Here is a 111,198-nt window from a genome sequence, read left to right as displayed (position 1 = left end):
GTCCGAAGTCTTTATATTAAAGGCCATCAGTCAAACAATATTGTTTGCTGTGGGTCTAAACAGCGCGTTGTGTGTGACATCTTCTTTTGCGCATGCGGGCCGCTTTGAGCGTTCACACTAGAGCGCGTTTGCTGTCGCATTTTATTTGTAGTGTGAACAAGCAGACAAAAAAATCGGATTTGATCAAAAAATCGGAATTGAGCATTAAGACCTGCAGTGTGAACGTAGCCCTAGTGGCCAATCAGAATCCAGAACTCTCATGTCTTTAATGTATGGCATGAAAAAGAAAATCCAATATGTTTGAGCTTTGAAACAAACAAAATGAGCAATCTGTGGATGTTGCCTCGAGCTCTGGGTAAGAGGGATATACATTGTTCACAGTTTTCTGAGTGATTAATGGGAAATACAACTGACTGATTAATCAATACCGAAAATAATCATTAGTTGCAGCCCCAGTCTACATCCATCTGGGACCACACAGCCAGTGCCAGTCAGCGTATATTCACAGCCATTGCAGTCGGGACGAGAGGTTTAAAGCGCTGCCAATTGTGCCAGTCTGATAATTGAAATCTAGCCACCAGCTTAGACATTATTTGGCTAAATGTGTGGTCAGCTGTGTTTTTAATACTCTGTGAATCTGTCCTTTGTTGTCAGTCGTATTGGTTGTTTTTTTTTTTATGTGGTCCGTGTTGTCATTGTTTATTTATGTATTTCAGCGAAACCCCGCAGCTCAGGTATTCAGACCTGCTTCACTTCATCTTTCAATAGCTCTGAGATGGCAGAAGCGGATAGATCTGAAATGTGTCAGCACAGGACACAGGGGTCTATTTAACAGTCTGACTTGATGAACGGAAAGCCTGATGTGTGCCAAGATTTAGCAGACATTAAAACATCTTAATAAATTAGAGCAGCCCTGCGGGGTTTCTGTGGGGAAAGGGCATAGGAGTAATGGTACTAATGACACTCACAGAAGGCGAATATATCAGGATTTAGGGAAGACTAAATCAGGACAATCTCATCAAGACGACACGATGAAAGGTGCGTGCGTAAATGTGTACGAGCATGATTGTGCACGGTTATTACCTTAGTCTGCCACATCATGGACAAGTGCTTTCAGACAACCATTTATCTATTTGCGGGGGGGGGGGGTAAACTCATTTCTTGTGCTATGGTTCAAGGCTTTGTGCGACTGAAGCATTGCGGACATTGAACGAGAGCAAAACAAGGTCAATGTGGGAGGCAGAGATTTTTAAAAAGTGAGTTTGACTCAGGGAGGAGTTGAAATGTCTTTCCAATTAACGCGGATTCCCGGAGCGAAGGAATAAGTAAGATTTAAAAAGCAGAAAGGGACCCAAATCCAAGGGCACATTAGGTGCATGTTGCAGGTAAAGCTCACATTAAATGTAAAGGTTTACTTCCCCGATGAGTGTTGAAGCTGTCTTTGAGTCCTGTTTCGTTGTTTTCGTGGCTCTACGTGTGGTTAATCTGTATACATTCTTTCATCGCAGAATGACATTGTTAGACTAACAGATGTTTACACAGGAAATGCATCATTCTGGCTAATTTTATTGATTATATGAACTGATAAAAAGAACTTGTGTCTTTGGGTACATAGAAGCATTGCCAACCTCTGTTTTGTAACGTATCAGTACTGTGGAGATGTTTTGAGTTTGACTTTGATCTTCTTCTTCTTCTTCTTTTTTTTAATGTTTGATATGGTTACTGATTGGGTTTTTTTCCCTAAAGATTCTGCACAAAGGTCAAGTGTTGTTTTTAACAGAACAATTAAGAGCCAGAGATTTCTAAATCAAAAGTTGGTGCGCTGAGATCTCCCTTGCCTTCATAAATGATGCTGTACATAATGTAAGTATTTCGTTTGGCTTTTTTAGCAACGCCCCCCGCCCTCCCCCAACCAGGAAACCAAACAGTGCTGCTTCCAATTGTAATTCTCAGTCAAACCCTGAATCTGAAAAATACATGAGCAGAGAGTAACATTTCCTAGCAGCTGCTATCACACACAGCCTTTTGGTGCAGTGACACAAACACCTACCTGTTACAAGGTAGCCGGCCAGTGCACAGTGGATAATACGAGTGGTATTATTTACGAGTACTTTTTGTCTTTTTATACCAATACAGCTTTACGATTTTCAGAAAAGGCAAATTTGATCCTAAAACGAGTGCGAGTAGTTTCATTGGATTTATAAGTGCGTACAGACTTTACGATTACAGCTCTGGGTTACAACGCTTGGCCTTTCTGTCGTGACTCCTCAATATGTTCATGTCGAGGTGATCTCCGTGAGATCGTGGCAGCAGCGTTTTCACATTGAAAAGTCATCAGCTGATCTTGATATGCTGAAGCTGTGCATGTATGATATCGTTTGGTGCATTTGTGTTTTCTAAATGAGGGAGTTAATAAAAACAATTCATTGAGGGTTCCTGTCTTGGATTTTTTTAAATCTTTTTTTTCTGAATTATATGTGTGCTGCTGTCATTTTCAGCATCAGCAGTTTTAGTGTGTTTTACTGCAAGACTGCAAGACTTTGAGTGGTGCCTTGGGGCACCGTCAAAGCTATAAAATGCATAATATTATGAAAAGGCGTATAAATGGAAGTAAATGTCAGCGGTAATGTCCTTTTCGGTGGCTAAAGAACACATCTAAAGGGTGTTTTGTTGGTTTTTTGCTGAATATACTAATTGTATTCTTACACTGTATAATAAGGACTGCCCTCACAGATATCAAATGCTTTGAATACTAACGTCACACGCCATATCGAAAAAATACAGTCTACAGCACACATCAAGCAGATGGCTTTTTTACTGTAGCCTTCACAAAGAGTACTGCTGAATTTCTTCTGGATTATTAGAGCATGTATTTGCTGAACTTCAGATACCTTCCACTAAAACAACAGAATGACAGGGAAAGCTGCTGTGAAATATTGATTGAGCCCAGTGTTGCAGAGATGCTTTTAAGATAATAAGAGGGAGAGGACCCTGTGAAGAGATCAATATGAAGGGGAAGTGAAGAAAAGATAGGTTTCTCCCTACATACCACAGATCATCCGTAATGAGCTAGTGTGTCAATACTTTGGCCGGGGCTCCTCGCATACCACTGACCACTAAAGAGCACCAGGCCACTGTAACTTGTCTGCAATTAGTGGAATTTTACACCAGACTAAGGGGAATGTATTTATGTCCGATTAGTATACTCATGGTGGTCACCTTAGCTTGAAAACTGCAAAGTGCTTCGTATTCAAATATCCCTTAGAGAGATATTGGCTGAGACATGATTGGTGTATATTGCCTCCCAATGCAGCAGATGCTGTGGCACGGTTGCTGCGGATTGCAAATGTCAATACTGCCCCCTAATGGTCCCACCATCCCAGTGCATCTCTCCAGGGTGAGGCAGTAAACTGGACATGAGGCTGTGCCTGCAGTATGACTGCACCGAACAGGTACACTGAGGACCAGAGACAGAACACTCAGTCATATTCTGATTCATAACCAATATTGAGTCAGTTCACAGTTTTAGAGGTAGAGGTTAACCCTAGAAAATCAGTATTATTGAAATAGAATTGAAGAATTTAAGTGAAAGTTATATCACAACACCAGTGTCTTCAAGGGGCTTCATATTGTAAGGTAAAGAGCCTACAATAACAGATGACCCCCTATGTTAAAGCACTTGGTGACAGTGGGAAGGAAAAACTCCCTTTCAACAGGAAGAAACCAGCAGCAAAACCAGGCTCAGGGAGAGGCAGTCATGGGGATGATGGGAGGAAGACAGTTCAGTTTAATTTATTGTGCCAAATCACAATAACAGTATCATTAAGGCTCTTTGTGTTGTAAGATGATGACCCTACAATAATAGAGCAAAAATCCCAAGAATCAAACAATCCCTTGTGAGCAAGCACTTGGCAACAGTGGGGAGGAAAATCTGCCTTTTAACAAGACGAAATCTCTGGCAGAATCAGGCTCGGGTAGGGGCAGGCATCTGCCACGATTTGTTGGGGGTGATGGGAGGAAGTCAGGAGAAAAGACACACTGTGGAGGAGAGCCAGACATTAATAATAGCTGTGGTGTGGTGTATAAACACAGAGTGTGAAAATAGGTGAATGAAAAAGAAACGTTTCCCAAGCCCCCAGCAGTCTAAGCCTAGCGCAGCATAATTAAAGTCAAAAATATGTGCATCCTGTCTGTGATACGGTCCGCCTTGTAGTGGCCCTTCCACCCCACACCGTTAGGTGGTGCTGTCTGTCCCTCGGCATTCAAGTGGCCCAGAAGAATCATCGAAGAAACAAGTTGTTTCCTGCGGTACACATGTACACAGCACCAAATTAAATGATGGCTTCTTCAAAGAAGAAAGATTTAAAGAGCAGTGGCCCTAAGGACAGTAATTCGGACACCAACGACGAGGACAAAGACGAGTTGTGTCCCGGTTTCAGAGACGTGGACGCTTTTGTTAAAGTAAGTAAACAAATCTGGAGTTCATGCTAGCAGGCAAGAACGCAACGTGGATGCCTGATAGCTGGTTGAAAACATACACAGCAAGCTGTTGAGACAAGATGACTTTTATACAGGTGTTTGTAAAGGTAAAGGTCGACGTTACGAGTCTGGAGTGTCTTTGCTGAATCGTTAGAAATGTGAAAGTCTGTAGTTAACAGTTATTATCATGCAGTGTAGCAAGTAACGGACGAAAAGTGATAGAAATCCAGTCCTAAAGTAGCTAATGGGACCAACCACACACTGTATTAAAGTCTTTGGTTAAACAGCCTATGTTTATATAAAGTCAACAGAGCCAGCAATGACAAAGTTCGAGCATTTTAAATTATGCAATAAGCACTATATCCATGCTGCTTTTCCCTGTGGATAAACCTTATTTTTCCCTCAATATGATGTAATAACAGTAAGTAATAATGAACATTTCAATTTATTGAAAATGGCTTTAAAGCAGTAACTAACAGCTCTATCTTTTTCTCTACAGCATGGGTTTGGTGCTGTATTATCAGCCACCAAAGCATCTGCCGGCCTACCTCAAGCTGGGGATGAATATGATTTCTATCGGAGCTTCCCAGGATTCCAGGAGTTCTGTGAAAGTCAAGGAGATAAGCTCCTGCACTGGTGAGAACATAGTGTGTTCTTGCATTATTTTATTCTTTAAATTCACAGATTCAACAATGCATTCAGTGAGTTAATCAGAATCAGAATACTTTATTTATCCCTATGGGAAATTATGTTGGTTACAGTGCTCCAGTACAAACAGTAACAAAAACAGACAATACAAGAAGTAAGAAATAGCACAATATATACATATGTATATGTATATATATTTTATATACACTACAGTGTATAGGAACACTACAGTTTTGCAGCAGTACACTCCACTTATAATGAAAACCGATCTTAATGATAATCAGACCACATGAATGTTTTACTTTTTAAACCTTAAACCATATCCGTATACCAAGCATATTTCAACTCATTTTAAAAAGTAATTTCCATCTATACCCGCTTGCCTCTAAATGTATATTACATTCTTACATCATTATTTTTACAAAGTACTTTGCAAAAGTCTCGAGCAACCCGTCATTTCTTGTCGGTGCAGCAGTTTATTGAAACATGCAAATGCAGATAAAAATACAGTATATAAGACAGAGACAGTTTGTACATGTGTCTAATGAGTTTGAAAGTCAACATTTGGTATGATCGTTTTTATTCTTCAACACAGCCTTAAATCTGTTAGGTAAGCTCTGTTGTAATTTCTTTAAGTAGTCTTCGAGAATGGTTCTCCAGGCTTCTTGGAAAACATTCAGGGCTCGTCTTTGGCTGCCCTCTGTTTCATGACAGAGGATCCACCATGTTTTTCAGGTGGCTGTAGACACTCACGGTGTAAGACCTGTTGCCACTGATTTTCAATCCAGTTCTTATGTAATTTGGCATATTCTCATTCTCTCCCTGTTTTCCTTAACAATGGCTTCCTGACAACCATCCTTCCACTGAGACACTTTCTGATTACTTTAATCCTCTTTACCTGTTGTACATAGTTTTTAATGCCTACCACTATTTCCTTGGGCCTCCATTTTTCCAGTTTCATTATTTTTTTTAAACAACATACTCCACACCATGCCAGGGTAGGCCAAATTTTCAGCTGATAGCTCACTGGGAATCACATTGTTGGTGCAGAAAGTGCTATTTTTATGTCCGTCAGACATTTCATTTCACGGGCATAAACTAGCGTTTTTCATAGATTCATCTACAGAAATGAGAACAAAAAGATGTTTTTTAAACAGGCTTCTAGTAGCAAAATGCCTAAAGATACAGTTGGCTGTGTGCCAAGTTATGTGTAGGCACAGCACTGGTTCCCCCTTTCAGTTGGGTGCCTTTTTAAAGCTTGCATGAATCATAGGTCAGTGTTAAGTGGCCTAAAAAAAATATTTCTTTGAACATGGTCAGATACAAGTACTGGTACTAAAATCAGTGAAAAAGCAGCCAGTGTCCAAAAGCCTTTGAAATACTTTGAGAAAGCCTGGAGAGGTATTGCTCAAGAGAAAAGCACTTTAAAAAAATAGCAAGAAGGTCTGGCTTCTTGGAAACGAAATACAAAGAAATGAACTCAAGACTTTTGCTCATACGCTACATGTACATGTGATGCTTCTAGCAAACACGATCAGTGATCGTTTGCTTCGACTGATGATGGGTTATAAACGTAACTGAAAGTAACACACCAGTATTAAGTTGTTACGTGTTGGTTTTGATATGTGTTTGGGATCAGTAGAATCTACAGTGTTTTACTGACTAATAGTTATTGCTTAGTCGCTCGCACTAATTAGAAATCTGCTGACATCTCAGTATAAAAGAATGCATGAGGGCAGCTGTAGACACGATAACTGGTGCCTGATATCGGTCACGGCCACCTCAGTTCCTGCAAAACAAGCAACTTCTCCCCACCTGTTTTAACCAATCAGATAGATGCACATTCTCAGATAAGACTTTGTGTAATGCCTAGATAGCTCCTCTCTTTTGGGAAACTGGCTGCAGCTAACTGCTTGCAGACTGTGGTTTTCTGAACAGAAGAGATCCATAATCATCCAGTGCTTTAATAAATACACCAAAAGGTGAAGTGTATCGACTGGTGATTCCTAAAGGTGGATAAACAATTGTGCGACATATGGCACTGGGACTTCTTACACAAGTAGAGCGAAAACACAATGATAACTATAAATAATGCAGCATAACAAAAGATCTATCAGCCTTAGTAAGCGATCAGACCCATCCAGGATGCAGACATGGCTGGCTGCCTTGTTATTAGAAACTCTTAATTGCTGGACCTCTAGATTAAAACACAAGGTAGCAGTTTTCAAACTAAACAGGGGTCAGCAAAGGTTTCCAGAAGTCTCCCACGAGGCTTTAGTGCAGACGTGCCCTTTGACATGCATGCAGATGAGTTGTTTTATTGAATAACTAACCTGTCACTAGCTGTGCATCAGTAAGCAAAATGTAATCTTTTCACTGTGCCTTTGTGTTAGTATGAGTCAGATAATGCAACACCATGGATGCAGATCTCACATGAGAGACCGGAACAAGCTGACAGGGCTGGAGGAGAGGTTCGACTTGGTCGTGGACTCAAATGACGTTATCCTCGAAAGAGTGGTATGACCCGCAGCGTGGGTGTCGAACGAGTTTCTACACGAAAAAGTCTTTGCAAAGTAACCCTGAGCTCTCATGTCTGATTTCCAGGGGATTCTTCTTGATGAAGCTGATGGGGTGAACAGGAGCCAGCAGCCTGTCATGCCTGCAGGGTTCCAGCCTCCAAAAATTGTCGTTTCCAGCTGGAATCGCAAGGTTGGCTAATTAACCTCTCCGCTATTACACTGCAGATGCCAGTGTCTGCTCTGGGCCGAATTCAAGAAGAAACAATATGTGCCAGACCTGGCAGTTGTTTCTTAAATCTCACGCACACACAAAAAAAAGTTTTTTGAAAGTTTTATGTTTGTTCTACACTTTTCCTAAACAATGCTTTTATTGATCAGGGGTCCAGTTCTAGCAGTCGTTCCGAGACATTTCGACTGCTCCATGCCAAGAACATCACACGACCTCAGCTGAAATTCAAGGAAAAAGTTGACAACAGCAACACGCCTTTTATACCCAAGATCTTCATCAAGCCAAATGCAGTAAAGCCACTTCCATCTTGTAAGACATGCTTTTCACTCTCATATTCTTCCTCATCCTATTGATTTCTCGTGTCAAGTTTTTGATTACAATATAATCACTTTAACGCAGGGATGTCAAACTCCTTTTATACCAGTGAAACTCTGATTTCTGTCAGTGAAAAGAAGTCTAACTGTAAATTTAATGTCTTGATGCATGCTCATAAAGTTAAAAAAAAAGTCTAATTTTCCAAAGCCATCCAGTGGGTGAGAGCGGCGTCTTTCCTGAGCTGATTCTCACCCCCAGGCCTTATGTTTGACACTCCTGCTTTAGCGTGTCAAACTTATTACCTTTCCTGTTCTCTATCCATAGATTTTACCAACAAACAAATGCGTAAAGAGAGGCCTGAGGACCTTGATGTCCCAGCTGCCCTGGCTGACTTCATCCACCAGCAAAGAACTCAGGAACATGTTGATGACATGTAAGCCTTCTACCTTGTTTAATATTCACATCATATATTCTTCCGTGTTTTGTTTTTTTTAAATGTGCAACTAAACTTGGGATTATGATCCATGCAGGTTTGCACACCCATACCAATATGAATTGGACCATCTTACAATACCAGAAAATCTTCTGTCTAAGCCAGAGCCTCAGGTAATACACTCATGTTTAATGTGTGATTCCTATAATATGATGCTGTCACTGTTGGTTAGGCCTCTGTCTAATCTGTGGTTTCTTTTCAGATGTACAAACCAGTAGCTGAGACAAAGTTGTCATTTGTTGATACACTGGAGGATTTGGTAGCTCTAAATGAAAAGCTGTGCAAATTGTCTGAATTTGCAGTGGACCTGGAGGTACAAAGCTCATATGCATAGTGTTGTGGTCCCTGTAATGTTAAAATTTTGCATCACGAATTTGTTCATTTGGACATTTTTGGACAAATTTCACTGCTCACTTTCTTCTTTGTTCTTCATCGCAGCATCATTCCTACAGAAGTTTCCTCGGCCTCACCTGTCTGATGCAGATCTCCACCAGAGGGGAGGACTTCATCATCGACACCTTGGAGCTCCGCAGCGAGATGTACATCCTGAATGAGGCATTCACTGACCCCTCCATTGTCAAGGTAATGGAGACACTCCCCAGTCATTTTCCCTCTGAATCCTGCTCTGCTCTATCAACAGCAGATGAGATTACATGTCTGGTTAGATTTGGTTTGAGGTGGGCAGCTGCACAGTTGGCGGCTGTTTTTAAAATTTTAATCTCGGTCCTGAATTTGTTACAGTGCAGTGGACAGGCATGACCTGTTGTTCTGGTACATGATCAGTGCAGCAGATAACTGGAATAAAAAATCTGTCTAAAGTGGATAAAGTGTCAAAATGTACCTTTTTTTGTGCTGCATACTCTGTTATGTTGTTCCAGCGGTCCAATGACAATTGCAGCACCAGCGTGTCATGCAGGTCAAGGATTGCCTTTTACAGCTTTGGTAGCACTATGATGCATACAGTTAGGTTCAGCCAGTTAACATTCTTCTGCTGCCATTTTTTTCCTGTTCAACTCAGTGAATTTCATGCATTCTGTTCAGGAAGACTCTTTTACCCTTTGCTCAGCTCTTGTTATCAGTTTCTTTTTCTTTAAGTGTTTTTTCTTTTTAAACAGGCCAACACAAAGAGGCAATTTACTGTCACACCAGCAGCCATCTTATGATCACCAGTTAAACAGACAGGCATGTTTGGACAGGTTTAAATTTAGATTGTCCCGGTGCGAGGTGACCGATGCACCACAGTCGTGTGTCAGTTATTTGTGATATTGGCTTACTCATGTAACTAATCAAGTTCGTAAGGTTAGTTAGTGCTTTGCCCTCTCTTAGTTTACTATATGATACATGGACTGTAATTAATATAGCACTTTGTTTTACTCTTAGTTTGATACAGGAGCTAGGGATCGAACCACTGACCTTCTGAATAGTGGACAACCTGCTCTAAAACCTAAATTACCATAAACAACATTTTTAAGGGCCACAGGCAAGAATTGGGTAACCAGTGGGAAGTCCAAGGGTCCATCTGGGAGATATGACCATAACAAATAATCGTACTTGTAGTACTACTCCGCGCACACACAATTGCTAATTGTAAAGAAAAAATCTCCTGAGTACTGTTGACTTGACAACTCGTTGCGACAGATGGCTGTCCCTCCCCGAGTCTGGTTCTGCCAGAAGTTTCTTCCTGTTAAAAGAGAGTTTTTTCTTCCCACTGTTGCCAAGTGGTTGCTCAAAGTGTGTCATTCAACTGTTGGGTTTTCTCTATATTGGGGGGGGGGGGGGGGGGGGGTGTTGTTTGTAAAGCACCTTGAGGTGACTGCTGTAGGGATTCGGTGCTGTATAAATAAAATTGAATTGACCTGATATGACTTTTGATTGGTTAAAAGTGCATGATTTGACACTAAGGTCATTCAAAAAGCCAAGTCCAGTTTACTGTATCTTGGGGAAAAATCATATACCCTGTTGGGATTTATAAATAGCTTATGAGCATTATCAATAAAGTGATCAATAAAGTTTATCAGTAAAATGATCATAAATGGGTTTACACACCAGTTTTTGGTGTTTATACCTACATGTGAATGATTTCCCTGTAATGTCAAATAGATATTTAAAGAGAAGCAGTCTGGTGGTCTAACTACTTGTCTTTCTGTTTTTTAAAGCCATGTTGCATAGTGCCATTACTTTCCCACATCTCAGAACTGAAAATGCACTTAAAATAGCCCCAAGGGAGTGTATTTTCCTTGGGGCTGTATCTCATCATCTCCTTTTTGATATTACATGGAGGCCTTTTGAAAAAAAAAAAAACTTCACCAGTGTAATGATTATAAGTTTGTAAAGTTAAACCCCCCTGAGCCGGAATTTGTTTGAGGTGTCCTTATTATTTTCAAACACGTCCGATAAAGTTGGCAGGCGTCCCGTGGTGTGTGTGGGAGCAGACATGACTCACTCACTGTAGGACACCTGTGAAAAAAGTGTGGTGCGTAGGCTTTAAACGACTGAAAGATTTGCGAAAATGATCCAAATGTTACATAGCATGTGTCCACTTTTTTGGAGAAAAAATATATAGATACAAAACGAGTCTTAATTATTTTTCTTTATTAAATAAGCTGTTCTGCACCGGTGAGGTTTCAACACTTTATGTTTTTTGTTCGTAGGTTTTTCACGGTGCAGATTCTGACATTGAATGGCTCCAGAGAGACTTTGGCTTGTATGTTGTCAACCTTTTTGACACACATCAGGCAAGCCGGGCTCTCAACCTGGCCAGGCATTCCCTCGACCACTTGCTAAAACACTTCTGCAGCGTGGACTCTGACAAACGTTACCAGCTGGCTGACTGGAGAGTTCGGTACGGTGACGACCTGGTTAATCAATGCATAGGTTTATAATTTTCGCTTAGCTTGAAGTGGCGTACGGTTGTTTTGGGGAAATTAAATATAGTCCACATTTGTCCACATAGCCCCTTGCCAGATGAGATGGTGCAGTATGCCCGGACAGACACCCACTACCTTCTTTATATCTACGACTGCGTGAGGGTACAGCTTCTCGACTTCAACCACGGACAGCCTGGTTTGCTGCAGAGTGTCTGGAACAAGAGCAGGAGCATTTCCCTCAAGGTGTGCACTTCATACACCATGAAGATTAAAGCGACACTTCTAAATCAACCTTAATAGTCTTGTTCAATTCTAATAGTTCCATTGGAGTCTTTAATGCTTCCATAATTTTTACATTTCCACACCATAACCTCCGAAGATTTTCTGACATTTGTCACGATTCGCCATGTGCCCCCCCTCTCTATCCCAAACAGAAATATGTGAAGCCTATCTACACAGAAGAGTCATATTTGGAGCTGCAGAGGAAGCAGAAAAAGTCTTTTAACACCCAGCAGCTCACTGCCTTCAGACTGCTGTTTGCCTGGAGGGACAAACTGGCCAGGCAGGAAGATGAAAGCACCGGGTAGGCTGCCTGGAAATGGATGGACTTCTTGTTCTGGAAATTTGCTGTAGCTTTTTTTTTTCCTCTCTCTAGCTTATCCTTCCTGTCCAGCTACATTTTACAGTCCAAATGATTTAGGGTTTGGAAGTCGTAACATGTTTTAATCCAGTGTTACCTGTGTGTTTAGATACGTCCTGCCCACTCACATGATGATCAAAATATCTGAGGAGTTGCCCAAGTAAGTTGACTATATTTCTCTTCTCTTTTTTTCTCTTCTTCTTTTTCTTTTTCCGGTTCTTGTTGTTTTCACTGTGGAGCAGATGAATTTAATGTTTTTATTCATAACCTCCAGCTCAGTATTTTGTCTTTACCTACACAGGGAGCCTCAGGGCATCATTGCCTGCTGTAACCCCGTGCCCCCACTGGTGAGGCAGTACATCAATGAGCTCCATTTGTTAGTGCAGGAGGCCAGGGAAATGCCCCTCCTTAAGGTGAGGAAAGATGAGTGGCAGCAGGGGGGATGTTTTGGGGGGGTTTTCTCCCCTCTTGGTATTATAACTTCAATGTTTGAGATGTCACTGATGATTTGAGGGACCAGGATCAGTCAAATATTGCAATATCTTTTGCATTTCACGCAGGCTGAGATTGCTGCGCAGAAGAAGACAGGACTCACGCCCATTAAAAAGGTTGGCTTAAATCCCATTGATTTTGGAGGTTGAATGACTGCAGGGGAAATGAACGTGGTTTTATATCATTTTCCAGCCTGAGGTCCCGTTGTTTGGTCCCCATGATACATCCAGGGTTTCTGAGAGCGATCCCCCTCAAATTTCTGCTGATGGTAAGCTTCATGCTCGTGTGTGCTTTGCATCACTCAAGTGATAGCAGATTTTAGCCCATTAGGCTTTGTATTGATGCATTCATTTATTTTTTTTTCAGAACTGCCAGTTAAGCAGGGGATGCTGTTCTCAGAGGATGAGGACAAAATGGACGTGGATGCACAGAAAGAAAGCGGTCTCGTGGCATCAGCTAAAATCACACTGTTTGAGGTAGAGATTAACATTTAGTATATTCAGAGTGAGATGATTTGTGTGTAACTGTGGTGCGAAATGTGAGATCTCTGCTTTTTGTTAAAGGAGGTGGAAATAAAGGATGACCAGGAGTCAAGCTCAGCGGCTCAGATGAAAGCCAGACGTATTATTGAGTCCTTTGAAAACCCCTTTAGAATGGTAAGAGGCAGGCAGTGATTTACCCTCGGTGCTGGTTGTGTGCCGCTGAACTTGAGGTTCAGTATTCATTTGTCTTCCTTTTGGGATTTCAGTATTTACCCTCCACTGATGTGCACGTCAACAAAAATGCCAAGTTTGACCCGTCTTCAAAAATATTCGAGGTAATCAAAGAGCTCCATTCACTGATCCATATCCTGTTTTTTTTTTTCTTTTTTTCTTTTTACCTCGTCCCTATTTGAACATTCACAACTACAAACTTTTCACCTTGACAGATCAGTAAAAGGTGGAAACTGCAGAGTGTTGAACAGCAACAGACTGAATTAGAGGCCAAGAAGAAAGCCAAGCAGGAAGCCAAGGAAATGGCGAAAAAGCAGACGGGTAACAGGGTTAATTTACTCTAAACTGATCTTTTTTTTTTTTTTTTTTCACTCATAATTTATGTTCCTCATTGTTTTTAATGTTGACTTCCATAGAGGAAAGGACAAAGGCTAAACAGAGTTATCAGGAGTCTCTCAAGAACGTTGCCACAGTTCGCCAGCAAGTAGCGGTGAGTCACTCACTTTCTGTTCCTGCCATTTTCTCTTTTCAACTTTAGATGGGCTTCGGTGTCCCTGCGGCGTGAGAGCTGAGTTATACTCGCTCAAGAACATGTTAAAGCCTCTACATTAATGGCCAGTTTAACCCTCTGCATTGCCCCCCATTTTCTGATGATGCATTTGGTTTTTCTGCACATAAATACAGTGACTCATAAGCAAGTAAAGCCCTTTTACCAGTCTGCAGCACTGGCATTGAAGTGGCCTTTTAATATTTATGTCTGTCACATGATGTGTCTGGGGAAACAGAATCCGCAGCGTGGGACTAGAGCATTAAGAGACTCATCCTCTACTTATCACATGATTTTTTTTTTTTTCCTCCCCTGGAGAGCGTCAATAGCTCCTTTCTGCCCAAAAGCCCATTTACTGGTCGCTCCATCTACTGGGATTACTGCTTTACACCCACCTGGTTACTCATGCACAGTCTTCCCACCATAGTGCTTCCTTCTTCTTTTTTAAATACTCTGTCCCCTCTACCTTTCACCATCTGAGGCTTTGCCATCATTTGTTTGAGCGAACACTAATGGCGTGCACCAGACTAATCCTCTGTGTGATGACTGTTTCAGTGAAAACTTGGTTTTAAGGCACTCCCTGCTGAATTGGCACCCTCATATAAGCACGTTGGCACCATCTGGTGGCGTGCATCGTAGTCGGAAATGTTGGCAGCAACGCTTGAAAGTAACAGTCGTCAACTTGCCAACTTCAGCAGAACATTGGCCGTTTCGGCTAACTGTCGGTTTCAGCTGGCACTTGGGCAGTGAAGTTTTTCTTGTCTAATTACAATTTGAAAGAAAGCTCAGTGGTTTTCGGAAGCTCCTGCTGCTCTGATATAAATAATATTACAAGAGGGTTGTGCAGTGATTTGGTTGTTCACCAGCAGTGGCATGAGAAAAATAAAACTTGCGAGTGAGCAAAATGAAATAAGCTGAATAGACTAATTTGCTTGGGAAATAAGGAAGCACTGCTCTAGCATTTAAAATGTATAAAGAAATGTGTGTTTTAGGTAATTATTCACAGTAATGTTTTCATTTTGTAAGCTTTTAAACCAGGTGTCCTGCTTCTTTGGTGTAAAAACAATGTATAATCTTCATTGTAACATTAATGTGTAATTCTCCAGTCTTGATACAGCTGACTTGTAACAAGCAAACTGTCAAAAGACAGATCCTATGTAGGCTTGTATACACCATAAATACATACATTCACCAGCTACTACATTATGTACACCTTCCTAGTACTGGGTTGGCCCTCTTTTGCCTTCAGAACTGCCTCAATTCTTTTGTTATCCAGCACCTTTTACTCAACAAGGTGCTGGAAATATTCCTCTAAGATTTTGGTGGCACTGCATAAATGCAGCTCAGCACAGCGTTTAGAGCATGTTGCACTGTGAAGCTCGTGTTCCACCACATCCCAAAAGGATATCATGTTGAACATCTGAGCTTTGTGACGTGCTGTGTTATCCTGCTGGAAGCAGAAGAGAGTACACTACGGCAATATAGAGGTGGAGATAGTCAGCAGCAGTACTCAGGCTGTGGCATTTCAACCATGCTCAGCTGGTACTCCTCGTTTTCTTTCAGCTCCTCCCTTTAGTGGTTGTCACAGAGGATCATCTGCCTCAGCCTTATCCCTAGCACCTTATCACCTTATCCCTAGCATCTACCTCTTTCACACAAAGAAGTGTACTCCATAGTGCCAATCCATGGTGCCAAATGGGGAGGGTTGTGTCAGGAAGCATCCAGCATAAAATCTTGGCCAAATTAAATATGCGGATCATCAACACAAGTGGCCCAAAGTGTGCCAAGGAAATGTTCCTCACACCCTTCCTCCATCAGAAGCCTGAAATGTTGATACAAAGCAGGATGGATGTGTGCTTTCATGTTGTTTACACCAAATTCTGACCCTACCATCTTAATGTCGAGGCAGAAATGAAGACCAGGCAGGGTTATTCTAATCTCCTGTTGTCCAGTTTTGGTGAGCCTCAGTGAATTGCTGCTGTTAGCTGTTCTCAAATGGTCTTCTGCTACTGAAGACCATCTGCCTAAAGATTCAACATACTGTGCATTCAGAGATGCTCTTCTTTTGGTTGTAGCAAGTGTTTTTGAGTTTCTTTGGACTTTACTGTCAGCTCAAAGCAGTCTGGTCATTGGATATTTTTGCTTAAATTGATCGTTCTCTGTGAAATGTTTAAACAGCAAAACATTGAACTAAAAAACGTCAGATATAGAATAAGGGGTCACATGCATTCAAGACTGGGGATAAACTCTAACTAGTTTAACAGTGTCTACATTTACAGAGGTGTTCATTAAAGTGATCATTATCAGGATTTTACTGAATGCAGTGTTACTGACCTATTTAATTAGGAATCATCAAACGCTGGCGGAAAGAAAAGAGAGCGGGTCGACAGTGAGGTTGGAGACTTGACTCCCAAACCAAGCAAGAAGTTAATGAAATCTGCAGAGAAACCCCAGAAGACAGAAGTAACTCCTCAAGACAGCTTCAAGCCCTTTGACTACAGTCAGTCAGACCTCAAAGTCTTTGCTGGTACGCATATAATTTTTTTATTACACTGGGTGAAACCACGGCTTATTTTTCATTCATTTGCAGTTGTTTTAAAATCTAAAATATAATTTAAATTCTGTGCACTCTCTTTTCTTCTACAGGTAACACATCAAAGGATAACACACAGTTTGATCCAAACCGGCAAGCCCACGATTTTAAGAGAAAAGTATGGCTCTGTTAAAATAATTTATTAACCGAACCACATGTAAATATATTCATGTTTAATAATGAATTGCTACATTTTGTGTAACAGAAAACTCCTAAGGGACAGAAAAACAACACTGGTGCTGGCAACCGAAGTATGTCGTACCTGCCTGGAAAATCGGATCGGTAAATATATTCAGCGTACAGAGGTTTTTCTGGCCCTGCTAATTCAAACTCACAGAATATTAACCACTCTGTCCTTTTCTTCCCCCTTGCAGAGGATTCCGGCATAACTGGCCCAAAAGATAGGCTGTCTTTGATGCTATTTTCTGTCTCCATTTTAAAACCTTTTCACCCTGCAGAAACAGTGTTTGTCTCTTTTTTTGTCCTTGTTGTGCAGCCAAGTAAAATCCAGGATTTCAGAATTTAATGAATTTTGAATCAAAAAGTGTCTTTTTCTATCTGCGGAACAGTTTACACTGTAAATATGTGTAAGCGCACACCTCCTAATTAAAGATTGTTTTTAGAGGTAAACCCTGCCTTGTGTTTTTTATTTGTGCAACAGTATTATGTAGAATTATCACTACCAACACTGATATTAAAATAATAGTTAATAGCTAAAATTGGTCATTATCCTTCTTAGCTTGTGTGGACTATGCTGCACATGTTCTTTGAAGCACTAGTTCAATTCTATTCTTTTATTTATATAGCACCAAATCACAACAACCGTCGCCTCAAGGCGCTTTATATTGTAAGGTATACCCTACAATAATACAGTGTCAGCATCAATCTAGAGCTTTACTTTAGTTCTCGAGCTTAACTTCTTTTATTAGATTTGATTTTAAAAGTGTACGATAATTTGTTAAGAATGAACTAAAAATGGTAGAGACTACTGTGCAAAAGTCTAGAGCCACACTTCATTTCTTCAGATTTTGCTTTCAAGAGCCAAACTTTCTTGGTGTGTTCTTTTTAAGCTGTCTTGTTCAATAGTTCCCCAAGGTCTCTGAAGGGGGCAGCACGGTGATTAGCACTGTTGCATCACAACAAGAAGGTCTTGAGTTCAACTCATTCCACTCAGCTCAAGCCTTTCTGTTTGGAGTTTGCATGTTTTGGGGTTCTCTCCAGGTACTCTGGCTTCTTCTGGCAGCCCAAAGGCATGCAGGTTGTGGGGTTAGGTTAATTGGTGAATCTAATCAACCAATCACATGGCATGTAGACATAGTTAAAAGAACCTGCTGAGCATCAGGAAGAAAGATGATATGTAACTCTGAACATGGTGTGGTTGTTGGAGTGAGATGGGTTGTTCTGAGTATTTCAAAAATTGGTGTGGTGAGTTAGTGGTGTAATGGTGTGAAGGATATTTTATTGGCAGACTTTGGGCCCTTAGTAGAAGCTGTCCACCCCACAGTATAACCATCTTATCATGTCTTCTTCCAGCAGGATACCACGCTATGTCCCAAAGCTCAAACTACTTTCTTGAACATGACACTTAGTTCATTGTACTCAAATCACAAGATCTCAGTCCAAGAAAGGGCCTGTGAGATGTTGTGGAATGGAAGATTAATCTCAGAGTTATATTTCCATAGCATGGTTGAATCTGTGCTGCAAAGAAAGCAGCTCTGAAAGCAAAAGAGGATCCAACTTGATAGCACCAAGGTGTGCCTAATGAAATGGCCAGTGAATCTTTACCGACTGTGCTTGTCGCAAAAAACGTAGTTACAAATGATTGCGAGAAAATGTCAAATTTGACGCAAGGAGGCCTTTTATTAATGTCTGACTGACGGTCCCAAGCTTTACTTTGAGTGTCAAGTAAAAACTCACCAAATGGTCCAAACGCGAAAAATAAAGAATAAAATAACTGCTGTTTTTCATTTTCAGCACAATGAATCTTATGTTTCACTAACAGCAGGCTTTGATACAACATCTAGTACTATGTCTTGTCCTATTAGCTGTGTTTTAGTGGACCTGCGCCATGAAAAATGCTTTATTGGTAACAGACTGCAGGCACTATGTTTGCACTGCACCTTTGGATCACATCGCTTTAAGGTTACAAACTTTAATATAATTGTGATCTTTGCTTACATTTTTCTTTGCTTGCCCCGACAAGTTTGAATTGTTTGCTCCCCTTTAGCATATTTTACTTTCTGTTGAGCAATGACAGGTTCTTGTTTAAACAGATGAAAACATACTTTAACAGGAAACTAAATAAAGCTCCTCTGCCCGTGTGAATTTCAGGTTTGTGTTTGAGGATTAGAGGTATGAGGATTAGATTTTCATTTTTCTGCCAGCAGCCATTGAGGTGCCTTTTTTTTATTTAACTTTGAACTTTTTATGCAGTCATTTGTGTGAAGTTAGCTCTGTCACAATTAGAATATGAGTGAATTGAATCTTAGCTAAGACAAGTTTTCTCTCCGTAATGTTTGACTGACACAATCTGAAAGTTAGATTGTTTTACAGGCAGAAATGAACCCAATGAACCCAACTCAGACCTTTGACCACTTTTGTATTTGCTCAAAAGGTTTTGGGTGGAGTACTACTTCTTTTTTCTTGCACGCTCATTCAAAGAAAGTTTTAGAATTTATCTTCACTGTTAAATGTAACTAGGCTCAAAGTGTTAAAGCTATCTTATTTTAATAAACAACACAGTCATATGCAAAACTAGAGTGGCACTAGGGGTGTAAGAGATCATTTTAGGGTGGCACATGCCACCCCATGCCACCCTTCTAGATCCGCTCCAGGGCACATGCCACCAGTACTTGTGAATATAACAACTGACTGTTTTAAAAGAAAGGATTCCTTGAAACTATTAAACAGGCATACACTCGTCTCCCGCACCCTGGTGCCCAAACTCACGGGTGTATTCACACGCCTTGGTTTGGCTTCACGTGGGCTGCTCAGCTCGTGCTTACAGGGCGGTGCAGGCGATGTGAAGTCAAACAAACTATACGAGAGAACCTGCCACGCAATTGGTTAGCGTCGTGAAGACCCAGCTACGTCAGCGCCCTGCCATTCGCTTTAAGAAGAGGGCGTCAAGTCTCGCGGTTAGGCAATGCGTTTGTCGTCACTCTTCACTGCCACGCTTCCAAACACGTTAGGCAGCTGTCATGGACCACATTAAAGATGGATGGTTTACAGAGTCTTGTACGCTATGGCCGGGGCAAGCAATGAGTCTCCAAGTAGAGGAGGTCCTCTACCACAAGAAATCCAAATTTCAAGATGTTATGGTTTTCAAGAGGTGAGTACTGTGAGGCTCACTTCACTTAGCTAACGCTGCTAGCTGTTAGCTGTGCTCGCACTGAATGAGCAACCTAGAGCATGTTTTTTTTCCCAGATGGTTTAAAGATACGAAGTTTTTAAGCTTGACTCGTGATTTGTATGTCATTGAAACTTTAGTGTAAACTTTAAGAGTAACGCTAGATTAAGTTAAGTCACGGTACATGTATTAAGCATGTGGTTGCACATCTGATTCCTAGGGCAGCTCTTATGTAAAAGTGCTCCTGTTGCCTCATACTGTGCTGTAATGCTACTTTCCAGCAAAACCTACGGAAATGTGCTGGTGCTTGATGGAGTGATCCAGTGCACAGAGAGGGATGAGTTTGCCTATCAGGAAATGATTGCCAACCTTCCCCTGTGCAGCCATCCTTGTCCTAAGAAGGTATTTCTTGTAAATCTGTGAAACAACAGTACATTCGGGATATTTCCAGCTCTGACGGTTATATTTGCATTTTCACAGGTGCTCATCATTGGTGGCGGAGACGGAGGTGTGCTAAGGGAAGTGGTGAAGCATCCGCTGGTGGAATCAGCAGTTCTTTGTGAGATAGACGAGGTGGGAGCAACAACCCTGACAATTTATGATGTAGGGATTGTCCTCTCTGCTGCCTTTGATTGATGACATTTTTATGTTGTCTTCTCTTCAGGACGTGATTAATGTGTCAAAGAAGTTCCTCCCAGGGATGGCCAAAGGGTTTTTCAGTCCCAAGCTCACCCTCCACATTGGTGATGGCTTTGAATTCATGAAGCAGAATCAGGACGCCTTTGACATAATAATAACAGATTCATCAGACCCAGTGGGTAGGTGCTGCTTTTAACTGCACAGAAGTGAATCTCTGTAGCCTCTGCATTTATTAAAGTCCCACAATCCTTGTGTGCCCAAAGAGCTAATCAAGCAACACAAACACGGGACATGCTTTAAGGAGACCGTCTCAATTAGAATCTCTTTAATCATTATTTCAGGACCTGCTGAGAGCTTGTTCAAGGAGTCTTACTACCAGCTGATGAAGGCAGCATTGAGAAGTGGTGGAATTATTTGTTCCCAGGGTAAGTTTGTATTTCACTGGAGTTGTGCATTAAAAGCTGGCTAATAAGTAATCTTTTGAGTTTGTTAAAGGTGTTACTGTTTTTCAGTTACTGAATGGATTACTTTCTGTTGAGTTGCTCCCTTCAGATTGAGCAATGCCAAAAGATGGGAAAGTAACACTTTTTTTTTTTTTTTTGTGGTCTCTCTCCCCGCCTCCTGCTATTGTAACTGACAGGCGAGTGTCAGTGGCTCCATTTGGAGCTGATAAAGGAGATGCAGACCTTCTGCAAAACCCTATTCCCTGTGGTGGACTACGCCTACAGCACCATTCCAACTTATCCCAGCGGCCAAATTGGATTCATGCTCTGCAGTAAAAATCCTGTAGGTGTTAAACTGTCATTCTCAGTTTGTCATCCACCACACTTCCCCAAGTGTTCTTGGATTGCCTAAAAAATGCAGAAATGTTCCATAGCACAATAACAGTTTCTCCTTGTGCTTTTGTTTTTTAGGAAACAAATTTCAGGGAACCAGTGAAAGCACTGTCAAAAGAAGAGAAGGAAAGTATGAGCCTTAAATATTACAACCCTGAAATTCACAAAGCGTCGTTCGTTCTCCCAGAGTTTGCAAGAAAGGTAAGTTGGTTTCAAATTTGAATAGATTTTCTGTGCCACACTTGGGAGTGCAATCCCACAATGCCGACGGGTATTTTCTGCGTTTCACTGGTGTGTTGTCTGTCGACAGGTGCTCAGTGAAGCATGACCAGCAGCAAAGGGCCATGTGCATCCTTCAGCCAACCCTTAGAACATGGATAAACAACCTTTTTCTATGGCTTCTTGAACTCTACGTAGTTAAACATCATCCCAAGAGTATCAGTTCAGAGAAAATATTGATTTTGAGCCGGTCTTGCACACACTCGTGTTGTCTTTCAGTTCATGTAATTGTCTTATCTGCATTTTGTGAAGCAAACCTAACCTCATTCTGAAATGTTGTTTTGTTTTTAATTCTGTTTACTGTAAAACACCATAAATTACACATGGCGCAACATGTGTAATTGTTACATAGGCACAGATCTACCATTTACAGGTCAAGTGAATAATGCTAATCATGTCTTTAAATACAATGTTTTTGTTGTGGAATTGTGTAACCCCCACTCACACCTCCTTGCAGACCTACATCCCAATCCCAGACGCCCAGTTTTGTTTGGCCGGTGGCTTCAATTTTATTGTGGCTGATCGGTGTATGTAATCCTCTACTGCACATTTATTTTGTGACCTTTATTATTTTGAGGTCTTGTCACAATCATGGTTCAGAATACTGTCCACTACACAGAAACCCTATAGTGCCTGAAACTGGTTGTGCATAACCTACCAGTCTTATGGTCTCCTACTCAGAAGCTAAATGGAAAAAGATCCCTTTAAACAAACAAACAAAACAAAAAAAGCACCTAATTGGTTTAGTTAAGGCTCAGCTTTGAGCATCAGTTTGATATAGAATACTGTAAAGAGATTACATTAACATGCAAACTTAGAAATGTTACCAGAGCTTTCCAGTCCACGAATAGTCTTAACATATGAATTCATTATGCAGTTATAGCATGCAGTATTGGTTATTGATTACTGGGTGTACTGTTTGTACTGTGGTAAGAGTCTGACTGCAGGATGTGAGATCGTTTCTTTAAATGGAAATGTAATATTTCAGTGATTTGAGCTAATGTAAAACATGATTTACTGTTAGCTATGGCTACCTTGACTCTTTACTGGGACACGGTGTTATACCTGAATGAATGAATTTGTCTTTTTTATAAGAATCATGAACTGTAATAAACTGGTAACGCATAATTAGTGGCTCAGTGGCTGGGTTATGTTTTGTCTTTCAAGGTCTGCATTTTCCAACCACGCTTTCAAGCTGCTGCTTTTGCTGCAAATGGTGAGCAGGATCTGTGTTTGCAGGTGGGAGCAGTGTAGTGCTGAGACACGTGCAGCTTTGGTATTCAGGCACCAGGTGGCATCCTTGAATCTTTTATGTTTTAGGGCCGTCTCAATGTTTGAATTATACTGCTGAAATTCTTTGATTTAGAGTAAAAAGCAGTCGGCCCCTCTGAGCTGTTCACTGTTTTACGATGGGAAGTGTCACTGTGGAACTTAACATTCAGTTGCATCAACTCAAACTACTGTGTAAAACCTCAGTCTTCACTAATTTTATTTATTTTTTATTATAATGGGACCAACCTGCAGTTCAGTGCTATGTTGTCACGCTGCTTTTACACAGGAGCTGTGCCCCTAGCTGGATGATAAAGATAATTTGTGCTTGTGAGTGTTAATACTGTAATATAGGAAATGAAGCACATCTCTATGGGCTTGTGTTGGCACCAATGAACAGGCAGCCATGAATTTTTAATTTGACTGGATTTTAATCATCTCCATACCACAGGAACAAAACTTGGGAATACAATAGACTGACATTAAAATTAATTTCTTCTACAGCTAAATTGATGGCTTGTTCCCACATGTACAGATTCACCTGTTTGTTGGATAACAAAAGCATAAAACCCTTATATGATCTGTGAGTCACTGATTTTCAGCCATGTATTTCAGATACTCGTTGAGGTGGTGACTCAACAACACGTAATAATGAAAATGGAGATTTTAACGCACATTAATGCAGTCTCGGAGCACCTATAGTAGTCGTCGCATGCTGGGGATCCTTAAGTGTTTGAAGTCTCTTGCAGTGTCATCTGCAGATCCCTTTAAGCTGACTAGTTGCTGTATATTCTTCAAACACACTGAACTGCCAATATAACAATTTTTAACAGTCAGCTAATCTTTGGATTTGCTTTGGGCCAGCTTCAGATCAGCAGAAATCAACCCAGAGACTGTTGTGGAAGCATGAGAAATCCATTTGAACATATCAAACGAGGCATACTGGAATACGAGCGCCGCATGTTCCCTGCCAGTAGCAAAACAGTGAAACCTGTAAACTCAACTTAATTGTGCTATTTCATGAAATGTCTCATGGGTTGACAGCAGATTCTAAAAATATAGAATAATTTTTTATATATATTAAAAATATATAGTATTAAATGTTTAGTTTTTTGTTAACCATAAAACAGTTTATGGTGTTCTTTGGTAAATAAGTTTGTTATGTCACTTCTGCTCTTCTGAGCAGCTGCCACCAACTGCACTCCACTTTTTTTCCCCCACCGTTCTTCTCTGGATCTCCGGCTAGTCTGAGCTTTTTAGACCTATAAAATGTGACTTTTTATGTAAGCAAACTTGATTAGTAGTTAAACTTGTGTAAAGAGTTGAGGAATTAATTTTTACTTCTGTTAATGCTATTGTGTAGAAAACCTCAGTGGCAGTTTTAGAATCCATTTGTTGTGCAGTGCGTCTGGTATCCATTGTGAAGCAAAGGACTTTAATTTGTTTTCGATTCAGAGACGCCACATGCATCAAATCACGGGACCCATGTTAATGCAAAGATAACCATAAGATCCTTATGGATCAGCACTAAACTACTGAACACTGCTGCTTTTATTTTGACAGCTATGCTAACTCCACGAGATTGGTGATGTGCATTTCCTGAAGAGATTTCGGCGAGTCAGTGGGAGTGTCAGACCGTTCAATTGCAATCTGCAGGTGTCAAAGAGGCATATAGAAGCAATATGACAGGAATAAGATTTTGCCCGGGGTAGGGTGCCAAACAGCGGCCTGCATTGGGAGTGGAAGATAAGCTGGCTGGTGATCAATTTGTATCTCTTTTAGATCTACTTTGACTCCTGCTACAGGGAAATGTGACCGCTTTATTTTAAGTGCTAAAAATGGTTCAGGCATATCCGTTGGTATCACACTTTAGATGAGCTGTGGAATTGTCCGTCCACCTGTCTGACAGGTATTCTCTGAGATTGTCTATCGTAACTGCGAATGCATTAGTTGATGTCAAAACCTGGTAACGGGCGATTGACGTCGTCGTGCGCTGCAGATGTTTCCTCCCGATGAATCACATGTACGCAAACCATCTCACAATTTGTCAAAAAGGTTAACTTTTAAACGGTTCCATTTGTTGTGTCCTGACCTCTTCATCTCTCCTCCTCTTTCATGCTCTCGTACACACCCCCAACAACATCCACACACACACACACACCCTCCACCCTCCGTCATACACCCACCACCCTCTACGTCAGTGGCAAACATGAGGGGGGTAGAGGCGTATAAAAGAGTGAGGGGCTTTAGAGGTAGAGCTGACGAAACATCTGTGGTTTCCAAATCTTCTGAGCAGCTGCCACCAACTGCACTCCACTTTTTTTCCCCCACCGTTCTTCTCTGGATCTCCGGCTAGTCTGAGCTGCTCAGACCCTCCTGCTCAGACACACAGACACACACAGTCACACTGTCTTTGTGAGCCTCCTGCTCCTGTGACTGTAGCTCTGGTCGGTCACCTGCACTCCTGTCACAGCATGCAGCTCCTGGTGGTGTTAGCAGCTCTCATGGGGGTTGTGTTCAGCGTTAGAGCAGCTGCCGTGCTTCCTGTGGAGGATAGGAGCCCCATCCATGTGAACAGGGTGAGGAGATTGTTCGTATTGCTCAGATTAGGTTCACTGTATTTTTTTTTATGACTTTCAGTTGTAATTATTGATAAATGTATCCAGTTGCTACATGGGAAATAGTCTGAATGATTAGAATTTTGAAAAGAAAAATGTAACTTACAATAAAACAAAATCTGTGGTTATGAAAATAAATAGTAAGATATTTAAGAACGGCTTTTTTAAATTGAATTAAAACTGCTTTTCACTGACATGATTAATGTTGTCAGTTTATATTATCTAAAATGGGAAAAGTATTAATGATTTGTGAGCATCACTGAAAGGTGTTTGAAAATCACACTTCCATGATTTTTCCTCCGTGATAACATTTCCTCTACTTTCTGATTCCTGGTTAGGAGCTGAGCAAAGAACGCAAGGAGCTGATCCTAAAGCTGGTGTCTGGCTTGTTGGATGGAGCTCTGGACACAAACATGCTGCCGGGAGAAGCGACACCTGTGGAGCTCGAGGAGCCGCTGGAGTCTCGTCTGGAGGAGAGAGCTGTGTATAACAGGCTATCGCTTCCCCAGCGCGACCGCAAAGCTCCCTGTAAAAACTTCTTCTGGAAAACTTTCACCTCCTGCTAACAGTGCACAAAAAAAACCCCACTCGGCTCCGCCTGCCTCCGGTACTCCTTCCGTTCCAGCTCTACATAAACTGTGGTAGACCTCAGCTGTACATATCATCTACACCTGTCAGACATGCAACATCGATGGACTTCACTGAGACAGTGTGTCTGTTTGAATATTAATTATTTATGTATCTATTTATGTATACAATGTATGTAACAGTTTCTTTCAGGGTCAACAATAAAGCATGGATATAATATTTAAAATGGTGATAACAGTTAATTACTTTTTGTTTTTTGAAGGTCAAATATTCCTCCTCCTGCTTCTGTAATATAAATGCAAAGGCAGATTTCTTAGAAGTATTGTAGCTGCATTTTTTATTGGGACTATTTTACTACACTAAAATAATCGAGATATTTCAGGGCTTTCCTGTGTGCGAATATTTTTCTTTCTAAGAAACATTAAGGCGCAGCTGTGCCCTGTGGATACGGAACTTCTTTTTCAAAAGCAGATCAAACATTATTTTCTTTTAAGTCTTTCTACTTTACCGGCATACACACAATAATAACCAGGGGAAGCAATATTGCTACAAAGACCGGATTTTTTTATAACTATGAAGCATTAAAAAAAGAACAAACTGCCCCCTTTTATTGTTAAATTAATAGCCTTTTACTCATCTATAAATAAAACTGTATCATAAGTGAATTAAGTCAAAGTAGCTTGAGTAGTAGTCCTTATTAATTCCTCGCCACAGGTTGAGGGAGACGCTTCAGTGACTTATCACAGATCGTTAAACATGTCAGCGTGATAGGAAAGTATATAAATCAGAAGCTCCTCCCGTGTTCACACGATCACGATGTTCTGTTTTAGAATATTATGCGCAAAGTGGGGAAAAAGGAGAACGGCCGTCAAAGCACATCAACAAAAACCAATAAATGAAGGAAATAAATGAAAAGAGCGTAAAGTCAATATAAGCAAGAAAAATCATGTTGCGCTGATGACAGTCTGACCTCAGTGTTTAATAGAAAAAGCCCAGAAAAGGCTTTGGTTGCATGTTAAGATAATGAAGCGAGACCCCCATCAACCTGCTAATACTCTCTCTGATTCTGACTCCCAGTCAGCTGCACGCCTGCCCAGTTCTCAATCAGTCCTGCTACAACTGCTCCACACCCTCCAGCCCTTCTGGCACGCTCAACCACCGTAAAATGAGTGTTTCTTAGCCACTTATTTAGGGAAAAAGTGAAGTTGGTGCTGGCCGCAATCAAATATCGACTTCCAACTCAGGCCCACGGCCCCTATTAGCGAACTGATGGATTTCCTGTGATAAATGACATACAGGTGAAATGTCCTGCTGTTCATGCCTGCTCAAGCGAACCGTTTATTTTCACACGTGAATAAATGAACAATCATAAAAACGGAGCAACAAAAACAAACAGTTTAAGAGAGCACTGCTGAATAATGCAACAATCACAGGAGAACCTCTTGATGATTATTATATTTCCCCGTTCAAGGGTTTTAAAATTAACGGCCCTGGCCTTTCCTCTAAGTTTTGCCAACTTGTTAAACTCTGATGCTGAACACATCGAGCTGTCTGTTACATAAATGATAAACTGTAAGCATGAGGAATACTTTAGTTGCTGTGGCTCTGTATTGAAATTTGAGACTTGGCTGGTAGAAAATGGCACATTAGCAGCACAAAGTACATATGAAGGATCAAAACAACATTTACCCAACTAACCCACAGAGAATGGGCCGTTTGAACTTCTCTGCCAGCAGTAATTATTGCCCAATGCTTAGCAGAGTTTTACACTCAGTAACATAAATGAGAGACTTAAATGAAAAACGTCAATTCCTAAATTTCATTACTCCACAGTCCACAGAAATCCTGAACACTCAGAGGAAAGGCAAAGCTCCGGTGCTGTCTCCATGCACCCGTCTCAACTGGGTTAGTTTCACCTCGTCATGCTGCACAGAAAGAATAGCACCAAATGACTCATAATCATACTCGTTTTACCGGTGCAAAGTTAACATTCACACTTCTGATGAAACATTAAAGGCCATTGTGAGGATATGTTTTCCTCCATTTATTGCATGCGTTCAAAACTACGTGAGAGCAAAGACTCATCGGCGGTCTATCCTGGGTTTAACTGAACAAGACAATATAAAATCCGCTGAAAAGGACCACGTGACAGTGAGTTATCGCTCCGTGAATTTCAAAGCTGTATAATTACACGGTTCTTACAACCGCTGGGAACTCTGCTCCGTCGCTCCTTTTAACGATGCTGAATAGGCAAAGGCTCCTGTGAGCTGTCTTGATTACAGGTCATCACCTGGCATCTTGCATTCTTGCATTTGAAAAAGGAAAGGGAAAAAAATATGCAGGTTTACAGTCTGTAAGAAAACTAGACTGTGTTTTTCAATAGAATAGAATCGGTTTAAAGAACGAAGGAAAAATGTCAAACATAAAAACATTTCTGCTCCTTCAAATATATCAGATGCCAATCATTATCTGGGGTTGGGTTTATCGACACAATACAATTTGATGTCAGTAAAGGCGCTGTCCGCTCCTGACTTTATGCCCGTGGGCTCAAATGAGCATGCAGAGGAGCAACTTCAAAGCTGATGCCTGCAAGTAACACATTTTATTGGCTTTCCTTTTGATCTGAAGAGGGAGTGAAAGGAGTGCTCGGGCCAAACTGTGTAATTCAAATTTAAATGTGACTCCATGTGCCACTCTTTAAAAATAACAAAGCTTTAGGTATTGTTGGTGCACCTCACAGGAGCAAAAACTGCTTCAAAGTGAACCCACGATCGACACACACAGAGTCCTTGTTGACCTTATGTGATGTAATAATACAGATAGCATGGGAATTACTTATAATAATCAAACTTAAATGTCTAATTATACACAGCTCCAAATACATATTAACAATAAACTATGAAAACAACTGGGGCATTTAGTGAAGAAACACATTTTCCACTTCATTACTTAATTAAAGACAAAAGTCCTAATTTGAATGTTTGTGTTGAGCTTCATTGTGAAAGCAGTCTGTTGTAGAATAACCCCCATCAAAATAATCATTCAGCTTTTGGCAGATTTCAGCACCTTGTTTTTGGATTTATGGTCTACACATTTACTACATGGTTTCACCATCGCTCGTTCCTGCAGCTGCGAGAGACAGCTCCTGTGCTTTCAACCCATTAATCTGTGTTTTTGGACTAGTGATATGCTAATTCAAATCACTTGCATGACTTGCATTCAGCTGAAATTCATGTAGTCACTGATAATCCAATAGTTATTCAGGTTTTCTGAAGTTTTTCTTTGGATATTGGCTGCGTTTTTCAGGAGAATACACTGAAGTGTGCCAAATTACCCACGAACTGGACTGAAAATCTGCGGCAACAGGTCGTATGGAGTGATTAATCCAAATTCAATATTTCTGTATCAAGTTGCTATATTTATTTAGATGTGGTGTATGGTGATATATTTACATCTCTTGAATGATTATTCACATTTTGAAGCACTTTGTAACTGTGTTCATTTAAAAAGTGCTACACATACACAACTGAACTCTGTCCAAAGGGAGAAGTGCTCCACTGTTCTGCAGCCAAGCCGATTGGTGGATTAAACAACTCCCATCAGTTTTGTGGGAATTTTGTTTTTCTCCTGAAGCAGTTCTTAAAATGAACACATTAAAGGCTATGATTACATCCACAAGGCTGACCAAAGCTGTTAAATGCTGGGGTTTTCCGAGCGTGTGCTAGAAACTGTGCTGCTACAACTTCCATACACACATCCCATACATTCACAGGGAAGAAGACACATCTGAATCCATGGATATAGTTTTCTCAAGATTATAAACTCTGTGAAATGATTCTATTTATTGTCACCACTGAATCAACTGCGGTCCAAAAACATTCAGAAACCCGCGATAAATATGATTATTTTATTTTAATCTGTTCGTGTATGTGATGTGTGTGGACTATTTTTACGGGAGTGCTGATCCAAATTTTAAATAAATGTCTGGAACTAACATGAACTAACATGTCCCTTTTAAATATTCCCAGGTAGTCACCCTGAGATGTAGCATTATTATAACCATTTGCAGCACAAATACGAGACAGGAAACTGAAACTGTTATTTTTTCCTGGTTAAATAAAGGTAAATAAATAAATATGTTCCAGTAATGTTGGGGTCCAGACTCTGGGGAGGCCAATCCATAATGTATTCCATTGCTTGTTTATATGATCACGGACATGATCATATGCACGCAGCACTGACATGCTGAAGTTGTTGCTAATGAGAAGCTTTCCAGATGGTGCTGCATGGCGGATCAAAATACGATGGTACTTTTCTATGTTCGTAATTTCATCACTTCTAACAAGATCCCCAACACCACTGACAACACAGCTAATAGCTCGTTGGGAATCACCTTATTGATGTGAAATTATGATTTTATGTTAAATTGTGTTATTTTTGGTGTTTTTATGGATTCAACTAAAAGAATTGGAACAAATGGTGTGTTTTTGCTACAGGCTGCAACTAACATAGTGCCCAAAGATACAATTTGGTTATTTGCTAAACTGTCTTACACTGGTTCCTCCGTTTGCTTAGGTCGTTTTTTATGCTTTGATCATTCGTAGGTCAAAGTGTTTGTTTGTTAAGTAGCAACTGAGAAATCATTCCACTGAAAGTGATCAGCTGGGAGAAAAAAATGAATGAAAACGCATCCAGTGTCCAAAAAACAACTGTGAAAGACCTTCAGAAAGCCTGAAGAACTATGGTAAAAAAAAATATTGCTGTATTCTATAAATGTACTAATTTATATATTTTATTTCACAAACAGATTAGCTCACCTTTATCTACCAGCTGACCTTGTAAACTGTGTTGGCCACGCTGAAGCTATGTGATCACCCTGTTTGTTTCTGTTTTTCACAGACGTGTCAGAACCGATCTGAATCCTGCTCTGGTGGAAATTTAGAAACGGTTAACGTCAAACGGCTACCTAACAGGGCCTCCCATCAGTCAGAAGACAGGCCAAATTAACACCCAGCACTTGGCTGAATGCTTCTGAGAAAAGGTGTGAACAGGCTGTGTGGCAGTTTCCCTGCTGAAAGGAAGTCTGGGTCCTCTCCTGTGCACAACAAATGCTGACCACAATACCTCATGATCTAAAGAAAGCTGAAGGAAAATCATTTGAAAAGATTTTGGAATGAGCAGGCCAAATTAAATATAGCATAAAACAATATAACTACAATTTTCTTGGGTACATGTTTTGCTTTAAATACGAGGATGGGAGCTCTTTGCAGTCCATAGACGAGCGCTTGTACTTTATCAACCCAGCAGCTCTGGACTCAATGCCTGTAGCAGGCTTATTCATCCCTGTCAGCCAGACTCAATTTGTTTAGTTGTGACATTTTAGATTTAGGTTGTGAACAGTGAAGCAGTGAACAAACGCAGTATGGTTGAGTAGCTGAGGCTTTCTGAAGTCAAATAAATATATAAAGAACCCTTTTAAAAATTGTTGTTCCAGGGACATGACATGCCCAGGAATAATGGACCTGTCTCTCTGTGTATGCAGCAGGTTTGCTTCTGTTGAGAGATCATTAGTGCTTCTTTTTTTCTGAAGGGGGCTGTTCTCATTTCAAAGGAAAGTTCTGTGATTTCCTGTCTTCATCTTAGTGACCAGTCACTGCTTCCTTTTTTTAAAAATAAAAACCGGACTGTGGTACAGATTTCTAAGTGGTAATAAATAAACTGACGACCAGATCTTTCAGGTAAAATGAACTGCACTTTTTAAATGCGTCATTAAAACTTACATCATCAGGAATATGGAGTCTTTGACTGCTGAATGACACCCAAAAAGCATTTTGCCACACACAATAAAGCATCTCTAGTGTATTTCTACCAAAGAGTTCCCCTGTTTAGGAGCACCAATGGGAATGAAGAGATTGTTTTCCCCAGCAGGGCTTAATGATGCCTGATGGCGTATTCAGCTGCCCGGTGCCAGCACTAAAAGCTGATCATTATAGGGCCCTCTGCTCTTTCAGTGCTAAAGCCATGGCTCAGAAAATGAGCTGTCACTAGCTTAAAGAAGGGATGCGGCACGCTGGTGGTCACTATAGTGACCCTGTTTATTCTGGATGCCACTACACTGGGCAGCTGGGCAGGTCTCTGGCATGAAAGCAAAACACACTCTCAAAGCTTTTAGTTGACACTGATATTTAGATGAAGTAAATTCAAACCCTTTTACAAGGTAAAATGAAAAGTGGTGTTATTACAGGATTTGATACGTGATTTGCAACATTAACTAGGCTGGTTTAGTGTGTTGCGGTGCTAGTTTAAAACTAACCACTCAGGCTGGAATACCGAGGTCCAGCCATGGATCCATTCACTGAACAGGTTACAGAAAACTCAAAACAGAGTTTAATATGTTGCCAATCCTGTGTAATGTCAAATGTCAAAAAGGTAACTTTTCTTTATTTTGGTATCTGTTTATTTAACCAATATACGAGCACCACATCTGGAAACTGAGCATTTTCCCCTCTGAAGGTCTTGTGAGCTGTCACAGATACCATACAATGCCACATTTTCAAACACCAGCCACGCACAATAGCTCATGATAGACATAGTAATGTACATAATGCTGCATATGTGTGTGCCACATCATATGCACTTTAGGACATCCTTCAATTTTATGGCCTTCTAATTTTAGCTAAGAGGGCTATAACCACTGTGATGGCAAATTAGCCTAAAATTGCTCAGCAGGTCTTTTTGCTGATTTTGCAGGTGATGGCAATTTTACACTTGCTAGACCTGCAAAAATAATACGGTTACTTTCTGTCTGTATTGGATCAGAACACTAAGCTGTTTGTGTGATGTAAGGCTTGAATTATTTTACAGGGTAGGTGGTCTTACAGTTGCTTCAGATAGTTTTTAGACTACTTTGCTTTATTTAATTTTACATGTAATTTTAACGGAAATAACTTAGCCTCACTTTGTTTATGTTTTTTTTTTAAACCCCAAAATGAATCATTTACAAAAGTGTTTAGACTCTTCCTGTACACTGCAAATTGAGGAAATGTGTCCTGTCTGCGTCAATACTCCTTAGGAGATGAGTCTAGATGTGGCTTTTATTGCAGCCCACCTTTAGCAAGAAGACATAATTGGAAAGAGTTTCAAATGGCCCACTGTGTAAATGAGATTTCACAGTTTACACCCATGTAAAGCTATAAACTAAGTCGTGATGTCCAGAGAATTCACTATGTCCTCATAGATGGGAGAACATGCTTAAAGGGCAACCATCTCAGGAGCACAGTTTCTGTACTAAACAGCTAGACAGAAGACGCCAAATTACATTTTCGAAAAAGGCATTTAAAGACCGAGGGAAAACATGAGGGAGAAGACCAGCTGGAGAAGACTTTCTGATCTGATGATTCAGAAGCTTAATTGTTTGGGCTGACCTTCAACCACTATAGCTAAAAGCACCACCCATTACTTATCACGTGGCTAATACATGCAAGCAACGTAGCATCAACATACTATGGTAGCCCTCAGGTGCTTTTTAGACTGAATCTTCCCTGAGAACTTCCTTCAATGGCTTAATGTTTGCATTTACGCCACCACAGGTGAGAAGTAACAAAGTACAACTACTTCATTATTGTACTTAGTAGAATTTTCCGATATCTGTACTTTACTTGAATATTTATTTTTCTGACAACTCTTTACTTTTACTCCCTACATTTTTAAACTACTACCTGTACTTTCGACTTCTTACACTTTAAAAACTGGCTCTGACTTTTGGTTTAACAGATTTCACTCACAGATGGAGAAAGACAGAGAGGACAGGAGAGGAAGAAGAGGGGTTGTATTTAAAGGTGATAACTTTTTAGTGGTGTTTAATAAACTGGAAATTTAAAGCTTACATGTAAGTCCTCACGCTTTTAACCTCCCACGACCCTTCTCTTCTGCCTGCTCCTGCGACTCCCTCAGTTCCTGGGGCTCGGACCCAGCGGTCCCCTGTACCCATTCCAATTCCCTGGGTAAGGGTGGCTAGGGCCCAGCCAGTCCCTGCACCTGTACCAGTTCCTTAGGTGGAGATAACTGCTGTCCACCCATGGCCTGCCAGAGGTCTCTGCCCTGCTTGGCCCTGCTCCGTCTGGCCTTGCACATGAGGGTCCTGCTCCACCAGAATTCGAGCCAGAGAAACCAGCACCCATAGACTCAAGGACCAGTTGACGGCTTGTCAACACTGACGTCAGCCTCAGAGAGGCCTCCTTCTCTCAGAGTCCCCTTGTCTCTTGTCAGATGGTCTGCAATGTTCCAGTCAGGAATCTGTTCTATGCTTTCGTTCCCCTTTTGTGTCTTTCCCAGTTTAGGTTTTCATTAGTTCCCGTTTATGCTTTGGACATTTGTCTTTGTTTTGTACCTGTTCCATCAGCTCAATGATGGTTTTCCTTCCTCTTAAAACCTCCGTCTGCCTCCGTGTCTGCATTTGGGTCCTCATCACAAATACTATGACAGTAAATCTCAGAGCAGCAGTAGCCCAGATTAGCTGATCACGACCTGTCCTCAAAGACAATCTCCTGGAGCTCTCAATAAAAATGATTGTGCTGTTGTGATTCTTTTCCCCACACTGAGCTGCTACAACCGATTTTAGGGTTCCATCACCAGCTGAACACACTTTAACCCCTGGCTGTACTAATTTTCTGTTTAAAGACAAAGTCACCCTTTCCAGTGTATTTAAGAGAAAATAGAGCTTTTATAAATTTTCCTTTCATTTTTTCTGCTCATGTTCTACTTAACTGATTTGAGCGTTGAGTACATTTCAGAGCCTGTAACTTTTTTTATTTTCACTTGAGCTAAGAAGTTGAATCAGTACTTCAACTTTCACTGGACTATTTTTAACACTAGTATTTGTACTTCTGCTTAGGTACCAAATGTACTTTTGCCACCTCTGGACATCCAACTAAATGTCTTAATAAGATGTAATAACCAGGAACAAGATGGAGTATATGGCGATCATAGGTGTATATTTTGTTGTGAGAATAACAGAAAAGTCATTAAGTCCACTGACTGCGGCTAGATCAAAGGGGGAGGAGAGGCTTGTAATTCAATATGTAGTGCTCTCCACCTGCTGCTGTATTACCGACCCAGCCCGTATGGTCGCCTCCGTCGGCACATATCTTCACACCAGCAGCAGATGTGATCTTCCTTTCCTCTAATTTCATCTTAGTTTCTTAATTTTCACTCTGCATTGCAGAGCTAACTTTTGCTTACTCAGCAACACATAACATGGATTCATTTTTAGCATGTATGAGCAGATCAAACGATGTGTCTGAGACTACCTGCACTGTAGTAAAATGGTAAATGGCCTGTATTTGTATAGCACTTTACTTAGTCCCTATGGACCCCAAAGCACTTAACACTACATTCAGTCATCCACCCATTCACACACTGGTGATGGCATTGTAGCCACATGCACTGACAGAGGCGAGGCTGCCGGACACTGGCGCCACCCAGCCCTCTGACTACCACCGGTAGGCAACGGGTGAAGTGTCTTGCCCAAGAACACAACAACCGAGACTGTCGGAGCCGGGGCTCGAACCGGCAACCTTCCGATTACAAGACGAACTGCCAACTCTTGAGCCACAATCGCCCCCAGTAGTAGGAGCTATCCATCCATTTCCTTCTGCCTACCCAAGTCAAGGATTTAGGGGGCTGGAGGCTACGACAACTGTCATGAGCAGTGATAGGCAGGGTACAGCCTATAGCAGTGTTCTGATCCACATAGAGAAAGACGACCATTTACGTTCAGCAAACTGGCCGTCATGTAGCAACAGAAACAAAAGTTCAAAATCTACAAACATGCATTCAGTTTGTATTTGTCAGTTTTATTTATTTTTAAATTATAAAACTCAATTTATCGAGTGATGGCCTCCAGCTTGCACTGGAACGGTTCACAGCTGAGTGTAAAGCGGTGGGAATGAGAATCGGGACCTCCAAATATGAGGCCATGGTCCTCAGCCGGAAAAGGGTGGAGTTCCCGCTCTGAGTGTGGGACGAGTTCCTGCCCCAAGTGGAGAAGTTTAAGTAACTTGGGGTCTTGGTCACGAGTGATGGGAGAGGGGACCAGGAGATCGACAGATGGATTGGTGCAGTGATGCGGACGCTGTACCGGTCTGTTGTGGTGAAGAGAGAGCTGAGTGTAAAAGCGAAGCTCTCAATTTACCGGTCGATCTACGTCCCTACCCTCACCTATGGTCACGAGCTGTGGACAGTGAACGAGATAGCGGATACAAGTGGCAGAAATGGGCTTCCTCCGAAGCGTGGCTGGCCTCTCTCTTAGAGATAGGGTGAGAAGTTCAGCCATCCGGGAGGGGCTCAGAGTAGAGCCTTTGCTCCTCCACATCGAAAGAAGCCAGCTGAGGTGGTTCGGGCATATGACAAGGATGCCTCCTGGGCGCCTCCTGGGTAAGGCATGTCCCACTGGGAGGATACCCAGGATTATATCTCATGGCTGGCCTGGGAACGCCTTGGTGTTCCCCCGGACAAGCTGGAGGAGGTGGTTGGGAAGAGGGAGGTCTGGGCTTCTCTGCTTAGGCTGCTGCCCCCGCGACCCAGCCCCGGATAAGCAGAAGAAGATGGATGGATGGTATTCATCAAAAAAGATAACTGGGCCAAATATTCAGGAGCCAGCTACACATTATGTGTTTCGGGTGTTCACTTTTAGCAAACTTTCTACTTTTTTCCCCCAATTTTAACCTGTTGAATTTTACTTAAGCTAAGCAGCACAGCAGTGGTTAAGTCTGAGCTGTGAAGCGGATGAATTGCGATGTGGAGGTGGAGTCGTAATTGAGTGACAATGCAAACTTGTAAGGATTAATTGTTTTGTGCTTCATTGACCAACTGAATGATTCTCTACACTGACAACTAATCTAATCATTTTATACGCTTGTCATTTTATGTTCTTTTTCCTACATCTAATATATATTGCTGTCTATGTGCCACAAAGTTGCAAAAAACAAATTTCCAATCCTTCAGGTTCAAGACCATTTTCCACTCAGGCCGTGGTGGAGGGAAATCTGCCACAGCTATATACTCCTGAGTAATATACCCAGTAATATACGCAATGAATTAGTCTTAGTCTCTCTATATATCTTATAACAGCTGAGTGCCATTGTATCATACCATTAGAATGGGCATGATCTGTCATATTGAAATAGTGGGAGTTTCCATCACAGTTCATTAGTTTGCCTTTTATACTGAGTGTCATGACCAGGAGCCAATCATGTTGATAGTGTCATCAGAAGACTAGGACTTCAGGGAGGGAAGAAAGATGATGAGATGATATCAGCTGCCCTGTTTAAGCACAGCATTGTGTACAATATAGGTCTCTAATCACAATAACAACACTGCCGTGATTAGCTAGAAGCGTCCTTGTTTGGCTCAGCATTTGCACCTGTAATAGATGTGTTGCCACAGCAGCAGATGAGGATCTCAAGTAATACTGATATTTTCTCCCAGGGTGTAGTGCTGCTTTTGACTATTTTCAGGACAATTGGGCCCTTGTGGGATGGCAATACACCTGATTGCAGTCGCTCTAACAACATGAAATTCCCCTATGTGTCAAATAGACTGGTTATGATGCAAAGAAAGAAAAAAAAGGGGGGCGATGCAAGAGCCTAAATGTCACCACAGCATTAAGGGAGACAGTGATAGCTTTTGGTTATTAATGGCATGTGAAGTTGTCCCTGCTGCTGCAAAAGAGTCATGCCATTACTCTTATTGGAAATCTATGTTTGATGCTTAGGTTGATAATAATTTTTCTCAAGCTTAACAGAGCTGAAAATGTTTAATCAATTATACAAGAAATAACCCCCAAATCATATATCTGTTAGTAATGTGAGTCGTAGCCTGTCAGCACTATTATATCACACACATATTATGAATATGCTTATGATGAGTCTGTTTATTTCACTGCGCATTGCTTAGAGGCTTAATAAAAACATAAGTGTGGTAAGTTTCCTGATTTGGGAAGCAATTATTTTTTTCTTTTAAGTTAAAATTCAGTAGTTTAATTCAGTGGATTTATAAGGAAAAAAAGTCTTTTTGTAACATAACGAAGGGAGAACCGGTGGCAGTGAGGAACCATAATTAAGGAAAGGATTCAGTGGCACCTGCATGCCATTTCTCATCATTGCTTTCTCGCACCAATGTCACTGACTGCTTTCCTGCCTTGTGGCAGTCCACTGAATTGCTAAAGCTGGAGCCTGTTTGAATTAGCAAGGAAATGACCATATTTGTTATCTGTGGAAAAGAGCCACACCGAGCTAAATTGAAAGAGTAATGGGCCTGACGTCAGGAATGAAATCCTGCACAAAAGGCTCAGCATCAATTCATCAGGAGACATTCTTGGTGATTAGCATCTGGGGATGCAAGGAACCGAGGTGAACAATAAATTACACACTGAAGACGTGGGCTTGGCGTTTGAGACACTTAGCAGTAAATCCACCGAGGCACACACATCTCTTATTTACATTTTAAGGATTTCTGAAAATATGTGCTTTCTGTGTTCAAAGACCTTTATATTTTGAGACGGTGCACATATTGTCCAGACACAACTTTTTATACTTTTTAAATGAAAAACCTTTAAAATATGCACTGTTAACTAATATATGAACCATATCAATAATGAGTAAAATCTTAGAGCCATAAAACTACCTAAGAAATCATCAACGGTGTCATGGTGTCATGCATGTTTGTTCCCTAAATCTCCCTAGATGTGTTCATCAACCAGGATGAAACTTACTGTATAAAGTTCTTAGGGTAGCAGGATTATCAACATCTATTTAGCTTTTGGGAATTATTTGAAAAACATAACTTTGATAATTAAATGATCTGATCATTCTAAACAGTTTAAAACATACCATTCGTGCTGCCTGTCTGCACTCTACATGGACAACTTCACCTTTCTGCACTTAAGTTATTATTAATATTGTATAATTATTAATACAAGAGTTATATAACTATCTACTATATTACCAAAGGTTATTTATTATCAGCTGAAATTGACTAGTAGTGGAGGATTTGAAAAAAACCCCATTCCTTTAGGAAAAGAAAATAAATAAATATAAAAATAAAAATAATTATTCTGCAGAAAAATATTCCCTATCCATGTTAAATGGATTAACATTACTGCTGCATATGTTTAAGATTAAGCTCATTCACTTGAATGTAAATTTACTTTACTATAAAGTATTTACAGAATACGTCATATTCTGTTTAATGTCCAGCATCATATTCTATAATTCATACTGTATGTTTATAGTGGGTGCCCTGTGAGAACTACTTATCTATCAAAAAATCAGTTGTCCATCAGCTCAGAAACACAGGCCTACATCTTGATTTTTTTTATTTATATTAAAATATATTATATAAATACATTAAGGAGAAATATAAATAAAAAATGAAGGTGGACTGTTGGAAAAACAGCTTCTTAAACATTACATTCAGAGATTTTCATGCTACTGATGCTACTCTGAAAGTGCTGGCTGAACCTGCACCTGCTCAACTTGCCTGTTTTATTGGACCGGACATGGTCAGAGCTGCCCATCATGCTCAGAGCTTTCCTTGCCAATTTACTTAAGCAATCATTAACAACTTTTTCAAAATCCATCTTCCCTACATCACACATGTTGGCTACGCTTGTTAGCAAGAGGAAAATCATGCTAAATCACTGATGCTTGTTTACTTGCTAATGCTAGCTGCTAGGTGTTACTAGCTAGTAACTGATCTCAGAGCAGTAAAAGCAGACCAGTTTACGGTTACAGACCAGAGTTTTATCCAGAACTTGTATGTGCAAACCACCAGTAAAGGTTGCTGGCCTCACAGACATGACTACACTTTTCTAAGAAATTGAAATTAGCAGAGCTTTCAATGACAATAGTTGACTGTGGCCAAAAGATGGCAATAATGTAAGGGATGGATGCACATCGCAATTGACAGTGATGTCCTTACAGAAAACCACTGATATATACAGTTAAGCCCAAAATTATTCATACCCTGTGCAAAAATTGCTAATTTCATATTTTTGTCTATGAAAAGGTGGACTGAGAAAACTTTGGTTTCAATCCATTTTAGTTATGGCAGATTACAAACCAATACATCAAATCTGGTTTCTTTGCTGTTGACTTAAAGGTTACATAATCAACATTTTAGGTTTTTATGCATGTCCATAATTATTCATACCCCTGTATGATCATAGAATGATCATGGAGTTTAAGCTATTGTTGGGTGTCAAAAGTAGGGGTCATCATTATTAATGCCAAACCTATAACCCACTACCCTTATGCAATCCCTTTTGCACCCTGTTATGTCATAAACTGAAATAAATTCAGTGACTGTGTGCATTCATTCTCACTTCATGGTCAACAGTCAAACCATTGACATGGCGAAGAAGAAGGAACTGAGTGAAGACCTTCGGTCGCGCATTGTGAATGCACACAAGGATGGTAAAGGCTATAAAGCTATAGGAAAGCAATTTCAAGTGCCAGTGGCTACGGTACAGAGCATTATCACCAAGTTCAAGAAGTTCCACACTGTAGAGAATCTCAAGGGGCGTGGCCGGAAACCAAAGATGACATCAAGATTGTCAAGAAAAGTTGTGAGACAGGTCAGCAATAATCCTCGGATCACCACCAAAGCTATCCTGAAAAACTTAAGTGACTCTGGAACCACCATATCAAGGCAGACACTCCAGCGCACATTGCACAATGAGGGCCTCCGTGGATGCCGGCCAAGGAAGACTCCACTCCTCCAGCCTAGGCATGTAAAAGCCAGACTAGCCTTTGCGAAAGCACATATCGACAAGGATGCAAGCTTTTGGTTGTCGATGCTGTGGTCTGATGAGACAAAAATGGAGCTTTTTGGCCACAGGGATGTGGCCTTCTTTGGAGAAGGAAAGGTGAAGCGTTCCAACCGAAGAACACAGTCCCGACAGTCAAGCATGGTGGTGGAAGCATTATGCTTTGGGGATGTTTCTCTGCCAGTGGGCCTGGCAATCTAATCAAAGTGAATGGCATCATGAAAAAGGAACAGTACATGGAGATATTGGAGGAAAACATCAAGCAGTCAGCAGAAAAACTTGATCTGGGGCAGCAGTGGATCTTCCAGCAGGACAATGATCCTAAGCACACAGCGAAAGTAGTCAAGAAATGGTTAAAGGACAATAATGTGACTGTTTTGGAGTGGCTAAGCCAGAGCCCAGACCTGAACCCGATCAAAAATCTGTGGAGGGAGCTTAAGAAACGAGTTTCAGCAAGAAGACCTAACCTCAATGACTTGGAGACCTTCGCAAAAGAGGAATGGGCAAAAATCCCTGCTGAAGTCTGCAGAAACCTGATCAGCAACTACCGAAAGCGTTTGCAAGCTGTCATTGCAAACAAAGGCTATGCAATTGACTATTAATCATGGGGTATGAATAATTATGGACAGGCATAAAAACCTAAAATGTTGATTATGTAACCTTTAAGTCAACAGCAAAGAAACCAGATTTGGTGTATTGGTTTGTAATCTGCCATAACTAAAATGGATTGAAACCAAAGTTTTCTCAGTCCTTCTTTTCATAGACAAAGACATGGAATTAGCAATTTTTGCATAGGGTATGAATAATTTTGGGCTTAACTGTATGTGTGAGTGAGTGTGTGTGTGTGTCATAACAGATTATGTGTATGACATTATATATATATATGTTACATGTATCTTGCTCTAATGCAGAATACATTATGTGTACTTTGTAAATACATTTTGCTAAAAAAAAATGTATAAAAGTGTATAAGTGTACTCTATAAGTATCTGTACACTGTATAAGTGTTCACCAAACAGTGATACTGTAATCGATTACTTTGACTTAAACAATTACAACGTAGCTTGCAGCGAAGAAGAACAATGTTTGTGTTATTCATTTGTTTAGTGTTCATGAAAAGCCGTTTTTGCCACCTTACTATATACAGTGAAGGTCAAAAGAATAACATGATAATTTCACATGTCTGTGTTTTCATACATGAGCGAAGCTAACAAGTGCAGCAGGCCTGACAAAAACCACCCACAGGACAAGAGCTTGCCAGTATGACTAATGACTTTTATTGACCTAATTTTATTCACCCTATAAAAGAGGCTTGAGTCAGACTATCTTGTGATACAAAGAAACTCTAAGCCGAATTTAATATTTTTAAAACAATAAAATTTTTGTGACAGCATTAAAATTGTATTGCCATCATTTAGTTTGACTCATCAGTCTTATCTTTCAGCTTATTTGCTGCTGAACATTGGTGAAGTATTTGCTCCCTGCAGTTATTTGTGTGTTCACACTTTCGTATTTATTCCATTTCCTCTGAAACCACCCCACGGAGAAAACTGAAGTGGGTCCTTAACAAGAAATCACTGCAAGACATTTCCAGGTGTTTTTTCTTTTTTTTAAATCCCATTTACTGTTCGCCCACACACAATGAAACATGAACAACAGCAACGTTAATGGAAACATTAAACGAAACCTGCTGCTCTTCTGCTCCCCTCAGAACAAAGAAAAATGTTAATGTGCTCTATGCTGACGACAGTCCATCAATTCTATTTCTTTAGCTCCTGAATATCTGGCCTCGAGGATTCAAGAGGAGTGTGACAACAGAGTGAAATTCTGGAAATGCGAGGTGGGGAATGATATCTGAAACCTTCCTCTCTGTTCTATAAATCGAAGTGCCTGCAACATTTTACATCGCTGCGCTGTAAGACGGACAAATGAGTGAATGAGTATCTGACACCGATAGACGTCAAGGCCTGTCTTTGTTTTTTTGTCTTTAAATCATCTGTTATTTGCAACAGTTGTGGAAGCTTAAACTTTCTATGTAACTACAGCGGACGAGCAAATTACAGTGGATTAACTCTACATTGTTCCTTCGTGCTCAAATCAACTGACACATCCCCACTTATTCAAGTCCTTAATTACAGTTTACAGCCTGTGGGTGGTTGGGACTGCTCTGATTGCAGCCGGTGGAAAGGAGAAAGAGGATGAGAGTGTGTATGAAGATGGCACAAGGGTGTCATAGTGAGGGTAAATACACTCACCAAGTATGCTAGCATGTCTAGTAGTATAATTTGTTCACACAAGATGTTCGGAGAGCTACTATAGCTTGGGAAAACTGTGTTAGCAGCATGTTGAGATCACTGAAGTGCCAGCAGAGAGGGGTGTAAATACTGCAAGTATTTCCTCCTTTTCCTCTTTCCACCATCTGGTATTAGCACTGAGCTCTCTCTAAAGCTCCATAACTGCCACATGTTGACTCTCCAGTCACTGTCTCTTTGTCATTTCATCTGATCGGACCTATTCCTTCTTCAGTGACCAGCTGACTTTCTATAAGGAAGCACTTCATTACTGCATGGCACAGCAAGCAGGTGGAACAGTGCTGTGAGGACGGTGTCTGTCTTGCGCGCACGGCCAGTCAAGATTTGATCATGCTGAAATCAAAACAGCCTCAGCGTTGTGTCTCTGCACGTTTTGAGTGCATGCTCAGCTTTGTGTGTGAGCAAATTATCTACGGTGCATGCACAAACGCAACACTGACCTGAGTCTTGCCGATGTGCGTTTTTCATGACGCACGTGTACAGTACTTGCCCCAGTAATAATATGTATCCCGAAGCCTTTATAATATTTGTATAATGAGTGCATTAAGGATGGGAATCAGAGTTGCACAATTAAAGCTACATGTAAGCTCTTTGGGCAAACCATAAATCCTCATTTTAAAACAAAATAAAATAGAACAGCAAATAAACCAACTGCATTATTGGCTGCTAATATTTTTATTTAGTTATTATTATCTTATTTTTTGTAACTAAAATGCAAATGTATTGGCAGTAGCATTTATAACAGCAAAGAAAGCAAAGAAGAGATGGGAGAAATATCCCTCAACCACGAAATGAGTATTGATGTGTAGTTTGCTGACCACAGGGCATTACAACAACCAGCATGAGCCAAGCAAACAAATAGAAATGTTATGAAAATTCCACTTTAACCTTTAATGTGAATATCCTTTTTTCATCTATGTATAATTACTGCCTCCAGTCCACTGCCAGTCAGAACAAAAGGAAACTTTTTTCACACCTAAAGGCAGGACCTGAGGATGTTAATAGTATGGTGAGGTTAATTTTTCATATTTCAGAAAAGGCAACAGATAACCGCCCAGGACTCACAAAAAAAAAATCTGTGTTAGTCCCGTCAATAAAACAAACAAGCAGTACATTATGAGGGATTAGCTGTCTTGCAACTTTTAATTATTGCTATGGCATTTCAGTGCCAGTTGTTTCAGTGTCAATTAAAATGTGGACTCACTCTCAGCAAAGGCGTAACTTAAAAAAATGCTTTCCACATTAAGTGACTGACAAACATTTACAATGTCTTTTTGTTTTCTTTATTTTTGTAAGACATTGTTTTATATTTTTGGACAATGTCATCTTTTGGTTTGGGACATGCATATTTCTCCGTTCACCAGTAATCAATGTGTTTAGTGAAATTGAACTCAGGTTTCCAAAAAATGTGGTTAAACACAGTTTTCATTTCATTCATGATTTATGAGAGGGGCAATTACTTTTCATAGGACCAGGTAGGTTTGGATAACTTTTCTCCATTAATCGTCATTTAAAAACTGCATTTTGCATTTACTCTGGTTATCTTTGTCTAATATAACAATTTGTTTGATGATCTGAAACATGTAAGTGTGACAAATATGCAAAACACTAGGAAATTAGGAAGGGGGCAAACACTTATTCACACCACTATACATGCAACCACATGCAACCCTGTTACTGACATGGTTCAGTCCTGTGCTAACACTAATGGTAGCCCATTGGTCAGTCCTATTTGGACTTGGTATTTACCCAAGCTTTTCTGACCAGACTGTGTGTGCAACAGTAACCATTTCAACACTGTTACCAATTTTACAAAAAGCAGAAAAATTAATTTCATTAATTTAAGTTTACCTGATTTATTTATCCTGGAATTTCACAACCATCAGAATCCACAGGTACCATCTTTTTCAGAGAAAACACTTATGCTAACACTAATTTGCACCCATGTTAAATATATATAAAACAAACACAGAGTGGAGGTCAAAGCTATTGGCTAGCAACCACCAATACAGAGCTGCATCCATAAACCGTAAGGGTGCAATGCAAAGGCTTGGAGAATGCTAAATAATGCCAAGTAATAAAATACCAGAACTTCATTCACTAAATTTGAAGCACTAGCATTCTGGTGTTATTTGCCAGTGGAAGGCCACACTAAGGCCCAGAATGAGATAAATAAGGATATTTGAAACTGTATATCAGGCAAAACTACTCCATTCAACCAGTGGAAGTAAGGTGAGCACAATAAGTTAAACGTATAAATGCAAAAAAGGTTTTAAACTCAGATTATTCAGTTTATGTCCCATATTTAAGTTTTTGGTGTTTTTGGCTTTATGCTGTTACCACCCATCATATGTAAATAAATGCTAAGTCAGTGTCAATCCTGTTATTATATCTTAAAAATATACAACAATATAACAATGAATGGATACAATAGATACAATAGAGCATGCTCATATGAAAAGAGCAGGTGAAACATATAAAATGTAAAGGGCAGGTTTGGTTTAAAAGGGCAGTGACCTCTTAAAGTAAAATACTCTATAATCTAACACAAAACTAAAAGCTTATCAAAACTTAAAAACACGTGGCATTGCCTTCAACAGCATATATTATCAAATGTATCTATTTAAGAAGCTATACCAAATATTAAAACTAGGTAGAACATCTTTAAGCCAACAGTGAAACATTCACAGGGGGTGGCGAAATAAGAACACTATCAGGTTGTTTATAGTGTTATGACAGATGATGCAGCTCCTTGGAGAGTAACCCGAGTGAAAATAGCCCAGGATTTTTCTCTATTTTCACCTCCAAGATCCTAGTGGCTTCACTGGAAATAAAAGCTCAGAAGCTTGAAATTAATAATTAAATTAATTTGTACTCTCAGAGACAAAAAAAGAACAAGACCCCAGGTCAGGATGAATCAGCGAGCATAGCTACTAATTGTTTATTTTCATAATGAAGTTAGTCAGAGGGTGTCATTGCTGTTGATGCATCACACTGGATTCTAAAAGCCTGAGTGGCAGCAGGATGATATCCAGCAGGAGAACATCTGGCATGAGCACACACTCCACTGTTGCTCAGCATTATGGCTCGCAATTAGGAAAACAACAAGGTAATGGTTGAAAAAGAGTACTATCAAAAAGGTGCGAAGGGAACTTAACTTTGATGTTTCATGTGGATAATTATTGTAATTCACTTTGAGTACTAGCCATTAGAGCTTTAATGTTAGGGAAAACGTGGGTTTGGTTATTATAAGTAGTTTATTGTACAACTGTTGCTGGGTGAAAGGCCTCAGTCCCTTCTGAATAACATCAATATACATATTCCATCAAAACAGCATGAATACGCTGCTATTCCCTCATTATAATGGCTTTTACAATGAAGTCTGACCCAAAGCATTTGGCGAAGTGCTGAAAAAAACTGATGCAATCTGGTTTCATCCGCCGGGAAACTGCTGTTGATGTACCACTGAATGTTTTCATCCCTGATGAAGTAATTAGGTGCAAACAAAAGGGCCAGCCTGGTAAATGTTGTGGGTATAGTGTATTTATTTTTCTGTGGCTTTTATTTAACAACCTCTCAGCTTAGCCATTATAAGAGCAGCGTCTAAAATAATTAGTCGTCTAAGTCTGGTCAGCATCACTGTCTAAACATTTGTGTGCAGTACAAGTGATAGTTGATTGAGGGTGATATAACACTTTGGCACAGTATATATTCAATTCCGTTTTTAATTCAGTTTTATCTATATAGTTTAAAATTACAACAACAGTTGCTTCACTTAATATTGAGCAAGCACTTGGCAACAGTGGAAAGGAAAAACTCCCCTTTAAAAGGAAGAAACCTCTGGCAGAACCAGGCTCAAGGAGGGAGCCATCTGTCACAAGCAGTTGGGGGTGAATGAAAAAGAAAAGAGAAGAGAGAATCAGGTGAGAGAAGTAAAGAAAAATTGCTCAGTGCATCAAGGGAAGTCCCCAGCAGCCTAGGCCTAGCACAGCCTCATAATAATGAATTACAATAGTCAAGCCTAGAAGTAATAAATGTATTAACTATTTTAAGTTAGGCGTCATTATGTCTTTAAGACATCCATGCAAATTAACTTATTGGCTTCATTTATAAATAAAGCTTGGTATCAAATGTATGCTATGCTTTTGTCATGATCCTGGGTCCTTTTGACCCAGCGTTTTGTTCTTCCTCTGTTTAGTGTTACTCTGTGCTGCCCGTGTGTTCCTGTGTCATGTCCGCGTTTCTTAGTCTGTGTCCTTGCATGTGTAAGTTCCTGTTTTATTGTGAAGGTCTGTGTCCTATGTGAGTGTTTTCAGTTTGCCTCCCTAGTCTCGTCACGTTAATCACTCCCAGCTGTGTCCCCCACCTGTGTGTAATCTCCCTTTGTTCTCTGAGTGTTTTTAAGTCGTGTCTTCTGTCTTAGTGGTTGCTGGTTCGTCTGCGTTAGTCCCCTCCGTCATTCTGTGTTGTTTCCCCTCGGTCTCCCTGCGTATCTCCATGTGTATTTCCCCGGACCTCCCTGCATCTTCGTTTCTGGTTTGTTTTGTTAGTTTTACCCAGTTTAGGTTTTCCAGTTTCATGTTCACCCACCATTGCTGTTTGTGCCCACTCCTGTAAATAAATACTCACCTGCACCAGAGCTGCCGCCTTTTGGGTCCTTTCTACAAACTCCACACGTCTGCCACACCGGACGTGACAGCTTTCTAATAACACTGCCTAAGGGAAGCATGTATAATGTAAATAGAACTGGTCCCAGTACAGAACCCTGTGGAACTCCGTAATTATCCTTAATGTGTAAAGACATGAACAAGCTGGAGTCTATTAGAGAGCTATCATTCACTGCAGCGGAGTACTTTTAATACATAGGACATATGTTCTAATCTTTGTGGTAAAATATTGTGGCCAACGGTATATAGAATGTCTCATAGAAATGAGTCTGCTGTCATACATCTGTTTGATTTATTCCTAACTGAAGAAGGTGGAGAATGAAAACTATGTGATCATGTGTCTCGCTCACTTTGTTTACCTAAATGTCAACCAGGCAGGACAGCCGAGTTCATTTACCCCCAGATTAGTGAAAGCAAACCATTTCTACACAGGCACTGTCCGGGGACTGAGAAGCCAACATGACCAGGTGAGTGCTAGTTATTCATTTTTACAAAGCAATCCTTGTAACTGATGCCATCACACCTAATTTTTCCCAGCGGCCTCTATGTTGTTGCTCTTTTTTCTCTACTCCATGTCTCGCTGAGTGTGGAAATGACAGGGTTATACGGCAGCTTCACCTCTCCCAACTTCCCCCAGCCTTACCCTGACAACCAGCACGTAGTGTGGAACATCACTGTCCCAGATGGCCACAGGGTCAAACTCTACTTTACCCACTTCAGCATGGAACTCTCAGACCAGTGTGAATATGACTACATCCAGGTACATGTAGGAGGAAGTCAGCATCCCATTATGTGCACTGACTTGGCATCAGTAGCTTGCTCACTAAAAGGCCTCTGACCTTGTCAAACCAGGTTTTGGCAGAGGGGAATGAAACCTTGCGGTTCTGCGGAGAGGAAGAGAAGAACCATGAAAGCACCCCGAGGAATACAATCATCCTGTCAGCCCGAAACCTCATGTCAGTGGTCTTTAGGAGTGACTACTCTAACGAGGGACGATTCACCGGCTTCCAAGCATTTTACACCTCAGAAGGTGATGCAAAATAGTGACATTTGTTGCCAGAAGGGAGACACATTTTTCTCAGCTGTAATTACACAGAACAAAGAGTAGTGAAGTTTCTACTGAAATGCAGTCTGCACAGGTATATGCAGCAATCTTTTAATTATTCACATTAAAAAAAGTCAGACAGCAAACTACAAATACAATGTAATATTTTGGAAAACAGCAGGAAAAATGCCCCACATCAAGAAATTATTTTAGAAGGCTCTTAATTTTATATATAATGTAAGTGTTATTTATTTATCATGGTTTCATTACAGGCCCTCTTTTTTATCTTCTCTTGGGATTTAAGTGTTGATGACTCTGAAGTTAACAAAAAAAATGTGTTTTCCCACAGTTAAACTGTTATTTTAATTGGCTGCAGTGGCACACCCCAGAGACTTTTGCAGAGCCTATGAAAAAACTGTTTTTGTGATCATTGTTTAGTTTCAGCTAATTGGGAGTCAGATTTAGCATGAACCAGATTCATTTAGTTTTAGCAGTAAATCAGTGGTTTTCAAACTTTTACCCTTATGCCCCAGTCCGGAAGCCAAAAAGACCCCTCACTGATCACATCCCCACTTCTTCTTCTTCTTTTTAAAAAAGTCAGACATCCACAATCAGAACCATCAGAAGAGCATCCGAGTGTGTTAACTTAGCTTCAGTCCAGTTTTCTCTTGGCTTTCCACACTCCACTCCACCTGTTTTGGCTCCATACGCCACCAATGGGACTCCACAGTTGGAGAACCACTGCAGTAAACACACCTGAGTTAGAAAAGTGTCTTTTGTTTTTATCTCTAACAAGTTTTGAAGGCCATGATGGCATATGCACTTTAGGGCGATGTAAATCAAGCAAATAATCATCAGATTGCTTGGTAGGCTAAAGGTTTTAGCAGATTTATACTCATTCTCAGGTGTGTTCATGGATGGGGGAGGGGATGCATATTTATTGATTTACTCTGTCACAGACATCAATGAGTGCCTGTCCAAGGTAGAAGGGGAGAGAGTGTGCGATCATTTTTGCCACAATTACATCGGTGGCTATTACTGCACGTGCAGACAAGGATACCTTCTCCATGACAACAGAAGATCCTGCACAGGTAAGAACGATACAGAGCGAGGCTCAAGAGGCATGTTTATCTGAGCTCAATCACTGTGGGTCAAAAGCTATTTAGCAGGGTGCAACGTTAAGAACTTGGTATACAATTTCTGACTATATTGATTTGTAAATAGGGTATTAGGTGTTTCTGGAGCTAAACACGCTGCTGCTCAGATCCTCTCAAATCTGAAACAGCCGACACTATTTACAGTGAAGAAAAGCAGGTGTCTGACCTCTGCTTTGAGACATTAGCAACAACACATTCAATTTCCCTGCATTCACTGACGATGTAAACACATGAAATGGCCTAATCTTTCAGTTGGCACAGCGGCGCACCCCAGAGTATCTTTGGGTTTTTTTAAGGCCATTAAAACACGAATAGTTCCTTATCAGACTTTTGAAGACGGGCATAGAAATGGGATCAGACTGCTGTGTCGTAAACTTGGATTTAAGTCTAATTGTTGTCATTTGTCATTCAAAATGCTCTCATTATTCCCTAATACTGCAGGAAAAAAAACATCTCCCCCCCAAAAAAACAATTTGCTGATATTTCACACAGGGCACACACTTGCCGGTGCTCCGTACTGGATTTCATTTTGTCATAGCTGGCCTGTGCTCACTAATTTCAGACTGAAAAAGCATACTGATGCACAAAGTAGTTGATCTCTGCCAGCTGGTGTAAGGCGAGGTTAATTACTGTCGATTCCTGAGGGAAAAGCGACTTCAAAATGGCATTAAAAATTGATACCTGTGTGCAGCACTAATAATGTACTGACACAAGGTAATTAATCACAATTACGAGCTGATGTGCCTTAAATTATTATTCTTTGCCAGAGGAAAAAGGGTGACAAAACAAATCATGCGATGAATAGGCAAAAATGATTATCTGCCTACAGATTGTACTAATTATATGAATTACAGCAACTCTGCCTCTTTGCAATCCTCATTTGTTTTTGTCTGAGGCAACATCTGCACATTTGCTGGGACAAAAAGGCAAAACCTAAATGAATCTCATCATTTATGATGCCAGGAAATGTTTCAATTGATGTGAAACAATTATTTTGTTCTAATCAAAAACTCTTTAAAGCCAGCACTTCAGAACCCAGCAGCTGTCGGTACAGCTTTACAAAATGGTTAAATCAGTGCCTCAAAATGATCACTTTTAGTGCATGAGTCTTCTTCGCAGTGCCGTGCCAGAGCCAGGTGCTGACGTCTCCTTCGGGGGTTCTGACTAGTCCGGGTTATCCGAACCCCTACCCACCTATGAGCCGGTGCAACCACACCATCCGTCTGCCAGAGGGCTCCCGAATAATCCTGAACTTCCTGGAAACCTTTGACATAGAAGGACATCCACAAGCCCCCTGTCCGTATGATATGTTGAAGGTCAGTTGTTTGACTCCAAAGTCTGAACACACACAAGCTAATGAATGAGCAATGTATTCCTCCTCATGCGGTTTTGCCACCAACTTGTCCTGCTTGGGTGATATACTGTATAGCTATTGTGGTTTCATGCATATTTAGCCAGACATCAGTTAGGACTGAATCATGCTTATTTATTTATTTCTATCTAATGTCCCCACATGAAAGATTTCAACAGCTGGAAAAGAGTATGGGCCCTTCTGTGGCCCAACGCCACCAGATCGGATTGACACGGGAAGTTATGACGTGCATGTTGAGTTCAGGTCCGACTCTAGTGGAAAAAACAAGGGATGGAAGATCAAGTACACCAGTACCGAGACAGAGACCCTTACTTTGACTTCAGACTGATGGCACTACAGTTCATGGAGTCTTATTCTAATTGTCCTTATTTTGTGTAAGATCTTGCTATTCTTTGTTACATAGACAAATAAAAAGAGATTAAAATGAGACTGTTGTATCATTTAGATCCTCTTTGCTCATTACAATCAATACTTTGTGTCCAACTTTTAACCTAACAGTGTGCAGTCAGACAAGCATTTTCATTAACTTGGGTTTCCTCAAATTGCTGTGGGTGATTTCAGTCATCCTCTAATCTAGCCAAGGAATTGAAGAAATAAGAAAATCATTTAAGAAGGTCTAGATGTCAGTAAGTCTGGTCCAAGAAGCGCTGTATGCTAGTCATTTAACCTTCATACATTATGCAGCTTGTTCTTAAACAATCCCGGCTATGCTCCTCTATCAAAACAATCATTATAGGGTTATTTAGTCCAAAGAAATTACTTATCCACACAACATTTCCTCCAGCCGTGTGCCCCTCAGATGGTTCAAAAGTGCATGTCTGAATGTGTCAGTGAGTGACAGAAAAATACTTGTGCTGATTTATATTTTATTGTTTCTTCTGCTCCAGTGTTTTGATTTCCTTCCTCCTCCTCCCGCAGAATTAGGTCAGCGCAATTTTTCAGTGAACGTGTGACTTTCTTAAACCACAGTTTGTTAGCTTTGATTGAGCTGTTTTTCCCAGCCACACATTTTGTAGTTTGGAGGCAACAACCCCAAGCATGATGTGTACTGACCCACAGATCACCTCGTCATTTGCAACCCAACAGAAATACGAGGTCCTGTGTGGACATGTGCTCTGTAAGCTGTCAGCCCACACGGGATTAAGGCTTGTTTACAGCATGAAATACCAGACAGTCCTCGGGGCTCCTGTGTGCTTACCGAGCAAACCTGCAGTTCTTACCTGAGCGCCGTTAAGTCATAATCTAATCCGCATAGAAGGTGTGAGACATGACGGAGCAATTGACCGCTCCTGTGCTCTCGCGCGCTCACTCCTAACTGTCCAGCCTAGTTGGAGCTAATTCCACAGGAATTACGCACACCATGAAACCCATTAACCAGCTGTTGAAAAATATCCAGCCGCAGCACGCTGCCAGTAGGCTGTCAGGTTTATAGCTAATATGCCCATCACTATTACACTAGTGCACGAACTCAGTTAAGTTGCTATAGAGAGAAATATAAAGTCTCAATATCAGAGACAGCCGCTTTTTTGTCATTGGTAATAATGTTCCTGACCACGCATACTCCTTCACCTTCACCAATAGGTGTTTAGAGTCTTCAAATTTAATATCACTAAGGAGATCCCTTGGTTTTAAGGCCAAACAATACTGCTGTGGCACTTTACAGTGCAAAGCCTTTGAGGAAATCTCAAAAGTACTGAACTGTATTTTTTTTCCCATTTGGATTGTATTGGATTCTAAAGGCTTTCAATATCTGTCACAATAATGTGGGACAACAGCGCGGTGGAAAGTCTGAAGGCACATTTAATGAAAAAATAAAATAAAAATCCCTCCTCCACCATTTAACATGGATAAATATGTACCACCACACACAATTTCCTTTAGCTACTTGTGGAAATTAAATATGAAACAGCCTCCTACAACCTGCAGTTTTTCTTGCTGATGAGCTAAGGCACAACTTTTTATTTTTTTGGGTATACATGGACACAATACAGAGTAATTATAAGCTGCTTACAAATGGTGCGCTTAAAGGGTATCTAATATGAAAGTACAAGCTGGCAGTGACATTGTAATTTCGCCACAACATGAAAAAGAAGAGGTCTTTCTGCAAATTCAGATCCGTCATTTGTGCTCATTGTTCAGCACACAGATGACAGGCATGAGAAAAGATACATCCCCATGAGTCACATGGACACTGCACACGCTGTCGACACCCTCTTACATCACACTGCCAGCAGACTCATGCAGAACTTCCACAAGAGTATGTAACAGAGCAGCCATGGAGTGATGCTGGATCTACGCAAGTCAAATATGAAACTAAGCTACAATGTCACACACACGGGGGTCATATGAATTAAGATGCATCTAACTTTTTATTATTAAAGCAACGAACGTGTCTGTGAAACCAATTCAAATATATCTGGCCAATTTTTGCCCCCCCACTTTTGTATTTATTCCCGTTTCTGCACTCATCATTATTTATGAGGTATTTCTTCTCCTCTTTCCTCCATGTAAAGATTCCATAAAACATCACAAAGTGAAATTTCACATTAGGGTGCACAGTTTTGACAAATATTTCAAGATTTTTCAGCACACTTGTTAAAAAACTCCTTGAATTTTAATGCAGTTTCCAAAAATAGCTAAAAAATATGACTTAAAAAAAATGCATTAACAAGGCAATATCAGGATGACCTGGATACCAGATTTTCACTTTAAAACAGCAGAAGCTAATTTATGTGTTTAGCTTTCTCTAACTAATTAAAAGTAAGTTTTTACCTATATGTAAACTAAAGATCTAAAATCTCAAATGCAGTGTGTCCCTTAAATCATAGCAATGTTTAAGGGGCAGCAGAAGGCAAAATTTAAAAAAAATAGTGTAATTGTGACTATAAATGTAACAGGCAGCCTTAAAACAACAGTTCTTCATCTTTTTTTAACTTTTTCACTACGATAAAGCAAATAAATGTGAGTTAGATGAGAAGACCCATTTTATTTAAATACACAACAGTGAACCTTGGACTTTGGCCTAGAGGCGCAGCAACTTTTCTGTCAACTAGCGAGGTTGCTAGAAATAGGAGAATCTCCCCAAATACTGAGTTATAGCTTTAAGTTTAGATTTGTTTATCTGTAGTTATTCTCACAGCATGAAACACAAAATAAGAAGCCAGTTAGAAAAAAATAGATCCAAGTGGTTAATGTCTTTGATAAACATGACTTATGTAAATCATCCGGCTTCCTCTTGAGGCAAAAGCATTCAAGTGGTTTTGAAATCTTACAAAGTGTCAACACTTGGGATTCATGTATTCCAGCAGTTTTGTTATTATCAGTAACGCAGGGCAAAAATCCCACTCTGCTGGCCCTGAGGCTGGTAGTGTGAATTCTTATCAGTCTGTGCTCAGGTAGAGTCTCGGCCTATTTGCCGCCTTGGGCTGGCTTTTCTACGCCCTCCTCCTCCTTCCTCTTCTCGCTGGACTGCTGGCTGCCGCGCAGCTGTGTGTTGCTCCTGATGGATTGCACGGCCTGAATCTGCTGGAGACGTGCGGTCAGCTCAGCTTCGCAGGCCTGCAGCAGCGCGGACGTCCTCGCTCTGTCCCAGCCCAGCACCTGCTCCATAGCTTCCACCCCTCTGGACACTACCATCTAAAGACACACAGAAGGGAGCTCCATGTAGTGGAAATGGGAACATATGAGGCGATACGCTGGCTTGCCCTACTAACATAAGTTTATGAATGCAAATGAAGATGGTTGACAAAGTCTTGTGCTTACACTGTACCTAAAGTAAATGGGATTATATCAGAACTGATGACGCAGGGGTGTGTTTTAAGTGTGTCAGGATGGGCAGTTTCACATGCTTGCTTTGATCATTTTGCAGCAGACTCACTGGGGTGTGTTACGACACAAGCCTTACAGCAGAAGGAGTGACGTGGGAATGTGATGACGAAGGACCATTGAAGGGAGTTGCCCCACATTGCTGCGATATGTAAATGCACCTCATTCGCTGGTGCCTGTCTAAATTTGCAGTTTGAACTTCTTAGTAGTTCTCAGAAAGAATGGATTCTGTGCGACATTTACAATACCCACAGATAAACGTAAAAGTATTCGTAAAAGTACATTTGGGGTGTTTTTATTTGCTGATGCTTTGAGGCAGGCTTAATGAGAGTTGTGTGAGTAGGCTACCTGCAGATCTCCAGTGGAAAGCCTGGTCTCTGGCGATGTTTTGCCTTTCAGGACCATCAAAGTCCTGGACATAAATCCAGAAGCAGAGTCCACCTCCATTCCATCCGGCACGTCCACATCCCCAGCACCTGAGATATTGAAACGGGTTTCAACACATTTCAAAACATTTTAAACATAGTAAATCATTACTTCAGGTGGGGTTATTAAACAACAACAACAGGTCCACCTAGTGACCAAAAGATAGAAGTGCAGCTCTTCCCTCATGAGAAATTAAGAGAATGAACCGATAACAAATAAACTAAGACAGAAAAATAACACATGTTGACTAATAACATCTGCGGTTGTTTGAACCTCACCTAGAAATAAAAATACATATTTTAAGTTTAGTTTATTTATTTTGCTGCCCTTCTGTGTTTGAATGTGTGTTAATGTTAGATTGAAACAGGTATCAAAATAAAAAAGCTGCTTGTATGAATGGGTGAATGAGGCATGTTGTATAAAGCGCTTTGAGTGCTTAGGCAGAGTACAAAAGTGCTACATAAGAACCAGTCAATTTATGTCTCTTGTTCTTAAATATAGAGAAAGTTTATGTATGATTAACTTTTCACATTTATTGTTTTCTCAAATTTCCTGATTTGACCACCCCTCCTCGCTGGCTAAAGTTAAGTCAGTGATGTCTTTGACCCTCATCTAAAGAACTACATCTGGGGCCATTACTTATCTTGAGGGCTTCATAGTCATGGGACTATATTGATTATTTTGCTGGGTGTATTCATGCATATTGAGCACAGCTATTGATTACATATTTGTTACGCAGAGGGAACTGTATAAGCACCCTTTTCAAATAAATTTTTTTTTTTTGTTAAGCCACATAATAACACTGACCTATTCAGTCATAAAAACGTACCTCACTCAAGGGATGAATCTTGAGTTATGCATGTTATGTCTACACATAACAGACATCTTAGATGAGCATCAATTTTAAATTGTATCTTTGGACACTTTGTTACCACAGCCTGTCTCAAAAACACATACTGTATTTCCTTTTATGCTTGCACATTTCAATAAATTGTTGTTCCTTTTTCCATTTTCATAGTAAAATATGAATGACGTGCTGGTCAGTCACAGGAGCACGTTCAGTGAGAAAGTGAGATTACCAAAAAGCACCACTGAACGACACAGGAAATCATTACTGCCCGTGTCCATCTCCCTGTACAACTCCTCCATCTAACACACTGTAAACACTGCAATAGTTACACCCTTTTGCACACGCTCTACAGTAAAATAGCAAATGACAAAGTTCACAGGTTAGAGGGAAATACCAATCATATATATTTCACCTCTGTAATATTTTTGATATTTATAATTGAATGATTTGTATTTGTTAGTGCTATTTCTTAGATTTGTTAACTTTGGAACATATTGTATTATTTAATTAGTTTAGTCTGTTACTGTTACTGTCTTGGATCAAATGTAACCCACATAATTTTCTTAGGGATTATTAAAGTATTCTGATTCTTTCCAGACACTATTACATGGTGGATCAAAGTCTAACTTTTGTGCGTTCATATTTCTATCATTTTTGACAAGATCCTCAACCCCATGGGCTAAAATGCAGCACCAAATCATGACAGAGCTTCCAGTGTGTTTTACAGACGGCTGCAGACACTCGGTTTTGTACCCCTCTCCTGACCTCCTCTGTGGACACTGATGACAATATAAACCAAAAATCTCAAATTCACTCTCCAGTTCTTGAATAATTTGGCGTACCTCACCCATTTCTCCCAATTTCCCTTCCATAAGAATGGCTTCTTGACTGCCACCCTTCCACTGAGACCATGTCTGATGAGGCTTCTGTGAACAGTAGATGGAACAACTGATGCACCTCAGAAGCATCTCTGTGTGTGTGTCAGCTCTCTGCTTTGTTCTTCTATTTCTTCATGACATGACTTACATTGACTGTTCATCTGCTGTAGATACTTTGCCACTTCTTTTGTCCTCCAACTGTCCAGTTTACTCAAATGTTTTAAGAACACACTGCACACCATGCTAAGAAAAGCCAAAGGTTTGGCATGTTTTTGGCAGTCACCATGTTGGCACATTTTTACCTTTGGCATTTTCATTGATTCAACTAAAAAAATGGAAACAAATTATGTGTTTTTGCCTCACACTGCTAGTAACAAAGTGCCCAAAGATTCAATTTAACATTGGTACTTTGCTATGCTGTCTGTTATGTGTAGACAAAACGCTGGCTCATCCCTCGAGTTAGGCGCCTTTTAAAGCTTGTTTCATAGGTCAGTGTTAAGTGGCTTAACAAACCTCTCAGTGGAATACCTTCCCTAAAAAAGGTCAGGTACAAGGACTGCACTGAAAATGAGTACAAAAAACAGCCAATGCACAAAGCAAAATGTCAAAAAAGCTGAAGCGCAAGGCTTCAGCCTTGGAAAAACTGTTGCTCAAGGCTACCTAGAAGAATTACAAAAAAGTCAGGCTCACTGGAAGCAAAATATAAAGAAATAAAGGGTGGCTCCAGACTTTTGCACAGTACTGTAGTTCACAGAGTTTCTGTATCCCAGCTTGAATAATGACACAGAAACAGCTTTCTATGCAAGACTTAACTTGTTACAGAGTTTATATTGTGTATCCGTGTCACACTACAATAATCAGGGAATCTGATTTTCATATATTTATCTCAACAAACTATTTCCATACAGTAAACATGGCAACCACCTTAAAATGACACAGCCGTACCTCCCTGAGAAGGCTGACTTGTTTCTTCCTGTTGTCTGTTCTCCTGCTCCACAGTTTTCAGGTAAAGCTGGAGCAATTCTTTGGATTGCCTCTCTTGCTCTCTTCGATCTAAAACCCTCTGCAGCGTCTCCTGGAGCTCCTGGGCCTTTTTCTCTTGGAAGCCCAGAGCAGAGGCTAGTTCAGGGCATGGGGCATCCACTAAGGTCTGAAAAAGCAAAGTAAAACAATAAAATACAATTTGCGGCTCCTATTTTTAGATTGATTAACACACTTAAACACAGACAACAGCACATGTCGACAGCAAAAAGAACATCCCATTAGCCCGACCTATTATTTATGTGATTAAAAATAGTGACAAAGAAAGAGTGTTTATCACTTTCTTATACTTGACATATAATGTTGGTACCTGTAGGTCCGCCTCAGACATGAGAATAATGCTAGTCAGGTCCTGCTTCAGCTGCTGAGCCAGTTCATACCAAGGTGCTACAGTACTGGAGCTGTCCACAGTATCAGTCTCCAGCAACACAGAATCCCTAGCCATCCAAGCTGTGCCACCATCAACTAAAAGTAAATATCAAATTAACAGAAGGTGATGCATTCCCAGGATATAAATGATTGATGATAAAAAGGATGCAGAAAAATGTCAGACAAAAGTAAACCTGCTTACTCCTGCAAGGTGGAGACCACGTCTCTTTGTCATTCAGTAGCATGAATTTTGTGTTTGAGGGTAAACACAAAAAGTAAGCCTGATCTTCTACTACTGTCCCATCATTCTCTAGGACCACTGTGACTGAGTCACTGGAGTTGAACCCAAGACACTGTCGACCTGTTAAAAGAACAGAGAAACTACAAATATTATAGAGTGTCCCAGATTATTTTTATACTTCAAAGTGTTTATCCATCCATCCGATTCAATATCCCAGCTGACTGTTGTGGAAAGATGCGCCGCAAGTCCAGTTTAGCATAACAAATTAACCTCACATGCGTGTCTTTGGACTGTGGCGGGGGAACCAGCAAATCCAACACAGATCTTTCTCTCTGTGAGGCGACAGTGCCGCCCATATTTCAGAGGAAAACAATCAGTATTAGTGTATCCCATAAGTCAAATATTCAAAGCAGTAATACCTCAGACACCACCTGTTCATCAGGTGATTCAGCATACTTCCACATGTCAAACAAGTCAGTCCATTTAAAGAGTCAACAGCCCTTTCTTTAGAGCTGCTCCTATTTGCAATACAAAACATGTCTTACTTCCACTGGCTTTTAAAATTGTACATGTTTTCTAACAGCTATAAATCAGCACCTCTAGTTTAATAGTGCCCCAGCTCAATATTTCATATACGAGTATTTATTTATGTATATTGAATAGGAATAAAGGCAATTGATAACTTTAAGCTAGCTTCAAAACCAAGAGGGGGGTTTTCAGATAGCACCCTAGTTTTGTCACTGGCAGTTACAGGAGACTTTATCAGAATCAGAAACACACTTCTAGTATCTTCATGTAGGCGGCTTCAAAATCAAGGACCCAGCCTTGTCTCCTCCAAGCTCTGCTGACACATATAACAATCAAAGATGTAGAAACACTTTTATTAAACAGAGAAAAATGCAAAAAAAAATCTGGGGGCAACGCCTGGTGACTAGCCTTCTAGGAATGAGCAGGAAGAGCAATGACTTTTCATGTTTAGCTTCTGCAAGTTTAAACACGATGGATAAAAATGGAGATGCTGCTTCTGCTGCTGCTACCACACACAACTAGATAAGTAAGCTTATCGACAGCAATAGCAATAATCACCTCAGCTGTAATGTTGGTGCCTCCCAACACTCTCAAAAATCACTGAACATATGAAGTTCTTTCACTTTCGCAATAAGAGAACCCCGCTTTTAGCGCTCAGCACCAGTGCAAACTAAAATGACATTTAAATACAGCACCCACAACCTTTGACTGCGTGAGACGGTACTTCACGTCACTGTCACACACCCGTTCAATATTAATGAATATATAGCTTTCATTAAAGAGAAGCTCTAGCATGATAAAGTTCAGGAATGTAAAGTCATGACAACTTACCTTTTTCCTTAAGCTCATCTATGGAAGGAGCTACTACCCCATACGATTTTTGTCGTGTGAAATTACACACCTTACACGGTTTATCCGTCATTCTCGTCTGCGTTTAGAGAAGCAGATTTTGTGCTTTCTTTTACCTTAATACTGACAATTACCGACAGCAACTACCACCACTATCCTCGAATACGGAACTGCCGCCGCGCCGCTATGGAATCTGGGATATGTAGTTTAGCACATACAAAAAAACAATTCGAACAGGAAAACGCGGGAGAAAGAACTGCGTTTGTGTTTACAGTTTGAATATAACGCTATAACCTCTATAGCGCTAATTTGAGTGTATTTTTAAAAAAAAAAAAATCTTGTATTAACTATTTCCAAGCTCTAGGCATAAGAAATATGAGAATAATAGCATGTCCTTCAGAGGAGCTCCTGTTTTAAAGGTGGACTACCGCAAGTGACCGCTAGATGGCGACCAAAAAGTCTGGCCTGACAGTGGAGTCCAGTTCTTTCTTTCTTTTTTTTCTTTCTTAAAGACATTTGGTTGGTTAATTGCGTGGTGAAAATAAATAGCTAGGGAGCAGGTGGAAGAGAGCCTGGAGAGGTGGAGGTATGGTCTGGAGACAAGGGGAATGAAAGTCAGTAGAATCAAGACAGAATGTGTGTTTGTGTAACAGTGAAACCACCAAGAGTACAGATACTGAAAAGGGGGTGGGTTTAAATAGTTTAAATACCTAGGTTCAGCCATCCAAATCAGAGAGTGCAGGCAGAGTGGAGCGGGTGGAGATGATTATCAGGGGTGATTTGTAACAGTTGGATAGCAACAGCGGTGAAAGTAAAGGTTTATAAAATGGCACTGAGACCTGTATGCTTTGGAGACTGTGGCACTGACACACACACACACACACACACAAAGGAGGCGGAGCTGAAGGTAGCAAAATTGAAGATGTTAAGATTTTCATTAGGAGTGACCAGAAATTAAAAATCAGAAACTAGAAGTTAGAAATGAGTACATGATAGGGACAGCTCAAGTTGAGCAGTTTGAAGACAAAGTTAGAGAGGCAAGGCTGAGATGGTTTGAACATTGTGCAAACGAGAGGAAGTGGATATACTGGACTAAGGATGTTGAATGTGGAGCTGCCAGGCAAGAGGAAAAGAAGAGAATCGGAGAGGAGGTTCTTGGATGTAGTGAAAGAGGACATGCAGAGGGTTGTGTGACAGAAATGATGCTAAGGATGGGATGAAATGGAGGCAGATGATCTCCTGTGGCAACCCCTAAAGAGAGAAAAAGAAGACTGCATTATATGGTCCAAAAATGCACCACTTACATCACAATGTCACCTGAAACAATCCCTTTTAATGCTGTAAGTCTAGCATTTTGGGGTCTGACTTTTAGGGGGTTGCTGTAGCAAATGACTTTATAGTTTTATTTATTTGTTTTTCTTATTTATGAAATAGAGTAAATAAGTAGTATCTTCTTGCTGTGAATTCATTAAGTATTGTGATTTCTGAAGGGGCCCCGGGCAAAGCCATATTAAGCTATTATCTGGTGGCTGAATGCAAATCCGTTTCAACAAGTAGGGACTTACCACACCTCGTGACTAAGCTGTTGGCTTTGTTGTATAGATTTTTTTTCTTGTTCTTTAGGCGCAAGGGTGGGTTCAGCTGAGGAAATGATGAAGCTGACATTAAGTCTAAAGGTAGAATAGGCTCTACTATGACAAAAACAAAACAAACAGACAAAACAAATAAAAACAATTTACAAAAAATAAGTTTTCTTGGCAGTGAAAGAAAGACAGTCATCAACATTGACCACGCAGAAGTCTTAGTCTAAGATCTACTGAAGGTGTGTGAGCATGAGAATGTGCTATGAGGAAGCTGAAACCGAACTTGATGTGCTTTTATATTGTAGCGTTTCAATAACAGACAGTAAGAATGGGGAGTGAAACTTTGGAGTGAGACTCATCCTGCAGTGTCCCGTACTCCCCTGCAGGAGGCAGCAGTGCATCTTAAAGCATGTTGCGTGGTAGAAATATACCAGAATAAGAAGTGTGGCAGAAGGAACAGAAGAAGAAGAAGATGGCATCCAACGACCAAGCTGAGGCAACAACACAGGTCTCTATATGCATTAAAAGCGGTTTCTTTTTAATGTCTATTTGCGGTAGTGAACTGTTTTAGATATTTCGGGGCTTTAGATGTCTTAACGTTGGCATCACGTGCCTGGAAATGCTCACAAAGTTAGAGATTAGCATGCCTACTAGTTAGCATGCTAGCTAGGTTACGAGTCAAAAGTTGTCACTGAGACATGAGTGTGTTTACAAGTGGGCAGGAAGGGGCGTCATTTAGAGTTGCCATATTGTGTCGAAAATAATAGGGCATAGTTACTAGATTTGCCATTGTCATCAAACGATTCAGCTGTACAATTGCATCTGAGCGTGTAGCCTCGTCTTACTGTGTGCAGATAACTGTAGGTGCAACTCAAAGGTCAGTGTAGGCAAACAAACCTGATGGTTTCTGTTGGGTTGCAGTCACAGTGTTGGCTTTGAACTCACCAGCCCCCCGAAAACAAATGTCACCGAAGGTTTTTATTCATGTATGTCACCCGTGACTTCTGTACTTTTTGTTGCTACAGCTGAGATGCTGTTTTCAGAAAAAAAGATGTTTATATATGCTGTAGAGAAATATAAAAGTTTTTTTTATGTACATAGTTGAGAGCTAACGGCTTTAAGTGTATAGAAAGTGTTTACCAAATGCAGAAACTAATAAAGTCAAGGAACACTGTAATCAAGGAACTTGTGTGGATTGACAGTATTTACAAGTACTTGTAAAGTTATCACTCAGTTTATGAGCAACAGATTTCTACAAATCTACAAATGAATGCTGGCATGTGCCAGTTCAGTACTTTTTTTCTTTTTTGAAAATGCCATTCACGTAGCAGACAGGTCAAATTTCTCAGTGTGGGCAAATTATTTCTGGAAGTAAAAGAATCTGTTAAGCTATAACTATAGTCTAGTTATGTAAGTTGGTAGGCTTTCAAATATATTCTAAAATATTTATCTGACTCCACTTGAATTTGCTGGTTTCATGTTTGGACGTTACTTTTTATATAAGTAGCAATGACACTTTTAATAAAAGTTTCAACGTGACATAAGGCTGGAAGCATTTTCACATTACAGGCATGGGCCTGTTCAAGTCTACAATAGTTTTTCTGTTTCCCCTTCATCTGTGTGAGTTGCTTAGTTACAATAAACACTTTAAATACATTTTTATTGTTTTTAAAATTCTCTAAACAGTAACTGTAGCGTAGGAGTTAGAGCAGCTCATCTACTAATTGTAGGCATACAGACTGTTGCTCAAGTGTGCTTGCCAAAGTATCCTTAAGCAATTTCCTAACCCAAGTTGCTTTCTAATGTGTTCATCAGAATGTGTGTGAATGTTCCATAGAAAGTGCTAAGGCCTAGAAAAAAGTGTTTGTATGAATGGGCAAATGAAGTGCTTTGAGTGCTCAAATGGAAAAGCACTATATAAGAACCAGTCCATTTATATCATTAATGTTTTCTTTCCCAATCTTGTGGAAATGACAAATAGCCTTTTTTTATTTATTTATTTATTTTCCTGCCCATAGAACAAAATCTGTCCATATTTTACTACAAGCACTGCTCCATAAACGTCACAGTGAAATGGATACCCTTCCACAATCAACTTATTTGTGTTGTGAATTTTCCCTTCTTCACAATTTCTACAGTTTCCCATCTGTTACTGTACATAGGGAAATGTTTATGGAGTACAGCATGAAGCTAAACTCTTCACCATGATGAGAACAGGTTAAAAAACTTCTGAGTTATGACTGTAGTTAACTTTTGACAGAAGCTAACAGGAAGTTAGGTAGGTAGTTAGTTTGATGCTTGCAGCTGTTTCTAGAACTCTGTCTTCTGAGTTTATTACGTACCTGCAGAATCATACAGCAGCACAATGCATTCAAAAGCTTTTCAAATGCACGAGAGTTGCTCACATTTATGCACCCGACACCACAGAAGTAACTTCAGTCACAGTAAATTATCCCCAAAATTCAGGCAGTTTTGATCAGGATCTAGCAGCAGATAATATTGTGTTCTGTACTTCACACAGGCTCTGACAGGGTTCAGTCTGTATCTAACGGGGATCCTAATAAATGAAACTATTTTTAAGTGTAAGAGTTGCCTGATCAGTTTGCAAAAATTTGCCAAAATGCGAAAGAGTGCTGAAGCACTTTGCATAAATGTTGTTGATATGCCTGAAAGAAGCCGTGAGGCCTATTATTGTAAAAGTGTCCCATACCTGAATAACCGAATACTATCACTTTAATAGATAGAGCCAGCAACGTTACATACCGTGTGCTTGTAAAGGGCGACCATAGTTACCAAGCTTCAAACTGACATTACTTCTGTTTTCCACTAGATGGCACTCTAATACAAATGTTTGTTTATGTTCCCAGCCTGGCCTTCTGCCTGGAAAAGATGGAGCACGTAGCCCCAGAGAAGAACTGGTAAGAATTTATTCCTTAGTCTGAATTACATGAATTATTGGTAAGGAAACATTGACTGTAACCACAAAAACATTAAATGAAGCTAATGTAAGTAATGTAAGTGAGAGCTGGAAAGAAATAGCAGCTTGGATCAAACGATGCAAATATTAAATTACATTTCCTGTAAAGAAAACAAAAAGCAATGAATAGGGTATCATAATGGCTGGAAATAATATTTCAGATATTCTCACATGGCACACGCTGTGATTCTTAATACTAGTGCTCAGAAGTGTGGATTTTTCAAAAACTCAAGTATTAGTGCGATTTTGAAAGAATGAAAATCTTCTAATTTCTTGGCTTGATCTGGTGATGCATAGTTGAGGAAGATTATGATGGTTTTTCTCTCCCCCCCCCTAAGATCTGATAATTTAAAGACTTTTATTTGGCTGTATTACACATTCCCCAGGGAGATCCAGTATTAAAGGCTTCCAATTAGCAGACAGTCACTTTATACATCACAATGATGTCCCCAAGCTGTAATGAGAGTATACTTTATGTTCTTGGTCTTTAGAGAGGAAAATGGTCTATTTTAACAGCAGCAATGGGTTCCACAGTTTCTTTAATCATGCATAGCATAAAACTTTGACTGCACATCTTTGTTGTTCTTTGTTTATCCTTCTTTTTTTGTAGTCTGTGTCAGAATTGGGTCAGGAAAGTCGCTAATTTGGAGTTTCTTCGCCATGTAGTCTCCTATGCAAACACAAAGGGCACTTGAAGGTGTTGGTCCCTCAAAAAGGTGTTATAAGGTGGTGTTTAACAAGAATAAATGTCAGTTTTTCTCTTCAGTAATGTGCAGAGTGTTTATAAGGCATGCTTGGCCCAAGCGATGACTATAACCAGGAATGTTTGGTAATTGCTAAGTGGGATGGAATCCATCCCAGGTACACTCACTGTCCTTGTATAGGCACAGCATGCAGGTTATAGAAGTGCTGTATTGTTCAGCCTACATGTCTCAATGTCATTCACCACCATTCACTCTTCATCTTCCCCCCATCATCCCTTCATGCCAAGGCTAATTTAATCCTGGGGTTATTGATTGTGGGAGCATTCTCCCAGGCTTTCTTTCAATTTACTTCAATTTCATCATCCCAGTGCGCTTCAAGACTGTCTCCTCAAAAAAGGGAAGAAATTCTTGTTATGAGGGATTCGAGACCGGTTGACAAGTCCCACCACCACCCTCACTTCCAACCCCTTTTCTCCTTTCTCTTTTTGATGAGCTGCTCTTTCCCAGTTAAGTGGATTATTACAGTAGGGATAATTCTTGTCACATGGCATTATTTGGATGAGGTGAATAATTGAAATTTGTGTCTGAAAGGATTTTATCTGGATGAGAGGAAAGGGAGTGCTGGCAGGGTTGGAAGGGCAGGAAAGAAGGAAAAGCAGTCTCTCTCTCTCTCTCCCTCTCACTCACACACACACACACACACACACACACACACACACATTTGCATAACATCTATGTGCACATGTGCATGTCAGACTGGGGACACCAGTCATGTTAACAGGTTCTGACTCACCTCGCCCAGATCAGCAGGCCCTGGCACACTGCACGGCATGGACCCTCCTCAGTGGCAGGAGGGTCCAGCTCAGGGGCCGGTGCCACAGCCTCTGCCACTATACCAGGCCAGACAGGGATATCTGGACCTGCAGGTTAGAGCGAGAAGAAGGCGTGGGAGAGCCTGCGTGAGTGTGTGTTTCATGGTTGACTGGTATACCAGTCGCTGCCAGTCGCTGCTATTGCCTCTGGCACTGCTGTTTGCTCACTCTAACCCCGACCGCCTCTGTCTCAAATCCCCACCCCACCTCCTCCCACCTTCCACTCATCCCTGCCATGACCATTACCCCAGCCAGTCTATTACTAGTCTTTCCCCAGTCTCTGTGCTCTCTCTCCCTGTAGTGACACCCTGCGCTTACCCCTCATCTTCTTCAGACACTGTCTCTGACTGCCTTTAAAATCACCCAAACACATGACGATGCTATTAATGAGCAAAAATTCCACTGACCAAATGAGAATACTGAAAGAAATTGGCGAATATATTGGCGTAATATAGATATTTTGACAGGTTAACCAGATCTATTGGAATAAAATTAAAATTTACTTCCCCAAAATAAGATGCATTATAGTTTTTATGCATTTATATTTTAAAATGTTTACATTTCTTTTCTCCTGTTAGAAACTATATGATATGAAAGAACAGTTTGGCTTTGTACTTGTGTACTTTAAAGGTATATTTTTATTTTAAGTTTTTAATTATTTTCCTGAATAATAAAGTTAAAGTTGTATATTTCTTGTTAGAATTCTTGCTCCTTAATTTCCTTTGAACCGATTAACTCGGAACTCTTTGGAAATACACTCACTACCTCGGATCACAAACTAAAGGGTCACGTGTCATCGCTAAATGCAATTCTTACAGATTTAGGTTACCGTTTACCCCGTTCTTTACTCTTTGCACTGAAAAAAAAACAAACCTCAGTTTAAGAAGTGCATATTTGTTTGTGGGTATGAAAGCGTGTGGTTTTTTTGTTTGCAGTAGGTGCTTCTGTACCTTTTGCACATGTAGACACAGATAGTGTGAACTGGGCGTGTTTTATGTGTTTAGGTTTGGGGATTTTAGTACAGCAGAGGGAGGGGAAAAAGAACGGTAAGAAGAACAAACCCCCGGTCTCACAGCAACTTCAAAAGCTCTCCTTCCCCAGGATATTAAGCGACTGTGATGAAAAATTTAGCAAGCGTTAAATAAGCCGCTTTGAAGTGATCTGTTTTGGCTCAGCAGTCTCCAAATTTCCGTAGCCCCTCTGCAATAGCCATCTCGCTACAGAGAGGGAATAAAAGGAACAGTGTGTTAAGTGCAGAAGTTGTGGGGGACCTGGCTGGTTGGCAGAGGACCTGCCAACAGTAATTGGTGTGGCCAAAGACATGAAGGAACCACTGCTGCCGCTGTCCCCTTTTGTTGTTCTCTGGATCGTTCTCTCCTTATTTCACCTCTCCCTTCCCTGATGGGTCTTTTGCTGAGTCCCGTGAGTTGCAGGCAGACAGATGTTGCTCATATGTTTGAGTTTTTTTTTTCCTCACATATGCGTGGGTGTAGCACAAATGTAACACAGTGGTGATACCAGGAAGTCAGAGGTTACTCTCGGGTCTTGACTCAGTTATTTTTTGCCCTCAATGACTTTTCCCATGGAACATGTGTTTAAAGGAGATGTCTCCTTTTAATATCAGTTTACCCTAAATATGCATGTATGTGAGTGAGTGTAGAAATCTTCAAAAGATGTCTACAAGTTAACCTAAAAATGTACATACAGTAGATTTTTTTTTTTTTTTTTTTTTTTTTTTTTACAGTTCAGCCACCATAAAGCAAAGAATAACAAGAAGTGAATCTCTAATTTGACAATCATATTTCAATTCATTTCACATCCATCACTCTTAAAGCTATTATTTTAATTTTTTTTTCACAACTCCAGGTTTCAACATGCTCCAAATTAATTATTGGGGCAGAATAAGAAATGGGAGCCAGTAATGAGCCTGCTATAGTAACTCCATTCTGTCAAGGAACTAGGCTACCATTTAGTTAGTCAAGGGATCCTTCTCTGAGATTTTCCTTTTTTCCTCTTTGCTCATTACTTTAATTGTAATTGTAATCCTTTATTGGAGCTGTCTGCAGTAAAGGAGAGTTATGGTCCGAGTGGGGGCGCGAGCCATAGAGATATTTCATGATTATTGGGGAAGACGGTCACTAGGTGGCAGCCACTAGTTCGGCCTTGGTGTAATTACTGAGTGGGAAGTGATGGCAAGATATTCTGTGAGTGTGTGGGTGTGTGTGGGTGTGTGTGGATGTGTGTGCCAAAGGTGGGGGAAGAGAGATTTCTTAAAAAGTAGTGCACTCCTTGAAAGAGAGAGGTCTGATCAACCCGATCAACTGCTATCTCATAGTCAATAGTCTCTGTATCCTGTCATGCTTACTGTAAACATGCGACACACTCTGCAAAAAGCACAGATCAAAGAGGTGTCGAAAGCGTCCGCCTTCGTGTTTTTGTGGTGATTCTAAATAAGTAAGTTCGTTTAAGATGTAATCTGCAAGCTGTATTCACACTGCAAGGTAGTGCAAGGTGATGTAATATAATGCGTAGTGGGGGTGGGGATTAAGTGGTATGGCACTGTGTCTGTGTGTGTCTGTGTATGTCTCTGTGCCCGCACTTTTACAAAAGGAACATCTGCACGGCACAGTCGGGTTTAGTGGTCGCGGGGAAGTTTTCCCTTTGAAAAGCATCAAGGCTCAATTCTCTGTTTCACAGCGCTCATTGTGCATCATGCACTGTTTGTTTCAGTGGTTAATGACACAGGAAGGGCCCTCCATTTTATTGTTGCTGTGTTGCACTTTTTCCCCCTCCTCGCCCAACCCGGCAGCCAGCCTCCTTAGAGGACTCTGTATGAATTCTCACTGTCATGTCCAAGGACGAGTGGCGCAGGGTCAGCTAATTGCTTTTATGATTATGATTTCACGTCAGATTTATCGTGCATGCTCGGAGCACATCTTCCAGGTCCTGCCGACGTTGCTGGCTTGGATGGGGGGAAAATGAGTTTACAGCTTCTGGCTGTGACTTCTTGTTTAAGTGCAGGTCACACTTTTTGACTCATTAGAGTTGAACGCAGGGGGTGAATCACGGTGGCTTTTCCTGTAAAAGCCTCTGTTTTCTATGTCAGTAACTGTACTTGTTTTTCTCATATCTGGCCACAAAAGAGCATTTTCTTACTTGGCCTTCAACATGTGCTGAAGTTTGGAGGTCATGAGCGAGGAATGACACAGACAAAGATTTTGGTTTTTCTGTCGTTTGAACTTTTTATGAGCCATAAATCCCTCATCTTCGTTTCTGTTCGCAAATGAAATCATTACGCTTATTCCCCTGCAGAATGCCAGAATTATCAGTTGACTCCTTTTTGATGTTGGTGATGGTTCCACCCACCTCTTTGAAAGGGATGAGCACAGATGAGTCCAACCCATTTTATAAATTATTTTTATTTTGTGGTTTCTGCCTTGTGTGCTGAGCCGGACTAGATCCCAATTGCCAGCCCCAGACAATAGCGTTTTCAGTCTTTTGACGAAAGCCCCGCAAGGCTTTCAATTCACTGTAAAGTTCCCAGTAAATGAAGAAGCAGCTGTTGCCACTGTATGTCAAAAATAAGCACCTTTTTTTTTTTGTAGATGGAGTTTAATGTCATAACCGTGGCTCTTGATTTGTTGCTGTCATTTGACCTCGCTCTGACCTTCCTGGCTGGGCCGCAGTGTGACTAGTGACAGATGCAGCCTGGGAATATGGTTTGGATAGTTTTCCAATGCGCAGAGGAATGTTGAAGTTAGTTTTACGCAAAGTTCATTTTGGAGACATATGTAAAGTCTGTGATTAAGCTGAATTCAATAAACTTTAATGAATACTTAGAACTTTATTTGTAGGGTTTTTTGTCTCTGCGAGTATATTAATGTAAACAGCATGGTAACAGAGCTGTAATTTCCTATTCTCCCACAATTTAGTGAACTGTCACAATATGTTTACTTAAGAAATGACAGAAATACGACACCAGTTTAATTACAGCGTAGTCATTTTGCCTCAATATACTTGGGAAAGTGGTCTTATTGAGCTGAGCTTCCTTTATACTCTCTATTCTGCTTTGTAATTACTTCGGCTTGATTTATCATCTTTTCTTTGTGTTTATGGTTGTAAACTGCTCGAGTGAGTAACTTGGTCTGAGAGTGGCTTGTCTCCTTGCAGCAAGGCTGGAAATCTCCTGATGAATCTGAGATGTCTCTGCTGTCAAGACTGCTCACATCGCTCTCAGCCTCCAATGTCACTTTCAAGGCATAATTACACAAGTTGTGTTGATTAGTATGAGAAGCAATTACAGTGGCTTTCCGCTGCAAATGGAGAATGTGATGGCTCTTGATTGACACGAAGCATCCTGGCTTTAATAAGTAAATGACTATGGTAATTCAGGTACTGAGACCCTTTGATTTGTCAGCATCTTTCTCATTTTTGTGATGTCCTCGGATTTTAATGAACATGAATTTGATTGAATCCTCCTTCATTTCCCTTGTCCCTGCACCTGTCTGTCTCTCCTATCAGTCCACTAAATGCTCTCAGATGGGAGTCGTATGCTTTCGCAGCTATCCTAAACAGTCCTGCTGCCGATGCTGAATTATCTTTCTTAATAAATTCAGAGCGTTAAAAAAAAAGAAAAAAGAAAAAAGAAATGGATATCCTGCAATTTTGGCACACTATTAAAAATGCCTTTTAGCATATCGTGCTTTCACAAGTGTAGAAATCAGAGGAAAAATTATTTGTAATTGACACTTTGGGGAACATTTTTTTTCTCTTTTTATCTTGCTTCCCAGTAAGTTATTAGCTGTTAATTTGTCGGCAAGCTCCCCTACAGCGCTAGATATTTGTTCAAATGCTGGGATCCCCTCAGTGCATTTGTAACTACACTTCTGAAAATGCTGCCCTGTCTAATTATGTAATATAATACTGCCTTTTAGGCAAGTTTCTTTTAATTGAATAATATTAGTGCTAACTAAGGATAAGCTATTGGAACGGCAATACTTAAAAGAGCTGTTTCTACCCTGTATGAAATGCACAGTAGTGCAGTGTAGTACCACGGCAATACAGCAGTCTGTGTGTTTTAGGTATTTGAATAAGAGCCAAACATTTATGCTAAAATTTCATTGGCCTAACCCTCAGTCTCATATTTCTTTCTTTGTAAACCACGGTTGGCCTAATCAAGTAATTCCCTGTTTGTCTTAGTAACCCCCTATAGAGTCATACATGCATACATATAATAAAATAATTTGCTCTTGCACTCCCTATCCCAGCTGTAATTTATATGGATTGAATGAGTGCTGCATTGTGGAAAAGCACGAGTGGACCAAATGCTCGTTTGTCACCTCTAATAAATGTTGGAATGTAAATTATGAACTTATGCTTCAGATGTAAATGCACTTTATTCCAGTCCTTAATGTAAACAGACCACTCCAATACATTAAGGGGTATGGGGGAGGGCAGAGGGATATTAGATTTGGAGTTTTTGACTGTTTTCACAATCAATAATAAGCACAAAAGAGGCTCGATGGGGAACATTATAACATATCTGAAGTCGCCTTCATAAATTATTGCATGAAAGCAGGCTTGTACACCCAAAATGTAAATACATTAATGTTATTAATAATGTAGTGACTAATAGTTCTATCAAGACTGTAATAGCAGTTTAATGGAATATGACAGCAAGAATGTATTACACTTCTTACATTTAGATGGGACCTCACATGACATTTATCAGAGATTTCTGTAACAATTTTTTTGATTATTTTGTTAAGTTAATTGCTTCTTTTTTCCCCCCCGAACGTCTTCTCTGGGAGAGGGGGCAAAAAAACTGGTAATGGATATTAATTAATATGTGTCAGTTTTCAGGGTTTGATTAAAAATAATGAAAGCAAAATGCTAATGGGATTTCAGAGTTTCTCTGTGTGTGGCGCCCTGAGATTGTGGCTTTATCTGAGAAATCTGAAGAAAAAAAAGATAGTATGCTACTCTGTAGGCTAAAATGAAAGTGACAGAATATAGAAACTAAGATAAAATGGAGCTAAAATGGAGCACTTGAACAAAAATATTACGCTCCAATTAGACTTTAGGTGTGGCTTAGAAGTGTAATGCCAGTAAAAACTGTAAAACTGTAAAACTGTTTCTGGTTGGAAAATGAAACTGGATCCTTGCACCTGCAGTTAAAGAGATTAAACAGATTTTTTTTTTTTTTTTAAAAAGGGCCAAGTGAATAAATCTGACAAGTTGCTGTGTGTTGGTAAGTTGTTGTTGTTTTTTTCTGGTTACTGTCACATCTTTCTAAAACATTTTCTTGCCTCAAAGTCACCAAATATGATTTTATTATTTTCTTTCTTTCTAGAATAGTCAAGGCGCTTGCGTGTGTTTTCATGTTATTTTAAATTAGGCCTCCCTTGTTAACCTTTAAAATTAAGCACTTCATCAGGCACTGGTAATAGGTAGACTCCTTCGCCTTCATCCAGAGTCTTCTCGTTTGTGTCTGTATTTAAAGGTAGAGAGCAACTGTAAACCAGGAGTCAAACAGACAGTGACACAGTAGTTAAAAAATAAATAAATTAAATAAATAAATAGCCAATGGCACAACTGACAATTACCCAACACCTGGAGTGGCTCCCCTCCCCAGCATGTGCTTCAAGACTGTCAACTTCTTGTTAATGCAGTGATTAACAGGAAGATTGCATTTGTTTTCCTGTGCAGCTCTCCTGGCAGCAGCACTTTGCTTTCCCTTTGATTAAAATAGTAGATGGATGGATGCATTGTAGCTCTGTCATGAATTTCAAAAGAAAGGGTGACAAGGAGACGTTAGAAATGGAATAAATAGAGGCGAGGCTGAGGCCTTTCCGTCCTTTCCAGATTGTGTTTACTGTGGACTGTGGGATTTTAAGCGAGGTATTGGCGGCCTGCAATCCTGTGGAAAGAGTCAGCCAACTCTGACAGTCGCCCAGCGGCCTTCGGTTGTCTCCAAATTTCACTCACTCGCAGATTTTTTTTTATTTATTTATTTTTTTCGCTTGTCTCTCCTTGTAGATTTTCTCCATTCTTTTAATGGCACTGCTACCTGTCTGTTCCCCCTCACATCTGTACGTGCTGCGTCATGGTTCCAAAAGTGTGTGGAAAGTGGTTTTGGGTATCATGGGGATGAGAAAAGGGGAAGTGAAGGGGCTTCGTCAAACAGCCTGTACTTTTAAAATACAGAGAGTGGCATTGTCGTGTGTTTTCTGTGTCAAGGTCGACAGAAAATGTCAGAACAGGTGTGCGTCTGCTGCTGAGCTGCTTGCCAACTCAGCCCCTTTTGCTGTAACACGCCACCTCGTGTGACATTATAGTGGTTCACTGCGGGTTGTCTCCTCTCTCTCTTTCTTTTGGAGGCGCATGGTAAAACATGTATTTTCCCCTGTCACCGCGTGACTTGATGTTCAGCTAAGATGGGTGTCGACGCCTAAACTTTGACCACTGCCTCTGATTGTCACGTAGTCATAAAGTGTTAAGATGCTGATTTGAGATCTAAAGGAAGAACATAAATCGTATAAATTTATGTGCTGTATGAGAGTCTCTTAAGTTTAGATTACCAGGCAGCCATGTTGCAAAACCTGAAAATTCTGTGTGCACTTCTCAAAAGAGAAGGATAACGTTTAGGCGGGGCACGTATAAACCAGATGTTACACATTTTATCACTTTATCACGGTGACTTTTTATAACTCGCTCATCGTGTATCGTTATCTGGTTTACAAAGGTTAAACTAAATGGCTTTTTTTTATGAGCTGTCTTTTTTTTCTCTCTCAGAATTAAAAAAGAAATACAAGTGGTACTTTTCTGGACCTGATGATTGCTGTTTTTTGTTTGTTTGTTTGTTTTGTTCTGTTTTTTGCTGTCAGCATCCCACTCTTTATGGTTTTCCTACTCTCGAGGTTAGACTCTTAGCGGTGGTTGGATGCCTCTGGAAAAAAAGAGAATTAGCCAACACATTTCTTTGTCACTTAGTGTGATCAGGAGCAGACTCTTGCCGCTGCACTCTTTCTCCAAAACCAAACGAAGGCCTGCTGCCTTAAGTTTCCTCCCTGGTTCGATGTTTATTTCAGCCTGACTTGTCTACTACGGTAGATGTGTGGCCCATTGTCTTGGCAAGTGTGTCTAAATGTTTCTGACAGGTCTCAGTGAAAGACAGGCCGCAAGGGTAAACTGCCAACCCCACCCCTCGTATGCCACTTCTGCCAGCCCTGGCCAGTAGATGGCGATGTTCATCTTTCCTGGCTCTGTGCCTTCCTTGGCGCGTCTCCCTTTACACCATCCTTCCCCTCTCCTTCTCTCTGTGGAACTCACTGAGGAAAGAGGGGTCTAACCCTGTATGGAGGGTCATGCCACCAATTCCTGGTCCCCTTTGAAGACCATGAAATTGCTGATCCAAGACACATGATTAGTGCATTCAGCCTATTGACTGGAAAAGGGTTGACACACAATTACAATGTCACTGGAATGTCACAATCTGTCTAGTTGTCTTTCTGAGCATAGGCTTATCCAGTGGCACAGTGTACCCAAGAAGGAATAATTTGATCAATAAAAGGACACCTCTCTCTCTGTTGTCACTGGCCTCTCTATTTTAGTTTTATTAGTCAATTTGGCAGGCTAGCAGGACTGCACACAAAACTGATGCCAACTCTCTGCATCTTCGCCGCAGCTCTCGGCTTTATTTGCCTATCGTAGTGCTTCAGTTGTATGCATTACAGGATGTGTATGCATGAGTTTGTGTCCATGGGTGGGTGCTTCCTCAGTGAGCAGAGCAGTTTTGGATGAACAGAGGAGGATAGGCTTGTCACTGTAAGTTGCTTGTGACGGAAGCAGCTCTTCTCCTGACACCACAACACAACTTCTGTGGTGTGTCGCTTGGACACAAGCTTCACGTTGTTTGCTGCTGGTGCCGCTTGCATTTTGCCTCAATCAACTAATTGAATGTGAAAGGCCGGCAGGCCCTGATGATGTGAAGGACAACACACAGAGCAGTGGCAGGTTTAAGAAAAGACCCTGTACTTCTTTATGTTACCGTAGCAAATTGCGTCTCTCATTTCTCTTTACCAAAGAACTGAACTTATTTATTTAGATCTCTTCATATATATATATATATATATATATGCCATAATATAAATGTCTGGCCATTTTGTGTTAACCTCAGTGTATATTGTGTTATGAAATTTGCTATTTTAAAACGTTCAATAAAAATTGTTTTTGTTTTTTCATAACAGCAAAACCACTTTCTATTTCTTTCCATTCATCTAAGTTTTCATTGTAAACTTAACTGTTTATTGTTGTTAAAACATGCATGAAACTGTTGCTGCTTTGTTTATTTTGTTTGTTTATTTTTTTGATTTTTCAAAAACATTTTAATGATAAGAAATTTTAAATCAGCAAGAAATGATCAGAAAGTTTCTGACAGTTTAGTATCTTTTATTCTATTTTAAACGTTTTTCTCGTATATTCGATTGGAGTCATTTTTAAACAGAACATTTTTCGTACTCGACGCATTTACAGACCGCATTATGACTACATTTTTTTTGCTACGCTGTGCGTAGATGAAGTTGCGTTGTGAGCATTTTCATGTTTTGAAAACGGTCACTGAAAAGCACACGGAGCTGCTTGTCACACAATGTCATCACTGACTGCGTAAGAAAGAAAGAAAAAAGAAAAAGAAAAAGCTTCGAATTACAGGAAAGAGGCACTGCATTAAAGAACAAAGGAGATCGATGGCAGTACATTAAATTTTATGCGAATGAAAAAAAAAATCAACTAATTAAAATTGATTACTCCTGCTTTGTAAATGTGTTTCTGAATTAAATTATTGTATGAAAACATTTTGACCAATCGAGGAGCTGAGGAAGTATCCATTACTGGATTGCAGCTGAGAAGGGGCTGGAATGTTTTGTGGTAGCTAAGTAGTTTGTTGTGCTTCGCTGCGACTCGCTTCTTGCACCCCCACTGCTAAAGTGCCATGGGTTAATCTCTGATGACCCTCATCTCTGAGAGCAGCTTCAAACTCATGGTTTGGGCCTTTTACCTGAATTAAAAGGAATGTATAGGCCAGGCAGTATTTTTGCCCAAAGTAAGTGAAAGTGAGGTGTCACTCACAGAGTCGCTCCTCTTTAGTCATCAAGGCTCTCGGGGCTCTCGGAGCCCCACTGGGGATGTCCTTATCTAAACAGTCATCTGTCTCACTAGTTTAGCAAGGGCAACCCCAGGCAGCACGACTGACAGTTGCACATTAAGAAATGTCAGATTTGGCTTTATAGCGTATCTGTCAAGCTAGTTTTGAATTGGCCGAGTGCCACGTGTTTGTCTTCATGTTTAGATCTCGCAAGAATAAACAAAGCGCGTGACTTTGTTGTTGCTTCATGTTCCGTTAAAACACGTGGTAGCTTCAACTACTCTTTCTTTTTCTGCTCGTTCTGCAGAATGAGGATTTTTTTTTTTTTTACCCCGTACAACCGGCTCTTGAAAGAAGTTCAATTATTTTGCAAGTCAGTAAAAAAAGAAGCCAATAAAACGTTTTTCTTTTTTTGGAAAATTCTGAACTTAAAGTTTAAAGGAAGTGAAACATTTCCAGCAAATTAAACACAGTTTTGAAATATAGTTTTACACTATTCTAAAAATTGCTTGTATTTCAAAAATAACAGGGCAGCTTCCTTTTTTCCCCCCCTTTCTTTTTCTTTGACAAGTGTAGCGTTATTCACAATATCATATTAAGTGCGTTTTTACCTTTTTGTCAGTGGCCTTGTCGAATACAGTCTACTGCGGCCCTCGGTTTTTCTCACCACTAAACTACTCAACTTTTCCATGTTTGTGATGACAGAACTTTGATAGGGAAATGCTGCTGAATGGAAAGTTTGTTCTCTATATGCAAGTGGTCTTGAAAAAAAAAAAAAAGCTCAATTTCCGTCCACCAACCCCCCCTTTACAAAAATTGCATAATATGCTTTTGATGTCATGATCGTAGCCTTGCCCATGGCTCTGACACTGATACAGCGCATGTTATTTTTAAACCTTTGCATAGCAAATGTCAATGAAGTTTTCCATGACCCTTTTTCATCTGCTGAAATGTTGACTCTGACCTTTAAATTTCAAAAGTTAGGATCATTCAATAAAGATTGACCACATTTCAGAGTGTAACACACAAAACGCCAACCCACTGTTATTTACCCCCGTACTCAAAATAACGTGTGAACAGATGCAAAGTAGTTTAGAAAAGCCCACGTTTAACCAGTAATCCTTTATCAGATTTTGCTTATGCTGAAGACAAGTTTCGGTAATTGCTGCTCATTTCATTTTGTAGCGTTCTAACTTCTTTGAAAAAGCACTGCACATGAAGGGGCCGAGCAACAATGAGTGAGAAATGAAGGGTTCTTTTTGTACAGTCATTGTTAGAAAGATTCGTCTCCAGCAGGGCCCTTGAAGCTCCTGGAGTGTCTGAACAACTGTGGATGTTAGCTAAATGGCCAGCTCTGCACCTCACTTCCTGATGTCTCTCAGGGTCAGTAATTCCCTATAGCTGTTCCCAAGTGGCCTTGCTTTCTCCACTAAAGGTCACATTAAGGCGGGAAAGATGTCACAATTAGAAGGGCATTTAAAGCTGCTCTTTTAAAAAGATTAAAAAGCACTGTTGGCCACATCAAGCAGTCAGGCAACTAAAGGAAATACAATAATTGCATTAAAAGTTAATTCCTTTCTGGCAGGGCTCTGATATCAGAAAGGTATTGGGTTAAGTCATTTAAGACAGCTGCCCCTGATAGCAGATCATCCATGAAAGCACCAAATTAATATAGAGCTTCATTTTTCGCCGTCTCTCACTTTCTCCTGCTTTTGGTCCTCCAAACGTGTGTTTGGGGGGGAAATTTGAGACTAGCTTAACACAATTTTTGTTCATGTCTATCAGTCTGTTATTATATCAGGGGCACTTCTCCACAAATGTACAGGCCAGGGCAATTTGGAATGAATTGATTCACACTGAGCCCGAATTCTATACTTGCTAATGATTTCCTTTTAGACCCTCAATTGCACCCCCACCCAGCTTCTAGTTCCATCAAGTCCTGCAAATCTTTTCAATGTTGCAGACAAATTGTGTACATATTTTTGCAGAACAGATAAGGAGTAAAGAGTTGCTCAGTACATGCCAGTCATTTCCTGTTCAAAAATGTAAAAAGTTGATGTTGCACTCTTTTTTTTTTCGTCTTCTTCTTTTCTTTTCTTTTTTTTTCTTTTCTTTTTTTTTTTTTGAATTGTTTGAAGTGTTTTAGATAAGAATATGTGATACCATGAGACTGTGGATGGAAAATCTTGAGTTTTGGTTTTTGTTTTTTTTTAACTCTGGTATGGTATCTTTTATCAAAGCGTTCTTGTTTATTCCAAGAAAGTTTGCAACCCTAAAACTGCATTTTTACCGTATTGCACAGTAATTGCTCGATAAGTGGCGGTTTGAGTTGGCCTAAATAATTCAGACTGAAAACACAAATCTTTTCTCTCTTCTCAGATGTCTTTTTAATTTCTCGTGGTTAAAATTCTGGTTACTTTAAAACTGAAACTAGCTACAAATACAGAAACCAGCCCAAAGAATCAATTGTAAGATATACCACGAATTGGTGTCTGATGATTGAAAGTCTGAATTTCCCAGATGCTCACACCTGCTCTTGAATTCCTGTAAAATATCCATAGGTGGGTCTTACGGTATATTATGGTTAAGTGCCGTTACTAGTTGGGGCAAAAACGTACAACTGGTTACATGGATTCCCTCAGGCGTCTATCCATGCAGTTCGAACGTAATTGGATTTCAGCCTCATTTCTCACAATTCAAGGTATCACAGTTGTAATTTTCAGACAAGTGCAGTGCAAATTCTTGTCCAATTCAAACTCAATAACATTTCTGTAATCTTGTCCGTTCATCAAGTTCACTCTCTTTAAGTGTGTTGGTTAATGTTATCTCTTTCTGTGATTGAGTTTTCACCTCTTTTTCGGCTTTACCTGACACTTTATTGGTTATCTGGTTTGCAAAGATTATCGCTCTTAACATGGAGCACTCTGGTGCATTAGGAGTTGAACCTTTACAAGAGGTTTTACAAAGAAACCTAATTGTTCTTCGCACCAAAAATCATTTACCAGTTTCCTGCAAGGAAGGAAATTCGCCTCATTTCTGTTTTAGTTATTTATGCTGTCTACTCAAATGCGCCTTGTACTGTTATCCATCTTACCCCCACCCCCCTAAAAGCCCCAGTTGTGTGCTACCCAACACTATAACTGGGGTGATCCATAAGTCAATAACAAGACTGAAATCTGTGCAATGTGGTTATAATTGATTGAGATGTCTGGATGGAACTTGTGCAAAGCATCTATGTCATCTGCTAAGAAGTGCATTTTTCCTCTCCCTGAAGATCTACCACAACAGTTTTAACCAAATGGACATTTGCCTCATTAGTTTGCCGCTGAGCTAGCTGCGGTCCTTACTAAGATGTCACACTTACGCCTGTTAACGCTGATACAATTTTCTTGTCAATATTGTGCTACTGAAATTTTAAGCGAATGTAAACAAGGACTGCTCATTCAGCATATTCTTTCCCTGTTAGGTCATTACCTCTCAGCGGGCCTCCTGTATATAACTCTGTTATTTACCGTAATAAATATTGGAGTATTAGATTTTAGTGTGTTTATTATCTCTAGTTTCTGCCATTACCACATGCTGTGTCTTGTGGTAATGGCTCACTGACTTGGACAGTGAGCGCCTTGCAAGCACTAGAGTGATTTTGTCTTTTTTATCAAAGGGATATTTTCTCTGTGTTTTGACTGTATCTTTTGGCCCAGAACATCAGTTAAGGGGTCACCATGCAAATGGTTTAATCTGGTTGTCACAATGAAGGTTCCGGGTGACTGGCTTTAATAAGCCCTCAGCATATATAGAGATCCAGGAAATTCCGCACCTCTTGCGTAACCCTTGTGTACATCAAGGTCACCGTGGTGTCCCAGTGAAAATGTAGATTAGTGTCTACATCAGTTGTGGCAGCGATCTCATGAAATCAAAGTGGTGCATTTTAATGAAAGGTTCACTGGGTTGTATAAAGAAGAAATGTTATTATTATTCAGATGCTCATTTTAGGTTTGTTTGTAATCCGCGTTTGATAAGTTTCTTAAAGATGCCTGTGCTATAATTCTCTACTGTACTGTGTGCTTGTGACAGAAATCTCACTTTTTAAACAGCTTCCCTGCCACTCCTACCACTTGGACAAGTTTAAACTGCAATTCTTTTGGATTGAAACAGGTTCTTAGTATATGCAATGCATTACCCAAAATGAATTACCACTGGCAGGGCGCTCAATCACTTTGTATCTTTCAACACTAAGAGAAAAGAAGAGTAATCAAAACCTTTCAACCTATTAGAGGGATGACTTTTACAATTGAATCACGGGGACCACAGGTGCGATAATAAGTCATCGAAACCTCCTCTCTAGTGTGTTTCCCCGTTCTCTGTGTTCTTACATATTTATCTATTTTAGGAGGCGCCACTTCATGGCGCCCACTTCAAATTTATGTTTTAATGCCATTTGAGGAAGATTTTTTTTCCCTCCCTCCAATTCTTGGAAATGCATACTGGGGTGGAAAATTAAGGTGCATCTCGAAGGAAAACATAATAGAATCGATGAACGCAATGCACTTAAAACTACTGGTGTTCTGATGCTATTTAACGTTCTAGTGCATTAACGTTTCAAGTCATTACAACATTCAGGCTGGGTGATTTGATCATGGCAGGTTTTTAACTGGAAGAATTACAGAAGTTTTCAGCCTAGGATTCTCAAGTTATTAGATACAAATGATCACCTCTGCATTAAGTATAGATTTTCTTCCACTCCGCACTTAAGAATGGAAGTTTGTCTTTAAGAGGGTAATAGCAAATTAAGCTCCATACTCCATTTGTCCAGCACTCTTGATGGGCTAATTTTATAACTGCTGATTTGGTCATTCCCCACATTTAGCTGGAAAGTGGTCAGGTGGTCTTTTTCCTCACTGCTGGGTGTGGGGGGGGCGTAAAAGCAACTATCAAATGGAATCCATTTAAGGTTTTTCTTTTTTTCCTGTGGGGTTGGACTGATAATGAACCTTTTTCTTAAAGGTCTAGACTGTTGTTTGTGCTGTGAAAAGCATCAGTTTGCTGCAAAGCTTATCTTCTTCCTCTCATGTTATATCATTACGAGGGATTAAATCACATTTGTCTCTCCCCAGATTACCACTGCTATACAATTTCTACAGAACCCAAAAGTACATCAGAGTCCCTTGGCCCTCAGAAAAGCCTTCTTGAAGAAAAAAGGTGAGAGACTTCTCATTTGCTTGATTGATGCTGAAAGCTGTGAACAGTATACATAATTTGGGGGGAAATGGCTGTGGTATTACAATCAGTATGTTTATTCACAAAATGTGGTTGGCAAAGATACAGATGCTATTTTTTGTAAGATCATTCTGTTGGGGTCAAAGGTTGTGGCCATGGCTCTTTGCCTTCAGGGGGATCTAATAGGGGTCGATTTAGCTTCAGAGAACATGATTCAGGCCCTGTGAATAAATGACACACCAGTCTGGATGCTCCTTTGGGTTCAGGAAAATTAATATTGACAAACTCCCTCTGCATTTTCAATGGAATTATCAATATTGCCTTCCAGCATTTTAACCCTTTTACTTAATTTAACAGTTATCGTAAATTTGAGGCCCGGCACGAGAAGGTTTTCTAAGCAGGGGAGGTTGGAATGTTTGCTGGCTCTTCACTTTCTTTGCAATTCATTGAGATATTTCTAACACACAGTAGAATATTGTTTGTGCAATAAAAGTTGCAAAAAGCTTTATTACTCTGAACTCATTTAAGTCAGTTCAATATAATGCAGCAGTAGAACTGCAGTGTTATGCCATGTATTTATAACAGTCAGTCTATGGCTGAGCTGTAATAGTATGTAATGTGTGTGTGTGTGTGTGTGTGTGTGTGTGTGTGTGTGTGTGTGTGTGTGTGTGTGTGTCTTTTACCTTGGATAAACGCTTTGTGGGGAGTGTTTTTATTTAAATTTGCAGTGAGACAGTTCAGTATGTGGGGACTGTACTTGTACAGCGCTTAGGGACTTTGCATTCAGTGTTTAGAGTAGCCAAACAGTGAAAAGTGAGCCTAAAAGCTCTGTGACTAGGAAAGGTAACCTGAAACCAAATCCATGGTTGCCGGCTGCTACTACACTCATCTCATATGGCTCTCTTGATATCATTTGAAATGTATTTTTTTTGGTCTTTTTCTTTCATTATTAACAACTAAGGCATGTTATCAGTCTGCCGTTGGTTAATTGAAATGTAACAAGGCCTCATTATTGTCAAAGGATGCCATGCTGCACCTTATTTTCTTCTTACTTTCAGCCTTGATGCAAACTCCACGGAGCTCCACTATCCAAATCGGTTTGCTCTTACTGCACTTTAAGTCCATGAAATATGTATGACGCTTTAATGCAGATTTATTTTGGAAAATCGGTTCCGCTGTAGATCTAAACAAGAACTCTGGATTTGCATAAGGACATCGATCTTACAGAGAGAGAGATGGGAGATATGGGCAATGAAACACTAAGCACAAAGTATGTTTGAGTAGCACTCTGCAGTATTCTTAGGATAACTCTTGACTTGTACAGTCATACAGCAGTGAACCTGGAAGTTGTTTAAATCCAATACTCAAGCTTTGAGATTTCTCCTGTTTCAGGAAAAAAGCTCTACTGTTACCCTCGTGCTTTATTAAATCAGTTTCTTTGTGTTTTTGTGATTTTTATTTAAGTACAGTAATTTTTTGTCTTAGAGATCGACGTTGATCATATTACAGGAAATTATGTCAGGAAAAGGCTTTTTTTAAGCTGCGCTTGAAACATAGATATTGTACCGCAATGCTGCTTAGTAAGGAACTAATCTTAGTTGACTGCTAAAAATAAAAGTAAAGTGTACTTTAAGTGATGAATCACCTGTCAGATCTTTTTCATCAATATACCACATTTCTTGATTGAAATATTTCTTTGTGGGAATTTAAACAAAATAACTTTATCGCGCCGGTGTTTGTGTTAATTCATAAATTATTGCTATGAATTGCACTTCTCAGTTACATTCATAGTAACAAAATAAAATGAAGCATCAGTACAAAATATCTTTTAGTCTTTGTTCATCTTCTCAGAAGCATCGACATCGACACTGACAAGAATTTGATTTTGAAACTTTCCGTTTTCCACCCATAAGACACGTTGGTAAGCTGAATCAGATTAGTAATCTTGTTCATTGGTGACTGCTTGCTGAGCCACAATAAGCTTTTATACAGGCGGCAGTAGGCCAGCGCTCAGACTTTTGCATGCTCCTGTACCCAGCATGTATTGTCCTTTCAACCTTTTGACAAAGAAACTCAATCATCATCCTCCTTCTCCCACAGTCACCACAGCAAATGTGTCAGTCTTAATTTCTAATACAGTTTAATGTCATATTTATGTAAATACTTCTGGATTTTACTCTATATTAACAGCCAGAAATGTCAAAGCACACATAAAATGAAACAATACCATCTCCTGGTAGAGTGGAATTTAAATTGGATTCCTCTTGCTGCCAGTACTTACGCTGGACAGCTGATGAAGGGGAAAATAGGGCCCACTTTGATTGCATGTTGCAGAATCTTTACACAATAATCTCAGTCGTGCATATTATTTCCCAGCGCATTTGTGCCCTAATCTGCACTGAAGGATGCCTCTCTGGTTACATGTCTGTTTTTTCCAAAGAGAGCCTAATAGTGTGGTTTATTTCAATATTCATTGAAAAATATAATTTTCTGTTTTCCTTCAACTGTCAATTTCAGGGTATGAATTGGCAATTATGCAGTCCAATATTTCAAGCTGCCCTTCTCGAGTCCTTGAAGTTGAATAAACTGGCTGAAATATTGAAACTTTGTCACTTTGATGTAATATAAATCAAGATTTAAACCCAGAGATGCTTTTTTCCCTGGCTTTTACAGAGGAGTGAGGAAATGAATTGCATTTTAAACTGTCATACCGCAATCTTGAAGCAATTTTGCCTTAGTCGTTGACTGCCAAGATCAAGTAAATTTTATTGTGTTTGAGTGAAATATAATGCGCTAGACTCTCATCTAGTGAATTGTGCCATCTATGTCTTCTTCAATTAACAGATGCAGCAACTAAAGAGACTAACCCTCCACTTTGGCACCACCATTTAACCCAGACAATTAGCAGTTACACACATAATTACCAAAAAAAATCTAATTCTCAGAACAAAGTCAACAACATTTTCCAGTTCTCAGTGTGTCACTTTGACCGTGGGACCTAAGGTGACATCACCCGGCCGCTCCTAGTTTGACAAACCGAAGGTAATTTGTTTTGGAAAGTAAACACAAGGAGTGTACAGGTAATTTCAGCATGTGAAACAGGTACAGGGCATTCGGAGTTGGTGAGATATAAATGATGGCGTGACTGTTTTTATTTATTTATTTTTTTTAATAACGTCTCAGTTGTTATTGAGTTGAATAAATAACCCTAAGAGATTTCACCCTGAGAAGTGGGCCAGTGATGGAGGGTCAGGGGAAACAGAGGTAGGCTTTTGGTCTATTACCATACCTGCTATGGAGGTAAGAGTAAGGTTCATCATCCCAGATATTAATAGGATGCTGTTTGTAAGTGGGGTTATGTGACTCACCTCTCGGACAAAAATGACAATGACCAAGGCCTGCATGGAAGGTAAAGGGATTGATGTGGTTATAAATTACTCCACGGCGCCACCTAGCCTAGGCCTTGCCCACTTTGTCATCACTACAAGGCGATAAAGCAGGGAAATGAGAGCAGAGTCCCCTTTTTTAATACATAAATGAATACTCTATGAGAATGGTCATTATTTAGGGGCAATGTTCAAGCTGTTGAACAGAACCAAATGACATGTAGAATCTCCCTCGGCAGTATAGCTTGGGAAACAGTTTGAACTTCTCCTTAATAACCCATTGACCTCCATCTATTTATGACCCCTGGCTTGCATTTTTTTTCCATAATATTCAAAATGTAAGTAATTTTCACTCAAGGGCAACTTCATAGTTCAGGCCTTGGAGGACAGCGAAAAAGGCATTCACCTTTTACCACACAAAATATTTTAGTAAGCAATTCTTATAATTGGCTGTCCAGGCTAGGTCTTGACCCATAAAGTCCAGAAGTGCCAGAATTGGAGAAATAGATTTAATGCTAGAGCCCTGCTGCCTCTTTGCCCTTAAAAAATACCCAGAGAATATGAGCCAGTGAAAATAGAGCTGTAAATAACCTGACGAGCAATGGGTTTTCCTTTAAATAAATACCGATCAGGTTTATGTTGAAAGACAATAGAAAACGTAGCCCAGATATGCAGTTTACAGTATTTATAGCTGTAATATCGAGGTGCCAGCACCGTAATTTCATGCCCCAATGAGAATGGCAAGGTCAAAGCAAATGCTTTGGCAGAGCATCTGCTAATACGGTGACTCATAAACAGGCACTGCGTGTATCAGGTGCACCAAATAATACAGTATAATGAAATACAGAATAGCTTTCCATTATTGTTCTTTTTTATGGTGTCGTCATTAGGTGTAATTTATGTCTTAAAAAATTCATCTCCCCACAGGTCGATCTGAAATGGGGGTCCAGGGGTCATTCCACAGGTTTTGGAACCCATAATAAATTTCACAATCCCTTTTTTGTCTTTTCCTTTTATATGTAAAACTCACTTTCACCTTGTTCCTTTTTCTTTGGGATCTGAGGGCTCTTTTGTTTGCTGTTGTCTTCCCCCACGGCAATAAACAGATCAGAGCCTCAAACACAACTTAGCAAGCTGTAATTTCACAGGAAATCAGCTTTTGGAATTTCCAGGTATTTTATTTTGATGTTGGGTAAAAAACAAAAACCTTTCATTTGCTGCGTAAACAACATCAAAGATGTGAAGAGCTATTAACATGTACATATATTGGTCTCAACAGCAGCCTAAATGTAGTTTTTTGTTTCCTTTTTAAAGACCTTAAATTTCAAGGTGAAGGGAAATTTCCTTTTTTTGTCTCTTTTCTTTTGTTTTAATATATCTTGTCTTGTTTGGTGAAACTGAGATCATCGCATGTCTCACTCAATAGTCTGTCACCATGTAGTCTGCTGCGGTCAGATGAAACAGGAGTCCAGGGACACATTATTGCTTATTTGACAGTGCAGTCTGACTGCACAAACTCAGCGCATGGCGCTCACCACTTCCTGGCACTCAGGACCTGCTCTGCTACAGGCTGGCCAATATTTGCCTTCAATTATTCAACAATTTTCATGGCCATTCCTTTGAGCATTTAAATAGGTGACTGGAGGGACCTCTCTTGGCATAAGCTTTCTGCTAGATTATCACAGGATTTGTTATTCCTTTGGCCTGCGGGTACATGCTCAAGTGTGAATTCAGATTTGCTTCACAGTTAAAGACTTAAACAGGTATTCAAATGGGAGGACTTGTTTCTCTTTTCCTTTTTTTTAAATCACATCTTGTCCACCTTCAGAAAGGAAACTTTCCTCTTTACATTTGACTTCTCATAAAACTATCAATCCACTTGGAGGTTATTGTATGTATGTATCTCGTATAGGCCACTCTGGAGGTCAGTAGAAGAACTGTTATATCTCTGTGCAGATACTGTTCTGTTAATGAAAACTTGAAGCAGTCACTTGAAATACTGCATACGAACACTTTCTGTTCTCTCAATATCTCTGAAAAGATGGAGGAAGCGTTAGGCAGCGCATGCGAGAAACTAAATCCTGAGGGAAAAGTTGAAGTAAAAGACTCTTTTACAAATCTGATTGTCTATCATTAAGTAAGTGAAATTACAGAAGGAAGTAATGGCTAAAATCTTGGAGAAGAAGTATAAAATATTCTAATGTAAATTGTGTTGCTTCTTCATTATAAGGTGCTTATCTCTATCTAAGAACTACAATATGTTCCAGTTTTGGAATTTTGTCTTCAGCTTTTTCTTAATTGTTCTGCTATAAATGTGTTTTTTGTTTTTTCCAAGCATGTTTCATCAAAAGTTGTAATTATTTTCTTTGTTTAGAGTAAGATGCTCATTAAAAGATGAGACCCACAGCATTGGCAGCATATGGTGGCTGAAATAAAATCCTTTCTTGCCACAAAAGGAGATGTTCATATTAGATTTTTTTTCCTCCTCCCCTCTGATTCTCCATCGGGGAGCCCTTTGCAATTTAATCATCACTAAAATCATTAAAAAGATCTGAAGATTAAATTATATTGGCATTTGCAAAATTATGTAATACATTTACATTACAATGAAGAAATTAAAATAATGCATTTTCACTGTCTGGGGTGTATGAAATCTCCACATGGGAAATATAACTGGAGAAGTGGACAGACTCTTATTTTCTTTGCCTTTGGTGGCAGTTAATAGGCTAGCAGAGTTTCAGATTTCACTGTGTGAACCTTTCCGCACTCTCTTCCTTTGATGGATGTCCCTGAATCAAAAACTCTCGCTGGAATTTCCGAATTATGAAATGAAAATACATTTTTGAGAAAGAGTCTTTGTGAAATTGAATGAGATTTGACATACTTTCTCTAAATTCTACTTAAAAGATTTGTGAGGAGCTTGGGAAGTATTTAAGCATACATTATGATAGCCAAAGAGCCATTTGGTTTTTCCCATTAAGGGAACATTTTTGCGAATGCCTTATAAGTGTGTGTCTTCATTACAGGCCTGACAGATGAAGAGGTAGAGTTGGCCATCCAGCGTTCTGGCTCCACAGAAGCGCTGCCTCTGGTCCCTGCAGGGCCCGCTCATCCACTCCATGCAGCTCAGCTTCCTCCTCCACCGCTCAGTGAGTACATATATCGTTTTCTCAACTTTTTTAGCACCTGCAAATGAGTGCATCCATGCCCTTCAGAAATAGTTTGAGACTTAAGGATTTGAGACTGAACAGAGATCCTTGTGCTTTGCAGATTTGTTGTTAGAGAGCTTCCCTCTTGCTTTTGTTAACCCTGTTTAGTTTGTTTAATTTATCTGTAGCTCCCCATATACCTCGCTCTTTACAAGTATTACAGTTATACGTAGCATACAACATATATTTCCTGCACTGTGGATTTAGACACAGGAAATATGAGCACAAGCTTATGAAGTCTCTTGCCATTCTCTTTCAAGGGGTTCCCCCTGGCGAGACCCCACACCACAACCTGTATCTTTATTACCTCAGGAGGTTATGAGTGCTGTCCACTGATTTACCAATGCAGAATGAAGTCCACGTAATGCTTAACCCATATGACAATGATTCCAGATGTATTCCACCCTCATTTATTACCACACTGTCCTTGACTCCCCCGGCATCTCATGTTTTGTAATGAATGTGATGTTGATGGGATGGCCATGTAGTTAGGAAGACTCGCAGCTCTCTGTCCATAGTGGAGGGTTTTATATCAAAACGGCTATAAGGGAACTGCATAATGAGGTGAGAGCGCGGAGTCTTGTATGGGGGGTCATGCCGAAAAGAGGGGGCTACCTCCCTTTGATGTCCTTCTTATGGGGACGGTGCACAGGGACCCGCATCCATCTCTGTCGAAGTAATGGATACTCTGATCTCTATTTCCACACGGTAGAAGGACAGGAAGGCCTCCACTGAACCCAATAAATTTGAGAGGAGATTGGAAAAACGGGGGATGGAGACCACAGTTCCACAGCTTAAGTGACCAAATAAAAAAAAAAAAGGACAAGTGGAAGTGGTATAGAAAAAAGGAGAGATGGGAAAAGAATGAAAGGTCCTAAAAGAGGAGGAAAGAGAAAGTGAAGACCCCTGGTGATGCAGTGAGGCTTGTTCAGGGTCAAACACCTATCCCAAGGACTTCCAGGCCTTTCAGATGCGTGGTATTCTGGGATAGGTGACAAGTCTATCTCAGCTATGTTGACGAAGACCTAAATTTATGTGGTTACCATATGGATGTTGGAGATTGATTCAAAATTTTCGATAGGAAAGGTTACAGGATCATTGCAGTATGCTGCAAAGCAATGAAATGTGCCCTTGAGATGGAGAATAAAGTAGCATTCACCTTGGAAATATACCATGTAGTCCTGTATGACAGCGGGTCTCTCATTTTATTTGCATGTAAAAATCACACAAGTGCTAAGGCACAAAATCAATCTGGTTTACTTACTTCAAGCCAGTAAACATGTACCACATAACCCATTAGGTGAAATCAGACCTGTAATAGAATATCAATGGTGTGCTTCAGTGGCCTAGCCTCTAATAATTTCCTATTCATTTTGGCCCCACCAGAGTAAATAAAGAAAAACTCATATATTTCCTCAAGACCTGTTTGTTGTTTAGTGACATTTTCAGTTGAATGCTTCTCCTCTTAAGAGGGGAATTTCCACCTTGACAGACAGTTGGCCTACCCAGATGACAGCTTGCACAATGACACACTTTCACATTATCTGTCATTCAGCAAGACGGCAACTTCTAAAAGCACAAATACACTCTCTCTTACCTTTCTGTTTAGTTTTGAAGGTTTATATATAAACACTGTATCTGCCCCTGTCACCCCCACCCGAAAGGCTACCATTGGAAGACAATGGTAGCCTTTAATAGAAAAGCACAATAAAGAGTGCATGTTTATTTCTGTAGGCTTAACCCTTATGGTTCAGATGTTCTGCTTAAACAGGGTTCATTATTATGTCATACACACAAGAGAGGTGAGTACAGTCCTGTTCAATATCAATTAAATGTCAAGTGTTTTACCAAAACCAAAATATATTGCAAAATACGAAGCTTTAAGTAAAAATGAAATGCAACAAAAAGTGAATACACTTGTGATTACCGATACACAACTTGCATAATCTTTGATTACTGAACAAAAAGTGTTTTTCATTTGACCTACTTGTGTTATCATGGTCATAAAATGACCTGTGAATGCCACAACTTTCTTAGTTTTGCACTTCTGGGCTGTTTCTACTGTATATGCGTGTATCCATGAGGGCGCTACATGGAAAAGAACTGGAAAATGTGATTCTGAGAAAAGGATGCTGGAAGATCAATGACCCTTTAAAAATCAGTGGCACCACAGTCTCAGCTGTAATCAGGAACTATAGAATAAGCTGTAGTACCACTAATCAGAGCTGCTGTGGCTGTCCTGCTACAACAATGCCAAGGACAATGTGTTATTTGCAATGACAGGCAAGTGCTCTAGACTTACCACAGGGGTTGTTAATGGAAAGAAGTGCTAGTTGAGTTATATTAAATGTTTAATCGTGCAAAGGTCAGTCAGCACTCTCAAAAGAAATTATGCAATACTTTTAATGCTTCATTTCAAGTTTTAGTGCAGCTCGAGTTTGTCTTGTATCCCATCTTCCTCCCTTCACTCCCAGCCGGTCACACCGGGTTGCTGCCCCTCCCTGAGTCTGGCTTTGCCTGAGGTTTCTTCCTGCTAAAAGGGAGTTTTTCTTTCCCACTGTCACCAAGAGTGCTTGCTCATAGTGGGTTGTTTGGGGTTTTCTCTCTATTATTATTATTATTATTATTATAGGATCTTTACCTTACAGTATAAAGCACCTTGAGGAGACTGTTGCTGTGATTTGGGGCTATATAAATAAATTGAACTAGCACAGTCAGGCAAAGTAGTGCATATTAATGTCCAAAGCTTAATGTTTGATCTTGCTTCTATGTCCAGGTCCAACGGGCTGCAGGTGGAGAGACTATGGTGCCCTTGCCATCATTATGGGGGGTATCACATTCTGTTTTTATCAGCTTTACAAGGCAAGTTACACAACCTCATTTTGTCTGTTTCATCACTGATTTATTTGTTTTAATGTGACCAATTGTTGTGCCGTTAATACGCCACATCCTGACATCTGTCTGCACTGCCTCTCCTTTATATCACATTAAAATTGGTTGGCGTTAGTTTATGATGAACTACGGTGCTAGAATAGAAGACGCCTCTGCACTATGTAACATCACTTTGGTCTTGTTATTAAAGCTACCCTGCTTTACGTCAAAGCATGATGTCATCTGAACACATTCTTTTTAAATCCTCTTTTCTCCTCCCCTCAAATAGATTTTTTTTTTTGCTTACATCTGCTGACATCACACACAACTATTTTTTTATTTATTTATTTTTTACATTCTACAGTCTAAAAATATTCACCGCTTTTTTTCTTCTTTTTTTTTTTATCAGGCTTAGCAGCCCTTGAACAGGAGCTCAGGAGGCCCCTTGTCCCTGCTGACATTAATCCCATAGTAGTTGTTAGTAGTAGTCTGAGTGGCATGTGGAAACCATTACTCTTGTTTTAAAGGAGGACAGGAGCTTTAGCAGTAGCTCTTGGACTAGGTGACAGCCCATTCTCCTTTGTGTATGGAGGAGAGAGAAGGGGAGCAGGTACCATGTATGTACATATTGCCCTGCTGACCATGTCAGATGGACTTGCTTTCCTTTAGTGCTGTTATGTTGTATTATTTCCTTTTTCATTACGGAGCTCTTCGTAAAGCTGCACATGCACATTCACAGACTGTACCAGTCCACTGTTTCCCACATGCTGCAGTGTTGGCCAGCCACCGGTCACCTGGGAGGTGGGATTCCCTGGTGGGACGGCACAGGTTGCTGTCATGTCACTAGAGCGTAGCGCCAGTCGCACCATATGTCCAGGCTTGTGCCCATACTTTATTTATGTTATGGTGCACCTTGTAAACACCACACTCTCAGCAACCCACTTATTAATTACCTCGTGTTGACACCCATTTAATCTTTTTCTCTAAAAAGTGTTTATTACTTGCACTGGTGTGGCTGCCTGCCACCTGAGCTGGAGAGAAAACCCGGCAGAGAGCTGGAAACTGGCAGTTATTCAGCCTTAAGAGCAAATAAACAAACACAAATATACAGATAATTTTAAGGCAGTTTAGCGGTTCCCTAAATGTATGTGTGGACCTTAACTTTATATGAAACACACATGAAAAGGACTGAGCGAGATGCTCACAAACTGCTCGTCTGGGTAACCCTCTCACTGGGTAGCAAACATCCTCATTTGGCTGTCAGATATACATATCATTTGGTAGAGTTTTGTTTATTTAGTGGCAGAGATGATAAACAGCGTGTCATTGTTTTTGGTTTTGGAAGACTATTTTCAGTGTTCACCACCATGTTTTTCCCTGTAGGCTGGTCTCTTGCTTTTACTGTCCTTTTCACAGTTTCGTTCTTTTTATAATACTGAAAATATGCTTTTAGGCTTGCAGCTATTTCCTTAGAAAAGCAGCAGGTTTTTGACTTTTCTGCTCTGTATTTAAAATGACTAATCTGTTATCACAGTTGTTGATTTTCTTACCCACTAATGGTTTCAATACTAGCGTGTGTACACACCTATTTTATCATCTGCTCTAGAAATCTTTTCCCCTAATCATGCACTTTAGACAGTGACGCACAAGTCCAATAAAACAATGCCATTGACCCTGGACTGCCACGTCTAGGTGGCCCTGTCTTTTCCTCATCTTTCTCCCCCTATCCACTAGAGAGAAGTGTAATATTGTGCCATGCTTTTAATTGCAGAAATACATCCTTCCCCTCATTATGGGAAGCCGAGAGGACAAGGAGCATCTGCAGAGGATGGAAAGCAACATTGCGGCAATGAGTGGCACGCTGACACAGACAGGTGAAGATTAATATCTTCATCACTTTCTCCCTCCTTAACATTTTCCCTCATTTATCTGTCGCCAAAATCGGGGGCCCTGCGCGTTTTTAACAAATGACGCCGCTGTCATTTCGCTTTAATTTGAAATTGCTTGTTTACTGTCAGGCTCGGGCTCAATTAATTACGTTTCGCTGAAAAGCTCTTAACCTCGGAATATTAATGAGGAGTTGGGAAATGACAACTTTTCTTCCACCCCACCCATCCTTTCTCACTCCCCCCTTCCATCCATCTCTCCCCACCCTCCCGCCCTGCACCAACCTCACCCCCATCCAAACCTCCATCGCCATCATCATCATCATCCACCCTCTTCCCCATAGGTGGGCATAAAGTTCATTTTAATTTTGTGCGCGCGTGTATGTGTCTGTTTGTGTTTGTGTGCATGATGTGCACGAGTCGCAGTGGCGCTGTGTGGCGTCTGGGCTCAGCACTGGGCCTAGTGTGATTAAGTGCATGGTGACAGGTGCGGCTCCCATGTTGGACAGGTGAGGAATCTCAACCTGGCTGTCAGACGTGGAGGGAGAGAAAGAAGCGGGGAGAGAGATGCTTTCCGAGCTCTTCGTCAGTATAATTAAAAATCCAGGGAGGCGTAAATGAGAGAGGCACTCCGAGAAACTTTGGTCTCGTTAGCAGTAGTGTTGAACTAGAGTGTGTTTTTCACCGGAAAGCTACCAATCCCCATTTCAGACAGGTGGCTCTGGCACACCGGATTGTTTGTTTTGTGTTAATGATAATAATTAAAAGGCATTTTATTTCTAAGGTGCCTTTTCAGATTCTTTAAATTAAACCAAATGTTCTGGAGTTCTAAAACATGCAAGGTTATAGGGTATTAAATGAAACATTAATGCCATTTCTTAAAAGAAAGTCACACTGTTTAGGTAAGCTTTGTCTTAAATATTATTTGCTAGGCCTTACTGAAATTAGTAAAATTCATATTTCATTTGCAAAACAGGTGTTTAGCCCCATCCATGTGAGCTTTCAGGCAAGATTTAAAAACAAACTAACAAAAAACCTTCACCTCAGGATTTCTGTAAACCTTACATTAATATATTAGTGAAGTGTTTACTTCTCTCACTTGTTTTTCAGGTTCTATAGGAAACTTTTTTTTAAACTAGCGAGAGACCTGTGTTTATGTAGATTTTTTTTTTTTTTAGCCAGAGAGAGACAAAGAGGGGCTGAACTTGAATTATAAATACGATCTGATTATTTTAAATACAGACATCCTTTGTTTGATTTTCCCGTCATCTCCAAATGAAAACAAATCGAGAATCTGAGTTTATGGCTCCTGTCACGGACCAACGTAGTGCAGATGAAAATATGGCTGTTATCATTTTATCCAGTCACACCCATGCTATTGTTTTCTGGCTGGCAAAGGTAGGTGGAGGGCTGCAATTGTGTAGGATCGCGTGCAAGGTGTGCCGCCCTGAATCTGATTAACAAATATATGCTCTTTTATGGTCATTTTCTCCCAACTATGCAAACGCATTTCCTCTGGCTACTTCACTGCCCATTCTTGCTCTACTTATCACTGATTGGAGATTTGCCAACTTGCAAACCCTGTTTTGTTTGCTACCAAAGACAGGATTTCTCAGTAGGAGTTTTTTTTTTCCCCTCTCCCAGTGAGAAGGTGAGACTCTAAAGGGAGAGGGAAAAAAAACACAGGTCTTTTCTTCAGTCAATAGAGGGAACTAATTTGCTATGACTGCAGTAGCCACACTGCTATTGTAGTTAATGACTGTTGTAGTTAACAGTTGGGGAGAGGGGTTGCAATTACACTGAGAGTTTTCTCCCCCTGCTTTCTCTTTGTCTTCCTCTCCCTCTCGCTCCTCTCTGCACTGAGTAATAGCGACCGACTGCCTCGCCGCTGCCAATTGCTTGAACCCCCTTTTGTTAAAGTTCATGTGTTTCTCTAGTGCCAGGCGCAATGAGGTGATGTATCCTTTTGAATGGGGACTACATTAGTCTCTCTCGCCAGCCTCAGCTCAAGAGTAAGGGCCTTGACTCCCATTATGATTTGCCTACAACTTCACACAGACAATTAATGAATGGATCTTGGAACTACTTCAGCGCGCCCAGGCTGTAATGGAATTGTGCGGCTGTTTGGGCACTCTTTGTTGGTGGGAGCCATATTGGTGACCAGCTGGCCATTAAAGACAGAGACAGGCCTGGACATATGTAGTGTACATTATATTGAGGTATTTACTGAATAATTTACTGAATGCACAATGTGCATCCCTCTCACAGCAGCTGCAAGCACCACACATCATCTTGCCTCTGATTCTCTCTCACACAAATGCATGCACACACACATCGCAGCTACAGCCTCCTTCTGATTCATGCCTGGCCAAAGTCATTGACTTTATTAATATTCCTGGCTTCATATCTGTGATAACTGGGAATAAGTGTCTAAGCCGTACAAAAGAATCAACTTTCTGGAGAGACATTAAAAGAGTTTAGCTGCGGACGGCTGAAAATGCGGTGCCGTTGGTAATTCGGGAGGCGCAGCATTACAGGCTGGCAGAGTGACCCACACATCTGGATAAGCTGTTTTGTGGTAAGGTGGAATCGCAGACTAATAGGGCAGCTCTTGATTTAAAGTACACACCCCGTCATAGTAACACCTTTTTAAGCACGGGTTGCCATACCATTTAATTTTATTGCCGTCTTTAGAAAAGTTGGTCGCACTCTGGATCACAAAACCCACTGAAAAACTAAAACTGTTTGCACAAAAGTCAAACCGGCAGTCCTGCTCAAACTCGTATTCTGTAGAAAGCTTGAAAAGATCAAACGTTTCAGCACCCCACCTATATTGATACAACCCCACCCATTTAAACACAGGTGTCACTGCAAGATATTAGTGTCTTTGAAAGATCAAATATTTTGTCTGTGCTGGTTTTTCAAAAGAAGCCCAGCTCCAAAGCTCGGCGCTCTGTCTTTTGTCCTGGCTTGGGTTAATGTGAGAGCAGGGGTTCTTTACATCCCGTCCAGCCGGCTGCAGCACAGGCTTTTAACCATTGGCCTGACAACCTCAGCAGTGGACCGCCACAATATCTGTTGATGTTAATCCTATTAGGCTTGATTTAACACTTTACACGCCCATGATTTATATGAATGTTTATTGGTTTTCTGTAATATAATCAGCTCGGGGAAACTTAATGCATTGTTTGGTAATACACGCGTGACTGGAAGCAGGGGCAACAAACTGTGCCTGGTGTTATTTGAAATCATACACCTTCCTCCAACACCAACACTTGAACTAATTCAATCTTCAAAGTCAATGGAAAAAGAACAATATTTATTAGGATTAGGGGGGACATTTTGTCTGGCAGCCTCCTCCCAAATGAGAGCCTTGTTTTTTCCTTTGTTGATCGTTTGAGGATTTAAAGATGCATTAGAAGGCAGTGTCTGGGTGGATAATGGAAGGTTAGAGACTGTTATTTGATTTAAGTTCAGACACTAGAGATTAATACCTCCATCCTATGTGCCCCCTCCTTCCCACTATCTACCCCCGACGCCTCGGACCAAAAAGCTGCGACTAAAGTTACCCGGTATTAGCTTTGATTACAATTCTTAGAGGGCCGCTTTGATCAGTGACTCGAGTCTCATCGGTTCTGTCATTGTGGAAAGAAAACAGTCGTTTCGTATCAATTAAATAACTTCATCATAAAACATAAAGCTGCGCGTCCTTTTCTTTCTTTCTTTTTTAAAGACAAACTTGAATCACTTTGGCATCTCTTACTCTGCTTGTTTTTCACAGTCAGCCAGCTGCAGCAGACCCTGCTCTCTATCCAGGAGGTGCTAGTCCAGCAGCAGCAGAAAATCCAGGACCTCTCCCAGGAATTAGCTGCATCACAGGTGGGTAGCAGCTCATCAGAAAGTCTGTATCTTCACTTGACAGCCCCAGCAATTTGTTAGAAGACCACCAATACTGAGGTAGAAATCTGGCGTTGTACATGATAGCGTCCCTTTCCTCTTTTGCCGGTTTTACTGGTCAGCTTTTAGAACACGTACTACATAAAGCTGTGGCCAGTTTAGAATTAAAGTAAGTTAAATCTTAATCCATCCATTCATTAAAGCATTAAAGTTTTTATTCATTACATGTTTATTGTGGACTAACATCAGTGTAATGAAACAACTTTGCGGTGCTGACAGTAAGCGAGGCCACGCTGCAGTTTGGACACCTTTTTAAAGGTCCGTTATTTTGTGATTGATGTTTTTGAGGAAAGCTAGACGGGCAGTAACTTTGGAATTGCAGAAGAGCTCGGTAAACGTGAGGTTGCAGCTCGAAATCTCCAGATTGATGAGGAGAGGGAGGAGGTTTTCTCGAGGCCTCTGTGTACTAAAATCTTTGAGTCATAACTACCCAAGACAGACAGCCTTATTATACTGTATATCATCAGAACACAAGCTACAAAAAAAATAAGGTGCAGCTCATCATGGGACCATAATCTTTAACCATATCGTTCCTCTTTGCCTTGATTTTTATAGTCGCTGTCCATAATCTCCTCAGAATTGTAAGTGTTTAGGCGAATCGGACTGAGTGATTGTTCTAAAACTTATGTGCAGGGATGAAATGTTGCTTGCTTTTTATAACGGCGCTCATAAATTGCTTTATGATCTCTGGGCTCTAAAAATTGCCTTGGAAGAGACAATCTTAGACAATGTTTTATGTCCACAGCTTGTTAAGCACATGGGTGTGTAACTGAAGCATCTGGATATGGCAGGAAAACATATGTGGACACATCTGCTTCGGCACAAACGAGGAAGAAAAATTATGGATAACTTCCCTGGACGGGGTTCATCAAAAACTGAAGACTCATAGCTCTTTTTTGTTCTTTCAGGATCTGAGCTGCACATTGTCTCCGTGTAGCGTAGAACGAACACATTGATGGACTAAATCAGCGTGTATGATGGGAGCTGTGATCTGATTTGACCCCACGCTGAGCTGAAACAGAACTATCTAAGATAGCGTACAGGAGGCCCCGTTTAAACAATGAGTTTCTTCCGGCACGAAGCAGTGTTATTTATTTTATTTATCTCTAAATCACAGATTGGATTAAAAAGTGTCCCCTTCATTTGCTATGAGTGCCTTGTTGGACAGCAGTAGTGTATAAAAAGTATATTTCCCATCAAAACACCCATTAAACAAATCATAAACTCTGCTTTATAGTTATAGTGTTGATCTTAAATTTTCCCTGCGAGTCGGCACGAGGCCCCTCTGTTGTCTCAGGCCGCGGGGGGAAATTGGAAAATTGTTTTCAGGTCCGGCATTTTTGATGAGAAACACATGTTGGAGCTGGGGAGCTACTTATCATTCACCGTTTGTGGCTTTCAGGGTTTGCTTCACCACACTGCTCAAAGCGCGCCACGCTTAGCAATTATACCTCTCAACGCGGAAATGTGCCTTTAACCCAAAACACATGGAGACTTCTGTTTCCTCAGCTGCTAAGTAAACATTTCTCGTAGTCTGAAACCGCTCAATTGCGGAGCGCGTCTACTGTCCCTAAACTGGGGACCTCATTATGGAAGTGAGTTTAAATACTCTTGCACACACACACACACACACACACACACACACACACACACACACACACACACACACACACACACACACAAAAAATACGGGCTGATTCTGCACATTTCCAGACTTGAGAGCCTGGGACAGTTTCTCTCTTTTTCACTATTCTCTCCGTTACAATGATCCTGTAAAGACATGCTGTTCTATTCTACTTCTGCTGTTAAGCATAGATTTGCCTCAGGATGATTCATCCCTGATGTTAAACAGCCAAGTCTATTTCTGCTCTATTATCATTACAAATCTGCCTGTTAACTGTGTTTGCCCTGCTGTCTCAACTCACTGATGGCTCTCTTTATTAGTGGATACTACATAGAAGATTAGAAACCGTCTCTTTGGCTTGCGTAAGATGAACTGCCAGTAGGAAAGTGCATAAATAGAGTGAAATCAATTGCACTGTACCAGTGTTTCCACTCAAAAACCCTCCTCTGGGGAGTTCCTTTTGAAGCTAATTCCATCATAAATATACATGTGTTACAAGAAAACACACTGTCTGCCGGCGGAATAACTGTGAATTAATTTGCCTTCAGACACTCTTAAACAAGGCTTGTTAAAGATCTTATCTTGTTGCTAATGGTCCACAGGCATTTATCTTCATTTAGCCAGATGCGCTGCCATCCTTGGGTGCTGCTAGATTTGGTCTTTTTTTTTTCTTTGCTTGTAATATATATTTTTCTTTTTTTCCCCTCGTTTTCCTGAAGCACTTAGTTAACCAGCAGACCCCATCACACGCACGCATCCACCCGAGACACATTAGTTACACGGCTTTTAAACCAGTTAGAGGAAATCTTTACTTTGAGCAGTATTTACACAGTAAAAGAAACCGCATCCATCCAGCACAGTGGCGGTTGAGAATTTAATAGGTGGCACCTCCCTGCTAGATTGACTTTGCGTTATTTGGGTTTTGGTTGCTGGGTTTATTTGTTTTTTGGTTGTTTGTTTTTATGCATAATGCTCTTTGCGATTTAAAGAGCCAAGTGGAGAATTATGTTCTCCAGTCCTTAGGCCACACAGAGCCCTTAGAGCCCTGCACCTGTACACCAGGAAGTGCAGTAAAAGTCAAACATGAGGGGGGAGGGGATGCACAGGCATAGCTCTGAAGATTTGTTTTAGCATACAAAGCAAAACTCTAGAAATGGAGTTCAGAATACAAGGCTATGGTAGTAGTTTAGCAAATCATGTATTTGTGTTGATACAGTGAATTGAAAAAAAAAATTAAAAATGTGAATTATTCACCTAGAGGTATCCAACCCTTTGCAGCAGCACATGTCCACATACTAGGAACCAAAATCTAATTTTGGATGCATCTCTTTCAAGTGACAGAGGAGTCATTTCGGTTACAAATTCAGTATCTGAATCTAAAAATATATATGTAAATATGGTATAGAAGTGTATACAGTTCAACACAAAACACAAGGATGCATGCATTTGCATAAGAAAAGCATTTCAACAAAAGCAACATATATCAAAATACATTTAAAAATGAATAACAGGCAAAAGCCGTGGTGTATAATAGCGCACAGGTCGGATTCTGCACTGTAATGGCTGGAAAGAGCTGGAAGTGTCTCTTAAAAGATGCTTTTGTAATCAAAGCTGCTGAGAAATTGCAGCGGTTAAATATTTTGATCAGCAGTTTGTTAAAACATCACAACTGACACACTCGTGCGGTCTATTGGACATGTGTCAGCACTTCAGGTGGGGCTTTTAAAGCGAGGCGTACTTCAATTCTCTGCAGTCACTGATACCCCCACCACTCAGCCTCCATCCAAACACCCAGTGCACTTAACACACGATTCTTACACAATGTGTGTGTGTGTATATATATATATACTGACATAATGTATCTCAGAGCTGAAATCCAGCCCTGGCCCAACATTTAATTAGGTTTCTTCAGACTTAATAAGACATATGTCAGAGTTAGTGTTGTGTGACAAGCCTTGATGTGAGATATTATATGGCGCTGCTCTGTAGATAATGCATATTATGTATGTAGCTGGTGGTTAACAAGTCTGCTTTAAAGCCTTCTTTTCTAATGTTATGTGACATAAGTATATAGAAATCATTACAATTCACTTATTTGGAGTAATCGGCCCTTTTTCTTCAGTTGATTCTGCGCCTTGGAAATCTTTTAGCTCAGCCTACACAGCAATTAATTTTTTTCCCATCATAAAATGAGAGAGAAGCAGAATTCAGCCTTATTATACGGGTGCCTTGGGGAGGCGAGGGATTAAGATGGTTCTAATGAGGTGACGGCTGTAATAAGAGTGTCTTCAGCAGGCCTCCAATGCACCACCTCTAAAACATGACTCCTTATCAGCAAGGTTTAGGAGCGATAAGAGCCCCCCCCCCCCCAAAAAGAAAAAAACCCTCTTTCCCCCTCACCTCCTTTTCTGTCTCCCTTCACTTCTCCTCCTCTGCCTCCTTCCATCCACTGTAAATGAGTCTGATCCCTTTCAGATGTGATTCAATTAATTTCTCTTAGATTTAATTACAAGCGAAAGAGTCCAAGTTATCCCTCTCCCCTCGATAGGGGGTCCACGCTTCCTAACAAGCTTCCTCTGGTGAGTCAGGAGAGTCTTAATTACAGTTTTTACTTTTCTTTTATCCCACTTTTTCCCTTGTCGGCTCCTTCTACTTCCTCTGGTCTTGCCAGTTTATCCTCACGCATGTTTGTATTTTGTGTGCAGGACTAGACTAAGAATGGATAGCAGTTATCTACTTAACACCTTCCAAAACATTTTCATGGTTAGATAATCGAGTCTCGCCACAGGCTGCGTACATCTGTGTGCAGTTCTTCCAAAGAAAGACATTTCCTTTTCAGGTAGCTTTATTTGAATAGTTTTAAAAGGGCAGTGTAAAAATTTATGGACTTCTGTGTAACAAATGTATTTGTTTTGTTTTCCCCCCTCCTGCCTTGTAAATCATTATTTGATGCCCTCTGAAGACCCACTTTTTTTTTCTTTTCTTTTTTTTTAACATGCATAACCCACTGAAAACATCAGTTTCAGGTGCAAGCAGGCAGGGCCTGCAGGTTCTTCCTCATTTCCATGTTTGTTGTTCAGTTAGTAGTTTTATCATTCCAGGCCTTTATCAAAACTCCCTATTTTACAGCTGCCTCAGTCAAAGTCCAGCTTGTTCCTTAAAAAAAAATGCTGCAGAGACAGATTTTCAGCAGCAATTTGCCATTCAAATACTTTTCCATTATACCCTTTAACATTTCATGCTGCACCAATGCCTGTGTGTGGCTACACACGCCTTTGATAAAAGACAAAAAGGACAAAACAAACTGCTAAGCTTTGGTCTGCCTTCATGAATGTGGCTATTGTTCAAGATAGTCATTATCCAAAACACAACACACTGACCTAATCTTTTCTAGATAGTATGGAAAATTATGTAAAAACAGCATGATTCACACTCACTGGACTTTCTGACGCCATAAAGGTGGATACAGTGAGATTGTTTGTCCTTTTTTGTCATCGCCGGCAGTAGGCAGTTGTGAGGTTGTTATGGTGACGGATGACCTGACTACACACAAACATGTGGCTTTTAGCATTTGCATCTACCATGTTTGTTTACCCAGCCGGTCTTTTTTAAAAAAAAACCTTTTTTATTAACTTATATCGTTGAAATCAATCATAGAGGAGCTGTTGAAAGTCCTACAGAAAGCTCAATTGTGCTGAAACCCTGAACAGTGCTCGTGTGTGTGTGTTTTTGACAGTTGTGCATGTTTCACTTGTATTTTTCCTACAGGCCTCGTCCTCAACGAGCCGCATCCTGGACAGCCAAACAGTGGGAGAGCTGAAGGCTGAGATCATCTCTTTGAAGGGCTTACTGCTCAGCAGGTAACAAAGTTATCCCGACCCCTGTCACATGAAACAGGCCAGGTGTGCGTGTGCATGTGTGTGTGTATTGAAAGGCTTAGGACTTGGTGGTGTTTTTGCACGTTTGAGTTCCTTAATGCAGTCCATTTGAACTGTGTGACAGTGTAAAACTGGGACAAAGCACCATCAGCATGATATGCAATTTGATTCATAAAACAACTCATTTGTTAGCATGTGGTAGCTCTTATTCCGATGTGATTTTGACAGCACGTCTTTTACACCACACATTAGAATCAAATTTAAACTGCCTATCCAACACCTTAAGTTTACACCTGCACCTGGTTATTTCATTTTATTGAAACTTGTTTTGGTTTGTGTAGGGTTAATAGAAGCTACTGAAACATTAAAATAGAAATACACATTTAAAAATATATAATGTAACACCTAGCAGCAATTGTATCATATTTGCAGATGTTGTACATTAACTTTGAGCGTGACAGTTAATTGGTGACTATTAAAGCTACCTTGACACATATACATTCAGTGAACAGTGATCTGTTGTCATCACATCACTAAAGCATGATTGTTAGACTCCTGTTTGCTGAGTAAGGCTGTGAGATATGGTTGAAAAAGTTTGTCAGTAGACCGAAACTCAAAGTCCATATTTTGTCCCTGGAGGTCTGAGTTTACACTCTCAGAAAGCGTGCAACTATAAAACTCTTTTGCAATCATTGCACACTCATCAAAAGCTCTTACCAAAACTATAATTAAAAAAAAAAACTGCCTGGTGTAAATTTGGCTGATATCTACTACAAGTTTGTCACGTTGAGCAGCAGTTGATTGCTCCCAAACTCTGCTGCACATTTGGGATCCATGCCAGATCTGTGTTTCTATGCCAGAACAACACGCCAGGCGTGCTTCCCCAGACACTTCATGACCTTGTATTAGACCCCTGACAGACTGACCCTAGGGGATGATTTCACAGTTCAGTGACAGAAAAACTGGTGAGCCTGCTTTAAGGTGGCGTTCTAACCTGATGAGCTTGTGCTGTTTTTTTGTTTGTTTGTTTATGTGTTTTCTTTAATAAGACAAAAAATTGGAACTCACACCTTTGTTCTAAACTACTTTAGATTACCTGAAGGTTTGTGTACTAATACATAATAAAACAAGAGAACACATGATAATCACGTCAGTCTTTATTATAACATTTCATGACTTGGGTTGGCCAGTTAACATACAGCAGGCATCAACTGGTGTTAGTAACAAAGGTGACCATTAATGTATTCCAGTTGATCTGCTGCAGCTTCATAAAAAAATCATATTCTTTTTTTACAAAATAAATAAGATTGTAAAAACTGTGTGAACTGAAAAAATCTCCTAATCCAGATGGAACCCGACTTTTTAGGCCAACGCTTATACTGATACGGAGTAAAACCATTCTGATATGATAATATCGATACGGTGGCTCTTTTTGTGTAAAGAGTTGATGATTATAATGCTTTAACAAGGCCATTTGAAAACTAGTTGGCTACCTAGAGTACTGTGAGGATGTTGCTTCACTCTGCAGCGCAGTCCTGTCAGCTGTGATGTCACTCTGCTGCATTCAGCACTGACAGTACTATAAACAATAGACTTGGAGTTACTCTGTTGGACACACTGTGCAATGCTATAAACTTTGAAAATTACTTAACTGCAAAGTTTAGATGTACCTATAGTGTGATTGTTAATAAAAAAAAAAAAAAATGTGCAAGGGCTGTTGTGTGAGCGTGGTGATAGACGTCCCCTCTTTCTTTTCAGCTTTGTTCCACAATCTAGTCAGCCGCAGCCCAGCTCAGTCAGGCCCATTAGCATGCATGATTATGTATTAGTGTCTATAATGAAGCCTGAAGTAAGAGTGTACATCAGAAAACCTGGGAGGACGAAAATTGCCTCAGTACTGTGTAGTTGAGCTTGTTTTGTTCCCCTCATACATTCTAATCAGTAATAATCCCTTTGTCATTTGCTTTCTTGACTTCATCCTGACTGTCACAATGAGTTTTCTGGCAAAGGATTGAATTACAAAATAAAGGCTCCGTATCACCATCTGTCTCCAAACTTGTTCCTTTCCTGTTCAAATGATCCAAATAGTCTCCAAACTGTTTTTTTTTTAAGCACCAAGAAGTGCTAAAACCCATTCAGCATTGTCTTTTTGATCTTAAAAGCTGCAGTGGGTGTAATTAAAAAATCTTAGAGCATCTTTACCAGGTGTGATGAACATCTGGCTGTTTCGGGGAGGGAAAAAAAAAACATTTTCTCTGCTGTAATTATGAGAATTACATAGGGTGGTTAGCGTGCGGCTGCATGCTAAAATGCAAAAAAGTGGCGAGACGTGAGCTTGGTTGGAAAGTTATACATGGTTTTGTGGTCATATTATGTCCAAATATGGTTGATTACATCGTGGGAAAGCTCTTTTCACATCTTTTGATCACAGCGAGGTTTGTGATGAAGTTGCAATCAGGCCTAATTCTGTTCAACGCTGTTGTCTGTCACCCCTTACAGGAAACAGTTCCCCTCCACTCCCTCTGTTCCCAAGATCCCCTCGTGGCAGATCCCCCTGAAGCCACCTGCAGCATCTAGCTCACCATCTATTAACCACACCAACAGCAGCAGTGACATCTCCCCTCTCAGCAACGAGTCCACCACCTCCTCCCCCATCAAAAATGGACTCCACAGCCCCCAGGATGCGCTGGGAGGGCCCGATGGAGCCCATGGTATCAATGGAGATATTTGCACCGTGGGCCTGGGCACAGCGCTGCCCCTGGACCAGGTCCGCATGGAGGTGCAGGGAGAGGAGGAGAGGAAGGATGAAGATGAAGATGATGTCAGCCATGTAGAAGAAGAGGAGGAGGAGGAGGAGGAGGAGGAGGGGGGTCTAAGCATGCAGACAGAGGACCGACGAGGTGGGGACGGACAGATTAATGAACAGGTAGACAAACTGAGGCGGCCCGAAGGTGCCAGCAACGAGAGCGAAGTCGATTAGACCAACATAAGAGTACAAAAACACTTCAGAAGACCACCTCTCATCCCTGCTGATTGCTTTGTTTCTTGCTGCTCTCACACACAGGTTTTTTTCTTTCTTTTTTTGTCAGTTTCCACTTGCTTTTGTCACATCATAATGTTGAGCAGAAGGAGGAGTAGGAGTGCAAGTATAAGAAGAGCCAGACCTGTGTGATGACACACAGGTTACCACATTTTACTTTTGTTCAAACTAAATGACTGTATCCCGAGCCAAGCACTATGTTGTGATGTTTCTTTGAAAGGACAAGTGACAAGCAGCAGTCAAATCAGAATGACTTTTATCAGCCTTTATGCAGTACTAACCATGTGTGACTTACTGCCTTTAATTTCCATGATTTGATCAGATAATCCGCAGCTTTGCCTCGGTGTCCTTGTGATTGTACTAAGACTCAGACCAAAGAGGCAGCGCCGCACACAATATGTCTGCTGTACAGTGCATCTGCGGGTCAGGAATCATAAGGTGGTGCTTGAGTCTCGGTGTTACCGTGAGGTTCCAGTGGAGCATTAGCAGAGTTCGTCTCACTGTTGATGGCAATAGGAGAGGACAAGCTCTTCCAGGGCCGGAGCTTTTAGCCTCTTTTATGTGTCCTTTCGCATTGGTGTCAGTCTGTCAATAATTTACAAGGCCAGCAGGGTGGCATTTGGGTGAAATAAAACCCCTGAAATTCGAGATTAGAATGTGATGACGGGCTTTGTTCCATGCCGGTGTCAGAGTGCTCATACGCTCAAAGGAGGGGAAGATAAATGTTTTTTTTCCTCTCTCCCTCTCTCTCTCCCCCCACTTTCCTTTTTCACTGTGGGCTGAATTGTGCATCTTTGCGAGCCGTGTTTGCGGGAGAAAAACCGAAGGCTGTCTGCTGAGCTGTATCTGTGTCTCCAGCAGGGCAGCTGATTTGGTTTGTGAAGTATGTTAATAATCAAATGATCAACAAATAACAGATGTATTAGTTCATGCAGCTTGAAATGTCAAGGAGGCTAAAAGCGGAAATCTAATACAGAAAGCCCAGTTGCATTGTATTATTTTCTGTGACAAACCCTCCGGTCCAAATTATGTAGGGCCTCCTACAGTGAGTAATCTTTACAGAAAACGGCGCCAATATTTTGTAATTAAGCTGCAGTAAGACGACGAGCGCTGCCACAGATGGAAGTTGCAGAACTCGTATCACTTTTTCTTTCTCAGTGTGGAGGTGGATGGGGGAAGTAAAAGAAAATTGCCCCATGATTGAAAAGGAAAGTAATAAATGAATACTTGACTTATTGAATTACTCACTCCGTCTCTAGCTAACAAGAAGAGTCCATGAGTGAGAAGAAGGGATATCAGCTTGTGCCATTTCCACTTCCAACACATGGCCTTCATTGGAACACAGAAAAGGTAGAGGGGACACTGCACATTTCTGAGATACTGTCCTGGCCTGCAGATCGTATGTTTAGTGATTTGAATTGAGATTAAGCTTAACCTTAACAGGAAACATTGCAGTTAAGGTTGTTTTGTTTTGTTTCCTTTTGTGTGTACGTGTACTCAGTATGCCTCAGAACCACTGTAGTTTCAGTGACGGGTCCTTTCCCTGTAACTTACTGAATAAACACTGTCTTCACTGCAGTTCTAACTGTAATAAATCTGATTTATCTCAACAAGAATCTCCTATATTTATTTTAAAACCAACAGTGCACACAGAACACACTTCACTGCACTTTAGTATTAAAAAGCAACTGTACAATTATAGATTATACTTATTGCAAAATTGTTATCAAGATCAAGTTACACAGAACTTACCCTTTAGGTCTTCAGTTTTTGCTGCTTTTAATAGTCTGAGAGATTAAATATATTAATATGTTCAGTTGCAGATCAGGTAACAATCATGTTTGTATGCTTTTCTTATATCACCAAATTTTTCTGTTCAATTTGAAATAGTTTGAGGCTTTTAGCCACACCAGAATCTCTGTATATCAAACCAATCACTAAAATAATTTTTTAGACTTTCTTCTTTTTCTTTTGGGGTGTGGTTTCCTTTCATAACCAGCTGTAATCTGTTTGTAACTCCAGCACCAGTCAAGCATGTATACTGTAAGTACATATTCCTCTACTCTACTTAATTTTCAGAAAGCATGACATAGCAGGGACTTTTTTTTTTTTTCAGCTTTCTCTCCAGAAATGAGTGGACGCGGCTATACATTAAATAGGTGAAGGTTTGTTTATTTCTACAGATGAATCATTAGTGCCTTGCCTATGGTTTTCAGTATTGTGTGCCCTGGTTTATTACTCAGTTTTCAATTCAGTGAATATGACAGACTTTTATTTTGCTATCATTTTTTAGTCAAAAACAGAGTTTTCTCATTTTTTTTTTACTTACTTACACACAGTCAACAAACAGCAAAGCACTCCAACCACCTATATTGATAAGTACATGCCCAATCTCGGTGACATCAAACGGTGCAAAAAAGTTCAGAGCCCAGTTCAGAGGGGTCGATTGAGTTCGCCGCCACCACTGGCCAAAACCAGTCCTCCATTGTGGGTGGTATGGCATGTCCCCTGCCTGGAGGTCAAGGGTTTCAGAATCCCCTTTCTAACAATATAAACTAATATTGCAACCAGTTTGGCAATATATTGGTAATAGTAAATTTTGATTATTCATAATGGTCTGGGTGTTCTAACAAAAAGTCTGATTTCCTTTTCCGAGACTAGGCTGTATGTGAAAGATGGAAAAACCCACTGTGATGATGCTCATTGGTTTTTAAAGCCCCTTTTTTGTTTTGTTTTTTTATTATTGCCATCACCATCATGGGTTTTTTGTAATCAGAGGTTAAAAAAAGAGCACAAACACGACAAAGAAGTCTGCGGCAGTGAAAGCCCATCCACGTGTCACTCAAAGCGGCCACGCCTGTAACTTTAAAACTTGTTAGGAAAAATGACCCCATGTACAGTTGTCATGATGGAGGAAATTTGCTGTAGAGAAAAATTTTTTTGGATCTGGATGCAAGCAGATTTATTTCCGCTGTTAAGTTGGGCATTTTAACATATGGCTTGACTCACTTTTGGAGCCAGACTCAAGGAACTGCAGATTTTGGCACTTTTTTCAGTCCTGGAGGTTGCTCCATGATGACCGCAGAGTTTGTTACCACACAGTAAGTCTTGAGAGGTTTTCAAGATCAGAGCAAAAACGGGGCACAAAATGCCAGGGATGACCTGAGGTAACACCGGAGGAGGGGAGTTCTGTTATCTAAAACCATAAAGGTTTATTTTAGCAGATCTGAGCGCTCAGCTTTACGCTGTCAGACTAAACCAAGAGGTTTTCCACATGTTGTTATTCCTTGTCAAAACCTGGTGCCTACATTACCTACACTGCAAATCATCAGCAGACACCATAGCTGGCATTAAGAGTGTGTAAGTAGTGGCTAATGTAGACTTGACTTGCTGTGCTATCATCACATTTCATGCTGCTTCCTCTGGAGCTTCAAAGATTTTGTAAAACCTTTTCTTCCTTTTCCACATTTGCAGAAGTGCTCCTTTACAGACTTTGGTGGAGTTCCCCTTTAATCGAAGGCAATCCGATATTTATCACATTCACAGCAGAAAAGTATTGGACTCACTGCTTCTACTTGCCGCCATATTTCAAACGGATGAAGCCGGACTGGATTTTACAGCATTTTTTTATTTTATTTTTTTTAAGCTGTGTATGAATGTCAGGAGACTGCTAACTCAACAACTATGTGAGACACAAGGTTCACAACTGCTGTTTCCTAAAGTCATTTTAGGTTATTGTCATATCTTTCTGTAGTAAACTTTCGACAATCTTTGGAAACAATTCAGTGAACCTTCATTTCCTTCAAATGTACAGCTCAGGCTGCTGATGAATACGTGGCCTTCTAAGCTGACATCACAGATCAAATCGCTGCCACAGTTTATTTTCTCAATGTGTAGTTTTCTGTGGATGAGCTGGAAAAAAAAAAAAAAGCATTTTTCCACCTACACAAGGCATTCTGCTTATTGCCATACGTTATCGAGTGTATGAATTTAATTTATCATAGTCTCAGTGATCAATAGCGTTTCACATATTGATGAGGTGTATAAACTTCTCCGAGGCTTGATACCACATCCCTTTGTAATCCATTAACCTCTCCCTGGAGTTCAGGCCAACCTTAGATTTATAGGGACCTACAGTAATAAATCCACTTGTACATCATTTTGTGTCTTGGGGATTTTGCAGTGCATTCCAGGCGAGAAAGCACCATCTATCCTACCCTCATATTCTCATCTGCATTTTAACAGCTTCAACAACATCCGAAACAATTTGCATTCCCTTTCAGAAACCTTGTGACTGTTTAAATGTATTCCCTGGTTAGGGATAGCATGTTAGCCACTAACCAGAGCCTCTCAGTGTGGTAGAGCTGTGAAGGATTGGTTGTCCAAAGCAACACCTTGGTTTTGACACCATTTGGCTCCCCGGTTGGGAGCCTTAACCTCATCAATCTTGCTGCTAAACGGAGAGCACTCAATAGGATAGTGTATCGACGCGCTCTGAACTCCATTGTTCACTGGAACTGAGCACTCAGCAGGTTAGAGGGCTGAGTGTCTCCTTGGATCAATGCAAGGGCTGTTAGCCCATTGCAGCAGCAGAGGGCTACCGTGGCTCTGTCAGCATCACACACACACACACACGTGCGCACATCATCTCCACTCATTTAAAACTCCTTGACTACCTGAGTGTTGATCCTGGCTCAGTTTTTGTTTTTGCATCACAGTGATTTGGGGTAATTTACATCCTAGCAACACAGATCCAGTTCTTCAAACATCAAGCTCCGCCCAGTATCCAAACATCTGCCTCCAACGGGAAGCGTTCTGTGATTTGCATAGGAAAGGTCACGGACAATTCCCGAAGAGGATGAAAACCTGACACTTCCTCTTCCCTGTGAGATAGCATAAACGCTGTATGTATCTGGGAGCAATCTACAGCAGTACTTGATGCGTTATCAGACCTTTGGAAACAAAACTGGTTGACTTACCCCCTGGAAATGTCCAATTTCTCCACAGAAATCCACGGCATCTGATGTACCCTAATTATTTCAAGATGTTTTCATCAAAGTTCATCAAATTGATCCGTCTGATTGGTCTGGTGCTTTGACCCAGACTGAAGTCCAAATTTGGAATGGGCTCAGGCTCCATACTAGTTTGTAAGGAGAACATTATTCAGATATCTTCATATATAATAAATACACACAAAATATAAATGGATTATATTAGCTTTATTTTTTTCTACCTATCAGAAGGTTGGTGGTTTGATCCCTGACTCCTCTGATCTGCATGTTGACGCACTGTTGATCATGCAAATGAACCCTGATGATTTTTTCAACTGTTTGCCATCCGTAAGTCAAAT

At 40.4% G+C, this 111,198-nt stretch overlaps 6 protein-coding genes across 9 annotated transcripts; 5 read left to right on the top strand and 1 right to left on the bottom strand.

The window, feature by feature from the left end:
• Positions 1–4,247: 4,247 nt before the first annotated feature.
• On the top strand, positions 4,248–17,165 carry exosc10 (exosome component 10). The gene is made up of 25 exons (XM_003444899.5): positions 4,248–4,461; positions 4,979–5,115; positions 7,521–7,644; positions 7,732–7,836; positions 8,025–8,184; positions 8,515–8,623; positions 8,721–8,796; positions 8,886–8,996; positions 9,122–9,265; positions 11,335–11,525; positions 11,637–11,793; positions 11,985–12,133; positions 12,300–12,350; positions 12,492–12,603; positions 12,751–12,798; positions 12,875–12,950; positions 13,049–13,158; positions 13,246–13,338; positions 13,431–13,499; positions 13,611–13,716; positions 13,812–13,885; positions 16,289–16,469; positions 16,589–16,653; positions 16,741–16,817; positions 16,910–17,165. Exons 1-25 carry the CDS (start codon positions 4,336–4,338, stop codon positions 16,938–16,940), a joined length of 2,682 nt encoding a protein of 893 aa, XP_003444947.2. The 5' UTR covers positions 4,248–4,335; the 3' UTR covers positions 16,941–17,165.
• Positions 17,166–19,666: 2,501 nt separating this feature from the next.
• srm (spermidine synthase) lies at positions 19,667–22,766 on the top strand. Its single transcript, XM_003444797.5, has 8 exons — positions 19,667–19,866; positions 20,166–20,286; positions 20,365–20,457; positions 20,549–20,702; positions 20,865–20,948; positions 21,164–21,309; positions 21,438–21,560; positions 21,670–22,766. The coding sequence occupies exons 1-8, from the start codon at positions 19,736–19,738 to the stop codon at positions 21,685–21,687; spliced, it is 870 nt and encodes a 289-aa protein (XP_003444845.1). The 5' UTR covers positions 19,667–19,735; the 3' UTR covers positions 21,688–22,766.
• Positions 22,767–25,148: 2,382 nt separating this feature from the next.
• On the top strand, positions 25,149–26,339 carry sst6.1 (somatostatin family member 6.1). Its single transcript, XM_003444798.5, has 2 exons — positions 25,149–25,486; positions 25,864–26,339. Exons 1-2 carry the CDS (start codon positions 25,382–25,384, stop codon positions 26,089–26,091), a joined length of 333 nt encoding a protein of 110 aa, XP_003444846.1. The 5' UTR covers positions 25,149–25,381; the 3' UTR covers positions 26,092–26,339.
• A 21,395-nt stretch (positions 26,340–47,734) lies between these two features.
• On the top strand, positions 47,735–51,920 carry masp2 (MBL associated serine protease 2). 4 transcript variants are annotated; one of them, XM_019349279.2, is made up of 7 exons: positions 47,735–47,788; positions 48,294–48,386; positions 48,557–48,679; positions 48,772–48,949; positions 49,924–50,055; positions 51,241–51,437; positions 51,642–51,920. In XM_019349279.2, exons 1-7 carry the CDS (start codon positions 47,750–47,752, stop codon positions 51,819–51,821), a joined length of 942 nt encoding a protein of 313 aa, XP_019204824.1. In that variant the 5' UTR covers positions 47,735–47,749; the 3' UTR covers positions 51,822–51,920. The 4 variants fall into 4 exon arrangements, with proteins under 4 accessions (XP_019204824.1, XP_025757769.1, XP_025757768.1 ...); XM_025901984.1 differs by lacking the exon at positions 47,735–47,788 and adding an exon at positions 47,965–47,988; XM_025901983.1 differs by lacking the exon at positions 47,735–47,788 and having other exon boundaries at positions 48,240–48,386.
• Positions 51,921–53,418: 1,498 nt separating this feature from the next.
• Positions 53,419–60,702, bottom strand: dffa (DNA fragmentation factor, alpha polypeptide). The gene is made up of 6 exons (XM_005478221.4): positions 60,483–60,702; positions 59,085–59,243; positions 58,824–58,978; positions 58,418–58,622; positions 55,667–55,794; positions 53,419–55,129 (listed from the first exon to the last, which is right to left on the bottom strand). The coding sequence occupies exons 1-6, from the start codon at positions 60,571–60,573 to the stop codon at positions 54,902–54,904; spliced, it is 966 nt and encodes a 321-aa protein (XP_005478278.1). The 5' UTR covers positions 60,574–60,702; the 3' UTR covers positions 53,419–54,901.
• A 1,748-nt stretch (positions 60,703–62,450) lies between these two features.
• Positions 62,451–107,256, top strand: pex14 (peroxisomal biogenesis factor 14). The gene is made up of 9 exons (XM_005478220.4): positions 62,451–62,591; positions 64,951–65,001; positions 81,895–81,979; positions 88,410–88,532; positions 91,369–91,454; positions 93,235–93,337; positions 97,131–97,228; positions 102,699–102,790; positions 105,308–107,256. Exons 1-9 carry the CDS (start codon positions 62,556–62,558, stop codon positions 105,786–105,788), a joined length of 1,155 nt encoding a protein of 384 aa, XP_005478277.1. The 5' UTR covers positions 62,451–62,555; the 3' UTR covers positions 105,789–107,256.
• The last annotated feature ends 3,942 nt before the right edge of the window (positions 107,257–111,198 follow it).

Source organism: Oreochromis niloticus, linkage group LG20 (assembly GCF_001858045.2).
Source record: "Oreochromis niloticus isolate F11D_XX linkage group LG20, O_niloticus_UMD_NMBU, whole genome shotgun sequence".
NCBI lineage: Eukaryota > Metazoa > Chordata > Actinopteri > Cichliformes > Cichlidae > Oreochromis > Oreochromis niloticus.
The sequence above is the reverse complement of the archived record's forward strand: the minus strand, read 5'-3'. Positions and strand labels throughout refer to the sequence as shown.

Bases quoted from the DNA above. Each gene is read 5' to 3' on its own strand.
- dffa (XM_005478221.4), bottom strand. From the start codon at position 60,573: ATGACGGATAAACCGTGTAAGGTGTGTAATTTCACACGACAAAAATCG. The intron at 59,244-60,482 runs GTAAGTTGTCAT...TTCTTTTAACAG, and splicing joins AGATGAGCTTAAGGAAAAAG to GTCGACAGTGTCTTGGGTTC. The intron at 55,130-55,666 runs GTAGCCTACTCA...GTGTGTCTTTAG, and splicing joins TTTCCACTGGAGATCTGCAG to ATGGTAGTGTCCAGAGGGGT.
- srm (XM_003444797.5), top strand. From the start codon at position 19,736: ATGGACCACATTAAAGATGGATGGTTTACAGAGTCTTGTACGCTATGG. The intron at 20,287-20,364 runs GTATTTCTTGTA...GCATTTTCACAG, and splicing joins GCCATCCTTGTCCTAAGAAG to GTGCTCATCATTGGTGGCGG. The intron at 20,703-20,864 runs GTAGGTGCTGCT...TCATTATTTCAG, and splicing joins AGATTCATCAGACCCAGTGG to GACCTGCTGAGAGCTTGTTC.
- exosc10 (XM_003444899.5), top strand. From the start codon at position 4,336: ATGATGGCTTCTTCAAAGAAGAAAGATTTAAAGAGCAGTGGCCCTAAG. The intron at 12,604-12,750 runs GTGAGGAAAGAT...CATTTCACGCAG, and splicing joins GGGAAATGCCCCTCCTTAAG to GCTGAGATTGCTGCGCAGAA. The intron at 16,654-16,740 runs GTATGGCTCTGT...TTTGTGTAACAG, and splicing joins CCCACGATTTTAAGAGAAAA to AAAACTCCTAAGGGACAGAA.
- masp2 (XM_019349279.2), top strand. From the start codon at position 47,750: ATGTGTATTTCCCCGGACCTCCCTGCATCTTCGTTTCTG. The intron at 47,789-48,293 runs GTTTGTTTTGTT...AATGTCAACCAG, and splicing joins TCCCTGCATCTTCGTTTCTG to GCAGGACAGCCGAGTTCATT. The intron at 51,438-51,641 runs GTCAGTTGTTTG...CCCACATGAAAG, and splicing joins GTCCGTATGATATGTTGAAG to ATTTCAACAGCTGGAAAAGA.
- sst6.1 (XM_003444798.5), top strand. From the start codon at position 25,382: ATGCAGCTCCTGGTGGTGTTAGCAGCTCTCATGGGGGTTGTGTTCAGC. The intron at 25,487-25,863 runs GTGAGGAGATTG...ATTCCTGGTTAG, and splicing joins GCCCCATCCATGTGAACAGG to GAGCTGAGCAAAGAACGCAA.
- pex14 (XM_005478220.4), top strand. From the start codon at position 62,556: ATGGCATCCAACGACCAAGCTGAGGCAACAACACAG. The intron at 65,002-81,894 runs GTAAGAATTTAT...GTCTCTCCCCAG, and splicing joins GTAGCCCCAGAGAAGAACTG to ATTACCACTGCTATACAATT. The intron at 93,338-97,130 runs GTGAAGATTAAT...TGTTTTTCACAG, and splicing joins TGGCACGCTGACACAGACAG to TCAGCCAGCTGCAGCAGACC.